Below are 123,213 nucleotides of genomic sequence, written 5' to 3' on the forward strand. Positions count from 1 at the left end.
ACTGGGTCAACATGTGGTGAAGACTCTGGAGCTGACTGGGTCAACATGTGGTGAAGACTGGAGCTGACTGGGTCAACATGTGGTGAAGACTCTGGAGCTGACTGGGTCAACATGTGGTGAAGACTGGAGCTGACTGGGTCAACATGTGGTGAAGACTCTGGAGCTGACTGGGTCAACATGTGGTGAAGACTGGAGCTGACTGGGTCAACATGTGGTGAAGATCTGGAGCTGACTGGGTCAACATGTGGTGAAGACTGGAGCTGACTGGGTCAACATGTGGTGAAGACTGGAGCTGACTGGGTCAACATGTGGTGAAGACTGGAGCTGACTGGGTCAACATGTGGTGAATACTGGAGCTGACTGGGTCAACATGTGGTGAAGACTCTGGAGCTGACTGGGTCAACATGTGGTGAAGACTGGAGCTGACTGGGTCAACATGTGGTGAAGACTGGAGCTGACTGGGTCAACATGTGGTGAAGACCTGGAGCTGACTGGGTCAACATGTGGTGAAGACTGGAGCTGACTGGGTCAACATGTGGTGAAGACTGGAGCTGACTGGGTCAACATGTGGTGAAGCCTGTAGCTGACTGGGTCAACATGTGGTGAAGACTGGAGCTGACTGGGTCAACATGTGGTGAAGACTGGAGCTGACTGGGTCAACATGTGGTGAAGACTGGAGCTGACTGGGTCAACATGTGGTGAAGACTGGAGCTGACTGGGTCAACATGTGGTGAAGACCTGGAGCTGACTGGGTCAACATGTGGTGAAGAATGGAGCTGACTGGGTCAACATGTGGTGAAGACTGGAGCTGACTGGGTCAACATGTGGTGAAGACTGGAGCTGACTGGGTCAACATGTGGTGAAGACTGGAGCTGACTGGGTCAACATGTGGTGAAGACTGGAGCTGACTGGGTCAACATGTGGTGAAGACTCTGGAGCTGACTGGGTCAACATGTGGTGAAGCCTGGAGCTGACTGGGTCAACATGTGGTGAAGACTGGAGCTGACTGGGTCAACATGTGGTGAAGACTGGAGCTGACTGGGTCAACATGTGGTGAAGACTGGAGCTGACTGGGTCAACATGTGGTGAAGACTGGAGCTGACTGGGTCAACATGTGGTGAAGACTCTGGAGCTGACTGGGTCAACATGTGGTGAAGACTGGAGCTGACTGGGTCAACATGTGGTGAAGACTGGAGCTGACTGGGTCAACATGTGGTGAAGACTGGAGCTGACTGGGTCAACATGTGGTGAAGACTCTGGAGCTGACTGGGTCAACATGTGGTGAAGACCTGGAGCTGACTGGGTCAACATGTGGTGAAGACTGGAGCTGACTGGGTCAACATGTGGTGAAGACTGGAGCTGACTGGGTCAACATGTGGTGAAGACTGGAGCTGACTGGGTCAACATGTGGTGAAGACTGGAGCTGACTGGGTCAACATGTGGTGAAGACTGGAGCTGACTGGGTCAACATGTGGTGAAGACTGGAGCTGACTGGGTCAACATGTGGTGAAGACTGGAGCTGACTGGGTCAACATGTGGTGAAGACTGGAGCTGACTGGGTCAACATGTGGTGAAGACTGGAGCTGACTGGGTCAACATGTGGTGAAGACTGGAGCTGACTGGGTCAACATGTGGTGAAGACTCGAGCTGACTGGGTCAACATGTGGTGAAGACTGGAGCTGACTGGGTCAACATGTGGTGAAGACTGGAGCTGACTGGGTCAACATGTGGTGAAGACTGGAGCTGACTGGGTCAACATGTGGTGAAGACTGGAGCTGACTGGGTCAACATGTGGTGAAGACTGGAGCTGACTGGGTCAACATGTGGTGAAGACCTGGAGCTGACTGGGTCAACATGTGGTGAAGACTGGAGCTGACTGGGTCAACATGTGGTGAAGACTGGAGCTGACTGGGTCAACATGTGGTGAAGACCTGGAGCTGACTGGGTCAACATGTGGTGAAGACCTGGAGCTGACTGGGTCAACATGTGGTGAAGACTGGAGCTGACTGGGTCAACATGTGGTGAAGACCTGGAGCTGACTGGGTCAACATGTGGTGAAGACTGGAGCTGACTGGGTCAACATGTGGTGAAGACTGGAGCTGACTGGGTCAACATGTGGTGAAGACTGGAGCTGACTGGGTCAACATGTGGTGAAGACTGGAGCTGACTGGGTCAACATGTGGTGAAGACTCTGGAGCTGACTGGGTCAACATGTGGTGAAGACTGGAGCTGATTGGGTCAACAGGTGGTGAAGACCTGGAGCTGACTGGGTCAACATGTGGTGAAGACTGGAGCTGACTGGGTCAACATGTGTTGAAGACTGGAGCTGACTGGGTCAACATGTGGTGAAGAATGGAGCTGACTGGGTCAACATGTGGTGAAGATGAGCTGACTGGGTCAACATGTGGAGAAGACTCTAGAGCTGACTGGGTCAACATGTGGTGAATACTGGAGCTGACTGGGTCAACATGTGGTGAAGACACTGGAGCTGACTGGGTCAACATGTGGTGAAGACTCTGGAGCTGACTGGGTCAACATGTGGTGAAGACTCTGGAGCTGACTGGGTCAACATGTGGTGAAGACTCTGGAGCTGACTGGGTCAACATGTGGTGAAGACTGGAGCTGACTGGGTCAACATGTGGTGAAGACTGGAGCTGACTGGGTCAACATGTGGTGAAGACTGGAGCTGACTGGGTCAACATGTGGTGAAGACCTGGAGCTGACTGGGTCAACATGTGGTGAAGACTGGAGCTGACTGGGTCAACATGTGGTGAAGACCTGGAGCTGACTGGGTCAACATGTGGTGAAGACTGGAGCTGACTGGGTCAACATGTGGTGAAGACTGGAGCTGACTGGGTCAACATGTGGTGAAGACCTGGAGCTGACTGGGTCAACATGTGGTGAAGACTGGAGCTGACTGGGTCAACATGTGGTGAAGACTGGAGCTGACTGGGTCAACATGTGGTGAAGACTGGAGCTGACTGGGTCAACATGTGGTGAAGACTCTGGAGCTGACTGGGTCAACATGTGGTGAAGACTGGAGCTGACTGGGTCAACATGTGGTGAAGACTGGAGCTGACTGGGTCAACATGTGGTGAAGACCTGGAGCTGACTGGGTCAACATGTGGTGAAGACTGGAGCTGACTGGGTCAACATGTGGTGAAGACTGGAGCTGACTGGGTCAACATGTGGTGAAGACTCTGGAGCTGACTGGGTCAACATGTGGTGAAGACTGGAGCTGACTGGGTCAACATGTGGTGAAGACTGGAGCTGACTGGGTCAACATGTGGTGAAGACTGGAGCTGACTGGGTCAACATGTGGTGAATCCTGGAGCTGACTGGGTCAACATGTGGTGAAGACTGGAGCTGACTGGGTCAACATGTGGTGAAGACTGGAGCTGACTGGGTCAACATGTGGTGAAGCCTGGAGCTGACTGGGTCAACATGTGGTGAAGACTGGAGCTGACTGGGTCAACATGTGGTGAAGACTGGAGCTGACTGGGTCAACATGTGGTGAAGACTGGAGCTGACTGGGTCAACATGTGGTGAAGACTGGAGCTGACTGGGTCAACATGTGGTGAAGACTGGAGCTGACTGGGTCAACATGTGGTGAAGACTGGAGCTGACTGGGTCAACATGTGGTGAAGACTCTGGAGCTGACTGGGTCAACATGTGGTGAAGACTGGAGCTGACTGGGTCAACATGTGGTGAAGACTCTGGAGCTGACTGGGTCAACATGTGGTGAAGACTCTGGAGCTGACTGGGTCAACATGTGGTGAAGACTGGAGCTGACTGGGTCAACATGTGGTGAAGACTCTGGAGCTGACTGGGTCAACATGTGGTGAAGACTGGAGCTGACTGGGTCAACATGTGGTGAAGACTGGAGCTGACTGGGTCAACATGTGGTGAAGACTCTGGAGCTGACTGGGTCAACATGTGGTGAAGCCTGGAGCTGACTGGGTCAACATGTGGTGAAGACTGGAGCTGACTGGGTCAACATGTGGTGAAGACTGGAGCTGACTGGGTCAACATGTGGTGAAGCCTGGAGCTGACTGGGTCAACATGTGGTGAAGACTGGAGCTGACTGGGTCAACATGTGGTGAAGACTCTGGAGCTGACTGGGTCAACATGTGGTGAAGACTGGAGCTGACTGGGTCAACATGTGGTGAAGACTGGAGCTGACTGGGTCAACATGTGGTGAAGACTGGAGCTGACTGGGTCAACATGTGGTGAAGACTGGAGCTGACTGGGTCAACATGTGGTGAAGACTGGAGCTGACTGGGTCAACATGTGGTGAAGACTGGAGCTGACTGGGTCAACATGTGGTGAAGACTGGAGCTGACTGGGTCAACATGTGGTGAAGACTGGAGCTGACTGGGTCAACATGTGGTGAAGACTCTGGAGCTGACTGGGTCAACATGTGGTGAAGACTGGAGCTGACTGGGTCAACATGTGGTGAAGACTGGAGCTGACTGGGTCAACATGTGGTGAAGACTGGAGCTGACTGGGTCAACATGTGGTGAAGACTGGAGCTGACTGGGTCAACATGTGGTGAAGACTGGAGCTGACTGGGTCAACATGTGGTGAAGACTGGAGCTGACTGGGTCAACATGTGGTGAAGACTGGAGCTGACTGGGTCAACATGTGGTGAAGACTGGAGCTGACTGGGTCAACATGTGGTGAAGACCTGGAGCTGACTGGGTCAACATGTGGTGAAGACTGGAGCTGACTGGGTCAACATGTGGTGAAGAGGAGCTGACTGGGTCAACATGTGGTGAAGACTCTAGAGCTGACTGGGTCAACATGTGGTGAAGACTGGAGCTGACTGGGTCAACATGTGGTGAAGACTGGAGCTGACTGGGTCAACATGTGGTGAAGACTCTGGAGCTGACTGGGTCAACATGTGGTGAAGACTGGAGCTGACTGGGTCAACATGTGGTGAAGACTCTGGAGCTGACTGGGTCAACATGTGGTGAAGACTCTGGAGCTGACTGGGTCAACATGTGGTGAAGACTGGAGCTGACTGGGTCAACATGTGGTGAAGACTGGAGCTGACTGGGTCAACATGTGGTGAAGACCTGGAGCTGACTGGGTCAACATGTGGTGAAGACTGGAGCTGACTGGGTCAACATGTGGTGAAGACTGGAGCTGACTGGGTCAACATGTGGTGAAGACTGGAGCTGACTGGGTCAACATGTGGTGAAGACTGGAGCTGACTGGGTCAACATGTGGTGAAGACCTGGAGCTGACTGGGTCAACATGTGGTGAAGACTCTGGAGCTGACTGGGTCAACATGTGGTGAAGACTCTGGAGCTGACTGGGTCAACATGTGGTGAAGACTGGAGCTGACTGGGTCAACATGTGGTGAAGACTGGAGCTGACTGGGTCAACATGTGGTGAAGACTGGAGCTGACTGGGTCAACATGTGGTGAAGACTGGAGCTGACTGGGTCAACATTTGGTGAAGACTGGAGCTGACTGGGTCAACATGTGGTGAAGACTGGAGCTGACTGGGTCAACATGTGGTGAAGACTGGAGCTGACTGGGTCAACATGTGGTGAAGACTCTGGAGCTGACTGGGTCAACATGTGGTGAAGACTGGAGCTGACTGGGTCAACATGTGGTGAAGACTGGAGCTGACTGGGTCAACATGTGGTGAAGACTGGAGCTGACTGGGTCAACATTTGGTGAAGACTGGAGCTGGCTGGGTCAACATGTGGTGAAGACTGGAGCTGACTGGGTCAACATGTGGTGAAGACTGGAGCTGACTGGGTCAACATGTGGTGAAGACTGGAGCTGACTGGGTCAACATGTGGTGAAGACTCTGGTCCTGACTGGGTCAACATGTGGTGAAGACTGCAGCTGACTGGGTCAACATGTGGTGAAGACTGGAGCTGACTGGGTCAACTTGTGGTGAAGACTGGAGCTGACTGGGTCAACATGTGGTGACGACTGGAGCTGACTGGGTCAACATGTGATGAAGAATGGAGCTGACTGGGTCAACATGTGGTGAAGACTGGAGCTGACTGGGTCAACATTTGGTGAAGACTGGAGCTGACTGGGTCAACATGTGGTGAAGACTCTGGAGCTGACTGGGTCAACATTTGGTGACGACACCGGGTTCTGCAAACAAGCAGCTGTTGCTCCTCGGCCTGAAGTCCTAGAATAAAACAAAAATCATCTGCTTGAAGGTAATTGTCTCCTGTATACTTGCACATGGTGTTTGTTGGCGAAAGGCATGAACTTGGCATTGCTAGCTAGCTTCCTACTTATTCCTCTTGCTTTACTAGCAACCCGGCAAGCTGTTCCAGGCTGCTTTTCATGCAAGGGGAAAATGAATAGCTATATTTGCTAAGCTGATAAAGTTGATTAAAAAAAAATGTAATTAGCTAGCTAGCTGGATTGAAACTGCTGGAGGGAAATTAGCTCAGGTAACTTAACTCCCTGGCTAGGTTTCTAGAAAATAACAAGTATATATTTGTAGGCTATAATGCTGACTATTGTGAAAACTTTTTGTCAAAGTACTTTGTTCCCCCTTATTGTGAATGAAAAAAGTTGGCAAGAAAAATAGCCCCCCTCTTGATTACACTGCAAACAAGCTGTTTGTTTTTGGTATAATTTGGCGGAATAAGCTTGTGCGCATTTACATTAGCGTTTCATTAGTTACCTAAGTTACTTGACTGATTAGGCTGATTAGATTAATTATTATTCTTATTTGTGTTTTTGGTGTTGTTTAATTTCAGATGAAGAGGGAGTTACATAACTAGAAAAGCAGCATGCAGAAAGACCAGAGCCAGTATTCACAAAGTATCTCAGATTACGAGTAGATTCTACTGATTTAAGATCAGTTGTGTCTTTTATATCACAATGAATGATTGTATTGACAAGGTGGGAGCTGGTCCTTTTAATCACTATTCCTGCTCTGAAAAGCTTTGTGAATACTGGGCCAGGAAGAAAGCTGTTGGTCAATACCTTCCACAGCGGTCTTTCACCACAGGATACTAGAGATAGTACAATCAGTGGTTACCAACTGAATATGTGTATGTGAATTTTCATATCAATAACACTAACAAAAAGGGTTGAATTCTTCAGCAACGTGTGCAGTGAACATGGCTTTGGTGATGAAAGGAACATAATGCATTTATTGTAATCTCCCTATCGGGTCATTGCATGCTGGGACATGGGCTTGGATGGTGACACACATCTTCTTCACAGCTTCCTGACTTAATACTGGGGAGTCTTCAGTGTTTCTGGAAACAAGGGTCTTACCTGAGAGTACAGCAACAGTCTCTCTCTCTGTCTCACAGCCATTCTGTCAACATGAATAGTACATAACCACCTATAATTCATACCAACTGCTAGGAAAGCGAGTACTGACTGATATTCACTTTGTCCCATTCTTTAATCTTGTCTGGGATATATGTGTTAGTTTAGACACCTGTATGATACACATTTAATACAAATGTATTCACTATGGACATGAGACTTATTTTAGGCCTTTAATATCATAATCTCTATGTGTTTTTGGTGTCTGGATGATTATGTGATTATATGATTACGATGGAGTTCACTGCTCTATTACAATGGAGTTCACTGCTCTATTACGATGCTCACTGCTCTATTACGATGGAGTTCACTGCTCTATTACGATGGAGTTCACTGCTCTATTACGATGGAGTTCACTGCTCTATTACGATGGAGTTCACTGCTCTATTACGATGGATTTTACTGCTCTATAACGATGGAGTTTACTGCTCTATAACGATGGAGTTCACTGCTCTATTACGATGGATTTTACTGCTCTATTACGATGGAGTTCACTGCTCTATTACGATGGAGTTCACTGCTCTATTACGATGGAGTTCACTGCTCTATTACGATGGAGTTCACTGCTCTATTACGATGGCGTTCACTGCTCTATTACGATGGAGTTCACTGCTCTATTACGATGGAGTTCACTGCTCTATTACGATGGAGTTCACTGCTCTATAACGATGGAGTTTACTGTTCTATAACGATGGAGTTTACTGCTCTATTACGATGGAGTTTACTGCTCTAACGATGGAGTTCACTGCTCTATAACGATGGAGTTCACTGCTCTGGAGAGATCACAGGAAGTTGTTCAGAAGTCTCTGGAGGTCTTGGACCAGCGTGTCTCTGTAGCACCTGGAGAGAGGAAGTGAGTGCTTGAAAGAGAGCCCTGACCCCTGACCTCCCACTGGCCCAGGGCCTCCTGCCTAACCCTGACCTCCCACTGGCCCGGGGCCTCCTGCCTAACCCTGACCTCCCACAGGCTCAGGGCCTCCTGCCTAACCCTGACCTCCCACAGGCCCAGGGCCTCCTGCCTAACCCTGACCTCCCACTGGCCCAGGGCCTCCTGCCTAACCCTGACCTCCCACTGGCCCAGAGCCTCCTGCCTAACCCTAACCTCCCATAGGCCCAGGGCCTCCTGCCTAACCCTAACCTCCCACAGGCCCAGGGCCTCCTGCCTAACCCTGACCTCCCACTGGCCCAGGGCCTCCTACCTAACCCTCTAGTCATTCTCCACTGGCCCAGGGCCTCCTGCCTAACCCTCTAGTCATTCTCCACTGGCCCAGGGCCTCCTGCCTAACCCTCTAATCATTCTCCACTGGCCCAGGGCCTCCTGCCTAACCCTCTAATCCGTTTCCACTGGCCCAGGGCCTCCTGCCTAACCCTGACCTCCCATAGGCCCAGGGCCTCCTGCCTAACCCTAACCTCCCACTGGCCCAGGGCCTCCTGCCTAACCCTGACCTCCCATTGGCCCAGGGCCTCCAGCCTAACCCTCTAGTCAGTCTCCACTGGCCCAGGGCCTCCTGCCTAACCCTCTAGTCAGTCTCCACTGGCCCAGGGCCTCCTGCCTAACCCTCTAGTCATTCTCCACTGGCCCAGGGCCTCCAGCCTAACCCTGACCTCCCATAGGCCCAGGGCCTCCAGCCTAACCCTCTAGTCATTCTCCACTGGCCCAGGGCCTCCAGCCTAACCCTGACCTCCCATAGGCCCAGGGCCTCCTGCCTAACCCTAACCTCCCACAGGCCCAGGGCCTCCTGCCTAACCCTGACCTCCCACTGGCCCAGGGCCTCCAGCCTAACCCTCTAGTCAGTCTCCACTGGCCCAGGGCCTCCTGCCTAACCCTCTAGTCAGTCTCCACTGGCCCAGGGCCTCCTGCCTAACCCTCTAGTCAGTCTCCACTGGCCCAGGGCCTCCTGCCTAACCCTGACCTCCCATAGGCCCAGGGCCTCCTGCCTAACCCTCTAGTCATTCTCCACTGGCCCAGGGCCTCCTGCCTAACCCTCTAGTCAGTCTCCACTGGCCCAGGGCCTCCTGCCTAACCTTGACCTCCCATAGGCCCAGGGCCTCCTGCCTAACCCTGACCTCCCACTGGCCCAGGGCCTCCTGCCTAACCCTCTAGTCATTCTCCAATGGCCCAGGGCCTCCTGCCTAACCCTCTAGTCAGTCTCTCTGACAGGGAGTTACTACAGGAGTAGACTGTTGTATGGTGCACAGGGCTTCTCCACTTCTTCTCCACTTCTTAAATGAGTGGAGTATTAGCTCTTCAAATGGTATAATGTAAAGGAAATGTGGGAACTCCTTCAAGACTGTTGTAAAAGCATTCCAGGTGAAGCTGGTTGAGAGAATGCTAAGCGTGTGCAAAGCTGTCATCAAGGCAAAGGGTGGCTACTTTGAAGAATGTCAAATATACAATTTATTTTGATTTGTTTAACACTTTTTTGGTTACTAAATGATTCCATATGTGTTATTTCATAGTTTTGATGTCTTCTCTATTATTCTACAATGTAGAAAATAATGAAAAATATAGAAAAACCCTTGAATGAGTAGGTGTGTCCAATCTTTTGACTGGTGCCCGTATTTAAAATAGATATTTTCAGCTGTGCTTTTCCTTAGTGTTCTTTCTCGTCGTTCAGTTTTTATTGTTATTCTTTTTTTAATTTTTTTATCCTCTTATGTTTGTTGTGTAGTAAATATTAAACATTTTATTTTCATTGTTTTTATTAGGTTTTCCCTGTGAAGCACATTTGGGTTGCATTCCACGTCTGAAATGTGCTGCAGAAATAAAGCTTGATTTGATTTGATTTGAACAGCGCTAACCGTTGCCCCTAGTGACCGGTATCCACGTCATCTCCCAACCGAATACTGACTGACGTGCATCAAGGGTGACAAAATCAACAGGACAAAACCAAAGACATTGATCTGTTTTAAGCAATTGATCTTGTGTCGTCATGTCGACTATAATATCACTAATCTGAGGTAAAAAAAAAAAATGGTTGCGTAATTCCCCCCAATTTGATCTGGTCAAAACTTTAGCTTGTGTAGGCTAATGTAGTAAAACATACTGTCCACATCATGTAAAGTAGGATAATATAATTGAATTAGATATGGCAAAATAATTCTATATCTTAATTTAGAATTATAGTAAATTATGCAAATTCACGACTTTTTTTTTTCAACAGGAACATATATTTCTCACCAGTTTAATTTAGTTGGTTCAGTTGGTAGAGCATGGTGTTTGCAACGCCAGCTTGGTGTGTGCAACGCCAGGGTTGTGGGTTCGATTCCCACAGGGGGCCAGCATAATTTATTTTATTTTTTTAAATGCTTGAAATGAAATGAAATGTATGCATTCACTACTGTAAGTCGCTCTGGATAAGAGCGTCTGCTAAATGACTAAAAAAATTAAATGTAAAAATGCTCCTAAACCCTAAACCAGGAGATCTAGTCCAGAGCGACCATACGGTCTGTGCAGCAGGCTGAACGTTTGACGTCTCTAGCCAGCATCATGGCTTCTTGGGAAATTAACACAATAATAAAACAGATTAAACTACTTCGATGTAATTTCTATTTTCCTCTGAGTATCTGGCAAACTATCGATTAACATCAGGAAGTGATTATGGGTAATTACGCTGTGTAAGAGGGAGCAAAGCTGTGCTTGCGCGTTTAAGGAGGTGCGCCTTGGAGAGTCAAGGTCGGGTGGCTAAATGAACGTTACCACAAGTGACCAACTGAGCGAATGAGATGAAGGAAAAGGTGACCCAGTTCAAAAGATTGATTACTTATAAATGATTGATTCATTAAATACTGCATAATGAGAGAGGCTTCTGTTGGTAACGAGCCTCAATGGTGACGCTGTACGTTACCTGAGGCATAGCTTAGCCTAATTACTGTAGTACACCATGCTAATGACCTTTTCATGATCGTGTACTGCTCACAGTTAAAGGCAAATATTATTCTACCTCTGGGGTGAAGTCCGACGTTGCGTCTACATTCAAACTAATAACATTGGCAGCTAGAAACAGAATACATGTTTTTTATGAATTCTTTATAAATTCTACAAGAATGTAAAAGCATGTTCTGCCTTTTTTTTTTTTTTACAGTAATGATATAGGTGACATATTTGTAGGGTAATAATTATAGTGTTTGGCGCATTTGGACGTTTGCTTGCATGTAATAAACGCTTCCTGTTGGGCACAGACGTCAGTTCAACGTCTCGTTTTGATTTACATTTGGTTGAATTGTCAACTAACCTGAATTCAACATGAAATCAACCAAACATTTCACCATGACATTAGATTTAGGTTAAAAGTAGGGTAAAGAAAATACAAAATTCCCTTTGTTGATGACTTTAAAAAAAACAATATAAAAATCCAATTAGTTTTCCATGTTGATTTAATGTCATCACAGATATAACAACAAAATAGAAATTTGTGGAACCAACGTTGATTTATTAACCAGTTTTTGCCCAGTGGGTTGTGACTGTTAAATTTGTATTAAACTCCTTGTTCCACATGCGCATCTTTATAACGAAACATTATTAATAACAACACATTATTATTATTATTATTATGAAATACAGGAGGTATTTATTTGCATGTTAGGCGTTGGCATCTCCTGGCTCCGTTAACTTAAAAGTGGTCAGGTGCCAAAAAAACGACAACACATTTCACGATGCATCACTTGTTTTATTAGAAGAAGACAGAGAGCAACATGGATGAAATATCCACCTCACAGGCTAGCTAGTCTATTTAAACAGCCTGTAAATCCCTTGTCACTATACTCACAAAACGAGTGTGATTTCTGTTGCCATGATCTTTTTACCGTAGTTATATTGTTGTTGGTTAACCAGGGCCCGCTCTAGCATTTTGTGGGCCCTAAGACAAATTTGGTTGTGGGGGGCCCCCTACCTCGCGGCAAAACATTTTAGTGGTCCCTCTCCTGATGACGGAGAGAAACATTTAAGTTTTAAAGTTCATTTCCTAGGTGAACAATGTGTTGTTGTGCCCTTGAGCAAGGCACTTAACCCTAATTGCTCCAGGGTCGCAGTCAATAATGGCTGATCCCTGGCTCTGACCCCACTCTGCGAGGGTGTCTCTGGGGGACTGGGATATGGAGTCAGTTGTAGTGTTGTCACAGTGTGGTCTGAAATAGGACAAATATGAGCACACACCTAATGAGCTTTTCTTATTATCATCATAGTCATTCAATTTCTATGGCAGATTCACAGACGCAATTTATGGAAGATGCACAACTTTGGAGATGACGGTAGATGATGAAGTCAAATATACTGGTATCCCCTGTCCATCTGGTTCCCCCCTGTCCATCTGGTTCCCCCCTGTCCATCTGGTTCCCCCCTGTCCATCTGGTTCCCCCCTGTCCATCTGGTTCCCCCCTGTCCATCTGGTTCCCCCCTGTCCATCTGGTTCCCCCCTGTCCATCTGGTTCCCCCCTGTCCATCTGGTTCCCCCTGTCCATCTGGTTCCCCCCTGTCCATCTGGTTCCCCCCTGTCCATCTGGTTCCCCCCTGTCCATCTGGTTCCCCCCTGTCCATCTGGTTCCCCCTGTCCATCTGGTTCCCCCCTGTCCATCTGGTTCCCCCCTGTCCATCTGGTTCCCCCCTGTCCATCTGGTTCCCCCTGTCCATCTGGTTCCCCCCTGTCCATCTGGTTCCCCCCTGTCCATCTGGTTCCCCCCTGTCCATCTGGTTCCCCCCCTGTCCATCTGGTTTCCCCTGTCCATCTGGTTCCCCCCTGTCCATCTGGTTCCCCCCCTGTCCATCTGGTTCCCCCCTGTCCATCTGGTTCTCCCCCTGTCCATCTGGTTCCCCCCTGTCCATCTGGTTCCCCCCTGTCCATCTGGTTCCCCCCTGTCCATCTGGTTCCCCCCCTGTCCATCTGGTTTCCCCTGTCCATCTGGTTTCCCTTATCCATCTGGTTTCCCCTGTCCATCTGGTTTCCCTTATCCATCTGGTTTCCCCTGTCCATCTGGTTTCCCCGATCCATCTGGTTTCCCCGATCCATCTGGTTTCCCCTGTCCATCTGGTTCCCCCCTGTCCATCTGGTTTCCCTTATCCATCTGGTTTCCCCTGTCCATCTGGTTTCCCCGATCCATCTGGTTTCCCCTGTCCATCTGGTTCCCCCCTGTCCATCTGGTTTCCCCTATCCAGATAACATTAGTTAGCTAGATAAGGTTAGCATGCTAGCTAGCTACCCTCACAGATGTCAGTGCCCTACTTGTTGTTATTTGAAAAACTGCTGATGTACAACCAAATTTCAACATTGCACCTGGTGTATTTTGATATTCTTATATGCTATAGGTTAATACCCTGACTGAGCTCCGGGGCCCTAAGCAGCCCTTTATGTCGCCTATGCCTGGCCCTGAGGCTAACCAACACTTTAGAGAGAGATAATTCATTCAGATCAGAAATGTCATAGTTATCAGAATTATTTGTATATTTCATAATTGCCTATAGCCTATTAGCTGAGTAGGCCTTTACCCTTGGATTCCTATAGCCTATTAGCTGAGTAGTCCTTTACCCTTGGATTCCTATAGCCTATTAGCTGAGTAGTCCTTTACCCTTGGATTCCTATAGCCTATTAGCTGAGTAGTCCTTTACCCTTGGATTCCTATAGCCTATTAGCCGAGTAGGCCTTTACCCTTGGATTCCTATAGCCTATTAGCTGAGTAGGCCTTTACACTTGGATTCCTATAGCCTATTAGCTGAGTAGGCCTTTACCCTTGGATTCCTATAGCCTATTAGCTGAGTAGGCCTTTACACTTGGATTCCTATAGCCTATTAGCTGAGTAGTCCTTTACCCTTGGATTCCTATAGCCTATTAGCTGAGTAGTCCTTTACCCTTGGATTCCTATAGCCTATTAGCTGAGTAGGCCTTTACCCTTGGATTCCTATAGCCTATTAGCTGAGTAGGCCTTTACCCTTGGATTCCTATAGCCTATTAGCTGAGTAGTCCTTTACCCTTGGATTCCTATAGCCTATTAGCTGAGTAGGCCTTTACCCTTGGATTCCTATAGCCTATTAGCTGAGTAGTCCTTTACCCTTGGATTCCTATAGCCTATTGGCTGAGTAGTCCTTTACCCTTGGATTCCTATAGCCTATTAGCTGAGTAGGCCTTTACCCTTGGATTCCTATAGCCTATTAGCTGAGTAGGCCTTTACCCTTGGATTCCTATAGCCTATTAGCTGAGTAGTCCTTTACCCTTGGATTCCTATAGCCTATTAGCTGAGTAGGCCTTTACCCTTGGATTCCTATAGCCTATTAGCTGAGTAGTCCTTTACCCTTGGATTCCTATAGCCTATTAGCTGAGTAGTCCTTTACCCTTGGATTCCTATAGCCTATTGGCCGAGTAGTCCTTTACCCTTGGATTCCTATAGCCTATTAGCTGAGTAGTCCTTTACCCTTGGATTCCTATAGCCTATTAGCTGAGTAGGCCTTTACCCTTGGATTCCTATAGCCTATTAGCTGAGTAGTCCTTTACCCTTGGATTCCTATAGCCTATTAGCTGAGTAGGCCTTTACCCTTGGATTCCTATAGCCTATTAGCTGAGTAGTCCTTTACCCTTGGATTCCTATAGCCTATTAGCTGAGTAGTCCTTTACCCTTGGATTCCTATAGCCTATTAGCCGAGTAGTCCTTTACCCTTGGATTAGTGATACAGGATTATAAATGTAAGTGGCAACTATAATTCAAGTAAACACAGTATTTGACACTGTCGCCATGGGAACTAGTTCAATAATAGAGTGTTGGGTTAGTATAAACATGATTTAATTCAAATCAAGCCTGTTGATCAATCCGCAGCATTCTTATTGCTTCCAGACCACATACAAGGCCAAACATCAATAGTCTTTTAACCAAAATATTGTAATTTTCTTTCTAAACAAATCAATGACATTTTTAACAATTCCATATGAATAAATTATGCTATTTCTATTTTATTTTTTTTCAATCCCCACTACACCCGTCAAAGAAAATGAATCCATGTCTAACATTTCTGAAGTGAATGAACCAGAGTCTCCCGAAGGGTGAAACCTGCAGGTGTTTATATTTTGAGGTTGTTTGGCTATTCATCTACAGATGATAAATCTAATTTTCCATAAAGGCTAGCCATCTTGGTAAAGTGAAACGGGTCCTTGGGCCGGTAGGCTATTTTACATACAAACAGTCGTGTAATTAGGCCTGTCGAATGCCACGTAAAGTTCTTTTTAAATTGTATCACAATTTTGGAGAAGGGACTCCAATAGGTTTCTTCAGTTCCTCGTCGATGAAGTTTTGCTGAAATGAGGGAACCCATTATAATAGCGCGGAAAAATCTATAAAAACTAAGAAAAAGCGCGTTATAAAAATAGTCTTACGGAAATGTCGCGTTATTGTTTTATTCATGTGGCATTGACTTGTTGTTTTGTATTACAATACATTTAGGCCTATAGTTTATCTTGGTAAGGTGTCATCAAAAAGTTTAGTTTATGATGAAAGATTTGAGTTCCTTAAGCGAAAGCACTGTAGTCTACAAAACCGCTATAATATACCGTGGCAGTAATAGTAGTCGGCTGATTAGGTCTACTTGTCTGTGAGATGTTGAATTGGTATTGTCCTCGTACTTCCTATCAGTACTGTTATAGACACATACTGTATCTCCAGGCTATGTAAAACAAGGATCATTAAGGTTTTGTATATGACAAGGGCCTTTCCTTTATTTCCCGCCCTATTTGTTGTTTTTTATACGGACATTAGTAGCCTATAGAATAGAATAGAATAGAATAGAATAGAATAGAATAGAATAGAAAAGAAAATAATAGAAAAGAAAAGAATAGAGTAGAATAGAATAGAATAGAATATTTATTTAAGTGTAGGCTAAAGCCTAGCCGAGAAGTTCAGTTCTAGTTCATAGGCTAAGCTTACGTTTTTTGGTGTGATATGATACAATATGTCTATGTTTGTTTTTTTAAAGTTAAGTATAGGCTATCAAAAAACGATAAAATGTAACTTAAATATTTAGCTATGGTCTAAATTCTGAATTGTATTTAATTGTCGCATAATTCATAAAAGTTATAGCCCTATTGACCAGCAACATTAGGGTAAAAATGAGCCATTCCAATAGTATTCTGGAATTGTTTTGTTTTGGGCCTATTCATGCCTATTTTATTAGGCTAGTATAAATCCAACATCGTTCCCCGAAAAATGCATGTTATATAGCCACTTAGTCGTACCGTAAGAGTAGATTGAATATGAAACACTTTTCATTTCACGTAACACAAATCAACTATGGTCTATGTCATCTTGTCACGGGCCAACGTGTTTCAATCGGTTATTTTGTGCTTTCAAGACAAATGGGAACTAGGTAAAAAAATAAAAATACATTTAAAAAAGCGAAGTAAAATCATGAAGTCAATGATTTTCAGGTCGTAAAGTCGGAGCTCAAGAAAAAGGCCCGAATTCCCGACTTGGAATTCCGAGTTAGGTGACCGTTCAAAATGCTTTTTCCCAGTCGGAGCTCGTTTTTTTTCGAGTTCCCAGTTGTTTTGAATGCAGCGTGAATCTGCTGCCTGCTAGTGTAGAAAACGGGCCACGGATCGCATCTCTGTGATCGGAGGGTCTATTCCTTCTGCAAAATGACTGATAGGTAAGCTTCAGTTATCTTGTGCCGGGTTAAAAACAACTGGGAACTTTGAAAAAAACAAGCTCCAAATGGGAAAATCGTTTGAACGGTCATCCAACTCGGACATCTTTCTAAAACTCCGAATTTCCGACCTGAAGATCACTGATGTCATGATGTCATTATTTGACTTTTTCCGAGTTCCCAGTTGTCGTGAAAGCACCATTACACCTGCCATCGGAGAGACAGCATCACTGTGCATAAAAGTGCGCGGCACGTCAGGTTACGCCACGTTCATGTGCTTGTCGGAACTCTGAGATTTCAGACTTGCTACTGGTTGTAGTTATACAAGTGCCGCGTTCAACGAAAAGCAAGTCAGACATTTCCGAGTTTCCTAGTTCTGAGTAGCATGTGAACGTGGCATAAATGGTTGCGACTAGATGGATTACATCTACAGTAACCTAATTCTCCTAACCTGCTACATTAATTATCCTAACCTGCTACATTATCCTAACCTGCTACATTAATTCTCCTAACCTGCTACGTTAATTCTCCTAACCTGCTACATTAATTATCCTAACCTGCTACATTAATTATCCTAACCTGCTTCATTAATTCTCCTAACCTGCTACGTTAATTCTCCTAACCTGCAACATTAATTCTCCTAACCTGCTACGTTAATTCTCCTAACCTGCTACATTAATTCTCCTAACCTGCTACAATAATTCTCCTAACCTGCTACATTAATTCTCCTAACCTGCTACGTTAATTCTCCTAACCTGCAACATTAATTCTCCTAACCTGCTACGTTAATTCTCCTAACCTGCTACATTAATTCTCCTAACCTGCTACAATAATTCTCCTAACCTGCTACATTAATTCTCCTAACCTGCTACATTAATTATCCTAACCTGCTACGAAAAAGTCACTTCTGTTCCATTTAGTCAAAACCCAGGTTAATGGCGACAGAGAGGACGTGTTATAGGAAGATGTAAAAACAATACTCCTCAAGTAAGACAATAAACATCATTGAGAGTTTTTCAACCCAGTGATTCTGGAGAAGGACAATTATGAAGAAATGTCGACCAAGGTTATTTAACCAATCCGTCCGTTGCCTTGGAATCTACACTAATTAGCCTATATTCAAATCAACAGAAGTTCATTTAAGTCAAATCCTTTGATGTGAAGACTTCTGTAAATATTTATGTAAGAATAAATAACTTCGAATCTCTGAAACTATTCTTGCGTTACCACATATTTACCAGGCAGTGTAAACACTTCCCTCGCAGAGCTGGAGGGTTTAATGTAAATTGAAGATCTCCCGCAACCAACTTTATTGCTAAACACTTTGTCCTGAAATGGGAACATTTAAAAAGCCATCGTCCTGTGATGTGGTTCAACCTAACTGCTTTATTTGAAGAGCGTCACCAAGCTCTAGGCTGAGGTTATACTGTTTGCAGGCCTATAAATATATATCACTTTGAAAGGAGGGGAAATGTCAATAATGTCACTGTGACTAAAAACATCGAAATTGCTACCGTGATATTTGTTAGATGCTAAAGAGTTGATGCTCACTGTTACATCGTGTTTGATCATCTTTCAGAGCCTGTTGAAATCTGGTATGTGGATACGGTGTAACCTAAATCATCTTTATTTTCACTATATTGTTACATTTGCAAACTGTTTAGGTTTAATTGTGAGTATTAATCCCATACTTCTATACAAACGAATGCATCAGACAGTCCTTTCTTGTCAAAGATTGTTACAGCTACAATTAAGGTGACCACGTTTGAAATAACCAAAATGCAGGAGAAAGGGATGATTTCGCCGGACATTTGGGACAAATAAAACCGCCCGCTGCACGGATTGAGATCGTTGATGCTTCCTTATACTTCTTTAACTCGAGCAAAATGTGGTCATGCAGAAACGAAATACCAAATGTGTGACTGTTTTATATATATATTTTTTTAAAACTAGGAATACTTGGCCAAGGAAACATTTCTGGTTGGTCTCAGGGAATGTAAAACAGGAAGGCAGAGTTTAAATGCCGAATTGAGTGAAGAAGCAGCAAATATATGTTGAATGGGCATTAACGAGCATGGAGAGCACCACAAGGTTGACGAAATCAGCTTCTATCCTTTCAGTCTAGTCACCTTATATCTATTCTGTCTAATCCCGCTATTTACTTACTTTCAGAGCTCTTCGTCAGAAGCATGCTTTTTTTGTAAGTAGTTAATTGTCCTCCAACTTTAGTTGGAATTTAGACCGAAAGGATTTCATATGTGATCGATATTACATTGGCCTATAAAGCCTCGCCTTCCGCTGCAGAGAATATCAGATCTCAACAATGATTGGAGAAATGTTTAACGTCACCAGTAACACATCATTATGATATATATATATCTCTTGTCAAACGGGCAACGTGACTGCAAACAGAGATATGGATATGACGAGATGCTCATGTCTCCGCCATAACTATGGGAGTCTTTGTCCCAAAGGCATGAAGGCAAGCGAGAAGTTTAGATCCAAAATAAGCCGATAGAAACGCATTGGGCTTATTTTGGACAGATGTTGGAGAGAGTGAAACCTCTAGCTTTGCCTCTTCCCCTCTACTGCAAAAGCTGGGACCGAGAGACTGAAAAACAGCTTCTATCTCAAGGCCATCAGACTGCTAAACAGCCATTACTAACTCAGAGAGGCTGCTGCCTACATTGAGTCCAAATCACTGGCCACTTTAATAAATGGATCACTTGTCACTTTATACAATGCTACTCTAAATAATGCAACTTTAATAATGTTTACATATCTTACATTACTCATATCACATGTATATACTGTATTTTATACCATGTACTGCATCTTTGCCTATGCTGTTCGGCCATCGCTCAGTCATATATTTATATGTACATATTCTTATTCTTTCCTTTACGTTTGTGTGTATAAGGTAATTGTTGTGGAATTGGTAAATTACTTGTTAGATATTACTGCATGGTCGGAACTAGAAGCACAAGCATTTCGCTACACTCGCATTAACATCTGCTAACCATGTGTATGTGACCAATACAATTTGATATGATTTGATTTGAACAGCTACAGGTTATAATGTCTGACTGAAAGAGACAAAACAAAAAAAAAAGTAAAATAGTGGCGTTTGAATTTGTTGATAAAATTCCGGACATACTTGTTTGGTTGCGGGACCCGGACAAAGGGCCAAAATGTGGAACTGACCTTAGCTAAAATGGACGATAGGAGTAGGAGACTAGACTTACTGTGTAGATGTATGGTCAGAAACCTGGTCAGGAACCTGGTCAGAAACCTGGTCAGGAACCTGGTCAGAAACCTGGTCAGAAACCTGGTCAGGAACCTGGTCAGGAACCTGGTCAGGAACCTGGTCAGGAACCTGGTCAGAAACCGGGTCAGAAACCGGGTCAGGAACCCAACCTGGTCAGAAACCTGGTCAGGAACCTGGTTAGGAACCTGGTCAGGAACCTGGTCAGAAACCTGGTCAGAAACCTGCACTGGTCAGAAACCTGGTCAGAAACCTGGACAGGAACCTGGTCAGAAACCTGGTCAGAAACCTGGTCAGGAACCTGGACAGGAACCTGGTCAGGAACCTGGTCAGAAACCTGGTCAGGAACTGGACAGAAACCTGGTCAGAAACCTGGTCAGGAACTGGACAGAAACCTGGTCAGAAACCTGGACAGAAACCTGGTCAGGAACCTGGTCAGAAACTGGACAGAAACCTGGTCAGAAACCTGGTCAGGAACTGGACAGAAACCTGGTCAGAAACCTGGTCAGAAACCTGGTTAGGAACCTGGTCAGAAACCTGGTTAGGAACCTGGTTAGGAACCTGGTTAGGAACCTGCCCCGGAACCCTGGATCTCTGCTGAGGCACATCGATTATTATTCTTATTGGGGGGGGGGGGACTCCGACCCTAGTTAGGCGTGCGTAAGTAGAACATAATTCCCCTTTTATGCACTTTTCACTCTACGGATATTCTGACTATTTTAAGCATGAGAATAGCATGCTATTCACCCGCTATTCGTTTGGGGGTGGAGCTTGAATAAATGAAGGTGTGGCGGAGGTGTGTCTACAGACACGTCGTATTCTTACCTTGATTTATCTACCTCATAATTCCACCACCTTTACATGCGAGGAGAAACATGAATAAGATTGAGCAACCTGTGGGTTCCAAGTGGGAAAAGCATCTAATAAATGTTTTACCCATGTAAATAACACCATTCTTCACGCACTGTAAATAACACCATTCTCCACGCACTGTAAATAACACCATTCTCCATGCACTGTAAATAACACCATTCTCCACGCACTGTAAATAACACCATTCTCCACGCACTGTAAATAACACCATTCTCCACGCACTGTAAATAACACCATTCTCCATGCACTGTAAATAACACCATTCTCCATGCACTGTAAATAACACCATTCTCCACGCACTGTAAATAACACCATTCTCCATGCACTGTAAATAACACCATTCTCCACGCACTGTAAATAACACCATTCTCCATGCACTGTAAATAACACCATTCTCCATGCACTGTAAATAACACCATTCTCCATGCACTGTAAATAACACCATTCTCCATGCACTGTAAATAGCACCATTCTCCATGCACTGTAAATAACACCATTCTCCACGCACTGTAAATAACACCATTCTCCATGCACTGTAAATAACACCATTCTCCACGCACTGTAAATAACACCATTCTTCATGCACTGTAAATAGCACCATTCTCCATGCACTGTAAATAACACCATTCTCCACGCACTGTAATTTACAACTTGATAACATTTATTGATAAGAGCTAGGTAAATTAGTAATCTGTTTGGAGAAGGGAATTGTAAATATAAATGACAAATATTTTAGATCGATTGTACCTTATAAATCCCGGTCGACAATAATTCAATAGTGGATCATGTTATGCTAAATCGTATTACAACTTGTGCAATAATTTGGTACATGTGGCCTATTTGAATCGTTATGGTACAGCAGACCATATGCAGCAGTTAAAACCTGGAGCACGGTTCCCAAAGACTTCACTATTGGCATCACAGTTCCATGACCAGTGAGGATTATCAGGGTAGATGTAACAGGACTACTGGTCAACCCCTATTGAAGACTTATCTCACCTTCCAATATTTCATGGATTGAACTTTTAAATATGTCAACTTTTAGGATGAATCAAACCGTGGTATTTTTTGATTCATCAATATATTGCATTAAGGATCGAATATGCATGTATTTACATGACTTTCTGTCATTGATCCCTAATATCCTGAACCATTCTCTCCATATATTCTAGTGAGTCTGTAGAGAAAACTCAAAGTAAAGGAACAACAAATTTAAAGGGATGGATTTTCATAAATTTAAAGGGATGGATTTTCATAAATTTAAAGGGATGGATTTTCATAAATGTCCTGAAAACCCCATTGAATGAAAATTCCACAAGAAAATATATAGGCCAGCAAGTGGCAGGGTTTTCAGCGGTTGAATTAAATGTATTCTGTGTGAGCAAGAGAACCACGCAAGAGAACTACGCCTGCAAAGCCAATTACACACCTTCATAAGGTATGTCTGAATACCAACTACTGAGAAATGGGTAGGAAAGGCATACATTTCCTAAGTCTGAATCGGGCCCATTTGGGAATACGAGAGAGAGAGAGGATACTATTCGGTTGTAGGGAAAAGATACAAATGTTGTAGAGCGTTCACGCATACCCTGCACTGTTCCCATTTAAACGTGTGTTGGTAACACCATTGTTGAAAGAGAATTACAATTCACTCCGAATCTAACGGCCAACATTTAGTTGAGATGTAATTTAACCAGAAGGATTATTTGTTTCCTTAATTAAACAGGTGTGATTAGATAGTTATGTCTGCGATATTTGCAACAGGACAGTATCATTTGCATTTGGAGTGGCGGCACTAATTGTTAGACTATTGGGATTTGCCTTTAGTCCTACTGTCGCGGTTCCCGAGTCTTCACATTGAAGAAGCGAGCAGCTGACTCTTGATGTAATGGCGTTAGACTATACCTGTGTCAAATTACCGTAAAGTAATATTATTGAACGTTCCTCTTTCGTTTTGGTCGTCATATTTCGTTGTCGTTCAACTCAACCCAGAGCTCCATATCATGCAGAATTGTGCGTAATTTAAGGACTAACTACCAAGAAATTGTAGCACTGATAAAATGTCACAAGTAAACGATTTACATCACAGCGCTGGAATAGAAACTATACGTGTAGGTGAATGGAAATGCTTTGGATGTAAAATGACCTCCCAGCTGCCAACAACATCAACATTCTCATGTGATTGCAGGAAATAGCAAATTTGGTCTAATTTCCTTTCCAATATAAAAATTAAAAAAATAAAAGAACGATTAAGTGTAAGTGAAAAAATATTTAATTACATCCAACAATGTCCTTATAATAAAAAACATAGCCTAATAAAACATGTAAATATGCAAAACAAAGGCAAAGAACAGAAGAAGTATGTGTAAAGTGGGTCATTTGAATGGAGGCAATGAAAGAGTGCACCTACTGCTCGCTGCGCGTCCCTCCCTCCCTCCGCTACCGCTCCATAACGGCTAGCTCGGCGTGACGCGGATGGAAGCATAGGTATTTACAACACATTGATTACGAAAGAAGATGTGACAATAGCATACAAAAAAATAAAAATAGTAACCTCGTCCCAAGGAGGAAGTGTCTGGAGAACGATACTAGTAATAAAAAATAGAGTTCCGCCTCTCCTACGGGAGGCCAACATCATCAGTCTCTCTATGTAAGTGCCAAAAAAATATCGAAGTCAAGAGCAAGGCACTTCGATTCAACCGTCGACCACCATTACGCATCCCAGAGGCCGTATGAAACGTCTGGTGAACGTCTTCAGAGAGTTGTCAGTTAGTCGAAGCACCAACGTTATTATTCCTCTTGGTTAGTGTCTGAATGTGACGAGGTGGAACCGTCCGACTGACGGTCGACGTCTCGAGTCCTCTCCTGCTCCGAAAGCTGGTCGCTCGACGGGATGGAATTCTTCTTGGGACGGCCTTTTGGTTTGGTCGGAGACTCCAATCCTCCTCCTTGTAGGACCTGAACAGTAGAAACAATTCACGTTTTAAAACGAACCCCCCAAAAAAATAATCTACAATTAAACTGTTTAGGCCTAACATTAATAAAACCAAGTTAATGGACAACTAATATCATTATTTATCAAAATCACTCGCCTCCTTGTCATATTACATTTACATTTTAGTCATTTAGCAGACGCTCTTATCCAGAGCGACTTACAGTAGTGAATGCATACGTTTCATTTTCATTGTTCATTATAGGAAATAAGAACTTACTATTTTCTTCCATTTCATTCGTCTGTTCTGGTACCAGGTTTTAACTTGTAGTTGACTCAGGTCCAGAGACTCAGCCAGATCTATTCTGTATGGGGACAAAGTGGCGAATAAAGAGATTTTCTTTCATTTCAATCCAATTTCACATCTTGCACTAAAAAGCATTTGAGTCAATATCTAACATGTTCATAAGAGAGATATTACATTGGTGTCAATATCTTGCATTCGTGTCATCAGTATTATAGAGAGATATGACTGATTGTAGGTCTATGTTATTGTGTAGTTTTGATCGGACTAATTAGCGAGTCACTTTTACCCACATCAATAATAGCCCCCCTGGGGATAAATACGGTTAAATTTGAATGGTTTAATTTATTTAAATACCTGTCTGGTGTTGAAAGGTACTTCTGTTTCTCAAATCTTTTCTCCAAGCCCATTAGCTGTAGCTCGGTGAAGACCGTCCTGCTCCGCCGGCCTTTCTTGGTCTTGCCGTTGCCGTTTCCGCCGTGCTCCAGTTTGCTCCGGAGGTGGAGGTCCAACGGGAGGTGGTGGGAAGCTGAGCCGCCGTGGAGTCCCGGAGCCCCGGATAGGAGAGCGGAGCTTAACGGTGATCCCAGTGAGCAGGAGAGTGGCGACATCGGGAACTTCAAGATACCCGATTGGTCTGCCTTCAAAACTGTAAATCAAACAATTTCACGTATAAATGGGATTATCCCCCATTAAACTCCTACACGAAAATAATACATTTAACATCGCCTGTAGGGTACACACTTAGCTATTTTCTTAATTGGTTCTACGTGATGATAACATGTTTTCTAGTAAAATATAGGTTAAAAATAAATACAGTAACATTTTATTCTATAATTATAAGAACAATTATTATTTTATGAGTTATTATGATAGTATTTAAGTAGTAGTATAATAGTAGTAGTAGTATAATAGTAGTAGTATAATAGTAGTAGTAGTAGTAGTACATATGTATTATCGTTTTTTTTTATTAGGTCTATTAGACGAGACATAAGCCTACTACAAATAATAATTATTTAATTGTTGAATGTAATTGTAATTATTTGATTATTATCATGCTTATAATAGTTTATTATAGTGGAATTAATACTAATGAAATGCTAAATTCAGTCAATGTCAGGAAATGTAGAAATGTAATAACTTGGTTAAAAATATTGATAAGAAAACGTATTATGCATATACTTCATGACATGTTTGAATATATCTCCCCCCCCCCACCACCAATACAATTTCCCTGAGACAAATTCATATGGCCCATGACTGCTGATGTGCAAAACATAGTGGTATTCGATAAAACAAGGCCTCGTTTTACAAATCGTATGGCCAATCAATGTAAACAGCTTTAACAAAAGGATAATACTATGGTAATTGTACATAGACATGAGTCCAATACTCTGTAGACATCTGGCTACGTGAAGAATAAGATAGACTACAGTTTATATGACAATATATAGAAACCTTGTTAAAAGTCCAATGGAATTGAAATCTTGTTTTTCCCCCTAAAACAGTATGTTGAATATTGAATTATGGCACGCACTGCAACGCACTTTTGTCGAGGACTTATTTTGTGAAGAGTCAAAGGAACCCGTTGGTCGGCTTGGGTTGGTATTGCCTGGCTTTCTAAAAAATATATATATATATATTTTTTTAAATAATCTTGATTGTGCACTTTGTATAAGAAAATAATACCAAGGAAACGAATGTAAATCATATGCAAATATGTATTAAATCAATGTTTTACGCTCGCCATTTAGGACAATTAAGTTTCTGACAGAACGAGTTGTTTTGAGTTGAAAACCATAAAGCAGTCTCCCAAGAGAAGACTAACAAAAAAAAAACGAATATAAAATAACAATATAATAATTAGAGTCATGTTGAATACAAAGTTAAAGTTAGGCTACATCTCCCTGTTAAAACAAGCTAGTACCAAAAGCATCGCAGTTTACCCAGGTGGTTGTGGTATGGCCGAGCCGAGAGCAGAGCTTGTACTCCGAACTTGAGCAGCTCCCCTGCCGGGGTAGACACCTTGTGGTCCGGGTGATCGGTGAGAATCTCTTCGATCATAAAGCTCCGGTAGCGGTGTGAGTGGGAGCGGTGGTCGGGGTGAACCTCCGGGGGGTAATAGTGAGCCCCCAAGTCCAAGGGATGCTGCATGATTCAGTTCAACACGAGGGAAAGACGGAGCGTAATAAAAGACTTCACTGTTTCTTCCTCCTTTGGGTTTAGTCTCTCTCTCTCTCTCTCTCTCTCTCTCTCTCTCTCTCTCTCTCTCTCTCTCTCTACGGTAGAGACAGAGACATTAACAATACGTCCTTCCTTAATCTAGAACACGGGGAGAGAAGAAGACACTCTGATGAAGGAAGTTAATAACTAACATCCTGAAGTGGATACTGAAATAAAAAAAAAACAGTCAGTCCTGTGCTGTTGTTGAATCCGAGTTGCTTCCTCTTCTTGTAATCGTCTTAAATGTAAACTTCTCCAACTTTTTCTTTGCTGCTGAATCCCAATTTTGCTTTCGAATTCAGTATGGAACCAAACGTCCAAGACGTTTCATCAACACGTTTTAATTTCCGGCCAATATCGAGTAGCCTAATGAAGCGTACCCCTGTTTTTCCAACGCTAGACGAGCATCACCGTGTTTATGGATTGAGGAACGATATGCTGTTGAAGGTTTATAAGAGTACGCTCTCTATGCCCCTCCTCTCTTCAGACCAGCCAGTCTCTCAGACCCAGAGGAAGGAAACATCTATTAACATGAATTTGCATGCTAAAATAATTCTTTAAACAAATTACGAAATTTGTTTAGGCCAAATTAGCCTACCTCCCTACTCTGAGGAAGAAAGAGAGAGATAGATAGAGATAGATAGAGGGATTTATTGTGCACAATGTTGAAGGAAAGGAATGCTCGTCCATTTGAAGGGCCCATGGCGTATATACGTCGTTGAAATGCATTTACAATGAATGTTACAATTTTTTGTTGTTGTTGTAGAAAGTAAACATTTTGATCAAATATATTTGGGGAACTATTTATAGACATGCAATTCAGTCACGCACCCAAATACATCCACAAATCAGGTCATGACAAATTGTGTAGCAATATGCACTGATGGCCAGAGGAGCATCAATCTCTTTGTTTGCTTCAATAAGATGAATCCCTCACTCTACCTCATTGAATCCCTCACCTCTACCTCACTGTACCACTACCTCACTCTACCACTCCCTCACTGTACCACTACCTCACTCTACCACTCCCTCACTGTACCACTACCTCACTCTACCAGTCCCTCACTGTACCACTACCTCACTCTAGCACTCCCTCACTCTACCACTCCCTCACTCTACCACTACCTCACTCTACCAGTCCCTCACTCTACCACTACCTCACTCTAGCACTCCCTCACTCTACCACTACCTCACTGAACCCCTCACCTCTACCTCACTGTACCACTACCTCACTCTAGCACTCCCTTACTCTACCACTACCTCACTGAATCCCTCACCTCTACCTCACTGTACCACTACCTCACTCTACCACTCCCTCACTGTACCACTACCTCACTCTACCACTCCCTCACTGTACCACTCCCTCACTCTACTACTCCCTCACTCTACCACTACCTCACTGAATCCCTCACCTCTACCTCACTGAATCCCTCACCTCTACCTCACTGTATCACTACCTCACTCTACCACTCCCTCACTGTACCACTACCTCACTCTACCACTCCCTCACTCTACCACTCCCTCACTCTACCACTACCTCACTCTACCACTCCCTCACTCTACCACTACCTCACTCTACCACAACCTCACTCTACCACTCCCTCACTCTACCACTACCTCACTCTACCACTACCTCACTCTACCACTCCCTCTCTGTACCACTACCTCACTCTAACACTACCTCACTGTACCACTAGCTCACTGTACCACTACCTCACTGTACCACTCCCTCACTCTACCACTACCTCACTCTACCACTCCCTCACTCTACCACTCCCTCACACTACCACTCCCTCACTCTACCACTACCTCACTCTACCACTACCTCACTCTACCACTCCCTCACTCTACCACTATCTCACTCTACCACTATCTCACTTTACCACTCCCTCACTCTACCACTACCTCACTGTACCACTCCCTCCCTGTACCACTACCTCACTCTACCACTACCTCACTGTACCACTACCTCACTCTAACACTACTTCACCCTACCACTACCTCACTCTACCACTCCCTCACTGTAACACTACCTCACTCTACCACTACATACATACATACATACATACATCCATACATATATACATACATACATACATACATGCATGTACTGTATTTACAGTGAGCTACAAAAGTATTGTGACTGTGACCCATTTGTTGTTGTTTTGGCTCTGTTCTCCAGCACTTTGGATTTGAGTATGAGGTTAAAGTGTTTTCATCCATATCGGGTGAACCGTTTAGAAATTACAGCACTTTTTGTACATAATCCCCCCATTTTATGGGACCAAAACTATTCGGATAATATCACTTATGTGTGTATTAAAGTAGTCAGAAGGCTGTATTTGGTGCCATGTTCATAGCAGGCAACGACTACATGAAGCCTGTGACTCTAGAAACCTGTTGGATGCATTTGCTGTTTGTTTTGGTTGTGTTTCAGATTATTTTGTGCCCAATAGAAATTCATGATAAATAATGTATTGTGGTCATTTTGGAGTCACTTTTATGGTAAATAAGAATCGAATATATTTCTAAACTTTTCTACATTAATGTGGATGCTACCATGATTACGTATAATCCTGAATAAATCTTGAATAATGATGAGTGAGAAAGTTACAGATGCACAAATATCATAGACCCAAGGATATGCTAACCTCGCACCAATACAAATACTGGGGGGTTAGCATGTCTTGGGGATATGATATTTGTGCATCTGTAACTTTCTCACTCGTTATTATTCATGATTCATCCAAGGGTTATCCGTAATCATGGTAGCATCCTCTAAACGTAATCGACGTAATCCCCAAAAGTTATTATCTATGACGAGGGCTATAAACAGTAGCTGGTAATGCTGCATACTCCATGAAAGGTTCAAATCTCACCTTTCTGGTGAAAATAGTTACACATTGCTGAGTTGTAGTCACTTCTGACGACACAAGCTCAAGTACGCAGTACAAATACGATACAAGAGTGATTTATAAGATGGAAAACAAAACAAACCTTTATGAATAAGGCTTGAAATGACTGATATGCTTTTCTAAATAGAGCATCATGAAATTATAAAACGACTAAGTATAAGATTTCACCGTCCTTATAACTGAAAAATACATATGAGAAAATGTGATCAAAACGTCTACCTCCATTGCTGTGAACGTCTCACAGAGCTCTAGCTTGGCTTTCGGAAGTCGTTAGGAACTCGCCTGTCTATGAGAAACAGAAATTGATTGTTTAAAATCTATGAATTATTTTAGATGAATGGCTATAAATCGATCTCTGAATGTGCTACTGTGATGAAACCACTCTTTGTTGCTGAGCTACGGTTTAACGATAGTAGGCATGTGCATTGGTCAGTGGCGGTGATTTACGGTGCATTCCGGAAGTATTCAGACCTCTTTACTTTTTACACATTTTGTAACGTTACAGCCTTATTCTAAAATTGATTAAATTGTCCCCCCCCCCCCTCATCAATCTACACACAATACCCCATAATGATGAAGCACAAACAGATTTTTAGAAATGTTTGCAAATGTATATAAAAATTGTTTTTACTGAAATATCACATTTCTTGGGTATGACGCTACAAGCTTGGTACACCTGTATTTGGGGAGTTTCTCCCATTCTTCTCTGCAGATCCTCTCAAGCTCTGTCAGGTTGGATGGGGAGCGTTGCTGCACAGGTATTTTCAGGTCTCTCCAGAGATGTTCGATCGGGCCACTCAAGGACATTCAGAGACTTGTCCCGAAGCCACTCCTGCGTTGTCTTGGCTGTGTGCTTAGGGTCGTTGTCCTTTATCAATACACCCAGTCACGACAAAGATACAGGCGTCCTTCTTAACTCAGTTGGAAAGGAAGCTAATGGTGACTTTAAAACAGTTACAGAGTTTAATGGCTCTTATTGGAGAAAACTGAAGATGGATCAAAACATTGTAGTTACTCCACAATACTAACCTAATTGACAGAGTGAAAAGAAGGTAGCCTGTACAGAATAAAAGTATTCCAATACATGTATACTGTTTGCAACACATAAAAAATGTGGCAAAGCAATTCACTTATTGTCCTGAATAGAAAGTGTTATCTAATACAACAAATTACCGAGTAGCATTCACCATATTTTCAAGCATAGTGGTGGCTGCATCATGTTATGGGTATGCTTGTATTCGTTAAGGACAAGGGAGTTTTTCAGGATAAAAAAATACATGGGATGGAGCTAAGCACAGGCAAAATCCCAGAGGAAAACCAGGTTCAGTCTGCTTTACACCAGACACTGGGAGATTAACTCACCTTTAAGCAGCACAATACCTTAAAACATTAAGCCAAATCTACACTGGAGTTGTTTACCAAGAAGACAGTGAATGTTTCTGAGTGGCTGAGTTACAGATTTGACTTAAATCTACTTCAAAATCTATGGCAAGACTGTAAAATGGTTGCCTAGCAATGATCAACAACCAATTTGACAGAGCTTGAAGAATTTTGAAAAGAATAATGAGCAAATGTTGCACAATCGAGGTGTGGAATGTTCTGAGAGACTTACCCATGAAGACTCACAGCTCTTAGAGACTTACCCAGAAAGACTCACAGCTCTTAGAGACTTACCCAGAAAGACTCACAGCTCTTAGAGACTTACCCAGAAAGACTCACAGCTCTTAGAGACTTACCCAGGAAGACTCACAGCTCTTAGAGACTTACCCAGAAAGACTCAAAGCTCTTAGAGACTTACCCAGAAAGACTCACAGCTCTTAGAGACTTACCCAGAAAGACTCTCAGCTGTAATCGCTGCCAAAGGTGCTTCTACAAAGTATTGACTCAGGGGTGTGAACAATTATGTAAATGTGATATTTCTGTATTTCCATTTTTAATAAACTTGTAAACATTTTTTAAAACATGTTTTCACATAGTCATTTTGGGGTATTATGTGTAGATAGGTGAGAAAATATATATATAATTTAATCAATTTTGAATTCAGACTGTAAGAACAAAATCAAGGGGTATGAAAATCTCGACAATAGCCTTTGTTATTGCTATTTTATTGTCTTACTATGTCCTTTTTTTATTAGCAAAGTTCTTACTTTTTAATTCTGCGTTGTTGGGAAAGGACTAGTAAGTAAGCATTTCACTGCATTCCAAGTCTACACCTGTTGTATTCAGCATTTCACTGCATTGCAAGTCTACACCTGTTGTATTCAGCATTTCACTGCATTCCAAGTCTACACCTGTTGTATTCAGCATTTCACTGCATTCCAAGTCTACACCTGTTGTATTCAGCATTTCACTGCATTGCAAGTCTACACCTGTTGTATTCAGCATTTCACTGCATTCCAAGTCTACACCTGTTGTATTCAGCATTTCACTGCATTCCAAGTCTACACCTGTTGTATTCAGCATTTCACTGCATTCCAAGTCTACACCTGTTGTATTCAGCATTTCACTGCATTCCAAGTCTACACCTGTTGTATTCAGCATTTCACTGCATTCCAAGTCTACACCTGTTGTATTCAGCATTTCACTGCATTCCAAGTCTACACCTGTTGTATTCAGCATTTCACTGCATTCCAAGTCTACACCTGTTGTATTCAGCATTTCACTGCATTCCAAGTCTACACCTGTTGTATTCAGCATTTCACTGCATTGCAAGTCTACACCTGTTGTATTCAGCATTTCACTGCATTGCAAGTCTACACCTGTTGTATTCAGCATTTCACTGCATTCCAAGTCTACACCTGTTGTATTCAGCATTTCACTGCATTCCAAGTCTACACCTGTTGTATTCAGCATTTCACTGCATTGCAAGTCTACACCTGTTGTATTCAGCATTTCACTGCATTCCAAGTCTACACCTGTTGTATTCAGCATTTCACTGCATTCCAAGTCTACACCTGTTGTATTCAGCATTTCACTGCATTCCAAGTCTACACCTGTTGTATTCAGCATTTCACTGCATTCCAAGTCTACACCTGTTGTATTCAGCATTTCACTGCATTCCAAGTCTACACCTGTTGTATTCAGCATTTCACTGCATTGCAAGTCTACACCTGTTGTATTCAGCATTTCACTGCATTCCAAGTCTACACCTGTTGTATTTGGTGCATGTGGCAAATACATGTTATTTTCTTTGATATTAATTAGGCCTGCCTGTTCCATTTTGGTATTGGTTATTTTTTCCAAATTATTTTATTTTGGATGTTATGCTATGTCCTGATATTACGGAATGTTACATGTATTGTCTACTGATAATTAAATTAGAGAAAAGTATTTATTGTAATGGCAATAATTATTGTCAGTTTAATTGACGAGCTACCCTACTATTTACAAGTTTGTTTTAAAGTTCTGTTCTATTGGATTTGTTTAATATTTTCCATTCTATTCCTGTTTGAGGTGCATTTTTTTAAATTATTCCAGGGATAAGGTCAATGGGGCAGGTGTCATGTTTGCGGGAAATCCAATACAACACATTTCTGAGTACCACTCTCTATTATATTTTCAAGTGAACGACTCAATTACAAAAAAAAACATTGCAAGGAAGAGTGTAGAATTCGAGCCGTCCAGTTTGAACTCAGTGTTTGCGCAGCACTGAAATGCAGTCATCCTGGAACGCATCCTACTACTGAAGCCGGGGCGTGGTCACATGATCCTGGAACAGCCAATGAGCGCAGCACTTTTCATTTGACAACATGTCAGGTTGCTATCTAGTTAGCTAGCCAGCCTGCAGGATAAATTCATTCACGATGGAAAGAAATAAATAGATACAGGTTATTTAACAGCGATTAAGAAGATATGGTGTTGCAACGTGAACGATTGTCTTGCTTTTAGCTGAGTCGCTTCAGTCAAAAGTCATCGAAAGCAGCACAATCAAAAGAGAAGACTGAGGTATTTGCAGTTCCTTGTTAGCCGCTAGATAGTTAAATGCTAAAACATTAGCTGTTAGCGATTGAGGATGTAACTAGCTAGCTAACTTTGATTAAAAAAAAAAAAAAAACGGTGGGTAGCTAAAGTTACCTATGATCAATCAATCAAACAAATATTAGCTAACTAGCAGATCCCAGACTGTTAGTCGTTTGATTTGTCGTGTCCAGCTAGCTAGTTACTAGCATGAAGCCTATCATCATCCAGAACAAAAGCGATCATGCCTAACAGTGCATGAACAGAGTATGGAAGCAAATGGATAGCTGTTTTCTGCCTTTTTGAATGTCGGTTGATCTTTTCATGAACCAGACCAGTAAGCTGCCTGTGACTATTTCATCTGAATAGTAGCTAGCCAATCATAAACAGATTCTACCTACTTCAAAGCATTGCATTGAAACAATAGCATGGATTGAATGTATTGCCATAGGTAGTGGCATAGTCACTAAGGGCTATCAGCCCAAAGGCTGTTGATGCTCAATGCAGTCAAGCGATCCACCAGTGGGCTATTTTATTTTACAAGCCCAGTTTTGACAGTCATACCAGACTTACTTAGTTGGCACAATAACTGTATTCAAGGTTCTACTCTGACCTTTTTTTTTTTTTTAAATAATTTTTTTACAAGGAGCATGTGTGTGCTTAAGTAGAACAATTTTAGGAGCACAATGAAAAATGAGATGGCAAGCCATTTTCTTTATTGTAATGGTGCAAGCATGAAGGTCATGAAACTGCGCTCGGTGTATTCTCCACTCGGGGGGGGGCGGACAGTGAAGTACCATCAGGGTGATGTTTTTCTTGGCACAACTGGTGCTCTTAAATTAAAATTCCCGGTCGCTCACCAAAATATTTAGGCGCTTATGCGAGTAAAATGGTGGCACTGTAGAGCCCTGGAATTGAATCTCACCAATCCTTTAGAGACCCCAATAGATGTGTGGGAGAGACCGAGCTCAGACAGAGTGGGTGATGACTAGTACCACTCACTGCACAATATCCTACGCTCTGAGAGAGTCATCCTCTCTGTCTCTCTCTCTGTCTCACTCTCTCTCTCATTCTCTCTCTCTCTGTCTCTCTCACATTCTCTCTCTCTCTCTCTCTCTCTCTCTCTCAGATTCTCTCTCTCTCTCTCTCTCTCTCTCTCTCTCTCTCTCTCTCTCTCTGTCTCTCTCACATTCTCTCTCTGTCTCTCTCACATTCTCTCTGTCTCTCTCTGTCTCTCTCTCTCACATTCTCTCTCTCTCTCTCTCTCTCTCTCTCTCTCTCTCTCTCTCTCTCTCTCTCTCTCTCTCTCTCTCTCTCTCTCTCTCTCTCTCTCTCTCTCTCTCTCTCTCTCTCTCTCTCTCTCTCTCTCTCTCTCTCTCTCTCTCTCTCTCAGATTCTCTCTCTCTCACATTCTCTCTCTCTCTCTCTCTCTTACTCTTGTGGAGGTGAGTGGGAGGGAGGAGAATGTGTATAGGCCTGTAGAGAACAGGGTGGTGATCGTACCAGCGTCAGATTCCAGCGTGACATCAGCCTGACGTCAGCAGCTGATTGAATTTCTCTATTCCCTCTATAGTGCACTACTTTAGACCAGAGCCCTATTCCCTATATAGTGCACTACTTTAGACCAGAGCCCTATTCCCTATATAGTGCACTACTTTAGACCAGAGCCCTATTCCCTATATAGTGCACTACTTTAGACCAGAGCCCTATTCCCTATATAGTGCACTACTTTAGACCAGAGCCCTATTCCCTATATAGTGCACTACTTTAGACCAGAGCCCTATTCCCTATATAGTGCACTACTTTAGACCAGAGCCCTATTCTCTATATAGTGCACTACTTTAGACCAGGGCCCTATTCCCTATATAGTGCACTACTTTAGACCAGAGCCCTATTCCCTATATAGTGCACTACTTTAGACCAGAGCCCTATTCCCTATATAGTGCACTACTTTAGACCAGAGCCCTATTCAGTTCACTACTTTAGACCAGAGCCCTATTCCCTATATAGTGCACTACTTTAGACCAGAGCCCTATTCCCTCTATAGTGCACTACTTTAGACCAGAGCCCTATTCCCTCTATAGTGCACTACTTTAGACCAGAGCCCTATTCCCTCTATAGTGCACTACTATAGACCAAGGGCCTATTCCCTATATAGTGCACTACTTTAGACCAGGGCCCTATTCCCTATATAGTGCACTACTTTAGACCAGGGCCCTATTCCCTATATAGTGCACTACTTTAGACCAGAGCCCTATTCAGTTCACTACTTTAGACCAGGGCCCTATTCCCTATATAGTGCACTACTTTAGACCAGAGCCCTATTCAGTTCACTACTTTAGACCAGGGCCCTATTCCCTATATAGTGCACTACTTTAGACCAGGGCCCTATTCCCTATATAGTGCACTACTTTAGACCAGAGCCCTATTCCCTATATAGTGCACTACTTTAGACCAGGGCCCTATTCCCTATATAGTGCACTACTTTAGACCAGGGCCCTATTCCCTATATAGTGCACTACAGGGAATAGTGTGCCATTTGGGATGTAACCTATGGAAGTGTTGAAGTGGCCTAGTTGGCTGCTTTGAGCTGCTGTCTCACTATGTCTCTGCTGGATCAGCCAGCCAGCCAGCCAGTCAGCCAGCCAGCCAGTCAGTCAGCCAGCCAGTCAGCCAGCCAGCCAGCCAGTCAGTCAGTCAGCCAGTCAGTCAGCCAGTCAACCAGTCAGCCAGTCAGCCAGTCAACCAGCCAGTCAGTCAGCTAGTCAGTCAGTCAGATTACATTACATTACATTACATTACAATGAATGTAAATGTAGTGGAGAAAACGCCAGTCTACACCCACACACTGGTCTATGTTCCCAACATGAATTAACCAGATGCTATCAGATGAACGTTGAAACAAAACTAACTGAACCTATTCAACCCTTTGGCCTGTACTGGTATACTAAAACAAGAGTTTCTATTGGTCCGTCAGGTTAATACGGCCCGGAGTTGGTCCCTCAGGTTAATACGGCCCTGAGTTGGTCCGTCAGGTCAATACGGCCCGGAGTTGGTCCGTCAGGTTAATACGGCCCTGAGTTGGTCCGTCAGGTGAATACGGCCCTGAGTTGGTCCCTCAGGTGAATACGGCCCTGAGTTGGTCCGTCAGGTGAATACGGCCCTGAGTTGGTCCGTCAGGTGAATACGGCCCTGAGTTGGTCCGTCAGGTGAATACGGCCCTGAGTTGGTCCGTCAGGTGAATACGGCCCTGAGTTGGTCCGTCAGGTGAATACGGCCCTGAGTTGGTCCGTCAGGTGAATACGGCCCTGAGTTGGTCCGTCAGGTGAATACGACCCGGAGTTGGTCCGTCAGGTGAATACGGCCCGGCGTTGGTCCGTCAGGTGAATACGGCCCTGAGTTGGTCCCTCAGGTGAATACGGCCCTGAGTTGGTCCGTCAGGTGAATACGGCCCTGAGTTGGTCCGTCAGGTGAATACGGCCCTGAGTTGGTCCGTCAGGTGAATACGGCCCTGAGTTGGTCCGTCAGGTGAATACGGCCCTGAGTTGGTCCGTCAGGTGAATACGGCCCTGAGTTGGTCCGTCAGGTGAATACGGCCCTGAGTTGGTCCGTCAGGTGAATACGACCCGGAGTTGGTCCGTCAGGTGAATACGGCCCTGAGTTGGTCCGTCAGGTGAATACGGCCCTGAGTTGGTCCCTCAGGTGAATACGGCCCGGAGTTGGTCCGTCAGGTGAAATGTGTCTTGATGTAGTCTGGGTCTAACTAGTTCTGGTTGCTCATGTTTGAGATTAATTAATACAGAAAGAAAAACACATTGTGTCCTAAATGGCACCCTATTCCCTATATTAATGGCACCCTATTCCCTATATTAATGGCACCCTATTCCCTATATTAATGGCACCCTATTCCCTATATTAATGGCACCCTATTCCCTATATTAATGGAACCCTATTCCCTATATTAATGGCACCCTATTCCCTATATTAATGGCACCCTATTCCCTATATTAATGGCACCCTATTCCCTATATTAATGGCACCCTATTCCCTATATTAATGGCACCCTATTCCCTATATTAATGGCACCCTATTCCCTATATTAATGGCACCCTATTCCCTATATTAATGGCACCCTATTCCCTATATTAATGGAACCCTATTCCCTATATTAATGGCACCCTATTCCCTATATTAATGGCACCCTATTCCCTATATTAATGGAACCCTATTCCCTATATTAATGGCACCCTATTCCCTATATTAATGGCACCCTATTCCCTATATTAATGGCACCCTATTCCCTATATTAATGGCACCCTATTCCCTATATTAATGGCACCCTATTCCCTATATTAATGGCACCCTATTCCCTATATTAATGGCACCCTATTCCCTATATTAATGGAACCCTATTCCCTATATTAATGGCACCCTATTCCCTATATTAATGGCACCCTATTCCCTATATTAATGGCACCCTATTCCCTATATTAATGGCACCCTATTCCCTATATTAATGGCACCCTATTCCCTATATTAATGGCACCCTATTCCCTATATTAATGGCACCCTATTCCCTATATTAATGGCACCCTATTCCCTATATTAATGGCACCCTATTCCCTATTTAAAGTAGTGTACTAAATAAGGATGCCATTTTGGACGAAGGCAGAGGAACAGGTGTTTCACCCACAATGGTCAGCACTGCAAGTGATAAGACCTATTAGTAGTGTGTGTGTGTGTGTGTGTGGTATCCAGATGTTTATACCATTTCTGTACCATACCGGGGGGAAACACACTTCCGGTAATTGTTTGTTTTATGACTCACACAACCGTTTAGGCAACAGAGATCTTGAATGTTTCAGTTGTATGGCCATACCTCGTTTCTGACTTGTGGCCAGTAAGCTACATCCAGCCTCAACAGTGTTTTCAGCCGTCCCATGCCCCCCCCCCAGAGGACTATCATGGAACTATACCAACAATGGCATACAGAGCTCATGGGGCATGAACAGCTGGAACTTGTGGCTAAAACTCTGTCCTGGTATCTGTCTGAACAGAAGGTCATTTTCCAGGATGTTGGGGTTTCGGCCTGGTCTTGAGTTTCCCTTCTTGACCTCTTCTATGAGAACTTACATCTCCTTGTCAGAGGTTTGAGCATCTGCGATCTCTGACCAATCAGCTGGAAGGTTGGATAGTCTAACTCCTTGTACAGGCAGCAAGCTATTGAGTCGGGTGGTGAGATAGAACAGGACAAGGCAATCAGGTACAGTGTTGAGCTTTCCCTTCCTGTGGACCACATTGAAGTCAAAGTCTTGCAGCCGGATCGACCCATCTGGGGTGCCGTTTTCTGTAACAAACCTGAGTAAACCACATAACCTTGTCAGAAATAAAGATTAGGAAACATGTTCAGTGCAATGGTGTATTGATAGGACAAATCAGATGGGGCTCAGTATTAAAAACAACAAAATAATAAATCAAATGTATTTATAAAGCCCTTCTTACATCAGCTGATATCTCAAAGTGCTGTACAGAAACCCAGCCTAAAACCCCAAAACAGAAAGCAATGCAGGTGTAGAAGCACGGTGGCTAGGAAAAACTCCCTAGAAAGGCCAAAACCTAGGAAGAAACCTAGAGAGGAACCAGGCTATGAGGGGTGGCCAGTCCTCTTCTGGCTGTGCCGGGTGGAGATTATAACAGAACATGGCCAAGATGTTCAAATGTTCATAGATGACCAGCAGGGTCAAATAATAATAATCACAGTGGTTGTCGAGGGTGCAAAAGGTCAGCACCTCAGGAGTAAATGTCAGTTGGCTTTTCATAGCCGATCATTGAGAGTATCTCTACCGCTCCTGCTGTCTCTAGAGAGTTGAAAACAGCAGGTCTTGGACAGGCAGCACGTCCGGTGAACAGGTCAGGGTTCCAGCAGGTCTGGGACAGCAGGTCTGGGACAGGTAGCACGTCCGGTGAACAGGTCAGGGTTTCATAGCCGCAGTCCTGTCAGAGTCAACATCTCAGTTAGAAAACAGTCCTACCAGCGCCTCTGGTTGAGCCTTTCAGCCCTGGAATGGAAGTCCAAGTCCAAAGAAATAAGCCTGAAATAAGCCAACAAAAAAGGGAAACTCCACCGGAATCCAAATGCAAAATAAATATTCCAACAGAAAAGGTCAAGGTCCAAGTGAAGAGGACGTCTGAACAATGCTAGCTTCCCCACACATATTACCACTAAAACAGAGGTTTGGCAAGAAAATAGGCCTAAAATCCCTCTTAACATACTGCAAGAACATGCTAGCTTCCTCCCACAATGGACTAGCACACAGCAAGAACATGCTAGCTTCCCCCCACAATAGACTAGAACATGCTAGCTTCCCTCCACAATAGACTAGAACATGCAAGCTTCCCTCCACAATAGACTAGCACACAGCAAGAACATGCTAGCTTCCCCCCCACAATGGACTAGAACATGCTAGCTTCCCCCCGCAATGGACTAGAACATGCTAGCTTCCCTCCACAATGGACTAGAACATGCTAGCTTCCCCCCACAATGGACTAGAACATGCTAGCTTCCCCCCCACAATGGACTAGCACACAACAAGAACATGCTAGCTTACCTCCACAATGGACTAGAACATGCTAGCTTCCCCCCGCAATGGACTAGAACATGCTAGCTTCCCCCCACAATGAACTAGAACATGCTAGCTTCTCACAATAGACTAGTAAAGCAAGAACATGCTAGCTTCCCCCCACAATGGACTAGAACATGCTAGCTTCCCCCCACAATAGACTAGCACACAGCAAGAACATGCTAGCTTCCCCCCACAATTGACTAGAACATGCTAGCTTCCCCCTGCAACAGACTAGCACACAGCAAGAACATGCTAGCTTCCTCCCACAATAGACTAGCACAGAGCAAGAACATGCTAGCTTCCCCTACAATGGACTAGAACATGCTAGCTTCCCCCCACAATGGACTAGAACATGCTAGCTTCCCCCACAATAGACTAGCACACAGCAAGAACATGCTAGCTTCCCCCCCACAAAGGACTAGCACACAGCAATAACATGCTAGCTTCCCTCCACAATAGACTAGCACACAGCAAGAACATGCTAGCTTCCCTCCACAATGGACTAGCACACAGCAAGAACATGCTAGCTTCTTCCCACAATGGACTAGAACATGCTAGCTTCCCCCCACAATGGACTAGAACATGCTAGCTTCCCCCCACAATGGACTAGCACACAACAAGAACATGCTAGCTTCCCCCCACAATGGACTAGAAAATGCTAGCTTCCCCCACAATGGACTAGCACACAGCAAGAACAGGCTAGCTTCCCCCACAGTGGACTAGCACACAGCAAGAACATGCTAGCTTCCCTCCACAATGGACTAGAACATGCTAGCTTCCCCCACAATGACTAGCACACAGCAAGAACATGCTAGCTTCCCTCCACAATGGACTAGAACATGCTAGCTTCCCCCCACAATGGACTAGCACAGAGCAAGAACATGCTAGCTTCCCTCCACAATAGACTAGCACACAGCAAGAACATGCTAGCTTCCCCCCACAATGGACTAGAACATGCTAGCTTCCCTCCACAATAGACTAGCACACAGCATGGAGTAGCACGCAGCCCCCGCGAGGGTGGGTGCCCAAAACAGAATTCAACGGTATTTAAAAATACCCCAGTATACGGTATAAATATTATCGCCCAAGCCTACACTTTACACACTAGCACACACTACCTCGGTTTCCCAAACTTTTTTGTCCCATGACCCCATTTTGATATTTGAAAATGTAATTATAGCTTATGTTTACTCCCTCCCTGGCTAGTGGAGCCAGGCTGAGTCTAACCCAGCTGGTTCTGTCCTCCCTCCCTGGCTAGTGGAGCCAGGTTGAGTCTCTAAGAGCTGTGAGTCTTTCTGGGTAAGTCTCTAAGAGCTGTGAGTCTTTCTGGGCAAGTCTCTAAGAGCTGTGAGTCTTTCTGGGTAAGTCTAAGATCTTTGCACACCTGGATTGTACAATATTTGCACATTTTATTATTTTTTTAAATTCTTCAAGCTCTGTCAAGTTGGTTGTTGATCATTGCTAGCAGGGCATAAAATGAGCACCCGCCACCTTCCAAATGCAGATAGATGTTGGTATTGGCGAGTAAGAATGTATATTTCACCAGCCACATTGGCAGATGGTCAATTTGTATGGCTGTACAGTGAGGTGCATTACATTGGATGATACAAATAGTAAAAAAGTGAAGTATGATTTAGGCTTAGAATCATTCTGCTGTTTTCAACGAGTTTCTTCTGTTTTGTTTCATAGGAATCTTAGATTCCTCCTAGTGGGGAAAGTCTGCCTAGGAACAGAGCTGTGTTTAAATGAGTGCTGATGGATTCCTCCTAGTGGGGAAAGTCTGCCTAGGAACAGAGCTGTGTTTAAATGAGTGCTGATGGATTCCTCCTAGTGGGGAAAGTCTGCCTAGGAACAGAGCTGTGTTTAAATGAGTGCTGATGGATTCCTCCTAGTGGGGAAAGTCTGCCTAGGAACAGAGCTGTGTTTAAATGAGTGCTGATGGATTCCTCCTAGTGGGGAAAGTCTGCCTAGGAACAGAGCTGTGTTTAAATGAGTGCTGATGGATTCCTCCTAGTGGGGAAAGTCTGCCTAGGAACAGAGCTGTGTTTAAATGAGTGCTGATGGATTCCTCCTAGTGGGGAAAGTCTGCCTAGGAACAGAGCTGTGTTTAAATGAGTGCTGATGGATTCCTCCTAGTGGGGAAAGTCTGCCTAGGAACAGAGCTGTGTTTAAATGAGTGCTGATGGATTCCTCCTAGTGGGGAAAGTCTGCCTAGGAACAGAGCTGTGTTTAAATGAGTGCTGATGGATTCCTCCTAGTGGGGAAAGTCTGCCTAGGAACAGAGCTGTGTTTAAATGAGTGCTGATGGATTCCTCCTAGTGGGGAAAGTCTGCCTAGGAACAGAGCTGTGTTTAAATGAGTGCTGATGGATTCCTCCTAGTGGGGAAAGTCTGCCTAGGAACAGAGCTGTGTTTAAATGAGTGCTGATGGATTCCTCCTAGTGGGGAAAGTCTGCCTAGGAACAGAGCTGTGTTTAAATGAGTGCTGATGGATTCCTCCTAGTGGGGAAAGTCTGCCTAGGAACAGAGCTGTGTTTTAATGAGTGCTGATGGATTCCTCCTAGTGGGGAAAGTCTGCCTAGGAACAGAGCTGTGTTTAAATGAGTGCTGATGGATTCCTCCTAGTGGGGAAAGTCTGCCTAGGAACAGAGCTGTGTTTAAATGAGTGCTGATGGATTCCTCCTAGTGGGGAAAGTCTGCCTAGGAACAGAGCTGTGTTTAAATGAGTGCTGATGGATTCCTCCTAGTGGGGAAAGTCTGCCTAGGAACAGAGCTGTGTTTAAATGAGTGCTGATGGATTCCTCCTAGTGGGGAAAGTCTGCCTAGGAACAGAGCTGTGTTTAAATGAGTGCTGATGGATTCCTCCTAGTGGGGAAAGTCTGCCTAGGAACAGAGCTGTGTTTAAATGAGTGCTGATGGATTCCTCCTAGTGGGGAAAGTCTGCCTAGGAACAGAGCTGTGTTTAAATGAGTGCTGATGGATTCCTCCTAGTGGGGAAAGTCTGCCTAGGAACAGAGCTGTGTTTAAATGAGTGCTGATGGATTCCTCCTAGTGGGGAAAGTCTGCCTAGGAACAGAGCTGTGTTTAAATGAGTGCTGATGGATTCCTCCTAGTGGGGAAAGTCTGCCTAGGAACAGAGCTGTGTTTAAATGAGTGCTGATGGATTCCTCCTAGTGGGGAAAGTCTGCCTAGGAACAGAGCTGTGTTTAAATGAGTGCTGATGGATTCCTCCTAGTGGGGAAAGTCTGCCTAGGAACAGAGCTGTGTTTAAATGAGTGCTGATGGATTCCTCCTAGTGGGGAAAGTCTGCCTAGGAACAGAGCTGTGTTTAAATGAGTGCTGATGGATTCCTCCTAGTGGGGAAAGTCTGCCTAGGAACAGAGCTGTGTTTAAATGAGTGCTGATGGATTCCTCCTAGTGGGGAAAGTCTGCCTAGGAACAGAGCTGTGTTTAAATGAGTGCTGATGGATTCCTCCTAGTGGGGAAAGTCTGCCTAGGAACAGAGCTGTGTTTAAATGAGTGCTGATGGATTCCTCCTAGTGGGGAAAGTCTGCCTAGGAACAGAGCTGTGTTTAAATGAGTGCTGATGGATTCCTCCTAGTGGGGAAAGTCTGCCTAGGAACAGAGCTGTGTTTAAATGAGTGCTGATGGATTCCTCCTAGTGGGGAAAGTCTGCCTAGGAACAGAGCTGTGTTTAAATGAGTGCTGATGGATTCCTCCTAGTGGGGAAAGTCTGCCTAGGAACAGAGCTGTGTTTAAATGAGTGCTGATGGATTCCTCCTAGTGGGGAAAGTCTGCCTAGGAACAGAGCTGTGTTTAAATGAGTGCTGATGGATTCCTCCTAGTGGGGAAAGTCTGCCTAGGAACAGAGCTGTGTTTAAATGAGTGCTGATGGATTCCTCCTAGTGGGGAAAGTCTGCCTAGGAACAGAGCTGTGTTTAAATGAGTGCTGATGGATTCCTCCTAGTGGGGAAAGTCTGCCTAGGAACAGAGCTGTGTTTAAATGAGTGCTGATGGATTCCTCCTAGTGGGGAAAGTCTGCCTAGGAACAGAGCTGTGTTTAAATGAGTGCTGATGGATTCCTCCTAGTGGGGAAAGTCTGCCTAGGAACAGAGCTGTGTTTAAATGAGTGCTGATGGATTCCTCCTAGTGGGGAAAGTCTGCCTAGGAACAGAGCTGTGTTTAAATGAGTGCTGATGGATTCCTCCTAGTGGGGAAAGTCTGCCTAGGAACAGAGCTGTGTTTAAATGAGTGCTGATGGATTCCTCCTAGTGGGGAAAGTCTGCCTAGGAACAGAGCTGTGTTTAAATGAGTGCTGATGGATTCCTCCTAGTGGGGAAAGTCTGCCTAGGAACAGAGCTGTGTTTAAATGAGTGCTGATGGATTCCTCCTAGTGGGGAAAGTCTGCCTAGGAACAGAGCTGTGTTTAAATGAGTGCTGATGGATTCCTCCTAGTGGGGAAAGTCTGCCTAGGAACAGAGCTGTGTTTAAATGAGTGCTGATGGATTCCTCCTAGTGGGGAAAGTCTGCCTAGGAACAGAGCTGTGTTTAAATGAGTGCTGATGGATTCCTCCTAGTGGGGAAAGTCTGCCTAGGAACAGAGCTGTGTTTAAATGAGTGCTGATGGATTCCTCCTAGTGGGGAAAGTCTGCCTAGGAACAGAGCTGTGTTTAAATGAGTGCTGATGGATTCCTCCTAGTGGGGAAAGTCTGCCTAGGAACAGAGCTGTGTTTAAATGAGTGCTGATGGATTCCTCCTAGTGGGGAAAGTCTGCCTAGGAACAGAGCTGTGTTTAAATGAGTGCTGATGGATTCCTCCTAGTGGGGAAAGTCTGCCTAGGAACAGAGCTGTGTTTAAATGAGTGCTGATGGATTCCTCCTAGTGGGGAAAGTCTGCCTAGGAACAGAGCTGTGTTTAAATGAGTGCTGATGGATTCCTCCTAGTGGGGAAAGTCTGCCTAGGAACAGAGCTGTGTTTAAATGAGTGCTGATGGATTCCTCCTAGTGGGGAAAGTCTGCCTAGGAACAGAGCTGTGTTTAAATGAGTGCTGATGGATTCCTCCTAGTGGGGAAAGTCTGCCTAGGAACAGAGCTGTGTTTAAATGAGTGCTGATGGATTCCTCCTAGTGGGGAAAGTCTGCCTAGGAACAGAGCTGTGTTTAAATGAGTGCTGATGGATTCCTCCTAGTGGGGAAAGTCTGCCTAGGAACAGAGCTGTGTTTAAATGAGTGCTGATGGATTCCTCCTAGTGGGGAAAGTCTGCCTAGGAACAGAGCTGTGTTTAAATGAGTGCTGATGGATTCCTCCTAGTGGGGAAAGTCTGCCTAGGAACAGAGCTGTGTTTAAATGAGTGCTGATGGATTCCTCCTAGTGGGGAAAGTCTGCCTAGGAACAGAGCTGTGTTTAAATGAGTGCTGATGGATTCCTCCTAGTGGGGAAAGTCTGCCTAGGAACAGAGCTGTGTTTAAATGAGTGCTGATGGATTCCTCCTAGTGGGGAAAGTCTGCCTAGGAACAGAGCTGTGTTTAAATGAGTGCTGATGGATTCCTCCTAGTGGGGAAAGTCTGCCTAGGAACAGAGCTGTGTTTAAATGAGTGCTGATGGATTCCTCCTAGTGGGGAAAGTCTGCCTAGGAACAGAGCTGTGTTTAAATGAGTGCTGATGGATTCCTCCTAGTGGGGAAAGTCTGCCTAGGAACAGAGCTGTGTTTAAATGAGTGCTGATGGATTCCTCCTAGTGGGGAAAGTCTGCCTAGGAACAGAGCTGTGTTTAAATGAGTGCTGATGGATTCCTCCTAGTGGGGAAAGTCTGCCTAGGAACAGAGCTGTGTTTAAATGAGTGCTGATGGATTCCTCCTAGTGGGGAAAGTCTGCCTAGGAACAGAGCTGTGTTTAAATGAGTGCTGATGGATTCCTCCTAGTGGGGGAAAGTCTGCCTAGGAACAGAGCTGTGTTTAAATGAGTGCTGATGGATTCCTCCTAGTGGGGAAAGTCTGCCTAGGAACAGAGCTGTGTTTAAATGAGTGCTGATGGATTCCTCCTAGTGGGGGAAAGTCTGCCTAGGAACAGAGCTGTGTTTAAATGAGTGCTGATGGATTCCTCCTAGTGGGGAAAGTCTGCCTAGGAACAGAGCTGTGTTTAAATGAGTGCTGATGGATTCCTCCTAGTGGGGAAAGTCTGCCTAGGAACAGAGCTGTGTTTAAATGAGTGCTGATGGATTCCTCCTAGTGGGGAAAGTCTGCCTAGGAACAGAGCTGTGTTTAAATGAGTGCTGATGGATTCCTCCTAGTGGGGAAAGTCTGCCTAGGAACAGAGCTGTGTTTAAATGAGTGCTGATGGATTCCTCCTAGTGGGGAAAGTCTGCCTAGGAACAGAGCTGTGTTTAAATGAGTGCTGATGGATTCCTCCTAGTGGGGAAAGTCTGCCTAGGAACAGAGCTGTGTTTAAATGAGTGCTGATGGATTCCTCCTAGTGGGGAAAGTCTGCCTAGGAACAGAGCTGTGTTTAAATGAGTGCTGATGGATTCCTCCTAGTGGGGAAAGTCTGCCTAGGAACAGAGCTGTGTTTAAATGAGTGCTGATGGATTCCTCCTAGTGGGGAAAGTCTGCCTAGGAACAGAGCTGTGTTTAAATGAGTGCTGATGGATTCCTCCTAGTGGGGAAAGTCTGCCTAGGAACAGAGCTGTGTTTAAATGAGTGCTGATGGATTCCTCCTAGTGGGGAAAGTCTGCCTAGGAACAGAGCTGTGTTTAAATGAGTGCTGATGGATTCCTCCTAGTGGGGAAAGTCTGCCTAGGAACAGAGCTGTGTTTAATGAGTGCTGATGGATTCCTCCTAGTGGGGAAAGTCTGCCTAGGAACAGAGCTGTGTTTAAATGAGTGCTGATGGATTCCTCCTAGTGGGGAAAGTCTGCCTAGGAACAGAGCTGTGTTTAAATGAGTGCTGATGGATTCCTCCTAGTGGGGAAAGTCTGCCTAGGAACAGAGCTGTGTTTAAATGAGTGCTGATGGATTCCTCCTAGTGGGGAAAGTCTGCCTAGGAACAGAGCTGTGTTTAAATGAGTGCTGATGGATTCCTCCTAGTGGGGAAAGTCTGCCTAGGAACAGAGCTGTGTTTAAATGAGTGCTGATGGATTCCTCCTAGTGGGGAAAGTCTGCCTAGGAACAGAGCTGTGTTTAATGAGTGCTGATGGATTCCTTCTTGGAGGCGCTGCTCACCCGCATAGGATTTGTTCTAATTTACTCACAAGTCCACAAAGTGAGAATTTATATTCTCGTGTTTCTTGGTTTTTTTACATTGTTTTGTTCACAAGCTTGGCTGTTTTTTAATGTTAGTTTGAGTCTGTTGCTTCAACTGATAGAAACGATCCCAAATCTTTCTGTCTCACTCTCTGTCTCTCTCTCTGTCTCTTTCTCTCTCTGTCTCTCTCTCTCTCTGTCTCTGTCTCTGTCTCTCTCACTCTCTGTCTCTCTGTCTCTCTCTCACTCACTCACTCACTCACTCACTCACTCACTCACTCACTCACTCACTCACTCACTCACTCACTCACTCACTCACTCACTCACTCACTCACTCACTCACTCACTCACTCTCTCACTCTCACACACACCCCTCCAAATCCTCACCCCTCGTTCTCTAACAGTGCTCTACAGTCGACCACAGGTCCTCCGCTGCCCAAACCATCTCTGGTCTGGTCTGGTCTGGTCTGGTCTGGTCTGGTCTGGTCTGGTCTGGTCTGGACACACACACACACACACACACACACACACACACACACACACACACACACACACACACACACACACACACACACACACACACACACACACACACACACACACACACGAGTGACAGGCCTTGAGTGGCCATGTTACCATGGTAAATTGAACAAGTTGAGTTGACTAAACTGTTTGGAGTAACCCTGGATTGTAAACTGTCATGGTTAAAACATATTGATACAACAGTAGCTAAGATGGGGAGAAGTCTGTCCATAATAAGGCGCTGCTATGCCTTCTTAACACTATCAACAAGGCAGGTCCTACAGGCCCTAGTTTCTACCTTCTTAACAACACTATCAACAAGGCAGGTCCTACAGGCCCTAGTTTCTACCTTCTTAACAACACTATCAACAAGGCAGGTCCTACAGGCTCTAGTTTCTACCTTAACAACACTATCAACAAGGCAGGTCCTACAGGCCCTAGTTTCTACCTTCTTAACAACACTATCAACAAGGCAGGTCCTACAGGCCCTAGTTTCTACCTTCTTAACAACACTATCAACAAGGCAGGTCCTACAGGCCCTAGTTTCTACCTTCTCAACAACACTATAAACAAGGCAGGTCCTACAGGCCCTAGTTTCTACCTTCTTAACAGCACTATCAACAAGGCAGGTCCTACAGGCCCTAGTTTCTACCTTCTTAACAACACTATCAACAAGGCAGGTCCTACAGGCCCTAGTTTCTACCTTCTTAACAACACTATCAACAAGGCAGGTCCTACAGGCCCTAGTTTCTACCTTCTTAACAACACTATCAACAAGGCAGGTCCTACAGGCCCTGGTTCTGTCGCCCCTGGACTACTGTTCAGTCGTGTGGTCAGGTGCCACAAAGAGGGACTTGGGAAAATTACAAGAATAGAATAATATTGCGACAGCTTCATCAAAAAGAAGTAGAACGTTATATGTCTTACCTTGAAAACAGGTTTTTCAAATTTTTTGCAAATGTAATGAAAATAAAAAACACATACCTTATTTACATAAATATTTAGACTTTTTGCTATGAGACTCAATTGAGCTCAGGTGCATCCTGTTTCCATTGATCCTCCTTGAGATGTTTCTGCAACTTGATTGGAGTCCACCTGTGGTAAATTCAATTGATTTGGCATGATTTGGAAAGGCACACACATTTACATTTTAGTCATTTTGCAGACGCTCTTATCCAGAGCGACTTACAGTAGTGAATGCATACATTTCATACATTTTTTTTTTCTGTGCTGGCCCCCCGTGGGAAACGAGCCCACAACCCTGGTGTTGCAAACACCATGCTCTACCAACTGAGCTACAGGGAATATAGACACACCTGTCTATATAAGGTCCCACAGTTCACAGTGCATGTCAGAGCAAAAACCAAGCCGTGAGGTCGAAGGAATTGTCCGTAGAGCTCCGAGACAGGATTGTGTTCGAGGCACAGATCTGAGGAAGGGTACCAAAAATGTATGCAGCATTGAAGTTCCCAAAGAGCACAGTGGCCTCCATCATTCTTAAATAGAAGAAGTTTGGAACCACCAAGACTCTTCCTAGAGCTGGCCGCCCGGCCAAACTGAGCAATCGGGGGAGAAGGGCCTTGGTCAGGGAGGTGACCAAGAACTTGGACACTCTGACAGAGCTCCAGTGTTCCTCTGTGGAGATGGGAGAACCTTCCAGAAGTACAACCATCTATTCAGCACTCCACCAATCAGCCCTTTATGGTAGAGTGGCCAGACGGAAGCCACTCCTCAGTAAAAGGCACATTACAGCCCACTTGGAGTTTGCCAAAAGGCACCTAAAGGACTCTCAGACCATGAGGAACAAGATTCTATGTTCTGGTGAAACCCAAGATTGAACTCTTTGGCCTGAATGCCAAGCATCACGTCTGGAGGAAACCTGGCAGCATCTGTACGGTGAAGCATGGTGGTGGCAGCGTCATGCTGTGGGGATGTTCTTCAGCGGCAGGGACTGGGAGACTAGTCAGGATCGAGGGAAAGATGAACGGAGCAAAGTACAGAGAGATCCTTGATGATAACCTGCTCCAGAGCACTCAGGACCTCCACTGGAGCGAAGGTTCACCTTCCAACAGGACAACGACCGTAAGCACACAGCTAAGACAACGCAGGAGTGGCTTCGGGACAAGACTCTGAATGTCCTTGAGTGGCCCAGCCAGAGCCCGGACTTGAACCCGATCGAACATCTCTGGAGAGACCTGAAAATGGTGTGCAGCGATGCTCCCCATCAGAACTTGAGAGGATCTGCATAGAAGAATGGGAGAACCTCCCCAAATACAGGTGTATTTGTAGCGTTATACCCACAGTTCCTGCTCAGCCCAGTCAAAACTGTTCGCTGCTCTGGCACCCCAATGGTGGAACAAGCTCCCTCACGACGCCAGGACAGCGGAGTCAATCACCACCTTCCGGAGACACCTGAAACCCCACCTCTTTAAGGAATACCTGGGATAGGATAAAGTAATCCTTCTAACCCCCCCCCCTAAAAGATTTAGATGCACTATTGTAAAGTGGTTGTTCCACTGGATATCATAAAGGTGAATGCACCAATTTGTAAGTCGCTCTGGATAAGAGCGTCTGCTAAATGACGTAAATGTAAATGTGATACCCAAGAAGACTCGAGGCTGTAATTGCTGTCAAAGGTTCTTCAACAAAGTACTGTGAGTAAAGTGTCTGAACACTTTATGTAAAAGTGATATTTCCATTGATTACATTTTTAATTTTTTTTTATGTGCCAAAAAAAAAAGTTTTTGCTTTGTCATTGTGTGGTATTTTGTGTAGATTGATGAGGGAATAAAACAATTTAATCCATTTTAGAATAAGGCTGTAACGTGAAAAAGTCAAGGGGTCTGAATACTCTCTGAATGGTTACTGTGGGGACGACATCGTCGGTAAACTCCTCAATGTTATCGGATTAATCCAGAACATATTCCCGGTCTGTGCTAGCGAAACAGTCCTGTAGCTTAGCATCCGTTTCATCAGACCACTTCTGTATTGAGCGCTTCACTGGTACTTCCTGTTTGAGTTGTTGCTTGTAAGCAGGAATAAGGAGGATAGAGTTATGGTCAGATTTGCCAAAATGGAGGGTGAGGGAGAGCTTTGTATGTGTCTCTGTGTGAGAGAAAAAGCTGGTAGCTGGAGTAGGGAGCTAACAACACAGCCAGACAGCTCTAGTAATGAACCAGGAAGTGGAGCTGTGTACAACATGATGAGTAGGGAGATAACAACACAGCCAGACAGCTCTAGTAATGAACCAGGAAGTGGAACAGGCTCTTTGGTCTTTGTGTTATAATGGGGCTGATACAGAGTTCATCCTCCCAACCTGCAGGGGGGGGGGGGGCTGATCTGGGTTGGGTTATATAGGGTGTGGCCTTAATAGGTCTCTCTGTCTCTCTGTCTCTCTTTCTGTCTCGCTCTGTCTGTCTGTCTGTCTGTCTCGCTCTGTCTGTCTGTCTGTCTGTCTGTCTGTCTCGCTCTGTCTGTCTGTCTGTCTGTCTGTCTGTCTGTCTGTCTGTCTGTCTGTCTGTCTGTCTGTCTGTCTGTCTCTCTCGGTCTCTCTCTGTCTGTCTCTCTTGTTTCTGCCCCTCAGGCTCAACTGTCTCTGTCCGTCTGTCTCGTCTCTCTGCCTCAGGCTCAACTGTCTCTGTGTCTGTCTCTGTCTGTCTCGTCTCTGTGCCTCAGGCTCAACTGTGTCTCTGTCTCTGTAACACCATGTTACCTCTGTCCTTCCAGAGCGTGCCATGGCGGCTGGTGTTAGCCTGCTGACTGATGTTCCCTACTCCTCCTCTGGGGACCTCAACACAGGCAGCAGCATGAACACAGGTAGGTGTTACTGTTCTACATTAGTAGTGTGTCTGTGTCGTGTTTTTACTTTTTGATTACTCCCAGTGTTATTTCATAGTGTCATAATGTCTTCAATATTATTCTACAATGTAAAAAAGAAAAAAATTGTAAAGCTTTTCACCAGTAGTGTATTTTGAATTTTGTTCCAGCGATACGGTGCATTTAAAAACTAAAAGCAGATTTTACCTAGCTGGGTGGAGAGGAAAACCCCTAGGAATCTCAAGAGTTAACCAATCCTCTGAACAGGTTAGGCAACTCGGTGTCTATACTTCCACATCAAAGTTAGATTTACATTTACATTACATTTACATTTAAGTCATTTAGCAGACGCTCTTATCCAGAGCGACTTACAAATTGGTGCATTCACCTTATGATATCCAGTGGAACAACCACTTTACAATAGTGCATCTAAATCTTTAAGGGGGGGTTAGAAGGATTACTTTATCCTATCCCAGGTATTCCTTAAAGAGGTGGGGTTTCAGGTGTCTCCGGAAGGTGGTGATTGACTCCGCTGTCCTGGCGTCGTGAGGGAGCTTGTTCCACCATTGGGGTGTCAGAGCAGCGAACAGTTTTGACTGGGCTGAGCGGGAACTGTGCTTCCTCAGAGGTTGGGGGGCCAGCAGGCCAGAGGTGGATGAACGCAGTGCCCTTGTTTGGGTGTAGGGCCTGATCAGAGCCTGAAGGTATGGAGGTGCCGTTCCCTTCACAGCTCCGTAGGCAATCACCATGGTCTTGTAGCGGATGCGAGCTTCAACTGGAAGCCAGTGGAGAGAGCGGAGGAGCGGGGTGACGTGAGAGAACTTGGGAAGGTTGAACACCAGACGGGCTGCGGCGTTCTGGATGAGTTGTAGGGGTTTAATGGCACAGGCAGGGAGCCCAGCCAACAGCGAGTTGCAGTAATCCAGACGGGAGATGACAAGTGCCTGGATTAGGACCTGCGCCGCTTCCTGTGTGAGGCAGGGTCGTATTCTGCGAATGTTGTAGAGCATGAACCTACAGGATCGGGTCACCGCCTTGATGTTAGTGGAGAACGACAGGGTGTTGTCCAGGGTCACGCCAAGGCTCTTAGCACTCTGGGAGGAGGACACAAGGGAGTTGTCAACCGTGATGGCGAGATCATGGAACGGGCTGTCCTTCCCCGGGAGGAAGAGCAGCTCCGTCTTGCCGAGGTTCAGCTTGAGGTGGTGATCCGTCATCCACACTGATATGTCTGACAGACATGCAGAGATGCGATTCGCCGCCTGGTTATCAGAAGGGGGAAAGGAGAAGATTAATTGTGTGTCGTCTGCATAGCAATGATAGGAGAGACCATGTGAGGATATGACAGAGCCAAGTGACTTGGTGTATAGCGAGAATAGGAGAGGGCCTAGAACAGAGCCCTGGGGGACACCAGTGGTGAGAGCGCATGGTGCGGAGACAGATTCTCGCCACGCCACCTGGTAGGAGCGACCTGTCAGGTAGGACGCAATCCAAGCGTGGGCCGCACCGGAGATGCCCAACTCGGAGAGGGTGGAGAGGAGGATAAGATGGACGTTTATGAATGTAGACATCTACGGGTCTTTAGTGAAGTCCAGCCAACATTTAGATACAGGATGCAGTGATGAGTATCAAACCTTTCACCTGTAACAAAACAAAGGGCATTATGGGAGATGGCATCCAAAAGGTTTAAGAGTAGTACAGTAGCAGCTGCACTTTGATTAATAATATCACCATAATCAACAACAGATAAAAAGGTGGACTGAATAATCTGCTTCCTACTGCTTAGAGAAAGGCACAATCTGTTTTTGTAGAAAAAGACAACTTTAAATCTTAGTTTCTTAACCAACTCATCTACGCTGAACAAAAAATATAAAGGCAACATGTAAAGTGTTGGTATCATGAGCAGAAATGAAAGATCCCAGATATGTTCCATACTCACAAATAAAAATAAGCTTATTTCTCAAAATGTTTGTACACATCTGTTTACATCCCTGTTAGTAAGTATTTTCTCCTTTGTCAAGATAATCCATCCAGCGTGTGGTTTATCAAGAAGCTGATTTAAATGGAAGTATTTCCCTATTGTGGGTGAAAAACTCCGTCTGATTGGCTGGACCTATGCCCTCCCAGCCCAGTCACGTGAAATCCATAGATTAGGGCCTAATTAATTAATTCATTTTAATTGACTGATTTCCTTATATGAACTGTAACTCAGCAAAATCTTTGAAATTTTTGTTCAGTATGTATGTTTTTTAAATGTCAAATCCATATCAATCCAAATGCCTAAGTATTTGCAGTGCATTTGGAAAGTATTCAGACCCCTTCACTTTTTCCACATTTTGTTACGTTACAGTCTTATTCTAAAATGGATTACATCATTTTTTTCCCTTATCAATCTACACACAATATAATGACAAAGCAAAAACAGGTCTTTATATAAAAAACCCTGCAATATAACATTTACATAAGTATTCAGACCCTTTACTCAGTACTTTGTTGAAGCACCTTTGGCAGCGATTACAGCCTAGAGTCTTCTTGGGTATGACGCTACAAGCTTGGCACACCTGTATTTGGGGAGTTTCTCCCATTCTTCTCTGCAGATCCTCTCAAGCTCTGTCAGGTTGGATGGGGAGCGTCGCTGCACAGCTATTCCTGCGTGGTCTTGGCTGTGTGCTTACGGTCGTTGTCCTGTTGGAAGGTAAACCTTCGCCCCAGTCTGAGGTCCTGAACGCTCTGGAGCAGGTTTTCATCAAGGATCTCTCTGTACTTTTCTCCGTTCTTTCCCTAAATCCTGACTAGTCTCCCAATCCCTGCCACGGAAAAACATCCCCACAGCATGAAGCTGCCACCACGATACTTCACCGTAGGGATGGGTCCTTTAGGTGCCTTTTGGAAAACCCCAAGCGGGTTGTCATGTGCCTTTTACTGAGGAGTGGCTTCTGTCTGGCCACTCTACCATAAAGGCCTGATTGGTGGAGTGCTGCAGAGATGGTTGTCCTTCTGGAAGGTTCTCCCATCTCCACAGAGGAACTCTGGAGCTCTGTCAGAGTGACCATCGGGTTCTTGGTTACCTCCCTGACCAAGGCCCTTGTCCCCCGATTGCTCAGTTTGGCCGGGCGACCAGCTCTATGTAGAGTCTTGGTGGTTCCCAAACGTCTTCCATTTAGGAATGATGGAGGCCGCTGTGTTCTTGTGGACCTTCAGTGCTGCAGACATTTTTTGGTGCCCTTCCACAGATCTGTACCTCGACACAATCCTGTCTCGGAGCTCTACGGACAATTCCTGGTTTTTGCTCTGACATCCACTGTCAACTGTGGGTCCCTGTATAGACAGACAGGTGTGTGCCTTTCCAAATCCAATCAAGTTGTAGAAACATCTCAAGGATGATCAATGGAAATAGGATGAACCTGAGCTCAATTTCGAGTCTCATAGTAAAGACTCTGAATATTTATGTAAATAAGGTATTTGTGTTTTTTGATTTTCAATACATTTACAAAAAAAATTATAACCTGTTTTTGCTTTGTCATTATGAGGTATTGTGTTTAGATTGAGGAAACATTTTCATTTAACACATTTTAGAATAAGGCTGTAACAAAATGTGGAACAAGGGAAGGGGTGAATACTTTCAGAATGCCCTGTACCTCTTGAAAGGAGAGGTAGCTATACTGTATATTGTTATAAAGGACAGACGACTTACTTTACCTCACACCAGAGGATTCATGTCACTATGTAATAACTGGAGGTTTTGAACAGCAGCTCTCTCTCTCTCATTATGCAGTTGAAGTCGGAAGTTTACATACACCTTAGCCAAATACATTTAAAATCCGTTTTTCACAATTCCTGACATTTAATCCTAGTAAAAATTCCCTGTCTTAGTTCAGTTAGGATCACCACTTTATTTTAAGAATGTGAAATGTCAGAATAATAGCAGAGAGAATGATTTATTTCAGCTTTTATTTCTTTCATCACATTCTCAGTGGGTCAGAAGTTTACATACACTCGATTAGTATTTGGTAGCATTGCCTTTAAATTGTTTAACTTGGGTCAAATGTTTCAGGTAGCCTTCCACAAGCTTCCCACAATAAGTTGGGTGAATGTTGGCCCATTCCTCCAGGCAGAGCTGGTGTAACTGAGTCAGGTTTGTAGGCCTCCTTACTCGACACTTTTTCAGTTCTGCCCAAACATTTGGTATGGGATTGAGGTCAGGGCTTTGTGATGGCCACTCCAATACCTTGATTTTGTTGTCCTTAAGCCATTTTGCCACAACTTTAGAAGTATGCTTGGGGTCATTGTCCATTTTGAAGACCCATTTGCAACCAAGCATTAACTTCCTGACTGATGTCTTGAGATGTTGCTTCAATATATCCACATCATTTCCCCCCCTCATGATGCCATCTATTTTGTGAAGTGCACCAGTCCCTCCTGCAGCAAATCACCCCCACAACATGATGCTGCCACCCCCGTGCTTCACGGTTGGGATGGTGTTCTTCAGCTTGCAAGCCTCCCCCTTTTTCCTCCAAACATAACGATGGTCATTATGGCCAAATAATTATATATGTTTTTCATCAGACCAGAGGACATTTCTCCAAAAAGTACGATCTTTGTCCCCATGTGCAGTTGCAAACCGTAGTCTGGCTTTTTATGGCGGTTTTGGAGCAGTGGCTTCTTCCTTGCTGAGCGGCCTTTCAGGTTATGACGATATAGGACTCGTTTTACTGTGGATGTAGATACTTTTGTACCTGTTTCCTCCAGCATCTTCACAAGGTCCTTTGCTGTTGTTCTGGGATTGATTTGCACTTTTTGCACCAAAGTACGTTCATCTGTAGGAGACAGAACTCGTCTCCTTCCTGAGCGGTACGACGGCTGAGTGGTCCCATGGTGTTTATACTTGCGTACTATTACTTGTACAGATGAACATGGTACCTTCAGGCGTTTGGAAATTGCTCCCAAGGATGAACCAGACTTGTGGAGGTCTACAGTTCTTTTCTGAAGTCTTGGCTGATTTCTTTTGATTTTCCCATGATGTCAAAGAGGCACTGAGTTTGAAGGTAGGCCTTGAAATACATCCACAGGTACACCTCCAATTGACTCAAATGATGTCAATTAGCCTATCAGAAGCTTCTAAAGCCATGACATAATTTTCTGGAATTTTCCAAGCTGCTTAAAGGCACAGTCAACTTAGTGTATGTAAACTTCTGACCCACTGGAATTGTGATACAGTGAATTATAAGTGAAATAATCTGTCTGTAAACAATTGTTGGAAAAATTACTTGTGTCATGCACAAAGTAGATGTCCTAACCGACTTGCCAAAACTATAGTTTGTTAACAAGAAATTTGTGGAGTGGTTGAAAAACGAGTTTTACTGACTCCAACCTAAGTGGATGTAAACTTCCGACTTCAACTGTACCGCTTGGATCACTGGAGGTTTGAACAGCAGCTCTCTCTCTCTGTCTCTCTCTCTGTCTCTCTCTCTGTCTCTCTCTCTGTCTCTCTCTCTGTCTCTCTCTCTGTCTCTCTCTCTGCTGTCTCTCTGTCTCTGTCTCTCTCTCTCTGTCTCTCTGTCTCTGTCTCTCTCTCTCTGTCTCTCTCTCTCTGTCTCTCTCTCTCTGTCTCTCTCTCTCTGTCTCTCTCTCTCTGTCTCTCTCTCTCTCTCTGATCTCTGGAGGTTTGAACAGCAGCTCTCTCTCTCTCCTTATCAGAACAACATCTCGTTGTGTTCTTCTGTTACATAAACCGCTCTTATTGTTGATGAGATGGAAACACTAGAATAACAGCTTCATTCCAAACCCATTATGTGTTTATTCGCCGGGTGCGGCCCCAAATGGGACCTATTCCCTATATAGTGCACTACTTTTGACCAGAGCCCTATGACGGGAGGCCAGTACCTCATTACCACCGTCAGTCCATAATGAACACACCGACAGACCGGCGATGATTTAGGAGTGAGTTGGTTGTCATGGGGACAGTGACTGTGTGGTGAATGTAATGATGGATTGTGTTGGCCTCCCATGGCTCTCTTTGTGCCAGCGGGCTACTGTGGTTATGAGTCACTTGATCGCTCAGTTTAGCCAGCAGGCAGCCTCACTGACTGTCAATACACTGGTTAGATAGGGCAGGGAGAGGGAGGGACGGAGGGAGGGAGGGAGAGGGGCTGGTTAGACAGGGCAGGGAGAGGGAGGGAGAGAGAGAGAGAGGGGCTGGTTAGACAGGGCAGGGAGAGGGAGGGAGAGAGAGGGGCAGGTTAGACAGGGCAGGGAGAGGGAGGGACGGAGAGAGAGAGAGGGGCAGGTTAGACAGGGAGAGGGAGGGAGAGAGAGAGAGAGGGGCAGGTTAGACAGGGCAGGGAGAGGGAGGGAGAGAGAGAGAGGGGCAGGTTAGACAGGGCAGGGAGAGGGAGGGAGAGAGAGAGAGAGGGGCTGGTTAGACAGGGCAGGGAGAGGGAGGGAGGGAGAGAGGGGCTGGTTAGACAGGGCAGGGAGAGGGAGGGAGGGAGAGAGGGGCTGGTTAGACAGGGCAGGGAGAGGGAGGGAGGGAGAAAGAGGGGCTGGTTAGACAGGGCAGGGAGAGGGAGGGAGAGAGAGGGGCAGGTTAGACAGGGCAGGGAGAGGGAGGGAGAGAGAGAGAGAGAGGGGCAGGTTAGACAGGGCAGGGAGAGGGAGGGAGAGAGAGAGAGAGGGGCTGGTTAGACAGGGCAGGGAGAGGGAGGGAGAGAGAGGGGCTGGTTAGACAGGGCAGGGAGAGGGAGGGAGGGAGAGAGGGGCTGGTTAGACAGGGCAGGGAGAGGGAGGGAGGGAGAAAGAGGGGCTGGTTAGACAGGGCAGGGAGAGGGAGGGAGAGAGAGGGGCAGGTTAGACAGGGCAGGGAGAGGGAGGGAGAGAGAGAGAGAGGGGCAGGTTAGACAGGGCAGGGAGAGGGAGGGAGAGAGAGAGAGAGGGGCTGGTTAGACAGGGCAGGGAGAGGGAGGGAGAGAGAGGGGCTGGTTAGACAGGGCAGGGAGAGGGAGGGAGGGAGAGAGGGGCTGGTTAGACAGGGCAGGGAGAGGGAGGGAGGGAGAGAGAGGGGCTGGTTAGACAGGGCAGGGAGAGGGAGGGAGAGAGAGGGGCAGGTTAGACAGGGCAGGGAGAGGGAGGGAGGGAGAGGGGCTGGTTAGGCAGGGGGAGGGAGGGAGGGAGGGAGGGAGGGAGGGAGGGAGGGAGGAGGGCAGGGAGTGTAGAGAGGGAGGGAGGGGCTGGTTAGACAGGGCAGGGAGAGGGAGTTAGAGAGAGGGGCTGGTTAGACAGGTGTCGTGTCTTTGGCTATGCCGGATTAAGTGATATGACATGCTAACTTATAAAATGATTTCTCTGTAATTAATATTACCTGATTAAGCTAATCATGTAAATGTAATTAACTAGAAAGTCGGGGCACCACGGAAGAACGTTTATAGAGCTGTTATCTTCCTAATAAACTCTTAAAATACTTTGTAATATTTTACATCGATAGCAGTCAATATTAACCCTTGTCTTATTTTCAGTCTCATAATGAAAGTTGTAAGTTCTTGGCTATCTTCACGAACCCTGGCTAACAAGTTGAATCAGCAATACAAAATTGGGTTTAATTATTTATTTACTAAATACCTAAACTAATCACACAGAATTACAAATACACAGAATACAAATGATGTCATACAGAAAACGCCCCGGTAGACGGAACAGATATGACGGCTGGTTACACAAAGGAAAGGGGGTTGGGCTTGAATGAAAGAGCGGGAAGATGTAGGAACAGAGAAACAGCAGCTATGCTACCGTAAATACATTATCTTATGCATTACTAAATTACCGCCCATTTGGAAAAGGAAAATGCAATAAATATTTACTCTGAGCTGCGCTTCGGTAGGTTGGTCGTAGATGCTGGCCGGGTTGGCCAACAGATCTTCCTGTCCTCGGAAGAATGTCAATGGTGGTCGATTGGATACGTGGTGGTATCTTCGTCTGGTTGTTAGACTGGATCCGTCGTCCGTCCTTTCCTAGCCCACGTTAGCAGCGGCCGCTGCTAACTCAACGGCTAGGAAGTATCACTTCTGTAGTGAATAAGCTCAAAGTTCATACCATTCACCACCAAAGCTCACGCCGAGGTTGGCTTAGTTGACTTGACATGTGTGTCCTTCTAACGTAGAGGCTGCAGGCCTCCCGTACTGGAACCACTGGTTATCTTTTCGTCAAAGGATTATATAGTGGAGAGGGGGAGGGAGGTGTTTCATCGTTTATAATCGATGTCTCTTCAGAGGGGTTGGCCACTGATCGAGCAGGGCACTTTCCTTATGAAAACCCAATTCTCTCGTTTGGAAGCTAAAATTACATTTCATCTCCTAACAAACATTTTCAATATCAAACATTTCAATTGCATAACAATTCCATGTGACTCTGATAACTAGAGGGTGTATACTTTCTCAGATACAGTTTATGTCGTCCTGTCATCAGTCATAATGTCTCAGATGACAACCGAACTGACATACATACTCATTACGTTCCCAAGCATATTTCCAACTGGTTTTATTAACCAAAAATATGGTTCCTTTCCCCATTTGTTTGATGTTCCCAGACTCTCTATATTTAACAGGACAGCAGTCCTTCAGTAGGGTCAGTAAGAGAGGAAGAGAGAAAGGTATTTATGGGGGGGGTCATAAACCTTACCCACAGGCCAACGTCATGACACAGGGCAGGGGGAGGGAGGGAGAGAGAGGGGCTGGTTAGACAGGGCAGGGAGAGGGAGGGAGAGGGAGGGAGAGAGAGGGGCTGGTTAGACAGGGCAGGGGGAGGGAGGGAGAGGGAGGGAGAGAGAGGGGCTGGTTAGACAGGGAGAGAGAGGGAGGGAGGGAGGGGCTGGTTAGACAGGGCAGGGAGAGGGAGGGAGAGGGAGGGAGAGAGAGGGGCTGGTTAGACAGGGCAGGGGGAGGGAGAGGGAGGCTGCACTAGGTCCACAGGATTAAACAGAGGCTTCTAGGAGGACTGTGTCAGTTAGACAAGGAGCCTGAGGGACCTTGAGGAGACACAGGGGGACCTTGAGGACAGAGGAGACACAGGGGGACCTTGAGGACAGAGGAGACACAGGGGGACCTTGAGGACAGTGGAGACACAGGGAGGCTAGACAGTACAAGCATAGCGGGAGAGAGAGGGAGACAGTCGGGTGGGTGTGCAGGCAGCGGGACACATAGGGACACATGGGGACTGATAGGGACTGATAGGGACACATAGGGACTGATAGGGACACATAGGGACACATAAGGACTGATAGGGACACACAGGGACACATAGGGACTGTCAATGATGTCACAGTTAGGGAGAGACGGGATTGTTGAACCTGTCAAAGGTTGAGACGCTGAGCTGGACGCTGGGTGCTTCACAGATAGCAGAACAGCAGAGAGACAAATATGAGGTTGAAGGTTAGACACAGAGAGGAGAGAGACAGATAACGCTGAGGAGCAACACAGGCACGGCCACGGGACCACGCCAATGTAATGGCACTGCTAGATCACAATCAAGGCTTCTCTTGCTTTGTACAGACCCACTGCTGGCCTGGCTGATCCAGATATGTCTGAACATCACTCTGTCTAACCTGGCTGGTCCAGATCTGTCTAACCTGGCTGGTCCAGATCTGTCTGAACATCTCTCTGTTAACCTGGCTGGTCCAGATCTGTCTGAACATCACTCTGTTAACCTGGCTGGTCCAGATCTGTTAACCTGGCTGGTCCAGATCTGTCTGAACATCACTGTTAACCTGGCTGGTCCAGATCTGTTAACCTGGCTGGTCCAGATCTGTCTGAACATCTCTATGTTAACCCCTGTGCGGGACGGACATCCAGCGAAAAATCATATCGCCATTAGCATAACAAAATTTTATAATAAAAAAAAATTATATCGTTTTATAGATACACCTCTCCTGAATCGAACCACGTTGTCCGATTTCAAAAAGGCTTTACAGCAAAAGCAAAACATTAGATTATGTTAGAGGAGTATATCGTAAAAGTAGCAACATAGCCATTTTCCGACCAACCACATGCATCACAAATAACCAAAAAACAGCTAAATGCAGCACTAACCTTTTACAATCTTCATCAGATGACACTCCTAGGACATCATGTTACACAATACATGCATTCTTTTGTTCGATAAAGTTCATATTTATATATAAAAACAGCATTTTACATCGGCGCGTAACGTTGACTAACTATTTTCCCTCAAATGCATCCGATGAAACAGAGCTACAATTTACTAAATTACTATTCGAAAACATTTTTAAAATGTAATATTGTCATTCTAAGATTTATAGATGAATATCTCTTGAAAGCACCTGTAATGCCAGATTTAAAATTAACTTTACTGGGTAATCATACTTTGCGATGAAAGGGGATGCGATACTCTGAAAAATAGGCTAACGTTACAGGTCAGCGCCATCTTGGAACAATCGCATATCACATCTAGTCTTGTATACTATTGTCAATAATCCCTTACCTTTGATTGTCTTCATCAGAAAGCACTTCCAGGAATCCCAGGTCCACAACAAATGTATTTTCGTTCGAAAATATTACTCCTTTATGTTCCAAGAGCTTGTTCTTGTTAGCGCGTCTGAAGGCTGATCCAAATGCTTCGTCGGCCACGGGACAGCCATTTCGAGAAAATGCATTTTTTCCCCATTTAGGTTCGTTCAAACATGTCAAACGTTGTATAACATAAATCTTCAGGGCGTTTTTCAACAAGAGAGCCAATAAGATTCGAGGGGGACGATTGCATTGTCTTTCAAAACGTTTCGAAAGGGGAGGGTAGCCAGGGGCGCCGGCGTCATAATGGTGATGGCCCTCTCCGTGTGACCACGTTCCACAGCGTCTCATTCAGTCAGTTTTCACAGTAGGAGACTCAAACCACTTTGTAAAGACTGGGGACATCTAGTGGAAGCAATAGGAAGTGCGATTAATAGGCAACGTGATGAAGTTGAGTTCGCAATTCAGAATTCCACTTCCTGTTTCCATCTGTCTCGGGGTTTTGACTGCCATATGAGTTCTGTTATACTCACAGACACCATTCAAACAGTTTTAGAAACTTTAGGGTGTTTTCTATCCACAAGTATTAATTATATGCATATCCTAGCTTCTGAGTTTGAGTAGGAGGCCGTTTAAAATGGGCACAAATTTTTTTCAAAAATCGCTTTTGCCAAGAGGTTAACCTGGCTGGTCCAGATCTGTCTGAACATCACTCTGTCTAACCTGGCTGGTCCAGATCTGTCTGAACATCACTCTGTTAACCTGGCTGGTCCAGATCTGTCTGAACTCAGTATGACAGGGCTAGTCAGAGGAGCTGGTTGAAGCACTGACAGATCTGTGACCAGTCTAGGTCACTTCCACTTTAAAGATGCTAAGACATTTTCTAGTCTTGTGTGTTTAGTTTACCTTGCGGTAAATACGCTCAGATGCTAGCCCACATTAATGAGGGGAGGAGAAGGCTTTAGTTGCTAGGGAAATGTTTCGTCTGAGAACGTGTGTTTTCAAAGAGGTGTCTGTTGTTTTGAGAGAAAAGCCAACGTGAAATACAGCAGGAGAATATGTAGCCTGATCTCACACAGAATGGGGATGATGTAGTCTGGGATGATGTAGTCTGGTTACACAGAATGGGGATGATGTAGTCTGGGATGATGTAGTCTGGTTACACAGAATGGGGATGATGTAGTCTGGTCACACAGAATGGGGATGATGTAGTCTGGGATGATGTAGTCTGGTTACACAGAATGGGGATGATGTAGTCTGGTCACACAGAATGGGGATGATGTAGTCTGGTCACACAGAATGGGGATGATGTAGTCTGGTCACACAGAATGGGGATGATGTAGTCTGGTCACACAGAATGGGGATGATGTAGTCTGGGATGATGTAGTCTGGTCATACAGAATGGGGATGATGTAGCCTGGGGAGGATGTAGTCTGGTCACACAGAATGGGGATGATGTAGTCTGGTCACACAGAATTTACATTTACATTTTAGTCATTTAGCAGACGCTCTTATCCAGAGCGACTTACAGTAGTGAATGCATACATTTCATACATTTTTTTTCTCCGTACTGGTCCCCCCTGTGGGAATCGAACCCACAACCCTGGCGTTGCAAACACCATGCTCTAACCAACTGAGCCACACGGGACCGCATGATAGTATGTTGCCTAGTGGGATGTGCTTGTTGATCTCTCCTCTTTTCTCTCTCTTTCCCTCTCTCTCTCTCTCTGCCCCTCTCTCTCTCTGCAGTCAGTACTCGGGTCCCCACAGCCAAGTACACCAAGGTGGGGGAGACTTTGAGACATGTGATCCCAGGTCACATGCAGTGCTCCATGGCGTGTGGAGGGAGGGCCTGTAAATACGAGAACCCGGCCCGCTGGAGTGACAAGGAGCAGGCCGTTAAGGGACTGTACTCCTCATGGTGAGTCTCTAACAGCCTGTGTCTGTCCTCTGTCTCTCTTCTGGGCTTATAGATAGATAGTAAAATAGATAGATAGGTAGTAAGATGGATGGATAGGTAGTAAGATGGATGGATAGGTAGTAAGATAAATGGATAGATAGGTAGATAGATAGATAGATAGATAGGTAGTAAGATAAATGGATAGATAGGTAGTAAAATAGATAGATAGGTAGTAAGATAAATGGATAGATAGATAGGTAGTAAGATGGATGGATAGGTAGTTAGGTAGGTAGTTAGATAGGTAGGTAGGTAGGTAGATAGATAGATAGATAGGTAGTAAGATGGATGGATAGGTAGTTAGGTAGATAGATAGATAGGTAGTAAGATGGGTAGTAAGATGGATGGATAGGTAGTTGGATGGATGGATGGATGGGTAGTGATGGATGGATGGGTAGTTGGATGGATGGATAGATAGATAGGTAGTAAGCCAGGTAGTAAGATAGATAGTAGATAGATAGGTAATAAGCTGGATAGATAGGTAATAAGCTGGATAGATAGGTAATAAGCTGGATAGATAGGTAGTAAGCTGGATAGATAGGTAGTAAGCTGGATAGATAGGTAGTAAGATGGATAGATAGGTAATAAGCTGGATGGATAGGTAATAAGCTGGATGGATAGATAGGTAATAAGATGGATAGGTAGGTAGTAAGATGGATAGATCTAGATGGATAGATAGGTCTAGAGAGATAGGTAGTAAGATGGATAGATCTAGATGGATAGATAGGTCTAGAGAGATAGGTAGTAAGATAGATATAGAGAGATGTAGTTAGAGGGATAGGTAGTAAGATAGATATAGATCTAGAGAGATAGGTAGTAAGATAGATGGGTAGATAGAGAGATAGGTAGTAAGATAGAGATAGGTAGTAAGATATATTCATATATAGACATAAATATATAGATGTATTTGATTATTTAAAACACAATAAAACCTCATGTGGATAAAGCGTTTTAAAATCATCGAGGGTGACACAAAAAAGTTTGAAACTGGTGTTTCCATTGTAGTCCTCTTAAAAAAAAAATGTCTCTAAGCATTAACAAATACAGTATACCGACTAGGCCTGATTGAGTTACAGAACAATAATTAATACATTCTTTAACTTTTCAAAGAATCTCAAAGCGCATTAAAAGTAAGACAACAAATAAATGTGTAAAATAATGCAGATTTGAAAGCGTGTCAGTCGGTTAGTCTGTAAAGGCAGTGTAGGTTCAGTTGAGGGGGCATCGATGGGACAGCCAAGGACAAACAAAGACTGGAGCTGTGTTCCAATACCCATACTAACATACTGTAATACTACATACTTCATGAGGTTATACTACATGCCATATACTGCTAGTTCATTTTGTATACTGTAAACGCACGGTGTCCTTTCAGTTAAGTGTACTAGCGCTTCGCCTGTCTACCGGAGGTTGATGCCAGCTTGTTAGCATAACAAATGACTATCTAGACATCTTACAACTTCATTAACAATGTCCATCGATACCACACACTGACGATACCGCGCAACGACGATACCGCACCACGACGACGACACCGCACCACGACGACGATGCCGCACCACGACGACGATACCGCACGACGACGATACCGCACCACGACGACGATACCGCACCACGACGACGATACCGCACCACGACGATACCGCACCACAACATTTTTTTTTTGTACTGGCCCCCCGTGGGAATCGAACCCACAACCCTGGCGTTGCACACACCATGCTCTACCAACTGAGCCACAGGGAAGACAATACCGCACCACGACGATACCGCACCACGCGATACCGCACCACGACGATACCACTTAGCTAAGAATGATGTGAATAATCAAGTCAATAAATCTTTTCCTCCGTCTGTATTGGATGTGTCGTTGTTTGTGTCCATAAATGTTTTCCTCTGTGGCTCCACTCGTCACACCATTCACTGTATGCGGCTCGAGACAGACACCACACACAATTTACCGTTACCTGCGGCGGCAACTCACCACATCTCATCGTCCTTGCTGTCTATCTGTCGTCGTTAGCCATGTATTCTGCTTTCATGGCAGCTGTATTTGTTGTCCTGGCGACAATGATGATGCTGTCAGTTGGCTGTTCAGAATGATGATGCTGTTCAGAATGATGATGCTGTCAGTTGGCTGTTCAGAATGATGATGCTGTCAGTTGGCTGTTCAGAATGATGATGCTGGCTGTTCAGAATGATGATGCTGTCTGTTGGCTGTTCAGAATGATGATGCTGTCAGTTGGCTGTTCAGAATGATGATGCTGTCAGTTGGCTGTTCAGAATGATGATGCTGTCAGTTGGCTGTTCAGAATGATGATGCTGGCTGTTCAGAATGATGATGCTGTCTGTTGGCTGTTCAGAATGATGATGCTGTCTGTTGGCTGTTCAGAATGATGATGCTGTCAGTTGGCTGTTCAGAATGATGATGCTGTCAGTTGGCTGCCTCAACAACCAGGACATTGTGGAGCCTGAGGATGATGATGATGGAGACCTGGACCAGCCTCTGCAGCAGAATGGGGATCACCTGTAGGACCAGCCTCTGCAGCAGAATGGGGATCACCTGTAGGACCAGCCTCTGCAGCAGAATGGGGATCACCTGTAGGACCAGCCTCTGCCACAGAATGGGGATCACCTGTAGGACCAGCCTCTGCAGCAGAATGGGGATCACCTGTAGGACCAGCCTCTGTGGCAGAATGGATTTCACCTGTAGGACCAGCCTCTGCCACAGAATGGGGATCACCTGTAGGACCAGCCTCTGCAGCAGAATGGGGATCACCTGTAGGACCAGCCTCTGCAGCAGAATGGATAACAGCTCTGCCACAGAATGGGGATCACCTGTAGGACCAGCCTCTGCAGAAGGAAGGCAGAATGGGGATCACCTGTAGGACCAGCCTCTGCAGCAGAATGGGATTCACCTGTAGGACCAGCCTCTGCCACAGAATGGGGATCACCTGTAGGACCAGCCTCTGCAGCAGAATGGGATCACCTGTAGGACCAGCCTCTGCAGCAGAATGGGATTCACCTGTAGGACCAGCTCGCAGCCGCAGCATCAGGAGTGGGCAATGTTGCAGCACCCGCTAACCCCATCCCAGCTGCAATCCCCACCAGTAAAAACAACCCACATGGTTCTCACAGGCACCCTGTTTATAACAGAATGGTTTATTCCTGAATCAAATCAATATCACCCGTGTTCACATATGACATAACTTACTGTTCTGCTTTTTATCATATTACCAGTGTTCAGGCCTCCCAGGTGGCTCAGCGGTCTAAGGCACTGCATCTCAGTAAAAGAGGCGTCACTGCAGTCCCTGGTTCGAATCCAGGCTTCATCACATCTGGGCGTGATTGGGAGTCACATAGGGCGGCGCACAATTGGCCGGGTAGGCCGTCATTGTAAATAAGAATTTGTTGTTAACTGACTTGCCTAGTTAAATAAAAATATTTGATCAAGTGTTCGTATTTCAAATCAAATTTTTATTTGTCACATGAGCCAAAAACAGCAGGTGTAGACTTTACCATGAAATGCTTACTTACAAGATCTTAACCAACAGTGCATTTCAGAAAATTGAGTTAATAAGAAAATATTTACTAAATAAAGTAAAAATAAAAAGGAACACAGTCAAATTACATAAAAATAACACGGCTTTATACAGGGGGCCCGGTACCGAGTAAATGTGCGGGGATACAGGTTAGTCGAGGTAATTTGTAGGGGTAAAGTGACCATGCATAGATGATAAACAGCGAGTAGCAGCAGTGTAAACACAAAGGGGGGGGGTCAATATAAATTGTCCGGGAGGCCATTTGACTAATTGTTCAGCAGTCTTATAGCTTGGGGGTAGAAGCTGTTAATGAGCCTTTTGGTCCTAGACTTGGCGCTCCGGTACCGCTTGCCGTGCGGTAGCAGAGAGAACAGTCTATGACTAGAGTGGCTGGAGTCTTTGACAATTTTTAGGACCTTCCTCTGACACCGCCTGGTATAGAGGTCCTGGATGGCAGGAAGCTTGGCCCCCGTGATGTACTGGGCCGTACGCACTACCCTCTGTAGGGCATTATGGTCAGATACTGAGCAGTTGCCATACCAGGCGGTGATTCAACCAGTCAGGATGCTCTCGATGGTGCAGCTGTAAAACATTTTGCGAAATTGTTTCAGTCTCCTGAGGGGGAAAAGGCGTCATCTTGCCCTCTTCACAACTGTCTTGGTGTGTTTGGATCATGATAGTTTGTTGATGTGGACACTACCGAACATGGAACTCTCGACCCGCTCCACTTCAGCCACGTCGATGTAAACGGGGGCCATTATGTTTGGGCCATTCTTTTCCTGTAGTCCACAATCATCTCCTTTGTCTTTCTCACATTGAGGGAGAGGTTGTGAAGGTTGTTGTCCTGGCACCACACTGACAGGTCTTTGACCTCCTCCCTATAGGCTGTCTCATTGTTGTCGGTGATCAGGCCTGCCACCGTTGGGTCATCAGTAAACATAATGATGGTGTTGGAGTCGTGCCTGGCCATGCAGTCGGGGTGAACAGGGAGTAAAGGAGGAGGGGATTGAGCACGCACCCCTGAGGGGCCCCCGTGTTGAGGATCAGCGTGGCAGATGTGTTGTTACCTACCCTTACTACCTGGGGGCGGCTCGTCAGGAAGTCGAGGATCCAGTTGCAGAGGGAGGTGTTTAGTCCCAGGGTCCTTAGCTTAGTCATGAGCTTTGTGGGCACAATGGTGTTGAACGTTGACCTGTAGTCAATGAACAGCATTCTCACATTTTGTCTTCCTTTTGTCCAGGTGGATAAGGGCCTGGTGAAAAGGAGATTGGCTGTGGCCTCTGTCTGTGTCTTGCTTAGGGCTGTGGCGGTCACGAAATTTAGGCAGCCGGTGATTGTCAAGCAAATAACTGTTGGTCTCACGGTAATTGGTCATTAATTAACTTAAACACTTTTATCTTCTCCTGGCTTCCACACATATTCTACAAGCCACTGATGCAGACCTTTGGAACATCTACATTTTAAAAGTATATGTTTAGATTTTTAAGGCTGCATGATGCGACTAATGATGATTTTTTTAAAGTTGTTTGAAAGGCATGCTTTGTTTTTTTTTGCACAGGCTGTACACACTTCATCAGTCTCTCATTCATAATTTGAGAAGCACTTGATAATGCCTCGAATTTCCTGGTTGCATCCCATTTGTGTGGCCATAATGCACCCTTAGAAAAAATCCATGCCTTTTGCAGCCCTTCTCCTTGAGTGCTGCACTTCACACGGCTCTCCATCACCTGATCTGGTCTTTCTCACAGGCTACAAGTGAAGACAGACACATTGGGGACGCAACTGCGCGCATCCTTATCCAATTCCCGAGGTGCACATTGAAGATAACTGTCCACATTTACTTTTCGTCAGCCAACAAGATGACTAGGCCTAACGAACATCAAAAGTACTAGCCCTATGTCAACCTATTATCTCCCATAGTACAAAAGTTGACCTATTCTGTGTAATAAATAAATATTCCCGAACGTAGACTGGGAAAGTTGTGGGATGCGATAGATCCCAAATGAATACTACCACTAGCATAAAAAAAAAAAAATGTTTTATGCAATGAGGCTGATGCAACAGATCAGAACGTTAAAGAAAGGAAATCCATGCCTTTTGCAGCCTTTCTCAAAACATATACAGTGGCTTGAGAAAGTATTCACCCCCCTTGGCATTTTTTCCTATTTTGTTGCCTTACAACCTGGAATTAAAATAGATTTTTTTTTGGAGGGGGGGGGGTTGTATCATTTGATTTACACAACATGCCTACCATTTTGAAGATGCAAAATATTTTTTCTTGTAAAACAAATAAGAAATAAGACAACAAAAACTTTACTTGTGCGTGCATAACTATTCACCCCCCAAAGGCAATACTTTGTAGAGCCTCCTTTTGCAGCATTTACAGCTACAAGTCTCTTGGGGTATGTCTCTATAAGCTTGGCACGTCTAGCCATTCCCTCATTAAAATGCTAATCATTTTATAACATTTTTGACATGCGTTTTTCTGGATTTTTTTGTTGTTATTCTGTCTCTCATTGTTCAAATAAACCTACCATTAAAATTATAGACTGATAATTTCTTTGTCAGTGGGCAAACGTACAAAATCAGCAGGGGATCAAATACTTTTTTTCCCCTCACTGTAGCGTTTTCCTTGATGGCCAAATAGCTCAATTTTAGTCTCATCTGACCAGAGTACCTTCTTCCATATGTTTGGGGAATCTCCCACATGCCTTTTGGCGAACACTAAACATGTTTGCTTATTTTTTTTCTTCCGCTGTGGAGTTTTGCAGCTCCTTCAGGGTTATCCTTGGTCTCTTTGTTGCCTCTCTGATTAATGTCCTCCTTGCCTGGTCCGTGAGTTTTGGTGAGTGGCACTCTCTTGGCAGGTTTGTTGTGGTGCCATATTCTTTCAATTTTTTAATAATGGATTTAATGGAGCTCTGTGGGATGTTCAAAGTTTCTGATATTTTTTTATAACCCAACCCTGATCTGTACTTCTCCACAACTTTGTCCCTGACCTGTTTGGAGAGCTCCTTGGTCTTCATGGTGCCTCTTGCTTGGTGGTGTCCCTTTGCTTAGTGGTGCTGCAGACTCTGGGGCCTTTCAGAACAGGTGTATATATACTGAGATCATGTGACACTTAGATTGCACACAGGTGGACTTTATTTATCTAATTATGTGACCTCTGAAGGTAATTGGTTGCACCAGATCTTATTTAGGGGCTTCATAGAAAAGGGGGTGAATACATATGCAAGCTCCAATTTTCCATATATATTTTTTTTGTAGAATTTTTTTTTCACTTCACCAATTTGGACTATTTTGTGTATGTCCATTACATGAAATCCAGAAAAAAATCCATTTAAATTAGAGGTTGTAATGCAACAAAATAGGAAAAACGCCAAGGGGGATGAATACATTTGCAAGGCGCTGTAGGCCTGTGGGCTAGACTACATGAGATGTGCGACTATGATTAGAAAATGTTTTTTTTTTTAAAGAAAACAAAGGTGTTGTTTCTAGCCTTATGCTGGGCATCATTCACAAGTGATAATATATAATTCACAGGTGATATTGAGTAATATTGTCACCTATCAGACTATTCTTGATTTAATCTTGTCTTTACATTTACTAAATAATATACTAAATAATGTACTAAATAATGTACTAAATAATGTACTAAATAATATACTAAATAATATACTAAATAATATACTAAATAACGTACTAAATAATGTACTAAATAATATACTAAATAATATACTAAATAACGTACTAAATAACGTACTAAATAATGTACTAAATAATGTACTAAATAATGTACTAAATAATATTTGTGTGAAATTAGTTTTGATTTAGAATGGACCATTATCATGCACCTGCCTCAAAAGGGGAAAAATACTTGTCAGCTCTGCACTTAAATAGCGAATGGAGGACTCTTTTCCTGTGGTTCATTTTCATGCCGGCCAGGTAGGCTATACTCCTGTTGTAAAGAGAAGCGATGTGCTTACTATTAGGAAAGTTGAGAAATAAATATAGTAGGTCTAGCCTATAGAAAGCTGATGGGATCCTCCTATTTTTAATAGAGGCCATCACTCTGTTTTCTCACTCAATTTCATAGACTATAGAGATACATGAGCTCATGTGCTCTCATGAAGTGTTTGATTAGGTTTTCCATTACATTTGCATTGATGTCAGAGTGATTAGGGGGACAATAGAGTGCTGAGTACCAGGCAGTTAGCTAGTTTGGTAGGTTACTAATGACCAGCAGCAGCAGCAGAGTTTGGAGAAGCCTAATTACCGTGACTAAACAGTCACATGGAATTTGACTGCCTTCATGACTCGTGACCGCTGGTATGGCGGTAATACGGTCACTACAACAGCCCTAGTCTCGCTACTCCTGGTGAAAATTATATGGACTCTGGGTTTTGGCTCTGGCCTGGCCTATGTTTAGGTCCATTCATCTAATGCCCTTTGTGTGGGCCTTCTGTTTGTGACTGTGTGTGTAGACTATGCTGTGTGTTCTGCATTCTCTCTGTATTCTATATTCTCTGTATATTCTCTGTGTATTCTATATTTTACATTCTCTGTATTCTGCATTCTCTGTGTATTCAATATTCTGAGTTCTATATTTTACATTCTCTGTATTCTATATTCTCTGTGTTTTCCAGTGGTGGAAAAATGTCGTACTTGAGTAAAAGTAAAGATACCTTAATAGAAAATGGCTCAAGTAAAAGTGAAAGTCACTCAGTAAAATACTACTTGAGTAAGAGTCTAAAAGTATTAAATATACAGTACCAGTCAAAAGTTTGGACACACCTACTCATTCCAGGGCTTTTCTTTATTTTTACAATTTTATACATTGTAGAATAATGAAGACATAAAAACTATGAAATAACACATTTGGCATCATGTAGTAACCAAAAACATATATTTTAGATTCCTCAAAGTAGCCACCCTTTGCCTTAATGACAGCTTTCACACTCTTGGCATTCTCTCAACCAGCCTCATGACGTAGTCACCTGGAATGTATTTCCATTAACAGGTGTGCCTTGTTAAAAGTTAATTTGTGGAATTTATTACCTTGTTAATGCATTCAGTTGTGTTGTGACAAGGTAGGGGTGGTATACAGAAGATGGCCCTATTTGGTAAAAGACCAAGTCCATATTATGGCAAGAACAGCTCAAATAAACAAAGAGAAACGACAGTCCATCATTACTTTTAGACATGTAGGTCAGTCAATGTGGAACATTTCAATTTCTTCAAGTGCAGTCGCAAAAACCATCAAGCGCTATGATGAAACTGGCTCTCATGAGAACCGCCACAGGAAAGGAAGACCCAGAGTTACCTCTGCTGCAGAGGATAAGTTCATTAGAGTTACCAGCCACAGAAATTGCAGCCCAAATAAATGCTTCACAGAGTTCAAGTAACAGACACATCTCAACAGCAACTGTTCAGAGGAAACTGCGTGAATCAGGCCTTCATGGTCAAATGGCGGCGGTGGGGAAGACTGCCGTCTTATCGGCTCTTAACCTCTCTAGCTATTATCTATTATATATTATATATATTATCTATTATATATATCCATGCTATTTTTTTGGCTATTTTTTTTGTTGTTTTTTTTTGCGTTGTCTCTTATGACCGAAAAGTGCTTCTGGACATCATAACTGGGATTACTCCCCTGAAATTGGACGAGGAGTTCTTCTTCAATGAGTCGGACGCGAGGGATATACTACGGACACCCGGAACCTTATAAGCAATTCCGGTATGCCCTCTGACGAACCATCAAAGAGTCAAAACAGGACTAAGATCGAATCGTACTACACCGGCTCTGACGCTCGTCGGATGTGGCAGGGCTTGCAAACTGTTACAGACTACAAAGGGAAGCACAGCAGAGAGCTGCCCAGTGACATGAGCCTACCAGATGAGCTAAATAACTTATATGCTCGCTTCGAGGCAAGTTACACTGAAACATGCATGAGACCATCAGCTGTTCCGGACGATTGTGTGATCACGCTCTCCGTAGCCGACGTGAGTAAGACATTTAAACAGGTCAACATACACAAGGCCGCGGGGCCAGACGGATTACCAGGACGTGTGCTCCTGGCATGTGCAGACCAACTGTGTCAATATGGCTGTTTTCACTGACATTTTCAACATGTCCCTGATTAAGTCTGTAATACCAACATGTTTCAAGCAGATCACCATAGTCCCTGTGCCCAAGAACACTAAGGCAACCTGCCTAAATGACTACAGACCCGTAGCACTCACGTCCGTAGCCATGAAGTGCTTTGAAAGGCTGATAATGGCTCACATCAACACCATTATCCCTGACACCCTAGACCCACTCCAATTTGCATACCGCCCCAACAGATCCACAGATGATGCAATCTCTATTGCACTCCACACTGCCCTTTCCCACCTGGACAAAATAAACACTTATGTGAGAATGCTATTCATTGACTACAGTCTGCACTCAAAGCTCATCACTAAGCTAAGGACCCTGGGACTAAACAACTCCCTCTGCAACTGGATCCTGGACTTCCTGATGGGCCTCACCAGGTGGTAATGGTAGGCAACAACACATTTGCCACGCTGATCCTCAACATGCGGGCCCCTCCGGTACTCCCTGTTCACCCACGACTGCATGGCCATGCACGACTCCAACACCATCATTTAGTTTGCTGACGACACAACAGTGGTAGGCCTGATCACCGACAAAACAGCCAATAGGGAGGAGGTCAGAGACCTGGCCGTGTGGTGCAAGGACAACAACCTCTCCCTCAACGTGTGATCAAGACAAAGGAGATGATTGTGGACTACAGGAAAAGGAGGACCGAGCACGCCCCCATTCTCATCGACGGGGCCGTAGTGGAGCAGGTTGAGAGCTTCAAGTGCCTTGGTGTCCACATCAACAACAAACTAACATGGTCCAAGCACACCAAGACCGTCACACGACAAAGCCTATTCCCCCTCAGGAGGCTGAAAAGATTTGGAGGTGTCAGAGGAAGGCCCTAACAATTGTCAAAGACTGCCGTAGTCTCTGCTACCCACAGCAAGCGGTACCGGCGCACCAAGTCTAGGTCCAAGAGGCTTCTAAACAGCTTCTACCCTACATTGACTGTGTACCGGTACCCCCTGTATATAGCCTCCACATTGACTCTGTACCGGTACCCTCTGTATATAGCCTCCACATTGACTCTGTACCGGTACCCCCTGTATATACCCTCCACATTGACTCTGTACCGGTACCCCCTGTATATAGCCTCCACATTGACTCTGTACCGGTACCCCCTGTATATAGCCTCCACATTGACTCTGTACCGGTACCCCCCTGTATATAGCCTCCACATTGACTCTGTACCGGTACCCCCTGTATATAGCCTCCACATTGACTCTGTACCGGTACCCCCTGTATATAGCCTCCACATTGACTCTGTACCGGTACCCCCTGTATATAGCCTCCACATTGACTCTGTACCGGTACCCCCTGTATATAGCCTCCACATTGACTCTGTACCGGTACCCCCTGTATATAGCCTCCACATTGACTCTGTACCGGTACCCCCTGTATATAGCCTCCACATTGACTCTGTACCGGTACCCCCCTGTATATAGCCTCCACATTGACTCTGTACCGGTACCCCCCTGTATATAGCCTCCACATTGACTCTGTACCGGTACTCCCTGTATATAGCCTCCACATTGACTCTGTACCGGTACTCCCTGTATATAGCCTCCACATTGACTCTGTACCGGTACTCCCCTGTATATAGCCTCCACATTGACTCTGTACCGGTACCCCCCTGTATATAGCCTCCACATTGACTCTGTACCGGTACCCCCTGTCTATAGCCTCCACATTGACTCTGTACCGGTACCCCCTGTCTATAGCCTCCACATTGACTCTGTACCGGTACCCCCTGTCTATAGCCTCCACATTGACTCTGTACCAGTACCCCCCTGTATATAGCCTCCACATTGACTCTGTACCAGTACCCCCCTGTACATAGCCTCCACATTGACTCTGTACCGGTACCCCCCTGTATATAGCCTCCACATTGACTCTGTACCGTAATACCCTGTATATAACCTCCACATTGACTCTGTACCGGTACCCCCCTGTATATAGCCTCCACATTGACTCTGTACCGGTACCCCCCTGTATATAGCCTCCACATTGACTCTGTACCGGTACCCCCCTTGTATATAGCCTCCACATTGACTCTGTACCGGTACCCCCCTGTATATAGCCTCCACATTGACTCTGTACCGGTACTCCCTGTATATAGCCTCCACATTGACTCTGTACCGGTACCCCCTGTATATAGCCTCCACATTGACTCTGTACCGGTACCCCCCTGTATATAGCCTCCACATTGACTCTGTACCGGTACCCCCTGTATATAGCCTCCACATTGACTCTGTACCGTAACACCCTGTATATAGCCTCCACATTGACTCTGTACCGGTACCCCCTGTATATAGCCTCCACATTGACTCTGTACCGGTACCCCCTGTATATAGCCTCCACATTGACTCTGTATCGGTACCCCCCTGTATATAGCCTCCACATTGACTCTGTATCGGTACCCCCTGTATATAGCCTCCACATTGACTCTGTACCGGTACCCCCTGTATATAGCCTCCACATTGACTCTGTACCGGTACCCCCTGTATATAGCCTCCACATTGACTCTGTACCGGTACCCCCCTGTATATAGCCTCCACATTGACTCTGTACCGGTACCCCCTGTATATAGCCTCCACATTGACTCTGTACCGTAACACCCTGTATATAGCCTCCACATTGACTCTGTACCGGTACCCCCTGTATATAGTCTCCACATTGACTCTGTACCGGTACCCCCTGTATATAGCCTCCACATTGACTCTGTATCGGTACCCCCTGTATATAGCCTCCACATTGACTCTGTATCGGTACCCCCTGTATATAGCACCTCTATTGTTATTTACTGCTGCTCTTTAATTACTTGTTATTCTTATCTCTTAGTTTTTTTTGTATTTTCTTAACCTCTCTGGGCTAGGTGGGACGTTTGCGTCCCACCCTAGGCAACAGCCAGTGGAATCCCGTGGTGCGATATTCAAATACCTTAGAAATGCTATTACTTCAATTTCTCAAACATATGACTATTTTACACCATTTTAAAGACAAGACTCTCGTTAATCTAACCACACTGTCCGATTTCAAAAAGGCTTTACAACGAAAGCAAAATATTACATTATGTCAGCAGAGTACCCAGCCAGAAATAATCAGACACCCATTTTTCAAGCTAGCATATAATGACACAAAATCCAAACCACAGCTAAATGCAGCACTAACCTTTGATGATCTTCATCAGATGACACTCCTAGGACATTATGTTATACAATACATGCATGTTTTGTTCAATCAAGTTCATATTTATATCAAAAAACAGCTTTTTACATTAGCATGAGACTAGCATGTGACTAGCATTCCCACCGAACACTTCCGGTGAATTTACTAAATTACTCACGATAAACGTTCACAAAAAACATAACAATTATTTTAAGAATTATAGATACAGAACTCCTTTATGCAATCGCGGTGTCCGATTTTAAAATAGCTTTTCGGTGAAAGCACATTTTGCAATATTCTGAGTAGCTAGCTATTTTGACACCCACCAAGTTTGGTACTTCTACTTCAACAACAAATGTTGGTTTGGTTCCAAATGATCCATAGTTATATCCAAATAGCGGCGTTTTGTTTGTGCGTTCAAGACACTATCCGAAGGGTGACGCGCCGGCGCATATCGTGACAAAAAATGTCAAAATATTCCATTACCGGCCTTCGAAGCATGTCAAACGCTGTTTAAAATACATTTTTATGCGATTTTTCTCGTAAAATAGCGATAATATTCCGACCGGGAGAAGTTGTTTTCGTTCAAAGACTCAAAGAAGAAAATGGACTCTTCACGTGCACGCGCGCGCGCCCGTCTCATTGTTCTCAGATCGACCACCACTTACCAAATGCACTACTGTTTTTCAGCCAGTAACTGCAGAGTCATCATTCAACGTTCTGGCGCCTTCTGAGAGCCTATGGGAGCCTTAGAAAGTGTCACGTTACAGCAGAGATCCTCTGTTTTGGATAGAGATGACAAAGAAGGCCAAGAAATGGTCAGAGAGGGCACTTCCTGTTTAGAATCTTCTCAGGTTTTGGCCTGCCATATGAGTTCTGTTATACTCACAGACACCATTCAAAGAGTTTTAGAAACTTTAGGGTGTTTTCTATCCAAATCAAACAATTATATGCATATTCTAGTTACTGGGCAGGAGTAGTAACCAGATTAAATCGGGTACGTTTTTTATCCGGCCGTGCAAATACTGCCCCCTATCCCCAACAGGTTAACACTGCATCTTAGGGATAGGAGTCCCGCTAGTCCCTCTGATTTGTCATCCAAAGGGTCCCAGCTATAACATGTAGTGTTGTTTTGTTAGATACAATCCTTCTTTATATCCCAAAAAGTGTGTTTTAGTTGGCGTCATCAATTTGAGTAATCCACTCATTCAACATGCAGAGAAATTAATCCTAAAATCTACCCCTAAACTTTGTTTCAACAAGTAAAAATACATTTCTATTTACTCCTCAGATACCCTAAAATGTAATAAAACTATAATATTTGTTACGGAAAGAAGTATGTTCAATAGGAAACCGATTTTAGCTGGTGTGTAATGTCTTCATGCACGCGCTAACACGAATGTCCAAGACTGGGTCCCTGTAATAAAACTGATATTTCTTATTCGTTTTTGAAGTTACAAGCCTGAAACCTTGAACATAGACTGCTGACACCCTGTGGAAGGGAGGTAATTTTTAATATGACCTTTCTCTTGCCTTTCTAAGAGGATGGTCTCTCAAAAACAATCAATTCCGTTTGGTTTTTCTTTGGATTTTCTCCTACCATATCTATTGTGTTATATTCTCCTACATTATTTTAACACTTCTACATACTTCAAAGTGTTTTCTTTCCAATGGTACCAATTGTATGCATATCCTGGCTTCAGGGCCTGAGCAACAGGCAGTTTACTTTGGGCACGTCATTCAGACAGGAAGTGGAGAAAAAGGGGCCTAGCCCTAAAAAGTTTTAATTAAGGGCTTGTAAGTAAGCATTTCACTGTAAGGTCTACACCTGTTGTATTCAGCATTTCACTGTGATGTCTACTACACCTGTTGTATTCAGCATTTCACTGTGAGGTCTACTACACCTGTTGTATTCAGCATTTCACTGTGAGGTCTACTACACCTGTTGTATTCAGCATTTCACTGTGAGGTCTACTACACCTGTTGTATTCAGCATTTCACTGTGAGGTCTACACCTGTTGTATTCAGCATTTCACTGTGAGGTCTACACCTGTTGTATTCAGCGTTTCACTGTGAGGTCTACACCTGTTGTATTCAGCATTTCACTGTGAGGTCTACTACACCTGTTGTATTCAGCATTTCACTGTGAGGTCTACTACACCTGTTGTATTCAGCATTTCACTGTAAGGTCTACTACACCTGTTGTATTCAGCATTTCACTGTAAGGTCTACTACACCTGTTGTATTCAGCATTTCACTGTGAGGTCTACTACACCTGTTGTATTCAGCATTTCACTGTAAGGTCTACTACACCTGTTGTATTCAGCGTTTCACTGTAAGGTCTACTACACCTGTTGTATTCAGCATTTCACTGTAAGGTCTACTACACCTGTTGTATTCATCATTTCACTGTGAGGTCTACTACACCTGTTGTATTCAGCATTTCACTGTACACGTGACAAAATAAAACTTGATTTGAAATTGTTGCGAAGAAACCATTTCTCAAGGACACCAATAAGAAGGACAGACTTGCTTGGGACAAGAAACACGAGCAAGGGACATTAGACTGGTGGAAATCTGTCCTTTGGTCTGATGAGTCCAAATATGAGATTTTTGGTTCCAACCACCGTGTCTTTGTGAGACGCTGAGTAGGTGAACGGATGATCTCCGCATGTGTGGTTCCCACCGTGAAGCATGGAAGAGGAAGTGTGATGGTGTGGTGGTGCTTTGCTGGTGACACTTTCAGAGATTTTATTTAGTATTCAAAGCACACTTAACCAGCATGGCTACCACAGTATTATGCAGCGATACGCCATCCTATCTGGTTTGCGCTTAGTGGGACTATCAATTGTTTTTCAACAATAAAATGACCCAACACACCTCCAGGCTGTGTAAGGGCTATTTGACCAAGAAGGAGAGTGATGGAGTGCTGCATCAGATGACCTGGCCTCCACAATCGCCCGACCTCAACCCAATTGAGATGGTTTGGGATGAGTTGGACCGCAGAGTGAACGAAAAGCAGCCAACAAGTGCTCATCATATGTGGGAACTCCTTCAAGACTGTTGGAAAAGTATTCAGGTGAAGCTCGTTGAGAGAATGCCACGAGTCGCAAAATACAAAGTGTATATATGTATTTGTATGTATTTATGTATGTGTATATGTATGCATTTTTATATGTATTTATAAACTGGGTGGTTCGAGCCCTGAATTCTGATTGGCTGACAGCCGTGGTATATCAGACCGTATACCGCTGGTATGACGAGGCATTTCTTTTTACTGCTTTAATTAGGTTGGTATCCAGTTTATAATAGCAATAAGGCATCTCTGGGCTTTGTGATATATGGCCAAAATACACGGTATCCAGGCACTCTGCGTAGCGTCATGCAATGAACAGCCCTTAGCTGCGGTATATTGGCCATATAAATATATGTGGGTATGTATATAAATATATATATTTACCCCAAAAATATAAGGGGGATTGGAAATGATGCAGACCATTACATTGACGGAACGACAATCTGTCTGCAATATTAATGCTGTAACCACCCCCTAAAAAAATTATAGTAATACAGATAAATAAATATGCAAAATGTATTAGAAAAAAGGAGTGAACAGAACAGCACACACTGGCTCTAACCAGAATAGAAAGAGGAGTGGGAGGCCCCGGTGCACAACTGAGCAAGAGGACAAGTACGTTAGAGTGTCTAGTTTGAGAAACAGAAACCTTCTAGGGAGAGTTGCAAAGAAAAAGCCTTATCGCAGACTGGTCAATAAAAATAAAAGATGAGCAAAAGAACACAGACACTGGACAGAGGAACTCTGCCTAGAAGGCCAGCATCCCGGAGTCGCCTCTTCACTGTTGACGTTGAGACTGGTGTTTTGCTGGTACTCTTTAATGAAGCTGCCAGTTGAGGACTTGTGAGGCGTCTGTTTCTCAAACTAGACACTCTCTCATGTACTTGTCCTCTTGCTCAGTTCTGCACCGGGGCCTCCCACTCCTCTTTCTATTCTGGTTAGAGCCAGTTTGCGCTGTTCTGTGAAGGGTGTAGTACACAGCGTTGTACGAGATCTTCAGTTTCTTGGCAATTTCTCGCATGGAATAGCAAAGGAACTTGAACCTGAAAAACTACAGCCCTGTCGATGAGAATGGGGGCGTGCTCGGTCCTCCTTTTCCTGTAGTCCACGATCATCTCCTTTGTCTTGATCATGTTGAGGGAGAGGTTTTTATCCTTGCACCACAAGGTCAGGTCTCGGACCTCCCTGTAGGCTGTCTCATCGTTGTCGGTGATCAGACCTACCACTATTCTGTATTCTCTGTGTATTCTATATTATCTGTGTATTCTACATTCTCTGTGTATTCTACATTCTCTGTGTATTCTATATTATCTGTGTATTCTATATTATCTGTGTATTCTATATTCTCTGTGTATTCTATATTCTCTGTGTATTCTATATTCTCTGTGTATTCTATGGGTATCCTATATATTCTGTATTTTTCCTGTAAGTCCTCTGCTACGCTGCTCCTCCCATGTCTGAGGCAGCCAGCTGGGTGGTGTCCTATTGTAAATAAGATACCTGATCAATAAGTAAACACAAAGTAATCAATACACACGCTCCTCCGCTGCCACACATGGCCAGTAACTAATGCCCAGCAGCTTAACTGGTAGCGTCATTCATCTGCTTGTTTTCCGGTGCTGCTCTGTTCAAATAATTAATATTACATGTACCGTGATTCATTAACGGTGTGTGAACTGTCCTGATGTGTAATCACCATGTAATTCCTCTCTCTCTCTCTCTCTCTCTCTCTCTGTCTCTCTCTCTCTCTGTCTCTCTCTCTCTCTCTCTCTCTCTCTCTCTCTCTCTCTCTCTCTCTCTCTCTCTCTGCAGGATAACTGACAACTTGCTGGCGATGGCAAGGCCTTCTACTGAAATACTTGAGAAATACAATATCATTGAGCAGTTTACAAGGTACTCTCCTTTCTTTGGTGTTTTAGAAGACAAAACACTAGCTGTCACTAGTTAATAGCTAGTGGTTTCCTGGTGGTGCTAATAGCTAGTGGTTTCCTGGTGGTGCTAATAGCTAGTGGTCTCCTGGTGGTGCTAATAGCTAGTGGTTTCCTGGTGGTGCTAATAGCTAGTGGTCTCCTGGTGGTGCTAATAGCTAGTGGTCTCCTGGTGGTGCTAATAGCTAGTGGTCTCCTGGTGGTGCTAATAGGTAGTGGTCTCCTGGTGGTGCTAATAGCTAGTGGTCTCCTGGTGGTGCTAATAGCTAGTGGTCTCCTGGTGGTGCTAATAGGTAGTGGTCTCCTGGTGGTGCTAATAGCTAGTGGTCTCCTGGTGGTGCTAATAGCTAGTGGTTTCCTGGTGGTGCTAATAGCTAGTGGTCTCCTGGTGGTGCTAATAGCTAGTGGTCTCCTGGTGGTGCTAATAGCTAGTGGTCTCCTGGTGGTGCTAATAGCTAGTGGTCTCCTGGTGGTGCTAATAGCTAGTGGTTTCCTGGTGGTGCTAATAGCTAGTGGTTTCCTGGTGGTGCTAATAGCTAGTGGTTTCCTGGTGGTGCTAATAGCTAGTGGTCTCCTGGTGGTGCTAATAGCTAGTGGTCTCCTGGTGGTGCTAATAGGTAGTGGTCTCCTGGTGGTGCTAATAGCTAGTGGTTTCCTGGTGGTGCTAATAGCTAGTGGTTTCCTGGTGGTGCTAATAGGTAGTGGTCTCCTGGTGGTGCTAATAGCTAGTGGTCTCCTGGTGGTGCTAATAGCTAGTGGTTTCCTGGTGGTGCTAATAGCTAGTGGTCTCCTGGTGGTGCTAATAGCTAGTGGTTTCCTGGTGGTGCTAATAGGTAGTGGTCTCCTGGTGGTGCTAATAGCTAGTGGTCTCCTGGTGGTGCTAATAGCTAGTGGTTTCCTGGTGGTGCTAATAGCTAGTGGTCTCCTGGTGGTGCTAATAGCTAGTGTTCTCCTGGTGGTGCTAATAGCTAGTGGTCTCCTGGCGGTGCTAATAGCTAGTGGTCTCCTGGTGGTGCTAATAGCTAGTGTTCTCCTGGTGGTGCTAATAGCTAGTGGTCTCCTGGCGGTGCTAATAGCTAGTGGTCTCCTGGTGGTGCTAATAGCTAGTGGTCTCCTGGTGGTGCTAATAGCTAGTGGTCTCCTGGTGGTGCTAATAGCTAGTGGTCTCCTGGCGGTGCTAATAGCTAGTGGTCTCCTGGTGGTGCTAATAGCTAGTGGTCTCCTGGTGGTGCTAATAGCTAGTGACAGGTAGTGGTCTCCTGGTGGTGCTAATAGCTAGTGGTCTCCTGGCGGTGCTAATAGCTAGTGACAGGTAGTGGTCTCCTGGTGGTGCTAATAGCTAGTGGTCTCCTGGTGGTGCTAATAGCTAGTGGTCTCCTGGTGGTGCTAATAGCTAGTGGTCTCCTGGTGGTGCTAATAGCTAGTGGTCTCCTGGTGGTGCTAATAGCTAGTGGTCTCCTGGTGGTGCTAATAGCTAGTGGTCTCCTGGTGGTGCTAATAGCTAGTGGTCTCCTGGTGGTGCTAATAGCTAGTGGTCTCCTGGTGGTGCTAATAGCTAGTGGTCTCCTGGTGGTGCTAATAGCTAGTGGTCTCCTGGTGGTGCTAATAGCTAGTGGTCTCCTGGTGGTGCTAATAGCTAGTGGTCTCCTGGTGGTGCTAATAGCTAGTGGTCTCCTGGTGGTGCTAATAGCTAGTGGTCTCCTGGTGGTGCTAATAGCTAGTGACAGGTAGTGGTCTCCTGGTGTTTTCAGGTGTGATGTGTAGGCCTGTTGGTGGTGCTAATAGCTAGTGGTCTCCTGGTGGTGCTAATAGCTAGTGGTCTCCTGGCGGTGCTAATAGCTAGTGACAGGTAGTGGTCTCCTGGTGTTTTCGTGTGTGGGTGGTGGTGCTAATAGCTAGTGGTCTCCTCGTGGTGCTAATAGCTAGTGGTCTCCTGGTGGTGCTAATAGCTAGTGGTCTCCTGGTGGTGCTAATAGCTAGTGGTCTCCTGGTGGTGCTAATAGCTAGTGGTCTCCTGGTGTTTTCAGGTGTGATGTGTAGGCCTGTTGGTGCTGCTGATAGCTGGCAACATGTTCCCTCCAGGTGTGGCCTTCGTACGGTGATCAACCTGCAGCGTCCCGGGGAACACGCCAGCTGTGGTAACCCTCTGGAACATGACTCTGGATTCACCTACAGACCTGAGATGTTCATGGAGGCTGGCAGTGAGTATCTCTACCTCGCAATCAATTCAATTCAAAGGGCTTTATTGGCATGGGAAACATATGTTTACATAGCTAAAGCAAGTGAAATAGATACTAAAGTGAAATAAACAATAAAAAAATGAACAGTAAACATTACACTCACATAAGTGTCAAAGGAATAGAAACATTTCAAATGTCATATGTCTATACAGTGCTTTCGGAAAGTATTCAGACCCCTGGACATTTTCCACATTTTGTTAGATTACAGCCTTATTCTAAAATTGATTAAAACAAATAAAAATCTTCATAAATCTACACACAGTACCCCATAATGACAAAGCAAAAACAGGTTTTTAGACATTTTTGCTAATTTATATTAAAAGAAAAATGATATCACATTTATGTAAATATTCATTCCCTGTACTTAGTACTTTGTTGAAGCACCTTTAGCAGTGATTACAGCCTCAACTCTTCTTGGTTATGATGCCGCAAGCTTGGCACACCTCTGGCCTGCTGGCCCCCCAACCTCTGAGGAAGCACAGTTCCCGCTCAGCCCAGTCAAAACTGTTCGCTGCTCTGGCACCCCAATGGTGGAACAAGCTCCCTCACGACGCCAGGACAGCGGAGTCAATCACCACCTTCCGGAGACACCTGAAACCCCACCTCTTTAAGGAACACCTGGGATAGGATAAAGTAATCCTTCTAAACCCCCCCCTTTACAATAGATGCACTATTGTAAAGTGGTTGTTCCACTGGATATCACAAGGTGAATGCACCAATTTGTAAGTCGCTCTGGATAAGAGCGTCTGCTAAATGACTTAAATGTAAATGTATTTGGGGAGTTTATCACATTCTTCTCTGCAGGCTCTCTCAGGTTGGATGGGGAGCGTTGCTGCAAGGCTATTTTCAGGTCTCTCCAGAGATGTTTGATCGGGTTCAAGTCCGGGCTCTGCCTGGGCCACTCAAGGATGTTGAGACTTGTCCCGAAGCCGCTCTTGCGTTGTCTTGGCTGTGTGCTTAGGGTTGTTGTCCTGTTGGAAGGTGAACCTTCGCCCCAGTCCCTGCCACTGAAAAACATACCCACAGCATGATGCTGCCACCACCATGCTTCACCGTAAGGATGGGGCCAGGTTTCCTCCAGACGTGATGCTTGGCATTCAGGTCAAAGAGTTGAATCTTGGTTTCATCAGACCAGAGAATCTTGTTTCTCATGATCTGAGCCTTTAGGTGCCTTTTGGCAAACCCCAAGCGGGCTGTCATGTGCCTTTTACTGAGGAGTGGCTTCCGTCTGGCCACTCTACCATAAAGGCCTGATTAGTGGAGTTTTGCAGAAATGTCTGTCCTTCTGGAAGGTTCTCCCATCTCCACAGAGGAACTCTGGAGCTCTGTCTGAATGACCATTGGGTTCTTGGTTACCTCCGTGACCAAGGCCCTTCTCCCCCGATTGCTCAGTTTGGCCTGGCGGCCAGCTCTAGGAAGAGTCTTGGTGGTTCCAAACTTCTTCCATTTAATAATGATGGAGGCCACTGTGTTCTTTGGGACCTTCAATGCTGCATACATTTTTGGTACCTTTCCTCAGATCTGTGCCTCGACACAATCCTGTCTTGGAGCTCTACAGACAATTCCTTCGACCTCATGGCTTGGTTTTTGCTCTGACATGCACTGTCAACTGTGGGACCTTATCAATTGAATTTGTCACAGGCGGACTCCAAACAAGTTGTAGAAACATCACAAGAATGATCAATGGAAACAGGAAGCACCTGAGCTCAATGTGGAGTCTCATAGCAAAGAGTCTGAATACTTATGTAAATACGTTTTTTTCGGGGTTATTTTTGTATTTTATTTTTTTACAAATTTCTAAAAAGCCTGTTTTTGCTTTGTCATTATGGGGTATTGTGTGTAGATTGATGAGGCAAAAAAACGATTTAATCCATTTTAGAATAAGGCTGTAACGTAACAAAATGTGGAAAAAGTCAAGGGGTCTGAATACTTTCCGAATGCACTTTATATATATATAATGTGTGCAGTCGCAAAAACCATCAAGTGCTATGATGAAACTGGCTCTCATGAGGACCGCCACAGGAACGGAAGACCCAGAGTTACCTCTGCTGCAGAGGATAAGTTCATTAGAGTTACCAGCCTCAGATTGCAGCGCAAATAAATTATTCACGGAGTGTGTAGTACTGCGAGTCGGTAGTACTGCGAGTCTTCGGTAGTACTGCGAGTCGGTAGTACTGCGAGTCTTCGGTAGTACTGCGAGTCTTCGGTAGTACTGCGAGTCTTCGGTAGTACTGCGACTCTTCGGTAGTGTACTGCGAGTCTTCGGTAGTACTGCGAGTCTTCGGTAGTACTGCGAGTCTTCGGTAGTACTGCGAGTCTTCGGTAGTACTGCGAGTCTTCGGTAGTACTGCGACTCTTCGGTAGTACTGCGAGTCTTCGGTAGTACTGCGAGTCTTCGGTAGTACTGCGACTCTTCGTTAGTGTATACTGCTCGGATGTTCCCTTGGCGTTCGGAACACCGAACATCATTCTTCAGGTTGAATCTTTCGTTGTAACAATGTATAAACACGTCATCGCTCTCGCTGCTGGTGATTCTCTGATCCACCTCTACGCAGACGACACCATTCTGTATACTTCTGGCCCTTCTTTGTAACAATGTATAAAACACATCATTGGGGTAGATTGTAGTTCATGTTCTTACTGCGTCTCAATTGGCACCCTATTCTCTATATAGTGCACCGCTTTGGTGAATAGTTTCCATTATATAGGGAATAGTGTGTCTTTTGGGATGCCCGTCGTGTTCAGCCTGTGAGAAGTCGTATTTTCTTTCCTCTGTTTCCAGTTTATTTCTATAACTTTGGCTGGAAGGACTACGGCGTGGCATCCCTGACTACTATACTGGACATGGTAAAGGTGATGTCGTTCGCCATCCAGGAGGGAAAGATGGCCGTGCACTGTCACGCCGGCCTCGGGAGGACAGGTACATAAAATATACCCAATCATAACGTCACATGGCTGGGCAGAACAGGACAGGTATGTTATATTGGGCTAGGGAGGACAGGGTACATTATAATGGGCTGGGGAGGACAGGGTACATTATAATGGACTGGGGTGGACAGGGTACATTATAATGGGCTGGGGAGGACAGGGTACATTATAATGGACTGGGGTGGACAGGGTACATTATAATGGGCTGGGGAGGACAGGGTACATTATAATGGGCTGGGGAGGACAGGGTACATTAGAATGGGCTGGGGAGGACAGGGTACATTATAATGGACTGGGGTGGACAGGGTACATTATAATGGGCTGGGGAGGACAGGGTACATTATAATGGGCTGGGGAGGACAGGGTACATTATAATGGGCTGGGGAGGACAGGGTACATTATAATGGGGGGGAGGACAGGGTACATTATAATGGGGTGGACAGGGTACATTATAATGGGGGGGCAGGACAGGGTACATTATAATGGGGGGGCAGGACAGGGTACATTATAATGGGCTGGGGAGGACAGGGTACATTATAATGGGCTGGGGAGGACAGGGTACATTATAATGGACTGGGGAGGACAGGGTACATTATAATGGGCTGGGGAGGACAGGGTACATTATAATGGGCTGGGGAGGATAGGGTACATTATAATGGGCTGGGAGGACAGGGTACATTATAATGGGGGGCAGGACAGGGTACATTATAATGGGCTGGGGAGGACAGGGTACATTATAATGGACTGGGGTGGACAGGGTACATTATAATGGGCTGGGGAGGACAGGGTACATTATAATGGGCTGGGGAGGACAGGGTACATTATAATGGGCTGGGGAGGACAGGGTACATTATAATGGGGGGGAGGACAGGGTACATTATAATGGGGTGGACAGGGTACATTATAATGGGGGGGCAGGACAGGGTACATTATAATGGGGAGGACAGGGTACATTATAATGGGCTGGGGAGGACAGGGTACATTATAATGGACTGGGGAGGACAGGGTACATTATAATGGACTGGGGAGGACAGGGTACATTATAATGGACTGGGGAGGACAGGGTACATTATAATGGGCTGGGGAGGACAGGGTACATTATAATGGGCTGGGGAGGATAGGGTACATTATAATGGGCTGGGAGGACAGGGTACATTATAATGGGGGGCAGGACAGGGTACATTATAATGGACTGGGGAGGACAGGGTACATTATAATGGGGGCGAGGACACGGTACATTATAATGGGCTGGGGAGGACAGGGTACATTATAATGGGCTGGGGAGGACAGGGTACATTATAATGGGCTGGGGAGGATAGGGTACATTATAATGGGCTGGGAGGACAGGGTACATTATAATGGGGGGCAGGACAGGGTACATTATAATGGACTGGGGAGGACAGGGTACATTATAATGGGGGCGAGGACACGGTACATTATAATGGGCTGGGGAGGACAGGGTACATTATAATGGGGGGGGAGGACAGGGTACATTATAATGGGCTGGGGAGGACAGGGTACATTATAATGGGGGGGAGGACAGGGTACATTATAATGGGTTGGGGAGGACAGGGTACATTATAATGGGCTGGGCAGAACAGGACAGGGTACATTATAATGGACTGGGGAGGACAGGGTACATTATAATGGGCTGGGGAGGACAGGGTACATTATAATGGGGGGGAGGACAGGGTACATTATAATGGGGTGTACAGGGTACATTATAATGGGCTGGGGAGGACAGGGTACATTATAATGGGGGGGGAGGACAGGGTACATTATAATGGGGGGGAGGACAGGGTACATTATAATGGACTGGGGTGTACAGGGTACATTATAATGGGCTGGGGAGGACAGGGTACATTATAATGGGGGGGAGGACAGGGTACATTATAATGGGGTGGACAGGGTACATTATAATGGGGGGGCAGGACAGGGTACATTATAATGGGGAGGACAGGGTACATTATAATGGGGAGGACAGGGTACATTATAATGGGCTGGGGAGGACAGGGTACATTATAATGGGCTGGGGAGGACAGGGTACATTATAATGGGCTGGGGAGGACAGGGTACATTATAATGGGCTGGGGAGGACAGGGTACATTATAATGGGCTGGGGAGGACAGGGTACATTATAATGGGGGGAGGACAGGGTACATTATAATGGGCTGGGGAGGACAGGGTACATTATAGTGGGCTGGGGAGGACAGGGTACATTATAATGGGGTGGACAGGGTACATTATTATGGACTGGGGAGGACAGTGTACATTATAATGGGCTGGGGAGGATAGGGTACATTATAATGGGGGGGGAGGGTACATTATAATGGGCTGGGGAGGACAGGGTACATTATAATGGGCTGGGGAGGATAGGGTACATTATAATGGGCTGGGAGGACAGGGTACATTATAATGGGGGGCAGGACAGGGTACATTATAATGGACTGGGGAGGACAGGGTACATTATAATGGGGGCGAGGACAGGGTACATTATAATGGGCTGGGGAGGGTACAGTATAATGGGCTGGGGAGGACAGGGTACATTATAATGGGCTGGGGAGGACTGGGTACATTATAATGGGCTGGGGAGGACAGGGTACATTATAATGGGCTGGGGAGGACAGGGTACATTATAATGGGCTGGGGAGGACAGGGTACATTATAATGGGCTGGGGAGGACAGGGTACATTATAATGGGGAGGACAGGGTACATTGTAATGGGCTGGGGAGGACAGGGTACATTGTAATGGACTGGGGAGGACAGGGTACATTATAATGGACTGGGGAGGACAGGGTACATTATAATGGACTGGGGAGGACAGGGTACATTATAATGGACTGGGGAGGACAGGGTACATTATAATGGGCTGGGGATGTCAGGGTACATTATAATGGGCTGGGGAGGATAGGGTACATTATAATGGGCTGGGAGGACAGGGTACATTATAATGGGGGGCAGGACAGGGTACATTATAATGGACTGGGGAGGACAGGGTACATTATAATGGGGGGCGAGGACAGGGTACATTATAATGGGCTGGGGAGGACAGGGTACATTATAATGGGGGGGGAGGACAGGGTACATTATAATGGGCTGGGGAGGACAGGGTACATTATAATGGGGGGAGGACAGGGTACATTATAATGGGTTGGGGAGGACAGGGTACATTATAATGGGCTGGGCAGAACAGGACAGGGTACATTATGATGGACTGGGGAGGACAGGGTACATTATAATGGGCTGGGGAGGACAGGGTACATTATAATGGGGGGGGAGGACAGGGTACATTATAATGGGGTGGACAGGGTACATTATAATGGGCTGGGGAGGACAGAGTACATTATAATGGGGGGGAGGACAGGGTACATTATAATGGGGGGGGAGGACAGGGTACATTATAATGGGGTGGACAGGGTACATTATAATGGGGGGGGCAGGACAGGGTACATTATAATGGGGAGGACAGGGTACATTATAATGGGCTGGGGAGGACCGGGTACATTATAATGGGCTGGGGAGGACAGGGTACATTATAATGGGCTGGGGAGGACAGGGTACATTATAATGGGGGGGAGGACAGGGTACATTATAATGGGCTGGGGAGGACAGGGTACATTATAGTGGGCTGGGGAGGACAGGGTACATTATAATGGGCTGGGGAGGACAGGGTACATTATAATGGGGTGGACAGGGTACATTATAATGGACTGGGGAGGACAGGGTACATTATAATGGGCTGGGGAGGATAGGGTACATTATAATGGGGGGGGAGGGTACATTATAATGGGCTGGGGAGGACAGGGTACATTATAATGGGCTGGGGAGGATAGGGTACATTATAATGGGCTGGGAGGACAGGGTACATTATAGTGGGGGGCAGGACAGGGTACATTATAATGGACTGGGGAGGACAGGGTACATTATAATGGGGGGCGAGTACAGGGTACATTATAATGGGCTGGGAGAGGACAGGGTACATTATAATGGGCTGGGGAGGACAGGGTACATTATAATGGGCTGGGGAGAACAGGACAGGGTACATTATAATGGGCTGGGGAGGACAGGGTACATTATAATGGGCTGGGGAGGACAGGGTACATTATAATGGGCTGGGGAGGACAGGGTACATTATAATGGGCTGGGGAGGACAGGGTACATTATAATGGGCTGGGGAGGACAGGGTACATTATAATGGGCTGGGGAGGACAGGGTACATTATAATGGGGGGGAGGACAGGGTACATTATAATGGGGTGGACAGGGTACATTATAATGGGCTGGGGAGGACAGGGTACATTATAATGGGGGGGGAGGACAGGGTACATTATAATGGACTGGGGAGGACAGGGTACATTATAATGGGCTGGGGAGGACAGGGTACATTATAATGGACTGGGGTGTACAGGGTACATTATAATGGGCTGGGGAGGACAGGGTACATTATAATGGGGGGGGAGGACAGGGTACATTATAATTGGGTGGACAGGGTACATTATAATGGGGGGGCAGGACAGGGTACATTATAATGGGGGGGCAGGACAGGGTACATTATAATGGGGGGGGCAGGACAGGGTACATTATAATGGGGGGGCAGGACAGGGTACATTATAATGGGGAGGACAGGGTACATTATAATGGGGAGGACAGGGTACATTATAATGGGCTGGGGAGGACAGGGTACATTATAATGGGCTGGGGAGGACAGGGTACATTATAATGGGCTGGGGAGGACAGGGTACATTATAATGGGCTGGGGAGGACAGGGTACATTATAATGGGCTGGGGAGGACAGGGTACATTATAATGGACTGGGGAGGACAGGGTACATTATAATGGGCTGGGGAGGATAGGGTACATTATAATGGGGGGGAGGACAGGGTACATTATAATGGGCTGGGGAGGACAGGGTACATTATAATGGGCTGGGGAAGACAGGGTACATTATAATGGGGGGGAGGACAGGGTACATTATAATGGGCTGGGGAGGACAGGGTACATTATAATGGGCTGGGGAGGACTGGGTACATTATAATGGGCTGGGGAGGACAGGGTACATTATAATGGGCTGGGGAGGACAGGGTACATTATAATGGGCTGGGAAGGACAGGGTATATTATAATGGGCTGGGGAGGACAGGGTACATTATAATGGGCTGGGGAGGACAGGGTACATTATAATGGGCTGGGGAGGACAGGGTACATTATAATGGGCTGGGGAGGACAGGGTACATTATAATGGACTGGGGAGGACTGGGTACATTATAATGGGCTGGGGAGGACTGGGTACATTATAATGGGCTGGGGAGGACAGGGTACATTATAATGGGCTGGGGAGGACTGTGTACATTATAATGGGGTGGACAGGGTACATTATAATGGGCTGGGGAGGACAGGGTACATTATAATGGGGTGGACAGGGTACATTATAATGGGCTGGGGAGGACAGGGTACATTATAATGGGCTGGGGAGGACTGGTTACATTATAATGGGCTGGGGAGGACTGGTTACATTATAATGGGCTGGGGTGGACAGGGTACATTATAATGGGCTGGGGAGGACTGGTTACATTATAATGGGCTGGGGTGGACAGGGTACATTATAATGGGGTGGACAGGGTACATTATAATGGGCTGGGGAGGACAGGGTACATTATAATGGGGTGGACAGGGTACATTATAATGGGCTGGGGAGGACAGGGTATATTATAATGGGGTGGGGAGGACAGGGTACATTATAATGGGCTGGGGAGGACAGGGTACATTATAATGGGCTGGGCAGAACAGGACAGGGTACATTAAAATGGGCTGGGGTGGACAGGGTACATTATAATGGGCTGGGGAGGACAGGGTACATTATAATGGGCTGGGGAGGACAGGGTACATTATAATGGACTGGGGAGGACAGGGTACATTATAATTGACTAGGGCGGACAGGGTACATTATAATGGGCTGGGGAGGACAGGGTACATTATAATGGGCTGGGGAGGACAGGGTACATTATAATGGACTGGGGAGGACTGGGTACATTATAATGGGCTGGGGAGGACAGGGTACATTATAATGGGCTGGGGAGGACAGGGTACATTATAATGGGGTGGACAGGTTACATTATAATGGGCTGGGGAGGACAGGGTACATTATAATGGGGTGGACAGGGTACATTATAATGGGCTGGGGAGGACAGGGTACATTATAATGGGCTGGGGTGGACAGGGTACATTATAATGGGCTGGGGAGGACAGGGTACATTATAATGGGCTGGGGAGGACTGGTTACATTATAATGGGCTGGGGAGGACTGGTTACATTATAATGGGCTGGGGAGGGTAAATTATAATGGGCTGGGGTGGACAGGGTACATTATAATGGGCTGGGGAGGACAGGGTACATTATAATGGGCTGGGGAGGACAGGGTACATTATAATGGACTGGGGAGGACAGGGTACATTATAATGGGCTGGGGAGGACTGGGTACATTATAATGGGCTGGGGAGGACTGGGTACATTATAATGGGCTGGGGAGGACTGGGTACATTATAATGGGCTGGGGAGGACAGGGTACATTATAATGGGCTGGGGAGGACAGGGTACATTATAATGGGCTGGGGAGGACAGGGTACATTATAATGGGCTGGGGAGGACCGGGTACATTATAATGGGCTGGGGGGACAGGGTACATTATAATGGGCGGGGGAGGACTGGGTACATTATAATGGGCTGGGGAGGACAGGGTACATTATAATGGGGGGGGAGGACAGGGTACATTATAATGGGCTGGGGAGGACAGGGTACATTATAATGGGCTGGGGAGGACTGGGTACATTATAATGGGCTGGGGAGGACAGGGTACATTATAATGGGCTGGACAGGGTACATTATAATGGGCTGGGGAGGACAGGGTACATTATAATGGGCTGGGGAGGACTGGGTACATTATAATGGGCTGGGGAGGACTGGGTACATTATAATGGGCTGGGGAGGACTGGTTACATTATAATGGGCTGGGGTGGACTGGGTACATTATAATGGGCTGGGGAGGACAGGGTACATTATAATGGGCTGGGGAGGACAGGGTACATTATAATGGGCTGGGGAGGACAGGGTACATTATAATGGGCTGGGGAGGACTGGTTGTGTAAACCATCATTTCATCAAATTGTTTATTATCCAATGCTTAGTTTATTTATTTTGCACAGAAAAAAAAAAATCCTTTCATTAATTAAAATGTGAAATAAAAACATTTGAAGAATTTATCCTTTTTTCACACCCTATTTGTGACCCGTTCACAGTAGAGGCATTTGAACTGATTTAAAAATATATACACTGCTCAAAAAAATAAAGGGAACACTTAAACAACACAATGTAACTCCAAGTCAATCACACTTCTGTGAAATCAAACTGTCCACTTAGGAAGCAACACTGATTGACAATAAATTTCACATGCTGTTGTGCAAATGGAATAGACAACAGCTGGAAATTATAGGCAATTAGCAAGACACCCCCAATAAAGGAGTGGTTCTGCAGGTGGGGACCACAGACCACTTCTCAGTTCCTATGCTTCCTGGCTAATGTTTTGGTCACTTTTGAATGCTGGCGGTGCTTTCACTCTAGTGGTAGCATGAGACGGAGTCTACAACCCACACAAGTGGCTCAGGTACTGCAGCTCATCCAGGATGGCACATCAATGCGAGCTGTGGCAAGAAGGTTTGCTGTGTCAGTCAGCGTAGTGTCCAGAGCATGGAGGCGCTACCAGGAGACAGGCCAGTACATCAGGAGATGTGGAGGAGGCCGTAGGAGGGCATTAACCCAGCAGCAGGACCGCTACCTCCGCCTTTGTGCAAGGAGGAGCAGGAGGAGCACTGCCAGAGCCCTGCAAAATGACCTCCAGCAGGCCACAAATGTGCATGTGTCTGCTCAAACGGTCAGAAACAGACTCCATGAGGGTGGTATGAGGGCCCGACGTCCACAGGTGGGGGTTGTGCTTACAGCTCAGCACCGTGCAGGACGTTTGGCATTTGCCAGAGAACACCAAGATTGGCAAATTCGCCACTGGCGCCCTGTGCTTTTCACAGATGAAAGCAGGTTCACACTGAGCACGTGACAGACATGACAGAGTCTGGAGACGCCGTGGAGAACGTTCTGCTGCCTGCAATATCCTCCAGCATGACCGGTTTGGCGGTGGGTCAGTCATGGTGTGGGGTGGCATTTCTTTGGGGGGCCGCACATCCCTCCATGTGCTCGCCAGAGGTAGCCTGACTGCCATTAGGTACCGAGATGAGATCCTCAGACCCCTTGTGAGACCATATGCTGGTGCGGTTGGCCCTGGGTTCCTCCTAATGCAAGACAATGCTAGACCTCATGTGGCTGGAGTGTGTCAGCAGTTCCGGCAGAGGAAGGCATTGATGCTATGGACTGGCCCGCCCGTTCCCCAGACCTGAATCCAATTGAGCACATCTGGGACATCATGTCTCGCTCCATCCACCAACGCCACGTTGCACCACAGACTGTCCAGGAGTTGGCGGATGCTTTAGTCCAGGTCTGGGAGGAGATCCCTCAGGAGACCATCCGCCACCTCATCAGGAGCATGCCCAGGCGTTGTAGGGAGGTCATACAGGCACGTGGAGGCCACACACACTACTGAGCCTCAATTTGACTTGTTTTAAGGACATTACATCAAATATGGATCAGCCTGTAGTGTGGTTTTCCACTTTAATTTTGAGTGTGACTGCAAATCCAGACCTCCATGGGTTGATAAATTGATTTCCATTGATTATTTTTGTGTGATTTTGTTGTCAGCACATTCAACTATGTAAAGAAAAAAGTATTTAATAAGATTATTTCTTTCATTCAGATCTAGGATGTGTTGTTTAAGTGTTACTGGCGTATTACTGTGTTTACCAGGTGTGTTACTGTGTTAACCAGGTGTGTTACTGTGTTAACCAGGTGTGTTACTGGTGTGTTACTGTGTTAACCAGGTGTGTTACTGGCGTGTTATCTGGTCTTCACCTCTCGTATGAGTGCGGACCAGGCCATCCTGTTTGTCAGAGCCAAGCGGCCCAACTCCATCCAGACCCGAGGCCAGCTGCTGTGTGTCCGGGAGTTCGCCCAGTTCCTGGTTCCGTTGAGGAACGTGTTCTCCTGCGCAGAACCCCGGGCCAACGCCGTTACGCTGTCCCAGTACCTGACTCGCCAACGCCACCTTCTGCACGGGTACGAGGCGAGGCAGATGAAGAACGTGCCAAAGATCGTCCAGCTGGTCTGCAAGGTCCTCCTGGACATCGCTGCCAATAGACAGGTAATACATTATTATGGTATTAGAGACAGGTAATACATTATTATGGTATTATAGACAGGTAATACATTATTATGGTATTATAGACAGGTAATACATTATTATGGTAGAGATGGGTAATACATTATTATGGTATTATAGACAGGTAATACATTATTATGGTAGAGATGGGTAATACATTATTATGGTATTATAGACAGGTAATACATTATTATGGTATTATAGACAGGTAATACATTATTATGGTATAATAGACAGGTAATACATTATTATGGTATTATAGACAGGTAATACATTATTATGGTATTATAGACAGGTAATACATTATTATGGTATTATAGACAGGTAATACATTATTATGGTAGAGATGGGTAATACATTATTATGGCATAATAGACAGGTAATACATTATTATGGTAGAGACAGGTAATACATTATTATGGTATTATAGACAGGTAATACATTATTATGGTATTATAGACCGGTAATACATTATTATGGTATAATAGACAGGTAATACATTATTATGGTATTATAGACAGGTAATACATTATTATGGTATTATAGACCGGTAATACATTATTATGGTATAATAGACAGGTAATACATTATTATGGTATAATAGACAGGTAATACATTATTATGGTATTATAGACAGGTAATACATTATTATGGTATTATAGACCGGTAATACATTATTATGGTATAATAGACAGGTAATACATTATTATGGTATTATAGACAGGTAATACATTATTATGGTATTATAGACAGGTAATACATTATTATGGTATTATAGACAGGTAATACATTATTATGGTATAATAGACAGGTAATACATTATTATGGTATAATAGACAGGTAATACATTATTATGGTATTATAGACAGGTAATACATTATTATGGTATTATAGACAGGTAATATATTATTATGGTAGAGATGGGTAATACATTATTATGGCATAATAGACAGGTAATACATTATTATGGTAGAGATGGGTAATACATTATTATGGTATTATAGACAGGTAATAATACAGTAAAACATTATGGTATTGTAAACGGGTAATACATTCATCAAATCAAATGTATTTATATAGCCCTTCTTACATCAGCTGATATCTCAAAGTGCTGTACAGAAACCCAGCCTAAAACCCCAAACAGCAAGCAATGCAGGTGTAGAAGCACGGTGGCTAGGAAAAACTCCCTAGAAAGGCCAGAACCTAGGAAGAAACCTAGAGAGGAACCAGGCTATGAGGGGTGGCCAGTCCTCTTCTGGCTGTGCCGGGTGGAGATTTTAACAGAACATGGCCAAGATGTTCAAATGTTCATAAATGACCAGCATGGTCAAATAATAATCACAGTGGTTGTCGAGGGTGCAAAAGGTCAGCACCTCAGGAGTAAATGTCAGTTGGCTTTTCATAGCCGATCATTGAGAGTATCTCTACCGCTCCTGCTGTCTCTAGAGAGTTGAAAACAGGAGGTCTGGGACAGGTAGCACGTCCGGTGAACAGGTCAGGGTTCCATAGCCGCAGGGAGAACAGTTGAAACTGGAGCAGCAGCACGACCAGGTGGACTGGGGACAGCAAGGAGTCATCATGCCAGGCAGTCCTGAGGCATGGTCCTAGGGCTCAGGTCCTCCGAGAGAAAGAAAGAAAGAGAGAAAGAGAGAATTAGAGAGAGCATATTTAAATTCACACAGGACACCGGATAAGACAAGAGAAATACTCCAGATATAACAGACTGACCCTAGCCCCCCGACACAAACTACTGCAGCATAAATACTGGAGGCTGAGACAGGAGGGGACAGGAGACACTGTGGCCCCATCCGATGATACCCCCGGACAGGGCCAAACAGGCAGGATATAACCCCACCCACTTTGCCAAAGCACAGCCCCCACACCACTAGAGGGATATCTTCAACCACCAACTTACCATCCTGAGACAAGGTCGAGTATAGCCCACAAAGATCTCCGCCATGGCACAACCCAAGGGGGGGCGCCAGCCCAGACAAGAAGATCACGTCAGTGACTCAACCCACTCAAGTGACACACCCCTCCCATGGACGGCATGGAAGAGCACCAGTAAGCCAGTGACTCAGCCCCTGTAATAGGGTTAGAGGCAGAGAATCCCAGTGGAAAGAGGGGAACCGGCAAGGCAGAGACAGCAAGGGCGGTTCGTTGCTCCAGCCTTTCCGTTCACCTTCACACTCCTGGGCCAGACTACACTCAATCATAGGACCGACTGAAGAGATGAGTCTTCAGTAAAGACTTAAAGGTTGAGACTGAGTCTGCGTCTCTCACATGGGTAGGCAGACCATTCCATAAAAATGGAGCTCTATAGGAGAAAGCCCCGCCTCCAGCTGTTTGCTTAGAAATTCTATGGACAATTAGGAGGCCTGCGTCTTGTGACCGTAGCGTACGTGTAGGTATGTACGGCAGGACCAAATCGGAAAGATAGGTAGGAGCAAGCCCATATAATGCTTTGTAGGTTAGCAGTAAAACCTTGAAATCAGCCCTTGCCTTAACAGGAAGCCAGTGTAGGGAGGCTAACACTGGAGTAATATGATCAATTTTTTTGGTTCTAGTCAGGATTCTAGCAGCCGTATTTAGCACTAACTGAAGTTTATTTAGTGCTTTATCCGGGTAGCCGGAAAGTAGAGCATTGCAGTAGTCCAGCCTAGAAGTAACAAAGGCATGGATTAATTTTTCTGCATCATTTTTGGACAGAAAATTTCTGATTTTTGCAATATTACGTAGATGGAAAAAAGCTGTCCTTGAAACAGTCTTGATATGTTCTTCAAAAAGAGAGATCAGGGTCCAGAGTAACGCTCGAGGTCCTTCACAGTTTTATTTGAGACGACTGTACAACCATCCAGATTAATTGTCAGATTCAACAGAAGATCTCTTTGTTTCTTGGGACCTAGAACAAGCATCTCTCTTTTGTCCGAGTTTAAAAATAGAAAGTTTGCAGCCATCCACTTCCTTATGTCTGAAACACAGGCTTCCAGCGAGGGCAATTTTGTGGCTTCACCACGTTTCATTGAAATGTACAGCTGTGTGTCGTCCGCATAGCAGTGAAATTTAACATTATGTTTTCGAATGACATCCCCAAGAGGTAAAATATATAATGAAAACAATAGTTATTATGGTATAATAGACCGGTACTTTATTATGGTATTATAGACAGGTAATAATACATTGTGTTATTATAGACAGGTAATACATTATTATGGTATTATAGACAGGTAATACATTATTATGGTATAATAGACAGGTAATACATTATTATGGTATAATAGAGATGGGTAATACATTATTATGGTAGAGATGGGTAATACATTATTATGGCATAATAGACAGGTAAAAAACAAAATAATACTGTTTTTGAAGGTGGTGGTGGTGGAGGTTTCAGACCTGACTGGTGATGATGATGATGTTATTGAAGGTGGTGGAGGAGGTTTCAGACCTGACTGGTGATGATGATGATGTTATTGAAGGTGGTGGAGGAGGTTTCAGACCTGACTGGTGATGATGATGATGTTATTGAAGGTGGTGGTGGAGGAGGTTTCAGACCTGACTGGTGATGATGATGATGTTATTGAAGGTGGTGGTGGAGGAGGAGGTGTTGGAGGTCCCAGACCTGACAGCGGAGGTGGAGAAGACAGTGTCCCAGCAGGCCATTCAGCTGCTGGGGAAGGAGATGAGAGGGAAGGGCATCCCTGTGCCTTCAGCCCACCTGGCTGGTCCCCGCCCTGAGACAGCCCTAAGCCAGCCTTGTCCACGCCCTGAGACAGCCCTAACCCAGCCTTGTCCACGCCCTGAGACAGCCCTAACCCAGCCTTGTCCACGCCCTGAGACAGCCCTAACCCAGCCTTGTCCACGCCCTGAGACAGCCCTAACCCACACACTACACATGGAACGACCTCTCACTCCAAACCTAGCACTACTCCATGAACCATCGTTACTCTTAGAGCCCCCTCTCAGCCCCGCCCTGGCCCACGACCCAGTTCTGTCCAATGACCAGGAGCTGGACCGTCTGTGGCAGCGGCAGAACAGGGTGGCAGCCTCCCTCCTGAAGCCTCTGCAGCCGGGGAAACGCTTGCTGAGCTACAGTGACTCAGCCCTGTATAAGCTAGATCCCAGGCGAGACCCAGACCAGGAGCAGAACCAGGTCTGGAACATCCCTTGCTGCAATCCTCTGACCCAACACCATTTAGCCACAGCCTGGGAGCCCCCCGCATCCCTTAGCCTCCCTCCACAGCACCACCCCTTCTCCATGGGAGAGCAGACAAGGGACGAGAGGCGAGGAGGACAGGACAGGAGTTCCAAGGAGAGGGATCACCAAACTCAGAAGAACATGTCTCCTCTCTTCCAGAGACGGAAGCAGCTCTGTGAGGGCCAGCGAAGTCTGTCCTTTGGGTTTGGGGGTAGTCTGTCTAAACCCTCAGGAGAAGAGCTGTCAGAGGGGAGGCCGTGGAGAGGAGATATGCCTGTGATGAGCCTTACAAGAGGAGAGGAGTCTGTGTGTGGGGTAGACAGGGCTGGAGACAGAGAGGAAAAAGAGAGGGGGAAGGACGGAGAGGACCCTGTCGTCGTCCTGTATGCTGATCTGTCCCTGGAAGCCAGACGTCTGCTGGTGGCCAGAGCTCTGGCTTTGGGCCTGAATGATGAAGATCTCCACTACAAGGTCTCAGTGTGGCAGGTAAGACATGACAGTTTGACTGGTGTGGCAGGTAAGACATGATAGTTTGACTGGTGTGGCAGGTAAGACATGACAGTTTGACTGGTGTGGCAGGTAAGACATGATCGTTTGACTGGTGTGGCAGGTAAGACATGACAGTTTGACTGGTGTGGCAGGTAAGACATGACCGTTTGACTGGTGTGGCAGGTAAGACATGACCGTTTGACTGGTGTGTGTGTGTATATATAGTGTAAAAATATCGGAGTATTTGTGCACCCAGCTGTATCTTGTTTTGTAACTCTTTATCTGAGTTTCACATTCAGGGTTACATTGTGATTGGTGTTGACCAGACCAGGGTTACATTGTGATTGGTGTTGACCAGACCAGGGTTACATTGTGATTGGTGTTGACCAGACCAGGGTTACATTGTGATTGGTGTTGACCAGACCAGGGTTACATTGTGATTGGTGTTGACCAGACCAGGGTTACATTGTGATTGGTGTTGACCAGACCAGGGTTACATTGTGATTGGTGTTGACCAGACCAGGGTTACATTGTGATTGGTGTTGACCAGGGTTACATTGTGATTGGTGTTGACCAGACCAGGGTTACATTGTGATTGGTGTTGACCAGACCAGGGTTACATTGTGATTGGTGTTGACCAGACCAGGGTTACATTGTGATTGGTGTTGACCAGGGTTACATTGTGATTGGTGTTGACCAGACCAGGGTTACATTGTGATTGGTGTTGACCAGACCAGGGTTACATTGTGATTGGTGTTGACCAGACCAGGGTTACATTGTGATTGGTGTTGACCAGACCAGGGTTACATTGTGATTGGTGTTGACCAGACCAGGGTTACATTGTGATTGGTGTTGACCAGACCAGGGTTACATTGTGATTGGTGTTGACCAGACCAGGGTTACATTGTGATTGGTGTTGACCAGACCAGGGTTACATTGTGATTGGTGTTGACCAGGGTTACATTGTGATTGGTGTTGACCAGACCAGGGTTACATTGTGATTGGTGTTGACCAGACCTGGGTTACATTGTGATTGGTGTTGACCAGACCTGGGTTCAGATACTATTTGAAATACTTTCAGCGTTTTCTTTAGGCTACCTGGAGTGCCAGGTTGGCGCGTGCCAGTTTGGAGTGCCAGGTTGGCGCGTGCCAGGTTGGCGTGTGTCAGGTTGGCGTGTGCCAGGTTGGCGTGTGTCAGGTTGGCGTGTGTCAGGTTGGCGTGCCAGGTTGGCGTGTGCCAGGTTGGCGTGCCAGGTTGGCGTGTGCCAGGTTGGCGTGTGCCAGGTTGGCGTGTGCCAGGTTGGCGTGTGCCAGGTTGGCGTGTGTCAGGTTGGCGTGCCAGGTTGGCGTGTGTCAGGTTGGCGTGTGTCAGGTTGGCGTGCCAGGTTGGCGTGTGTCAGGTTGGCGTGTGCCAGGTTGGCGTGCCAGGTTGGCGTGTGCCAGGTTAGCGTGTGCCAGGTTGGCGTGTGCCAGGTTGGCGTGCCAGGTTGGCGTGTGCCAGGTTGGCGTGCCAGGTTGGCGTGTGCCAGGTTGGCGTGCCAGGTTGGCGTGTGCCAGGTTGGCGTGTGCCAGGTTGGCGCGTGCCAGGTTGGCGGCGTGCCAGGTTGGCGCGTGCCAGGTTGGCGCGTGCCAGGTTGGCGCGTGCCAGGTTGCGCGTGCCAGGTTGGCGTGTGCCAGGTTGGCGTGTGCCAGGTTGGCGTGTGTCAGGTTGGCGTGTGCCAGGTTGGCGCGTGCCAGGTTGGCGTGCCAGGTTGGCGCGTGCCAGGTTGGCGCGTGGCAGGTTGGCGCGTGCCAGGTTGGCGCGTGCCAGGTTGGCGTGCCAGGTTGGCGTGTGTCAGGTTGGCGTGTGCCAGGTTGGCGTGTGCCAGGTTGGCGTGTGCCAGGTTGGCGTGTGTCAGGTTGGCGTGTGCCAGGTTGGCGTGTGCCAGGTTGGCGTGTCAGGTTGGCGCGTGCCAGGTTGGCGCGTGCCAGGTTGGCGCGTGCCAGGTTGGCGCGTGCCAGGTTGGCGCGTGCCAGGTTGGCGCGTGCCAGGTTGGCGTTGTGCCAGGTTGGCGTCGTGCCAGGTTGGCGTGCCAGGTTGGCGCGGTTTAAATTTGTGGGACTTTTCTCTATTTCTTCCGTTGCAATAGGCAGCTCAATGAAACACAGATGAAGTATTTTAACCCAGGTGTGATGTTGACTACTAATACAATAGTGTGTGTGTGTGTGTGTGTGTGTGGTCCGACAGACAGAGCTGAACTCCAGAGAAGGGGCCTGGGAGAGGCTGAGTCTAGAGAGAGACCCTATGGTGCTGGCTGGACTCATGTGGTCCTGGCTGGAGCAGCTCAAAGAGCCAATCATCTCCTCTCAGGATGTCCAGGCCCTGGGCCAGAAAAACTACAACTCCCAGCATGCACTCAACTCTCTGGAGAAGGTATGATGATGTCATATACATTGCCTTCGGTATGTATTCGGACACCTTGACTTTTTCCACATTTTGTTACGTTACAGCTTTATTCTAAAAATGGATTAAATAAATAAAAAATCTACACACAATATCCCATAATGACAGTGAAAACAGGTTCTTAGACATTTTTTGCAAATATGGGTTGTTGTGTGTTTAATATGGGTTGTACAGTGTGGTTAATGTGGGGTACAGCGTGGTTAATGTGGGGTACAGGGTACAGCGTGGTTAATATGGGGTACAGGGTACAGCATGGTTAATATGGGGTACAGGGTACAGAGTGGTTAATGTGGGGTACAGGGTACAGCGTGGTTAATGTGGGGTACAGCGTGGTTAATGTGGGGTACATCGTGGTTAATATGGGGTACAGCATGGTTAATATGGGGTACAGCATGGTTAATGTGGGGTACAGCGTGGTTAATGTGGGGTACAGCGTGGTTAATGTGGGGTACAGCGTGGTTAATGTGGGGTACAGCGTGGTTAATGTGGGGTACAGCGTGGTTAATGTGGGGTACAGCGTGGTTAATGTGGGGTACAGGGTACAGCGTGGTTAATATGGGGTACAGGGTACAGCGTGGTTAATATGGGGTACAGGGTACAGCGTGGTTAATATGGGGTACAGGGTACAGCATGGTTAATATGGGGTACAGGGTACAGCATGGTTAATATGGGGTACAGGGTACAGCATGGTTAATATGGGGTACAGGGTACAGCATGGTTAATATGGGGTACAGGGTACAGCATGGTTAATATGGGGTACAGGGTACAGCATGGTTAATATGGGGTACAGCGTGGTTAATGTGGGGTACAGCGTGGTTAATGTGGGGTACAGCGTGGTTAATGTGGGGTACAGCGTGGTTAATGTGGGGTACAGCGTGGTTAATGTGGGGACAGGGTACAGCGTGGTTAATATGGGGTACAGGGTACAGCGTGGTTAATATGGGGTACAGGGTACAGCGTGGTTAATGTGGGGTACAGGGTACAGCGTGGTTAATGTGGGGTACAGCGTGGTTAATATGGGGTACAGCGTGGTTAATATGGGGTACAGCGTGGTTAATGTGGGGTACAGCGTGGTTAATGTGGGGTACAGCGTGGTTAATGTGGGGTACAGCGTGGTTAATGTGGGGTACAGCGTGGTTAATGTGGGGTACAGCGTGGTTAATGTGGGGTACAGGGTACAGCGTGGTTAATATGGGGTACAGGGTACAGCGTGGTTAATATGGGGTACAGGGTACAGCGTGGTTAATATGGGGTACAGGGTACAGCGTGGTTAATGTGGGGTACAGGGTACAGCGTGGTTAATGTGGGGTACATCGTGGTTAATATGGGGTACAGCATGGTTAATGTGGGGTACAGCGTGGTTAATGTGGGGTACAGCGTGGTTAATGTGGGGTACAGCGTGGTTAATGTGGGGTACAGCGTGGTTAATGTGGGGTACAGCGTGGTTAATGTGGGGTACAGGGTGGTTAATGTGGGGTACAGGGTACAGCGTGGTTAATATGGGGTACAGGGTACAGCGTGGTTAATATGGGGTACAGGGTACAGCGTGGTTAATATGGGGTACAGGGTACAGCGTGGTTAATATGGGGTACAGGGTACAGCATGGTTAATATGGGGTACAGGGTACAGCATGGTTAATATGGGGTACAGGGTACAGCATGGTTAATATGGGGTACAGGGTACAGCATGGTTAATATGGGGTACAGGGTACAGCATGGTTAATGTGGGGTACAGCGTGGTTAATATGGGGTACAGCGTGGTTAATGTGGGGTACAGCGTGGTTAATGTGGGGTACAGCGTGGTTAATGTGGGGTACAGCGTGGTTAATGTGGGGTACAGCGTGGTTAATGTGGGTTGTTGCGTGGTTAATGTGGGGTACAGCGTGGTTAATGTGGGGTACAGCGTGGTTAATATGGGGTACAGCGTGGTTAATATGGGGTACAGGGTACAGCGTGGTTAATGTGGGGTACAGCGTGGTTAATGTGGTGTACAGCGTGGTTAATGTGGGGTACAGCGTGGTTAATGTGGGGTACAGCGTGGTTAATGTGGGGTACAGGGTACAGCGTGGTTAATGTGGGGTACAGCGTGGTTAATGTGGGGTACAGCGTGGTTAATGTGGGGTACAGCGTGGTTAATGTGGGGTACAGCGTGGTTAATGTGGGGTACAGCGTGGTTAATGTGGGGTACAGCGTGGTTAATGTGGGGTACAGGGTACAGCGTGGTTAATGTGGGGTACAGCGTGGTTAATGTGGGGTACAGCGTGGTTAATGTGGGGTACAGCGTGGTTAATGTGGGGTACAGCGTGGTTAATGTGGGGTACAGCGTGGTTAATGTGGGGTACAGCGTGGTTAATGTGGGGTACAGCGTGGTTAATGTGGGGTACAGCGTGGTTAATGTGGGGTACAGCGTGGTTAATGTGGGGTACAGCGTGGTTAATGTGGGGTACAGCGTGGTTAATGTGGGGTACAGCGTGGTTAATGTGGGGTACAGCGTGGTTAATGTGGGGTACAGCGTGGTTAATGTGGGCTACAGCATGGTTAATGTGGGGTACAGGGTACAGCGTGGTTAATGTGGGGTACAGCGTGGTTAATGTGGGGTACAGCGGGGTACAGCGTGGTTAATGTGGGGTACAGCGGGGTCAATGTGGGGTACAGCGTTGTTAATGTAGGGTACAGCGTGGTTAATGTGGGATACAGCGTGGTTAATGTGGGGTACAGCGTGGTTAATGTGAGGTACAGCGTGGTTAATGTGGGGTACAGCGTGGTTAATGTGGGCTACAGCATGGTTAATCTGGGGTACAGGGTACAGCATGGTTAATGTGGGGTACAGGGTACAGCGTGGTTAATGTGGGGTACAGTGTGGTTAATGTGGGATACAGCGTGGTTAATGTGGGGTACAGCGTGGTTAATGTGGGGTACAGCGTGGTTAATGTGGGGTACAGCGTGGTTAATGTGGGGTACAGCGTGGTTAATGTGGGGTACAGCGTGGTTAATGTGGGGTACAGCGTGGTTAATGTGGGCTACAGCATGGTTAATGTGGGGTACAGCGGGGTACAGCGTGGTTAATGTGGGGTACAGCGTGGTTAATGTGGGGTACAGCGTGGTTAATGTGGGGTACAGCGTGGTTAATGTGGGGTACAGCGTGGTTAATGTGGGGTACAGCGTGGTTAATGTGGGGTACAGCGTGGTTAATGTGAGGTACAGCGTGGTTAATGTGGGGTACAGCGTGGTTAATGTGGGCTACAGCATGGTTAATGTGGGGTACAGGGTACAGCATGGTTAATGTGGGGTACAGGGTACAGCGTGGTTAATGTGGGGTACAGCGTGGTTAATATGGGTACAGCGTGTTTAATGTGGGGTACAGCGTGGTTAATGTGGGGTACAGCTGGGTACAGCGTGGTTAATGTGGGGTACAGCGTGGTTAATGTGGGGTACAGCGTGGTTAATGTGGGGTACAGCGTGGTTAATGTGGGGTACAGGGTACAGCGTGGTTAATGTGGGGTACAGCGTGGTTAATGTGGGGTACAGCGTGGTTAATGTGGGCTACAGCATGGTTAATGTGGGGTACAGGGTACAGCATGGTTAATGTGGGGTACAGCGGGTACAGCGTGGTTAATGTGGGGTACAGTGTGGTTAATGTGGGGTACAGCGTGGTTAATGTGGGGTACAGCGTGGTTAATGTGGGGTACAGCGTGGTTAATGTGGGGTACAGCGTGGTTAATGTGGGGTACAGCGTGGTTAATGTGGGGTACAGCGTGGTTAATGTGGGGTACAGCGTGGTTAATGTGGGGTACAGCGTGGTTAATGTGGGGTACAGCGTGGTTAATGTGGGGTACAGCGTGGTTAATGTGGGCTACAGCATGGTTAATGTGGGGTACAGGGTACAGCGTGGTTAATGTGGGGTACAGCGTGGTTAATGTGGGGTACAGCGTGGTTAATGTGGGGTACAGCGGGGTTAATGTGGGGTACAGCGTGGTTAATGTGGGGTACAGCGTGGTTAATGTGAGGTACAGCGTGGTTAATGTGGGGTACAGCGTGGTTAATGTGGGCTACAGCATGGTTAATGTGGGGTACAGGGTACAGCATGGTTAATGTGGGGTACAGGGTACAGCGTGGTTAATGTGGGGTACAGCGTGGTTAATATGGGTACAGCGTGTTTAATGTGGGGTACAGCGTGGTTAATGTGGGGTACAGCGGGGTACAGCGTGGTTAATGTGGGGTACAGCGTGGTTAATGTGGGGTACAGCGTGGTAAATGTGGGGTACAGTGTGGTTAATGTGGGGTACAGCGTGGTTAATGTGGGGTACAGGGTACAGCGTGGTTAATGTGGGGTACAGCGTGGTTAATATGGGGTACAGGGTACAGCGTGGTTAATGGGGTACAGCGTGGTTAAGGTAACCGTTCCTCTCCGGGTCAGGTGATATATAATTTTACATATTCCAGTAACTTTCCACAAATTCTTAGATTTTTCAGAAATCACAAGAGGGAAATAAACAAACAGGAAATCCAGGATTTCTGGGAAACCTGTAAAATGTTGGTGTCCCTAATTCTGTGTCTGCCTGTTCATTGTCGTCCTCTCCTCCAGGGCCACAGACTGACCCTGCTCTGCATCCTGGACTGTGCTGCTCATCTGCTGGCCTTACCTGACAAGGAGGAAGCTGACTTCCTCAATCACACCATCAAGGTCTTCACTAAGGTAAGTACTGGACCGAAGGACATCCCTGTTATTCAGAATAAGAAAAAACAATATTCTGTGTTCTAAATGCCACCCTGTTCCCTATATAGTGCACTACTTTAAACCAGAGTCCTATGGCACGCCGTTCCCTATATAGTGCACTACTTTAAACCAGAGCCCTATGGGTCCTGAGCTGAATACCCATACTGACACCCAGAGCCCTGTGGGTCCTGGTCAAAGGTGCACTAAATAGGGAATAGGGTGCTGTTTGGAACACGCCCATTACTAGCATTGGTGTGATGTAGTGTGTTTCCTCCCCAGATCTCCTCAGATACCATGTTCTATATGTCTTATCCACCAGATCCCCTCAGATACCATGTTCTATATGTCTTATCCACCAGATCCCCTCAGATACCATGTTCTATATGTCTTATCCACCAGATCTCCTCAGATACCATGTTCTATGTGTCTTATCCACCAGATCTCCTCAGATACCATGTTCTATATGTCTTATCCACCAGATCTCCTCAGATACCATGTTCTATATGTCTTATCCACCAGATCTCCTCAGATACCATGTTCTATGTGTCTTATCCACCAGATCTCCTCAGATACCATGTTCTATATGTCTTATCCACCAGATCTCCTCAGATACCATGTTCTATATGTCTTATCCACCAGATCCCCTCAGAGACCATGTTCTATGTGTCTTATCCACCAGATCTCCTCAGAGAGTGACCATGTTCTATATGTCTTATCCACCAGATCCCCTCAGAGAGTGACCATGTTCTATATGTCTTATCCACCAGATCCCCTCAGATACCATGTTCTATATGTCTTATCCACCAGATCCCCTCAGATACCATGTTCTATATGTCTTATCCACCAGATCTCCTCAGATACCATGTTCTATATGTCTTATCCACCAGATCTCCTCAGATACCATGTTCTATATGTCTTATCCACCAGATACCATGTTCTATATGTCTTATCCACCAGATCCCCTCAGTGACCATGTTCTATATGTCTTATCCACCAGATCCCCTCAGTGACCATGTTCTATATGTCTTATCCACCAGATCTCCTCAGATACCATGTTCTATATGTCTTATCCACCAGATCTCCTCAGATACCATGTTCTATATGTCTTATCCACCAGATCTCCTCAGATACCATGTTCTATATGTCTTATCCACCAGATCTCCTCAGAGAGTGACCATGTTCTATATGTCTTATCCACCAGATCCCCTCAGATACCATGTTCTATATGTCTTATCCACCAGATCCCCTCAGATACCATGTTCTATATGTCTTATCCACCAGATCCCCTCAGTGACCATGTTCTATATGTCTTATCCACCAGATCTCCTCAGAGAGTGACCATGTTCTATATGTCTTATCCACCAGATCCCCTCAGAGAGTGACCATGTTCTATATGTCTTATCCACCAGATCCCCTCAGTGACCATGTTCTATATGTCTTATCCACCAGATCTCCTCAGAGAGTGACCATGTTCTATATGTCTTATCCACCAGATCCCCTCAGATACCATGTTCTATATGTCTTATCCACCAGATCTCCTCAGAGAGTGACCATGTTCTACACCAGACGCTGATAGCTACCCTGACTCCCGTCCTGCATCAGCTGAGAGAAAGAGCAGAGGGGGAGATGGAGTCTACCAACCACTCGTCCTGATATTTCCCTCGGACCTCCTCGCTCCTCTCCTTTCCTCTCCCCCCCCCCCTGTTCTTTGCTTCTAGTTTAACCCAGCTCTGTTCTGACTAGCTAACCTCTTTCCTGCCTCTCCTCCCCCTCTTTCTCTCTCCTGGCCTCATTAGTCCATTGTTGACATAAGCAAAATAGTTTGGGACTGTCAGCAATCAAGTTTTGAAGATATGTAACTTTCAAAATGCATCATATGGGGATGATTTCTGTATTTGAAAGTTACATATCTTGGCAAAATAGTTTGGGACTATGTCAACAATTGACTAATGAAACAAATCCCAGAAGATCGTTTTCCATTAAGGTCTGTCCTGACGAGCTAACGGACCTTCTGCGCTGCGTTCTCTACTGTTACCAAGCTTTAGATGTCATACAACATCATCATTATTTCAACGTGATGTGATTTCAGCATCAAGCTTGGTTTGTGTTTGTTTTTTAGCTATTTTTTTTTAGCTATAGTTTTGTTAGTTTTTTAATGTAAAACTGCCATTCTGTGTTAATGTGCCAGGTGATGTTTCAGCTACATGTCTTAGTGTTTCTGACCTACTACTGTAGATGATGCTGTGGAAATGGATGTTAGACCCAATAGCACCCTATTCCCTATATAGTGCACTACTATAGACCCAGAGCCCTATTCCCTATATAGTGCACTACTATAGACCAGGGCCCTATATAGTGCACTACTTTAGACCAGGACCCTATTCCCTACATAGTGCACTACTATAGACCAGAGCCCTATTCCCTATATAGTGCACTACTTTAGACCAGAGCCCTATTCCCTCTATAGTGCACTACTATAGACCAGGGCCCTATATAGTGCACTACTTTAGACCAGAGCCCTATTCCCTATATAGTGCACTACTTTAGACCAGGGCCCAATGGGTCATTGTCAAAAGTATGTAGTGCACTATATAGGGAATAGGGTTCTGGTCTAAAGTAGTGCACTATATAGGGCCCTGGTCTAAAGTAGTGCACTATATAGGGAATAGGGCTCTGGTCTAAAGTAGTGCACTATATATGGAATAGGGTTCTGGTCTAAAGTAGTGCACTATATAGGGCCCTGGTCTAAAGTAGTGCACTATATAGGGAATAGGGCCCTGGTCTAAAGTAGTGCACTATATAGGGAATAGGGCCCTGGTCTAAAGTAGTGCGCTATATAAGGCCCTGGTCTAAAGTAGTGCACTATATAGGGAATAGGGCCCTGGTCTAAAGTAGTGCACTATATAAGGCCCTGGTCTAAAGTAGTGCACTATATAGGGAATAGGGTGCTGGTCGGTACGTTGGGTTTGTCAGCATTGACTGGAAAGGGAATCCTGATGAAATGAATGTACATTTTATTTTATTTCAGTGAAGAATTAAACTGCTGCTTTGCTCAGCTCAGCTCTCAGAGCTGAAGAAGAGAAAATAAAACACTTTTATTTAATTTGAACTAAAATATATTTTCACTGTCTAAAACTGACCAATGCCTTATTTATTGAACTTCTCACTTGAATAGAAAAACATGATGAAACACAGGATGTCCCAAATAGCTCCCTATTCCCTACATAGTGCACTACTTTAGACCAGAGCCCCTATTCCCTATATAGTGCACTACTTTAGACCAGGGCCCTATTCCCTATATAGTGCACTACTTTAGACCAGGGCCCTATTCCCTATATAGTACACTACTTTAGACCAGAGCCCTATTCCCTATATAGTGCACTACTATAGACCAGAGCCCTATTCCCTACATAGTGCACTACTTTAGACCAGGGCCCTATTCCCTATATAGTGCACTACTTTAGACCAGAGCCCCTATTCCCTATATAGTGCACTACTTTAGACCAGAGCTCTATTCCCTATATAGTGCACTACTTTAGACCAGGGCCCTATTCCCTATATAGTGCACTACTATAGACCAGAGCCCTATTCCCTATATAGTGCACTACTTTAGACCAGGGCCCTATTCCCTATATAGTGCACTACTTTAGACCAGAGCCCTATTCCCTATATAGTGCACTACTTTAGACCAGGGCCCTATTCCCTATATAGTGCACTACTTTAGACCAGAGCCCTATTCCCTATATAGTGCACTACTATAGACCAGAGCCCTATTCCCTACATAGTGCACTACTATAGACCAGGGCCCTATTCCCCTATATAGTGCACTACTATAGACCAGGGCCCTATTCCCTATATAGTGCACTACTTTAGACCAGGGCCCTATTCCCTATATAGTGCACTACTTTAGACCAGGGCCCTATTCCCTACATAGTGCACTACTTTAGACCAGAGCCCTATTCCCTATATAGTGCACTACTATAGACCAGAGCCCTATTCCCTATATAGTGCACTACTTTAGACCAGAGCCCTATTCCCTATATAGTGCACTACTTTAGACCAGAGCCCCTATTCCCTATATAGTGCACTACTTTAGACCAGGGCCCTATTCCCTATATAGTGCACTACTATAGACCAGAGCCCTATTCCCTATATAGTGCACTACTATAGACCAGAGCCCTATTCCCTATATAGTGCACTACTATAGACCAGAGCTCTATTCCCTATATAGTGCACTACTATAGACCAGAGCTCTATTCCCTATATAGTGCACTACTTTAGACCAGAGCCCTATTCCCTATATAGTGCACTACTTTAGACCAGAGCCCTATTCCCTATATAGTGCACTACTATAGACCAGAGCCCTATTCCCTATATAGTGCACTACTTTAGACCAGAGCCCTATTCCCTATATAGTGCACTACTTTAGACCAGGGCCCTATTCCCTATATAGTGCACTACTTTAGACCAGAGCCCTATTCCCTACATAGTGCACTACTATAGACCAGAGCCCTATTCCCTATATAGTGCACTACTTTAGACCAGGACCCTATTCCCTACATAGTGCACTACTATAGACCAGAGCCCTATTCCCTATATAGTGCACTACTTTAGACCAGAGCCCTATTCCCTATATAGTGCACTACTTTAGACCAGAGCTCTATTCCCTACATAGTGCACTACTATAGACCAGAGCTCTATTCCCTATATAGTGCACTACTTTAGACCAGGACCCTATTCCCTACATAGTGCACTACTTTAGACCAGAGCCCTATTCCCTATATAGTGCACTACTATAGACCAGAGCCCCTATTCCCTATATAGTGCACTACTTTAGACCAGAGCCCCTATTCCCTATATAGTGCACTACTTTAGACCAGAGCCCTATTCCCTATATAGTGCACTACTTTAGACCAGAGCCCTATTCCCTATATAGTGCACTACTATAGACCAGAGCCCCTATTCCCTATATAGTGCACTACTATAGACCAGGGCCCTATTCCCTATATAGTGCACTACTTTAGACCAGAGCCCTATTCCCTATATAGTGCACTACTTTAGACCAGGGCCCTATTCCCTATATAGTGCACTACTTTAGACCAGGGCCCTATTCCCTATATAGTGCACTACTTTAGACCAGAGCCCTATTCCCTATATAGTGCACTACTTTAGACCAGGGCCCTATTCCCTATGTAGTGCACTACTTTAGACCAGGGCCCTATTCCCTATGTAGTGCACTACTTTAGACCAGAGCCCTATTCCTTATATAGTGCCATGGGCTCTAGTCAGAAGTAGTGCACTAATATAGGGAATAGGGTGCCATTTGGGATGCAGTAGACAAAATGCAGAACTTGATATGTTAATTAGTAAATTGCTTAGCTAGATTAAAATGCAACTCAAAATGCTCTTTCTATCGTGAGTAATGCAATCTAGCTGGTCACGGTGATTGTGCTTCTAAAGCGATACTGTAATTTATGTCCTCATCTTAAACATTACACCAAAAACACCTGACTGAGACATGAGTGAACATTGTACTGTATAAAATGTCATTCCCACTGGGTACAGACGTAAACGACATTGATTCAACCAGTGGGTTAGGACGACTTAATCAAAACCTCCTGCCTACAACCACCTCTGCATTTAAACGCTCTCTGCCTCAACTAATCAAATAACATTTGATTTGATTTGACTACTATAATGGTCTGATATGGGGATCTGTAATGTTACTGTGTTTATAGTCTACTATAATGGCCTGATATGGGGATCTGTAATGTTACTGTGTTTATAGTCTACTATAATGGTCTGATATGGGGATCTGTAATGTTACTGTGTTTATAGTCTACTATAATGGCCTGATATGGGGATCTGTAATGTTACTGTGTTTATAGTCTACTATAATGGCCTGATATGGGGATCTGTAATGTTACTGTGTTTATAGTCTACTATAATGGTCTGATATGGGGGATCTGTAATGTTACTGTGTTTATAGTCTACTATAATGGCCTGATATGGGGATCTGTAATGTTACTGTGTTTATAGTCTACTATAATGGCCTGATATGGGGATCTGTAATGTTACTGTGTTTATAGTCTACTATAATGGTCTGATATGGGGATCTGTAATGTTACTGTGTTTATAGTCTACTATAATGGTCTGATATGGGGATCTGTAATGTTACTGTGTTTATAGTCTACTATAATGGCCTGATATGGGGATCTGTAATGTTACTGTGTTTATAGTCTACTACTATAATGGCCTGATATGGGGATCTGTAATGTTACTGTGTTTATAGTCTACTATAATGGCCTGATATGGGGGATCTGTAATGTTACTGTGTTTATAGTCTACTATAATGGTCTGATATGGGGATCTGTAATGTTACTGTGTTTATAGTCTACTATAATGGCCTGATATGGGGATCTGTAATGTTACTGTGTTTATAGTCTACTATAATGGCCTGATATGGGGATCTGTAATGTTACTGTGTTTATAGTCTACTATAATGGCCTGATATGGGGATCTGTAATGTTACTGTGTTTATAGTCTACTATAATGGCCTGATATGGGGATCTGTAATGTTACTGTGTTTATAGTCTACTATAATGGCCTGATATGGGGATCTGTAATGTTACTGTGTTTATAGTCTACTATAATGGCCTGATATGGGGATCTGTAATGTTACTGTGTTTATAGTCTACTATAATGGCCTGATATGGGGATCTGTAATGTTACTGTGTTTATAGTCTACTATAATGGCCTGATATGGGGATCTGTAATGTTACTGTGTTTATAGTCTACTATAATGGCCTGATATGGGGATCTGTAATGTTACTGTGTTTATAGTCTACTATAATGGCCTGATATGGGGATCTGTAATGTTACTGTGTTTATAGTCTACTATAATGGCCTGATATGGGGATCTGTAATGTTACTGTGTTTATAGTCTACTATAATGGTCTGATATGGGGGATCTGTAATGTTACTGTGTTTATAGTCTACTATAATGGCCTGATATGGGGATCTGTAATGTTACTGTGTTTATAGTCTACTATAATGGCCTGATATGGGGATCTGTAATGTTACTGTGTTTATAGTCTACTATAATGGCCTGATATGGGGATCTGTAATGTTACTGTGTTTATAGTCTACTATAATGGCCTGATATGGGGATCTGTAATGTTACTGTGTTTATAGTCTACTATAATGGCCTGATATGGGGATCTGTAATGTTACTGTGTTTATAGTCTACTATAATGGCCTGATATGGGGATCTGTAATGTTACTGTGTTTATAGTCTACTATAATGGCCTGATATGGGGATCTGTAATGTTACTGTGTTTATAGTCTACTATAATGGCCTGATATGGGGATCTGTAATGTTACTGTGTTTATAGTCTACTATAATGGCCTGATATGGGGATCTGTAATGTTACTGTGTTTATAGTCTACTATAATGGCCTGATATGGGGGATCTGTAATGTTACTGTGTTTATAGTCTACTATAATGGCCTGATATGGGGATCTGTAATGTTACTGTGTTTATAGTCTACTACTATAATGGCCTGATATGGGGATCTGTAATGTTACTGTGTTTATAGTCTACTATAATGGCCTGATATGGGGGATCTGTAATGTTACTGTGTTTATAGTCTACTATAATGGCCTGATATGGGGATCTGTAATGTTACTGTGTTTATAGTCTACTATAATGGCCTGATATGGGGGATCTGTAATGTTACTGTGTTTATAGTCTACTATAATGGCCTGATATGGGGATCTGTAATGTTACTGTGTTTATAGTCTACTATAATGGCCTGATATGGGGGATCTGTAATGTTACTGTGTTTATAGTCTACTATAATGGCCTGATATGGGGATCTGTAATGTTACTGTGTTTATAGTCTACTATAATGGCCTGATATGGGGATCTGTAATGTTACTGTGTTTATAGTCTACTATAATGGCCTGATATGGGGATCTGTAATGTTACTGTGTTTATAGTCTACTATAATGGCCTGATATGGGGATCTGTAATGTTACTGTGTTTATAGTCTACTATAATGGCCTGATATGGGGGATCTGTAATGTTACTGTGTTTATAGTCTACTATAATGGCCTGATATGGGGATCTGTAATGTTACTGTGTTTATAGTCTACTATAATGGCCTGATATGGGGGATCTGTAATGTTACTGTGTTTATAGTCTACTATAATGGCCTGATATGGGGATCTGTAATGTTACTGTGTTTATAGTCTACTATAATGGCCTGATATGGGGATCTGTAATGTTACTGTGTTTATAGTCTACTATAATGGCCTGATATGGGGATCTGTAATGTTACTGTGTTTATAGTCTACTATAATGGCCTGATATGGGGATCTGTAATGTTACTGTGTTTATAGTCTACTATAATGGCCTGATATGGGGGATCTGTAATGTTACTGTGTTTATAGTCTACTATAATGGCCTGATATGGGGGATCTGTAATGTTACTGTGTTTATAGTCTACTATAATGGCCTGATATGGGGATCTGTAATGTTACTGTGTTTATAGTCTACTATAATGGCCTGATATGGGGGATCTGTAATGTTACTGTGTTTATAGTCTACTATAATGGTCTGATATGGGGATCTGTAATGTTACTGTGTTTATAGTCTACTATAATGGCCTGATATGGGGATCTGTAATGTTACTGTGTTTATAGTCTACTATAATGGCCTGATATGGGGGATCTGTAATGTTACTGTGTTTATAGTCTACTACTATAATGGCCTGATATGGGGATCTGTAATGTTACTGTGTTTATAGTCTACTATAATGGCCTGATATGGGGATCTGTAATGTTACTGTGTTTATAGTCTACTATAATGGCCTGATATGGGGATCTGTAATGTTACTGTGTTTATAGTCTACTATAATGGCCTGATATGGGGATCTGTAATGTTACTGTGTTTATAGTCTACTATAATGGCCTGATATGGGGGATCTGTAATGTTACTGTGTTTATAGTCTACTATAATGGCCTGATATGGGGATCTGTAATGTTACTGTGTTTATAGTCTACTATAATGGCCTGATATGGGGATCTGTAATGTTACTGTGTTTATAGTCTACTATAATGGCCTGATATGGGGATCTGTAATGTTACTGTGTTTATAGTCTACTATAATGGCCTGATATGGGGATCTGTAATGTTACTGTGTTTATAGTCTACTATAATGGCCTGATATGGGGATCTGTAATGTTACTGTGTTTATAGTCTACTATAATGGCCTCATATGGGGATCTGTAATGTTACTGTGTTTATAGTCTACTATAATGGTCTGATATGGGGATCTGTAATGTTACTGTGTTTATAGTCTACTATAATGGCCTGATATGGGGATCTGTAATGTTACTGTGTTTATAGTCTACTATAATGGCCTGATATGGGGATCTGTAATGTTACTGTGTTTATAGTCTACTATAATGGTCTGATATGGGGATCTGTAATGTTACTGTGTTTATAGTCTACTATAATGGCCTGATATGGGGATCTGTAATGTTACTGTGTTTATAGTCTACTATAATGGCCTGATATGGGGATCTGTAATGTTACTGTGTTTATAGTCTACTATAATGGTCTGATATGGGGATCTGTAATGTTACTGTGTTTATAGTCTACTATAATGGTCTGATATGGGGGATCTGTAATGTTACTGTGTTTATAGTCTACTATAATGGTCTGATATGGGGGATCTGTAATGTTACTGTGTTTATAGTCTACTATAATGGCCTGATATGGGGATCTGTAATGTTACTGTGTTTATAGTCTACTATAATGGCCTCATATGGGGATCTGTAATGTTACTGTGTTTATAGTCTACTATAATGGTCTGATATGGGGATCTGTAATGTTACTGTGTTTATAGTCTACTACTATAATGGCCTGATATGGGGATCTGTAATGTTACTGTGTTTATAGTCTACTATAATGGCCTGATATGGGGATCTGTAATGTTACTGTGTTTATAGTCTACTATAATGGTCTGATATGGGGATCTGTAATGTTACTGTGTTTATAGTCTACTATAATGGCCTGATATGGGGATCTGTAATGTTACTGTGTTTATAGTCTACTATAATGGCCTGATATGGGGATCTGTAATGTTACTGTGTTTATAGTCTACTATAATGGCCTGATATGGGGATCTGTAATGTTACTGTGTTTATAGTCTACTATAATGGCCTGATATGGGGATCTGTAATGTTACTGTGTTTATAGTCTACTATAATGGCCTGATATGGGGGATCTGTAATGTTACTGTGTTTATAGTCTACTATAATGGCCTGATATGGGGGATCTGTAATGTTTTCTCTAAAGGAAACACTGTTGATTGTTGAACACCGTAGCCACTAAGACTACTCTGACCTCACTTACTGGAATGACATCCCAAATGGCACCCTATTCCCTATTTAGTGCACTACTTTTCCTTTTGGGTCTAAAGTAGTGCACTATATATGGAATTGGGTGCCATTTGGGATGCAACCCAGGAGACAATGTAAAGAAAACACATTGTCAATGTAAAGACAACATTTTGTCAATGTAAAGACAACATATTTACAATGTAATGTAGCTCTGTTTTGATGGTCCGGTGGCCCACTGCAGACGTGTAACACTGACAGAAGTGCTCCAGTTTAACCACGGGATGTAAAACTCCAGTTTAACCAAGGGATGTAAACTCCAGTTTAACCAAGGGATGTAAACTCCAGTTTAACCAAGGGATGTAAACTCCAGTTTAACCAAGGGATGTAAACTCCAGTTTAACCATGGGATGTAAACTCCAGTTTAACCAAGGGATGTAAAACTCCAGTTTAACCAAGGGATGTAAAACTCCAGTTTAACCAAGGGATGTAAAACTCCAGTTTAACCAAGGGATGTAAAACTCCAGTTTAACCAAGGGATGTAAACTCCAGTTTAACCACGGGATGTAAAACTCCAGTTTAACCAAGGGATGTAAACTCCAGTTTAACCAAGGGATGTAAACTCCAGTTTCATTAAAGGGACGGGAGCTGCAGCTTCATTAAAGGGACGGGAGCTGCAGCTTCATTAAAGGGACGGGAGCTGCAGCTTCATTAAAGGGACGGGAGCTGCAGCTTCATTAAAGGGACGGGAGCTGCAGCTTCATTAAAGGGACGGGAGCTGCAGCTTCATTAAAGGGATGGGAGCTGCAGCTTCATTAAAGGGACGGGAGCTGCAGCTTCATTAAAGGGACGGGAGCTGCAGCTTCATTAAAGGGACGGGAGCTGCAGCTTCATTAAAGGGATGGGAGCTGCAGCTTCATTAAAGGGACGGGAGCTGCAGCTTCATTAAAGGGACGGGAGCTGCAGCTTCATTAAAGGGACGGGAGCTGCAGCTTCATTAAAGGGACGGGAGCTGCAGCTTCATTAATGGGATGGTGATTTCAGATGTACGTTGTAGCAACGTTGTACTATTTAACTGTTCAAGAAGCACTATTTTTATCATTGTTACATTCCTTATGAATAAATTAAATGTACTTAACATGTGATGCTGCGTGTGGACTCAAATCATTTCACACTGATTGTATTAAAAATAGGCTTTGTTGTGGCCCAATTGTAGTGCACTGCTTAGGGAATAGGGTTCCATTGGGTACACACATAAGTACAGTCAAAAAATCAAATCAAATGTTATTGGTCACCTACACATGGTTAGCAGATGTTATTGGTCCATACACATGGTTAGCAGATGTTATTGGTCCATACACATGGTTAGCAGATGTTATTGGTCCATACACATGGTCAACAGATGTTATTGGTACATACACATGGTTAGCAGATGTTATTGGTCCACCATGGTTAGCAGATGTTATTGGTCACATGGTTAGCAGGTGTTATTGGTCACATGGTTAGCAGATGTTATTGGTCACAGGTAGCAGGGAAGGTCCCATGGTTAGCAGATGTTATTGGTCCCATGGTTAGCAGATGTTATTGGTCACATGGTTAGCAGGTGTTATTGGTCACATGGTTAGCAGATGTTATTGGTCCATACACATGGTTAGCAGATGTTATTGGTCACATGGTTAGCAGATGTTATTGGTCACATGGTTAGCAGGTGTTATTGGTCACATGGTTAGCAGATGTTACTGGTCACATGGTTAGCAGATGTTATTGGTCACATGGTTAGCAGATGTTATTGGTCACATGGTTAGCAGATGTTACTGGTCACATGGTTAGCAGATGTTATTGGTCCATACACATGGTTAGCAGATGTTATTGGTCACATGGTTAGCAGATGTTATTGGTCCATACACATGGTTAGCAGATGTTATTGGTCACATGGTTAGCAGATGTTATTGGTCCATACACATGGTTAGCAGATGTTATTGGTCACATGGTTAGCAGGTGTTATTGGTCACATGGTTAGCAGGTGTTATTGGTCACATGGTTAGCAGGTGTTATTGGTCCATACACATGGTTAGCAGATGTTATTGGTCACATGGTTAGCAGATGTTATTGGTCCATACACATGGTTAGCAGATGTTATTGGTCACATGGTTAGCAGATGTTATTGGTCACATGGTTAGCAGATGTTATTGGTCCATACACATGGTTAGCAGATGTTATTGGTCCATACGCATGGTTAGCAGATGTTAATGCGAGTGTAGCGAAATGCTTGTGCTTCTAGTTCCGACCATGCAGTAATATCTAACAAGTAATCTACCAATTCCACAACAACTACCTTATACACACAAACGTAAAGGAAAGAATAAGAATATGTACATATAAATATATGGATGAGTGATGGCCGAACGGCATAGGCAAAGATGCAGCAGATGGTATAGAGTACAGTATATACATATGAGATGAGTAATGTAGGGTATGTAAACATTATATAAAGTAGCATTGTTTAAAGTGGCTAGTGATACATTACATCAGGATGGCAAGATGCAGTAGATGGTATGGCGTACAGTATATACATATGAGATGAGTAATGTAAGGTATGTAAACATTATATAAAGTAGCATTGTTTAAAGTGACCTAGTGATACTTTTATTACATCCAATTTTTAACTATTAAAGTGGCTAGAGATTTGAGTCAGTATGTTGGCAGCAGCCACTCAAATGTTAGTGATGGCTGTTTCCCAGTCTGATGGCCTTGAGATAAGAGCTGTCTAACCCCTAGCAAAATATCTAGACAATGGTGTGTTGCTAGGAAACCATTATCTTCATCTTTCAATAGAATTAGAATGACTAAATAATTGAATTCTATGGATTCTAGAATCATAATCATAACAATGAGTGACGGGCGTATTCCGGAACCTTCAGGGACCATATACTTCTAGGACTGCACCTTTTCCTCTCCTCAGATCATCTTGAAGCTTCAGCCTGGTCAGATATCTATTAGCAGTGGGTTTTTTAAACAATGGAACTCCAACTAGGTAAAGAGCTGAGCTGTCCTGTGTGTTTAGACATCTTCAGTCCACCTGTTATAGAGTTGTGTTGTAGTCATAACTACTGCAAGAAGTGTATTCATCAGACCCTCATCGCCCAGAACTGCAACAAGCCCCAGGACAAGTACATCTGTCCCATGTGTAGAAAGGTGGGAGAAGTTGCTGTCTCTATTCTTCCAAATGGTACCATAGTTCCACTATAGTGCACTAATATTGGTCAAAAAGTAATGCATAATGTGTTGCCATAATGTGTTCCCATAATACCTGTTGTTCCCATAATGCCTGTTGTTCCCATAATGCCTGTTGTTCCCATAATGCCTGTTGTTGCCATAATGCCTGTTGTTGCCATAATGCCTGTTGTTCCCATAATGCCTGTTGTTCCCATAATGCCTGTTGTTCCCATAATGCCTGTGTTCCCATAATGCCTGTTGTTCCCATAATGCGTGTTGTTCCCATAATGCCTGTTGTTGCCATAATGCCTGTTCTTCCCATAATGCGTGTTGTTCCCATAATGTGTTCCCATAATGCCTGTTGTTCCCATAATGCCTGTTGTTCCCATAATGCCTGTTGTTGCCATAATGTGTTCCCATAATGCCTGTTGTTCCCATAATGCCTGTTGTTCCCATAATGCCTGTTGTTGCCATAATGCCTGTGTTCCCATAATGCCTGTTGTTCCCATAATGCGTGTTGTTCCCATAATGCCTGTTGTTCCCATAATGCCTGTTGTTGCCATAATGCCTGTTGTTCCCATAATGCCTGTTGTTGCCATAATGTGTTCCCATAATGCCTGTTGTTCCCATAATGCATGTTGTTCCCATAATGCCTGTTGTTCCCATAATGCCTGTTGTTGCCATAATGCCTGTTGTTGCCATAATGCCTGTTGTTCCCATAATGCCTGTTGTTGCCATAATGTGTTCCCATAATGCCTGTTGTTCCCATAATGCCTGTTGTTCCCATAATGCCTGTTGTTGCCATAATGCCTGTTGTTCCCATAATGCCTGTTGTTCCCATAATGCCTGTTGTTGCCATAATGTGTTCCCATAATGCCTGTTGTTCCCATAATGCCTGTTGTTCCCATAATGCCTGTTGTTCCCATAATGCATGTTGTTCCCATAATGCATGTTGTTCCCATAATGCCTGTTGTTGCCATGCCTGTTGTTCCCATAATGCCTGTTGTTGCCATAATGCCTGTTGTTCCCATAATGCATGTTGTTCCCATAATGCCTGTTGTTGCTATAATGCCTGTTGTTGCCATAATGCCTGTTGTTCCCATAATGCATGTTGTTCCCATAATGCCTGTTGTTGCCATAATGCCTGTTGTTGCCATAATGCCTGTTGTTCCCATAATGCCTGTTGTTCCCATAATGCCTGTTGTTTCCATAATGCCTGTTGTTGCCATAATGCCTGTTGTTCCCATAATGCCTGTTGTTCCCATAATGCCTGTTGTTCCCATAATGTGTTCCCATAATGCCTGTTGTTGCCATAATGCCTGTT

General features: G+C 45.0%; 2 protein-coding genes across 3 annotated transcripts; one reads left to right on the plus strand and one right to left on the minus strand.

Moving 5' to 3' along the window:
* Window positions 1-23,336: 23,336 nt before the first annotated feature.
* barx1 (BARX homeobox 1) lies at window positions 23,337-26,953 on the minus strand. Its single transcript, XM_014168456.2, has 4 exons — window positions 26,265-26,953; window positions 24,676-24,967; window positions 24,295-24,379; window positions 23,337-24,040 (listed from the first exon to the last, which is right to left on the minus strand). The coding sequence occupies exons 1-4, from the start codon at window positions 26,470-26,472 to the stop codon at window positions 23,873-23,875; spliced, it is 753 nt and encodes a 250-aa protein (XP_014023931.2). The 5' UTR covers window positions 26,473-26,953; the 3' UTR covers window positions 23,337-23,872.
* Window positions 26,954-33,172: 6,219 nt separating this feature from the next.
* Window positions 33,173-110,653, plus strand: ptpdc1a (protein tyrosine phosphatase domain containing 1a). Of its 2 annotated transcripts, none has more exons than XM_045705347.1 (11): window positions 33,173-33,401; window positions 51,519-51,608; window positions 63,872-64,043; window positions 81,823-81,903; window positions 84,021-84,139; window positions 86,961-87,098; window positions 96,084-96,403; window positions 100,008-101,105; window positions 103,336-103,521; window positions 108,136-108,246; window positions 109,801-110,653. In XM_045705347.1, exons 2-11 carry the CDS (start codon window positions 51,527-51,529, stop codon window positions 109,918-109,920), a joined length of 2,427 nt encoding a protein of 808 aa, XP_045561303.1. In that variant the 5' UTR covers window positions 33,173-33,401; window positions 51,519-51,526; the 3' UTR covers window positions 109,921-110,653. The 2 variants fall into 2 exon arrangements, with proteins under 2 accessions (XP_045561303.1, XP_045561302.1); XM_045705346.1 differs by lacking the exon at window positions 109,801-110,653 and adding an exon at window positions 108,947-109,768.
* The last annotated feature ends 12,560 nt before the right edge of the window (window positions 110,654-123,213 follow it).

The sequence above is a fragment of the Salmo salar genome, chromosome ssa22 (assembly GCF_905237065.1).
Source record: "Salmo salar chromosome ssa22, Ssal_v3.1, whole genome shotgun sequence".
Classification (NCBI taxonomy): domain Eukaryota; kingdom Metazoa; phylum Chordata; class Actinopteri; order Salmoniformes; family Salmonidae; genus Salmo; species Salmo salar.

What these genes read in the sequence shown, in the direction of transcription:
- ptpdc1a (XM_045705346.1), top strand. Translation starts at nt 51,527, where the DNA reads ATGGCGGCTGGTGTTAGCCTGCTGACTGATGTTCCCTACTCCTCCTCT. An exon ending in CACTCAACTCTCTGGAGAAG is followed by an intron (nt 103,522 to 108,135) that starts GTATGATGATGT and finishes CCTCTCCTCCAG; the next exon opens with GGCCACAGACTGACCCTGCT. An exon ending in CCATCAAGGTCTTCACTAAG is followed by an intron (nt 108,247 to 108,946) that starts GTAAGTACTGGA and finishes CTTATCCACCAG; the next exon opens with ATCTCCTCAGAGAGTGACCA.
- barx1 (XM_014168456.2), bottom strand. Translation starts at nt 26,472, where the DNA reads ATGCAGCATCCCTTGGACTTGGGGGCTCACTATTACCCCCCGGAGGTT. An exon ending in GCCATACCACAACCACCTGG is followed by an intron (nt 24,968 to 26,264) that starts GTAAACTGCGAT and finishes TTTGATTTACAG; the next exon opens with TTTTGAAGGCAGACCAATCG. An exon ending in GAATGAAATGGAAGAAAATA is followed by an intron (nt 24,041 to 24,294) that starts GTAAGTTCTTAT and finishes TCTACTGTTCAG; the next exon opens with GTCCTACAAGGAGGAGGATT.